Source organism: Porites lutea, chromosome 8, assembly GCF_958299795.1.
Source record: "Porites lutea chromosome 8, jaPorLute2.1, whole genome shotgun sequence".
Taxonomy (NCBI): Eukaryota; Metazoa; Cnidaria; class Anthozoa; order Scleractinia; family Poritidae; genus Porites; species Porites lutea.
In genome coordinates, this window is record NC_133208.1 from 29,276,456 (window position 1) to 29,420,634 (window position 144,179).

Consider the following 144,179-nt stretch of genomic DNA (forward strand, 5'->3'; position numbering starts at 1 on the left):
GACTGTTAAGGGAACCTTTTTACCAGTTTATTCAGGCGACTGGCGAAATTTTAGTTGGCTAGCTCCCATAATTTTGTTACTGTCAATACAATCCTTTTTTAAAATTCTTTCGTAATACAAAAAAAAGTTCATGATTCATATAAGTATGATATCTGCAGAGCTTGATAACATCAAATCGTGTTAGCAGCTGTTTTGCATTTGTAGCTGCGCAATAACTTGAAAATTAAGAAATTTTGATGATGCATCTTTCATATTTATTCTCTATTGATAAACAGGCTAAAAAAGGCCCACCGTATTTACTCGATTAAACACCGTCAGTAGAAGTTGTTTAATTTGAAGAAGACAGCGTGTGAATAAAACAGCAGTTCTTTACTAAGACACAGATGAACAAACAGAAACCTTGCAATTCCAATTATTGACTGCACGAGAAATAAGTATACTTCGTTAACGTTAATAACTTAAACCAAAAGATATTCATCTTGGATGGGACTGAAAACGACGTTATGGGTTTTTTCTTACTTCTAACAGGGTTTCTTATCGCAGTTACTTCGCCAATAAGTAAATTTTAACTTGTTTCTCTCACACCCTGTGAATTCTTTATGTAACTATTCAATCACTTAAAAACTTTGCGAAGTAGAATCGTTGATTGCTTAAATTAATGCTTTTACTTCCAGAATTTGACAAATTCAAGAACAACGTTCATTATACCCAACCAGAATTGAATCTGATTCAGTGCAGTCACTGAGATAAGTACAGTAAGCAAAATAAGGTTTACGATACCGGAATTTGTTTCCGCTGGAAAGTATACCAACGCAAACCATTTTCTTCGGTTTTACATTCGGAAAGATTTCTTAAATTTGATATTTACATGTAAGAAGGAAATTGTAAAGGCTTGAAATGTCACTGTTAAGAATCCTATTTGCTAGTGCTCAAAGCCATAAGATTTTGTTGAAAAAGATCTGCTTCAATAAAAAGGTATTGTTTTTAGATCAAGTGTATGATGAAGTAACGCTTATTAAGCAGTTACAAATAAGTCAAGAGGTTGTAAAGTATGAAACCTCAGAAGTCATATGCCTACAGGGACCAGGGGCCCGTTTCTCGAAAGGCCCAGTGACTATATACCCCTATCCTCTGAAAGTTTTCATGCAGGCTACGACTCTTTTCTCATAGGCAATAAAAGTGGTCTTACTAGCACCGGAAAGGGTGGGAAAGGGAATATGTAGCCGGCTTGACTTCACGCTTTGTACGTAACGACTATAATGAACGATTATAACCGTATTGTAAAATAAAATATTTGTGGAGCCATTAAGTTTATTAGTGGTTAAGTCTGCTTTCTCGCAATTCAGCACCAACACACTGTTATACAAAATGTTATACATCATCAGTTTTTATCACTTCCATATTGTCTTTCATAGGCTATTATCTCCATATTGTCTTCCACAGACATTAAGAAATCACGACAAAACGTCAAGTTGTTTAATTTGAGGCAGACAGCGTGTGAATTAAACAGCAGTTCTTTACTAAGACACAGATGAACAAACAGAAACCTTGCAATTCCAATTACTGAATGCACGAGAAAGTATACTTCGTTAACGTTAATTACTTAAAGCACTCGGAAAAGATATTCATCTTGGATGGAACTGAAAACGACGTTATACATGATATACATGATATACATGATATACATGTTATACATGATAAAAGCAATCAAATTAAAGTAATAACATGAACTCGAAACCAAAAGGTCTTCACATCCCCAAGAGCCTTCGGCATGAGACACCTTTAGAGGGAGAGGCTACATGATTAAGAAAAATATATCCGGCAAACAAACCTGAATTGAAAAAATTGTTAAATTGTAGGTCTCTTAAGTAGCAGCAATTTACAGGTTACGATTTCTAGGGTCGGTGTTTCTGTGTTTAAGGGAAGACCTAAAAGAAAAATCAGGCCGACTTAAGGACTTTTGTGTTCTCGTAAGCCCATTATATTTTCTTTTCTTTTTCTTTTCTTTAAACGGGCTCGGACGAACAGTTATGCGTAGCCTTTACATTTATACCTCACAATATCTGAAAGAAAATTTTACCGTAAGGTGTGTAATATTTTCTCTGAGGACAGACATAGGAAAGCAAACGATAACCGTTTTCGCTTCTAATAACTATAATCCAATCTTTCGCTACAAATATAACGTTAACACAGCAACTTACAATTTTTTTCATTAAAAAAAGACAAACTCGGGCTCGAAAAGCTGACGAGTCTGTCCGTTTTAGAATAGAGGGAACTCTTTCATTTTTTAGATAAGTTCACTTTTTCAGTGAGAATATAAAGCCGTAAATAAAAAACTGAAAACAAACGCAGTAAACTTAATTGGCTTTAATTCAAGCGGTATTCAGCTGTATTCAGGGCCCTATGCGATTAGGAGTAGCCCCTCAGTAGCATCTTTTAAAAAGACACTCAAGACATTTTTATTTCAGAAAGCTTTTGGTGATTTGAATGTGCTTTTTAATCTCGTTTCTAGTAGGTTTTATGCAGTTTTTTTTTTTTTACAATTTACGTAGTCCAGGTAATTTTTATAGTTTTAGTGTTGACATAATTGTTTTAACTCTTTTTGGTAGGTTCATGCACTTTATGCATATATACTTAATGCAGTCTTAGTAATTTTTTTGTTTTTGAAATATTTTTATTTTTATTAAGCGCTGATGAAAATAGCAAAATTGATATTGGCGCTATATAATTATTATATTATTATATTATATTATTATTACAAGTTATGGAAAAAGAGCAGCACACTGCACACTGTACACTACACACTGCAGAAATTCTTGAATTCTACACACTGCAAAATTCTTGAATGGCAAGTAATGAACGAGAAAATGAATAGCAACTCAATGCAGAACATGTACAAAAACAACAAAGTGACTTCAGTTTTAATTCAAGAAAGGGCCCGTCTGAATCTCACAATTTATAGTCTCATGGTTGTTTTTTGAGCTAATGTTGTGAAAGAACAATGACCGATAAAAAACTTAATTTCTTGAAAATTTTTATTCAAAAACCCTTAATAAAGAGCAATCCGCGTAAGACAAGTTAAATCGTTGAGTTGACGCATATTGAATCGGTCGAGCACATGGCAAAAAATCAATTTCAAATGCACATTTTGTAGTTTTTCTCCATGAAACCTTTATAAATACCAAAAATTTCCTTTTAACAACGTACTTTCTTTGATCATAGAGTACGGAATGTACCTCAAGTGTCTTCAGAAACGCGTTAACCTCGCTGCCTTGTTCAAAACAAGCCAAGCGCTCCGATCCGCCGTGTAGAAAACAAGGTTGAATTCCTCGAAAGACAATGTCATATCGAAAAGCGTTCGTTTGTTTACAAAGAGGAAACTGAGCTTTCTTTCGAACTTTCTCGTTCCATTTGTGTCCTTTATCGGCGTATTTTCAATCTTGAAATGCAAAACTTTAGTCTTGAAAACCACCGCATGATGAAAGCGCGCCAGCCATTCTGTTGGTGGATGACATTTACTAAGGTGTAAAATCCGTTTCTTCCCTCGCCCCCTAAATGGTTGATATGACCATTGGACGTTTGTGGGGTTTACTGATTTAGTTTGAGAATTTTTTCCCAAACTTCTCTGGAGTTAGAAATTCTTTCCCCGAGATATAACGGTGTAAGATTATACTCATGAGCGATATTTTTTTCAGTGCAGGATATTTTTTTTTTCCAGGAATTTACTTGGATGTTTCTTTCCTCTCGAAATCAGTCAGCGGGACATTTCTTCTGAAATCACCCATAATCCCCTCAAAAGTCAAATGGTCGGCCCCTAAAATCCACCAAACATTTGGTCAGTTGACAGATTCTGATTTGTCAATCATTTCTTAAGGCTTTTGAAACAATAGGGGACAACACTCTCTAGGGGAGAGGGGAGGAATTCATTTCTACTTACCCATACCCGGAAAGTCCGTACAGATGGACGTACGGTGACGTCATACAAAAATTTTCTCGGATGGATAGTTCATCAAATTTTATTACCCATGGTGCTCCGCTGCGCGGTCTTTGCGCGCGCGGGGGCTCCGCTTTGATTATAACGAAAATGTGAGTGTAGTGAGGAGCGCATATTTTAATAACTGGTTACCCTGCATCAAGCAAGTACAAGCCTCAGTAAATCCCAAATTTTTCTTCCCATATTTTCTTTAAAACGAATCTATATTAAATAATTCCACTTAGCACGTCTGGATGAAATACTTTTATAAAAGATACTCTCAGAAATACATATTATGAATAAGTGAACAGTCAAATTTGTGTACTTATTATTTTCTTCCACAGGAATTGCCTGCATGGCCGGCGTCGGGTAGTTTTTTAGCATTTTGGGATTTTTGTTATAGAGCGCGCCCGAGCGAGCGTCCTCGAAATTTCTCCCTTCGAGCTTGATTAGTCCCTAGTTGGGGAGCAAGGGTCGTGTAGTGGTGAGAACACTCGCCTCATGTTGCGAACACATTCTGCATTTGCTCTCCACTTGCTGGCCACATATTACTTTCTGATAGTTTCTGGTGTTTATTGCCTGATCTTGAGCTGCTACAAGTAGTCCCTCTGTTTCTCCTTTCAAATTACTTGACAACCATTTGTTGTTGGTGACTGTGTCTACATGAGGCTTCTCTAGGATCTTTGGATACTGGCCATGCCATGCCTTGTTTTATTTATTATTATTATTATTATTATTATTATTATTAGCGCTTCCAGTCCGCCTGGGTGGTCTGGGTATGTTGATCAGGTTCATCGGCGTGGCTCACAGTGCTTCCTATCCAAGATTTGGGCTTTTACCTGAATAAATTAAGGGAGTTTTGCAACGCTGTAAAACTACCCTACAAGTGGCCAGTGGGTGATATCACCTCCTTCTGTGTTTGTGGGGAAGCTCTTACCGTAGACCACTCCATGATTTGCAAACTTTGAGGTTTTGTTAGATATGTCTTGTAACTCAGCGTCGCAACGAGCTATGAGATCTGGAACCCGAACCTCTGAGTAGGGTATGTAGTGATGTTGAAACCGAGCCAGTCATTTAAGATATCTCTGGAGAACAGCTAAGTAGAGGATCTAATATAAGCACAGGATGCGAGATTGGATATCCATGCAGGTGGATTCTGGGAGCACTAACGATAGGCATTCTTTGAAGTCAGGGTCTGTCAACCACATGCCGAATCGTACAAGGACCTCGAACCGCAACAGGTCTATTGTATGCATGAGAACGGGAAAAAACGTCTGTATTGATATTCAAGAAAAGTTCTCGACATTGAACATGGAATATTTACGACCTGGGTGTTTACAACAGCTGGCGGTATGGGGAGACAATCTCTCAGGTATCACGGTCGACTAGCGGAGCTGATTTCCATTCAGAAAGACGAACAATCTCTTTAAAACTATGTCGTGGAACAGAAGCAAAATCTTGTTTACATTATTAAGATCAGAACTCATTTGTCTTAGAGGATCTAGGGCAAAAAGGAAAGCTCAGTATCATGATATTAAGAGCGCTGACATTGAGATCCAAAATGTAGAAGGCGCCATTTAGGAGTACGAGGTTTTATTCTTTTTAACTTGCTTCTTTTAATATCAGAAACGGATAATTTTCTTTGGTCATGAATTAATTTAAAACACTGGACTGTGTGCAAGTGATATTGTGCTACCAACAATGATCGCATCTGAGCCGCAAGGAATGTATTTGGGACATCGTTATTGACACTGAATGTTACTGATTTATACTGATTCATAATGTTGTATAGTAGTTAATTCTTACTTCAAATATTTCTGTAAATTACGTACATATTTTCAAAGTTGAACAAAGTTTTATTATCATTAAAAAATATTATTATTATTATTACTATTACTATTACTATTACTATTACTATTACTATTATTATTTTTCCCAAGGCCCCATTATTCTGCGCGGCCAATACGTTTCGGGGCACGTAATCACAGCGAAAAAGTAAGCGAGTGTTTCCTGCCCGTTCGCCATATGGCGTCATCAAAGTGAATTGACCGAGAAGGTCTGGGTAAACGCTATACAGGGACTAGGCAACCTTCGCCGTAAAAAAACTGGCGCCTACTACGAAGGATACGCCAGGAAAGTCAAAGGAGTTGCGAAAATTACATCTAAAAGGAACTTCATCTGGTGACGTTGTTGCATTCTATATTCAACTTCTGCTAACTATGGATACTAGAAAAGGGTCAGTTAAAGTTCAACTTTTTTATAATAAAATGTTTAATCTTAAGTGTTACCGGATCACTGTCTCACGTCCACGTAATGCAGCCGCAAGGGCCCGCACAATCCGTTCTCTTAACCAGGCTTAAACTTTTCTTTCAGATGAAATTTTTTTCAACGCCAGTTTTGACTTCCTTAATTATGCCATAGTGGTCGTTATTATACAAAGATGACGAAGAAAGTAATAAGTAAACACATTTATTTTGTTCAGCTATTATACAATGTATATTTTTGAGAGTATCTTTCTAAGTCTTGAAGGTATTTTATCCCGCCCCAGACGACTTAAGTGGAATTGCAAATTAACCACAGACATTGAGGTGAAAAGCTCATCCTGCCATAGCCATATTAGTTTCGTGGTATGAAATCCTCTTAGCAGCTAATTGTTGCACTTCACAGTTGATTAAAGTTTTGTCGTTCAGGAAGTGCTTGATAAGATACAATCATGTTCGCGAGTGAAATTGACCAACTCAGAACAGGCGTCATCGTTTAATTTCTTTTACCGCGGTTGTCTGGAAAAGGGAGCTTTAGCATCGACGACGGCAACGGCTGCGAACACGTCAGTTTTAAAATGAATTCCCGTTTTTTCAATCTTTGTCGCGTCTATTCCAATTTGCTGAAAATGGCAAGTGTAGGCGAATTTCGCTGGGGTTGATTTCTTGAGGACCGCACTCAAGTTTAGAGAGAGAAAAAGAGATTCGTCGTCGCTTGTTTACGTCCTCCATAAAACTTGCAATGAGGCATTTTCACTTCGTAGTCGTGCAAGGACGGTAAAGAAATGTACAAAAAAGCGTGATGCACGTGCATTGCGTAATAAACCTATTGCTTTTTTGACGTCCTGGGGCCGGTTGCTCGAAGCCTGGTTAGCGCTAACCGTTGGTTAAGAGGTATCAAAATGTATAGGTTTCCATGGTATTTAACGCTGGTTAGCACTAACCATGCTTCGAGCAACCCGGGCCTGGTTGCTGTCGCCGTCGTCGTTGCTAAAGCTCCCTTTTTGATGCGTAGTGCCGGAATGCGGAGTGTAGAAAACGTGAAGTGGAGAAAATGAGGAGTTTGTATTTTTGTGGAAAATATAAAATAGAGGACAAAACTCAGTTAAACTTTTTTTTTTACCATGGAACCAATCGCACGTAAATTGTGTATGAAATTGCCTTGAAATTGCGAATTTCCCTAGAGTAAAAGACAAGCCTTCACATTGCCACGAGGCGCATATTAAGCCCGGGGGGGGGGGGGGGGGAGGTACATTAGATTTGTTTGGTGGGGGTGTGCCGCAGGGACCCTCTTAGCCTATACCAAATCAAGCTCAGGTGAATTTTGCGACCTTATAGTAGACTAAGCTCCCCAAACCCCTCCTTATCCTAGAGTCGCTACTTTCCAGAAACTACAGGGTCGACACTTTCTTTGCCGTTAAACTGAGTGGCGAGTAAGTTCAAACTTTCTAGTTTTATATTTTTGAGAGTAGTTTATTTCCGTTTTCCCTAGTCTAGAATAAATTTTCAACCAATCGTTCAGTTTACTCCCCCCGGGTATATAGACAATGTCGCTGAAGCGTTCGTAACGAAAGAACTTCGGCGCAGAGAGCTTAAAAGTTTAGAAACGGCACATTGTATGAGACATATGCATCATGAAAATACCGACGAACTTCTTGAACCACTTATACTGCCAGTAAAATCGACTTTTTTTAAAAGCTACCTGCAGATTAAGCAACAATATTTAGTTGGCGCCGTTTAGCCACACTGAAATTCTTTCGCAAAGACATTAAAACGGCGGTTTAATGGTCATAAGTTATAAGTAGGATCGTGCTGGAATTTTACGGTTGATGAGATGTTCAGGAACTTGAACTGCAATTTAAAAGTACTGGACTTGCTTATCTGATGAATATTATAATGTACAGAATTACGTGTACAGAATTAGTGTACCCGCCGGAAGTGGTGCCAATCCCAGCAATATCACTCCAGGTTCAACTTGCATATAGGCTGTCGTTCTCTCTGATTTTTTGCCATAACGACAAATTCGCACTGGAGTGAGAATCGGAGCGCAGAATTTTTGGATTTTTTTGTCTCCAAGATGCTTCGTTACATGCTATTTTTGTTTATCGCTACATCGCCGATTGTCATTCTTCCTCGCTCACTAACCGGTGTACAAGGAGTAAGTCCATCTTTTATTAACTCGAAATTGATGGAGTGGACGAAATGTGCCTCAAGTGGTTTTTGATTCATCTCCTTCCAGTTTGCCTTGTAGCATATATGGGAGCGAATCGAAGGGAGAATTTAACATTAGATCAGGATTCGCATAGTCCTTAATTCCTAACCTCCCTTTGTTTTTCTTTACAATTCTTACTCCCGCATCGTAAGAGATCTGAAAAGTCAGTAACAAGTAACGGATTCATTTTACTTTACAGAGTTCACTGCCAAACTACCATGAAGAAAAGAACATGTACCAGAGCTACTGGAAAGACACAAAAATCAAGGAAGTTGATGAAGATGCTAAAATATCAGCAAAAGGTATTACTGAAAATATACATTAGCTATAGCATCGCCATTATTCATACTCACTTACTTTTTCAAATGTAGTCAAACAATTCCAGGGGCGTAGCCGGCTTTTCGACTAGTTGCACGCTTGGCTGACTTTGATTTCCACATATCCTGAAGACTGCACGCATGACTAGTACGCACTGACCTCACCAACACTTTGAGCTCTTAAGCTTTGTAGCTCACCTCAACAACGCATGATTTATTAAAAGCGGTAGAGTGATCAAACCAAAAATTTGTAGGCCCGGGCCAAGAGGTCTTTATAATGGGCTGCCTACGCCACTGACGTTTGGAGTTGAATTTAGGTCCCTTTAGGTCCCTGTTATGTTTTCGAATGAGTATGATGGAACTAAGAATGGATTATTATACGTTTCTGGGTAACTGTCCACCTACCCCTCCCCTATAAGCCAACATTTCTGACAACCAGTTGCGAACTCAGACGGGTTAGTGGTCCCGCCCATAGTTTCCAACAATAGCCTCCCACTCAGAAAACCTAAACGCGTTCAACCCGCAGTGCATGTGGTTGACCGAGGGAGTGATGTCTGGTCATAAGTGGACGTGTTTCATTCTTGGGAAGCGATTTTGCCCAAATGTTTGGGCAAATCGTCTCTATACACGTAAACGCACTTAGCACTGAGACACATTTGGTAGCTTCATGGTATATTAACCCTTTAAACCCTAGGATCAAAATCTGAATTCTCATTTGTGGCCCCTATTCATTTCCTACAGAAGTAGAGGGGAGAGGTTGATAAAATATCATGCAAATTCATCTTGTGTAATCATGTCCGTAATTCTCATGACCACTCTGTTTTACAAAGCATTGTTATTACAAGGAGAAATTCGATGCTGATCACTCTTAGGGCTTAAAGGGTTAAAAGACTGCGCCTCAATCCCGGCTGACGTGCGCCGTCTATGAACGCCGGTTTAATTTCGGAAGCCAATAATGTTCTGTTCTATTTTAGAGTGTTACCATTACACGTTCCTTAACGAGTCCAGCAGAGCAAACTCCTTTTACAACATCAGTATTGACTTCCTTTGTGATGATGATCTTAACGGATGGTATCGCTTTGGGGGAGATGCTGGAAAGCAAATGGCGGATTCATGTGTTCCCGAGTTTCGATGTGGCGCAGAACTGCCGGGTTGGCTGAATGGCAGTCATCCTGAAAGAGCTGAGGGTGTTGTCCGACGCAAAGTTTGTTTCCGTTACAAAAACAATTGTTGTGAATACTCAACAAGCATCACAGTCCGTAACTGTGGAGGATTCTACGTCTACCACCTTGGGAAGCCCCCAATTTGTAACTTTCGTTACTGCGGCAACGGAACACTCAAACCAAGTGAGAATTTAATTTTCCCGTATAACCTGCTCTGTCAGTTATTCTCAACCTCCTCTTCCCTCAGCCACCAACCCCTTCCCCCTTCGCAATGTGACACCGGAACCTCGGATCCTGCATGGAAGATTTGTTCCTCGGGCCTTCCTCGTCTCTTATTATGTCTCAAACACGATAGTATATTTTCGCTTCTTCGTATATCAAACACGGGTCACAATGTTTATCGTACATTACAGAGGAAAGCATTAAAAATATCCGAAGCGTAGCCGAGTGCGACAGATTTTTTTCCCGACCCCTCTTCAAATACAACGAACTCGAAAATCGTTCCAGATACAAGACTCCGACTACCACTGATGCCTCATACTATCATTACAAACAGCCAGATGGTGACTACCATAACACTCAAACTACTCACTCTTAGTCTCGCAGTTGTGGGCCAAATGCCCCCCACGCCGTAGCCATAAAATTTCAAATTTTCGTGTGCGACACATGAATATGGTGCTTGAGGACCTGCACTTAGCCGTGTCGGTCCTGTTGTCGTAGCTAAGGACTTTAATTTTGTTGCTTTCATTACTCTTCGGCACTTTTCTTCGACTTCCTTTCTTTTTTAAGCACCTTGCCTTTACTTTAAGGGTTTAGAATATTATAAAATTGCGTTTCTATCTTATAAGGATTCTCCTATCAGATTGGAAAAGTAGACGTTTCGAAGACAAGGCAGGAATGGAGTCGCAACAGCAGCAAATGTGAAGCGCCGACTCACTGTACATTGTCACGTTGCACAGATGTGACTTTTCATCGGGAATTCGTTGGATTACGGACTGTAAGTATTTATGACTGCATACCAAGATGTGCTTCCGCACTTTTAAAGTGGACTAAGCTATGAGCTTAAACTTTACGTCATCGTTAAATTCATGAACAATGCTTCCCCGGGGAATTTCAAATGAGTCAAGGAACTAATGTGTATTCCAACCCTTCATCAACTAAGAGTTAAGAATCGAAAAAAATAATGATAATAATTCGCCATCTTTTGGGTAATGTTACCAGACAGTTTCGTGTTGGAGTTAATCTCAGAATATCGATTTCTCAGTTGAAATGACTTCAAGTTAGACCATAGAAGCACTCGGTGTTTTCTTGAAAATAATATTGTAAAGGAGACAAAAAAAAAAAACGTTACAACGGTCGATCAAAACGACTAAAACAAGGAGAACAGCTGAAAGGGAACAAGTTAGTACTTCGATGGACTGACAGTGGCATATCAACGGCACTGGAGCGCTTTATCTGTTTTTACTTATACAAATTTCTAACCGATGCATTTCAGGTCCACGTTTTTGTGTCACTGAATCATGAAGAAAACTCATCGATGGCTCACACGCCCTCGGCTCTATGGGCAGAATCCATCAATACAGTTGGATTTAAACTATGTTCGCGCACGGCGGGTAATAAAAACGACACAGGAATTATCAACTGGTTAGCTTTCGAAGACCAGCCAAGCACAGGCATAACGCAAGGAAGCGTTGCTCTTGGTGGAATATGGACCACAGAAACCAAATGTGAAAAAGTGGCCTTTTTTCAGGTTAGATCATGAAATTAGTTAGCAATTTGTTGAAAATAAAGTACAAAAATGCTGCATGTAAGAACAACACTTTTTAGCAGGAATGACATTGTGCTTTCTGTGATTTCTCAAGGTTTTTTTGGTATGTAACACCTTAACACCAATCAGTGGCGGACGGAGGATTTTGTGATAGAAGGGACCTAGAGACATAGTAACTGTATACAGTGGTAATATGAGCGCGATAGCGCCTATCAGGACTGCGAAATTAAATTAAATTTTATGATGCTAGCGGGGACCGACGCGATTGCGGCGGGAGCACAACCTCCCAGAAAAGGCAGCAACATTGTCTCCCTGAAAGATTGTCAAATCCAGATTGTTTGAGAAGGATATTTACTGCATGCGTTTTGGGAGCTTTGGTCATTTGCGACCAAAAATGTAGGCTTCGAACACAGATTCAAAGAAGATTTATATTAAAAAAAATTCAACAAAGGAAATGCATCCCAAGGACATGACTCTAAGACCAATCATAAGTAAATTCATTGCATGGGATTGATAAATGTCATCCTTCTCTTGTTGCGCTTGGCATAGTCGTCAATAATTGCATCATAATCCAGAGCAACGTCCTTGTGAATAAAGAGCAGCGACAGTGCGTTAAGGCGGTGTTCTCTCATGGTGCTTCTAAAACAACTCTTTACAAAGCGCAGTGATGAGTTGCTACGTTCCACGGTTGCACTTGTGACAGGGCCGATCATTAGGAGCCGCAAAATTGTGTGGAGTTTGGAGTATAGGCCTTTGTTACAGGCTGCCAATTCTTCTTGTAAAATGGAGGGTTTTTCGGTTCTATTGATCCTGAAAATGAAAGCAACAACTTACATATATCGCAAAACAGAAATGGTTTCCTTCGCGTATCACTGAAAAAACGTTTCATAACCATGTACATGAGTACATATAAACTTAGTGAAACTGTGCTGTATTCTTTGTAAAATTGAAAGAAAATTACCATACCAAAAGCGCTTCCACAGCTCTGGCTTCTGAGACGCACGCCTTGGCAGTGTAAGATCGGGCAAATAGTGACGAATGATTTTCTTTTGAGAAGACTTTTAAAGCTTCTGCAAGTTGGAAGGTATCAGTAGTATCTTTCAGTTTGTCGGTTTCAAGCTAGTTTATAAGGGCGGTTGATTCGAACAACGTTCGATAAATTTTCTTCAGTGTTAACAATGTTTATTTAAGAAAATATAGTTAAGTAACAAAGCTCGACGTACCATCTGACACACGTTTACAAAAGAAAACAATTCCTGTACAAAAGGTGGGGGCCTGGGCGTCCTGGGCCCACTCCTCTGAATCCGCCCTTGTTAACGTTGTCAAAACCAAGGCCTCTGTCCCGGATTAATAGATGGATCAAATTTCAGTCAATCTACGTCCATTTCATTGTCCATAGGCTCATTTGACCTCGTATTTTGTCTTCCAGAGCTTTGCCTCTAAGCCGTACGTGTTTGTTTCCGCAAAGTACGGCCGCAGTACAAAGCAAACTGATGCTGTTTATGTATGGTTGGAGAATGTAAATTCTGAAGGTTTCAAAGTTTGCATCAGGGAATTCTTGCCTTTTGATGGAAAACACAGAGATACAATTGTGGTACGTGGGAAATAACGATAAAGTATACACGTAACATAGATATTATGTCTTTGGCGGGGAATCAATCGTCATTTCATCAGCTGTGATCTAGGACAAGGAATAGGTAGTGTCTGGCGTCCCACAAGGCTCCATATTAGGTCCTTTTATATTCAATTTGTACTTAGCAGATCTGCAGGACTCTATGCCAGTGTTTAACAGGTTATCTTTTTTAGGTTAATGCGTTTTTAGAATTTCTGCAAAAACCGGAAAGGGAAAAGTAACAACCTCTCTTAATATGAGGCATGAGGTAACCAGTGCTTCGAAGGCTATCAACTAAAACAGTAAAATGATGATGAATTCTCTCACTTAATTTGGATCATCATAGGTTTCTGGGAAACTGCCCACCTACCCCTCCCCTAAGCCAACATTAACACGTACTTCTCACTTAGGGCAAATCCATCAAATAATCCCAAGGGGGATCATTATACGTTTCTGGGAAACTGCCCACATACCCCTCCCCTAAGCCAACATTAACACTTACTTCTCACTTAGGGCGAATCCATCAAATGATCCCTTGGATCATTCGACGTTTCTGGGAAACTGCCCACCTACCCCTCCTCTAAGCTACCATTAGCAATTACTTCTCACTTAGGGCAAATCCATCAAATGATCCCTTGGATCACTATACATGTCTGGGAAACTGCCCACCTACCCCTCCCCTAAGCTACCATTAGCAATTACTTCTTACTTAGGGCAAATCCATCAAACGATCCCTTGGATCACTATACATGTCTGGGAAACTGCCCACCTACCCCTCCCCTAAGCCAACATTAGCACTTACTTCTCACTTAGGGCAAATCCATCAAATGATTCCTTGAACATTATACGTTTCTGGTTTTTTTTTTTCACGAACAGGACTGGTTCGCATTCCTCAGGCTTGACAACGTGACTGCCGGAGAAAAGTTCTTTCCAAATGACGGATACCCGTCAGCTGAGGACAACTATGGCTTCTGCCAGGTGAGTGGTAGCTGTCAATCGGCTGTCAAGGTAACAAAGGCCAAACTACTTGAGTGTTTTGTTTGTGCTTTACTACGTTAATCGATGAGAACCACGATCGTTTAGCCCCTGCCACCGGTCGACACTATCTCTGGTTACGTCCGTCTGCGAAACAGCGCGAAAGTTCTTGGTCTGGGCCCCTACCTGTTTAACAGGATTTGAGTACGGGCCATAATTGGTCTGTTTAAAATGCCATTGTCGATTTGACAGTCAGGTTGATGGGAAATACAAAACGTATTTCAGAACAAGGATATCCAAGGAAGGAAAGGAAACCCCGGAAAGGAATCCGCAGAACAAGGATATCGGCACACTTCGCGGACGTTACAAACACTGAGGTTAAATTACGTTTGCTACGCAGGCTACGATTCTAAATCGTGTTGAATTTCTTCTTTCTTACAGGACGTTTCTTTCAATAAAACATTCCACGAGTCACCAGTTGTCCTTGTTTCTGTCAATCACCGATACGATCGCCAGTCGAAGGGCCGGTTTCTCCCGGAAAATAACATAATCTCGACCTGGGTGGAGGTAGGTTTGTGTTTCGTTCTCTATACTCACGTCATTAGACATTCCCAAATAGGAAAACTTTTAAATTGTAAACCACGGTTACACTTTGGTGTGTTCATTTCCTGCCGTTCTCTTTTTCTTTATTTTTAACCTGTCGCCAGGTTTTTATTATTGTTATATTTTTTATTACAGCAAGTGCAAAAATAAAAAATAACATATGATAATGGAAAAGAAACGTTTCTTTTCGTTTCTTACTGCTGTTCTCCCCATTAGCATGAAAACGATTCTCACCAGCATAATTAGAATCTGCTAAAGTGAAAACGCACTTCTTTTGTATTATAATAACTTGCTTGTACGTGTCTCTCTTTGCAGAACGTTGGCTTGCAATCTATGAGGATATGTGTTAAAGACCTCAGTGGATCTGGTCCTATCCATGACCCACTTACTGTAGCCTATGCTGTTGTTGGAGGTACGTTTTTTACTTAGGCCCTTTGAGAAAACTCCGCGCTCGTTGGTTGAATTGAAATTCCTTTAAACTCAACTCTACTAAAACTTCCACCCCTTTTTTTTTTTCAACATAGACATAGATCCTTGCCTTAACGTGCAATGCCCTCGATTTGGAGTCTGCAAAGCATATAATGCGTATGCCGGTCGCTGTGAATGTAATGACCAATGTCCATCGTATCAAGATCAAGTGTGCAGTGCGAGTGGTACGACATACGACAATCGATGCTGGCAGAAGCTCGGTTACTGCAAAGGACTTGAGAGCGACCCCCGTATCTACCATCCGGGAAGCTGTGAAGGTAAGCAAGACCGTAAACTGCCGCTTCTAAGCCGTTTTAGGTTCCCCTGGATATAAGCGCCCCCCCCCCCCCATTTTTTTATTAACGTTTTAAATCTGAAACAATGGTAAAATGTGGTAGATTTTGAAAACCTGCTTCCCATTATATAAAGCACGCAGAATTATGGTAAAAATGCGATAATTAGTCTCCAGGGCCGAGTTGTTCAAAGCTGGGTTAAGATAACCCAGGGTTAGTGCGAGATTTGAATTCAGATATGAAAGCTTAAAAAGCATTTCAGTTTCAATTCTTTTTGCCTACAGGTTGATGATTGAAAGCTCTAAAAATAACAGAGAAAATTATCCGAGAAAATGCTTTTGAGCACAAGAAAACTAAACCAGGATTAAATTTAACCCCAGGTTAAGCTCTAATCGGCCTTCGAACAACTGGGCCCAGGAATACCTTAATAACCAGTAAATGTAAAACTTACTTTGATCAGTTACTGCTAAAGATGTTCCGAAGAATCTCCGAAGTGCTGTTTCTACTTTAGTTATAAGCCCTGGCGGGTATAGGCCCCACCGTTTATTTATAACAGAGTCCTCCTAAAACCCCATACGAAGATTTGAAGTGGCTCTGCTCAACAAAGTCACGTTATTACGCATCCTCGTTGTTGTCAGCACTGTTGCTTTATGTGAAAGGACTGGATACAATAAGAGCTCTAGCAAATAAATTCATGGGCGAGAGACTGTAAATATAAGTTGCTCCTGTAAATATCTAAATGGAGGAAGTAATCATCAGTATAATGCCTAAAATGCGATTAATTGGACAAATAGTTTTTACTCTATTAAATCCTTTGGGAGTGGCCATGGCCACCCACAAAAAGAGCAGCACATGTACTGAGCACAGGACATTTTTGTAGTAGTCATTAACAACACAAAACAAAAAGGAAATTCGTAACATTACAACTGAACAAGCAACGCAAGCTCACTAGAAAATATTCCCCCCCAAAAAATACGGCATAAGCAAACTTGGGCGCGCTTCGGTATCCAGCTGATCGGAAGCGCAGCGCATATGAATTACAGACATTGAAATCATGAGATTATTCACATAATAATAATAATAATAATAATAATAATAATAATAATAATAATAATAATAATAGTTTATTGATATCCCTCTCGCAGCCTAAAGGCTGAATTACATGGAAGGTCAGTGACACTAACAGAAGACAATACAATACAAAAACAATCAAATAGATAATTATGTAAATATGATTAAAAGCACTACATGAACCAAATAGTATTTTAAGTTGATAATTTTTTTGTTGAACAGTTTTTCCTATTGTGCGGGGCCGAGAAGACCTTCTCCGTGTTCCAAAATGGCTCGATTCAAGTTGTCAGACCGTCACATTTCCACCATACCGGTTCTACCCGGATAAACAGGTTCATGTCCAAATAACTGTCAATCACATCAAATTGAATAACTCTGTTAAAGTCCACGACGCGGTGACTGCATGGACAGAAAACATCAGCGCAAAAAACTTTACAGTTTGTGCCTTGCAAGCAGGAAGGAAAAAAGAGAAATTTACCCCTTTCACCAGCATTGATTGGGCTGCCTATCAAGGAGGGCCTCCTGAAGCACTTACGGGAACGGTTAATTTGCCCAAATGGTGGAGTGGTACAAACTGCGAGAAAGTGACGTTTCCCAAGGTATGATGGGAACATTTAAATGTTTCACGAACAGTTTTTTTTTTGCATGCAGAAGTGCCGAATAATAATCATGACGATGAAGGGAATTTTGCATGGGCTTAATTTGTGTCTGCTACATGAAACACAAATACTAAATAAACGGAAAATCATCGTAAAATGATGCGCAAATTTAACGTAATTGATAGTTTATATCGGCATATTACCTAAAACCTAGTGCTAGGCCGCAACATGTGCAATACCGTATGGAATTTTTGTTCTTTCTTTACATCCTCGCTCGCTTTTCTTTTCAATAATCCTAAACCATCTATATCACTCTTTCAACATTCTTTAAAAACTTGTAAGGTCCCGTCGAGTGAACACCACGATGGATTGATTGATTTATCTTACAGCCTTTCGTCCACACTAAAAATGATGAATTGTCCACCCAGAAAAGCACTTTTCGGAAACGCTTTTCATAGATCTCTGAAAATCTCACTGTATATTCATTTTTGCCAAAAAAGACACGTTTTGAAATCTAGTAGGACTAGTGTGGACTCGTGTGGAAGGAAAACATTTTATATTGCGTTTTCCAATTTCTCCATTTTTCCAGTTTTTGCTGATTAAAGTGGCCGGTGCGCGTAAAAATACCCTCCTTAACTCAATCTTTTTCAAATTGTTTTTTAGTTGTTGTTATTTTCAGAACATTCCATTTTTGACAAACTTACTCGCTTTTTCATCAGGGAAAATTCACTGAGGCCCCAGTAGTCCTTGTGACTTCAGAGCATCTGAAAACAGGTCAAGAGTATGATGCCGCTCTCATCTGGACCGAAGACGTAACAAATAGCTCATTTCAAGTTTGTCTTCGGGAACTGCAAAACTTTGATGGTAAACACGAGGATATTAGTGTGGTATGTGTCAGAAGTAAAACTAGAGGCATATTTATTGCTCTTAAACGGAAAGAGAGAACTGGGTAATTATTTCTTTCATGAAAAGTTGTCGCTAAGCAAAATTCTTTGGGCAACACAAGTGAATAGCTGGCATAATAGCCCAAGTCGTCTCAAACAGACGATCGACACAGTTCTATAGAAACACTTCTGATGCGTTGCGAGACTATCCAAACGATTGAGGCGATCGCAATTGCCTGGATACGACTGAAGTTTTAAATATTCGTTCAGAACGTCGGGATCCGGTCCAAGTCGTCGAAGTACATTGATTGAGGCTATGAAGACGATCTGGACGAATGTTTGGAAACCAAGCCTTTGATTTGTCGTACAAACTATCGCATTTACTAATTTGTGCCAATTCAATTCAATTCATTTCCTCACAACTTATTTGCTAATCTTAAAAACTTACAACCCTTTTTATTGTTTATAGGTATATACGTTCATTTTATTTGGTTAATATTAAGGTTTGATTATGGTGACCAAGTTAACCATTCAGTTTTCTGGTTGGCCCCCATATTGCAAAATACGTTTCTTTTAAAAACAGGCGAAAAACAGAACCAAACGAGACGCTCTGGGACCGTATATTTGCGCGTCCATTTACTAGGCGTGTGTGAAGTTTTTTATGTCTATTAGGATGTGTTAGTAGTGCAGTAGCGTTGTATGTTTTAGGGGTTGGTTGAGATGTTTGAAGTGGAAGGCGTGGAGTTATATTGGGCGTGGATTAGTAAGATAATGGCTGTAGTTTGTTAATCAGTGAAACCAAGAGAGGATAAAGGGGACAGAAAAGGCATCCTCCGTACACACCCTATTCCATAGGTAATTCGTCTCTAGTTATTTTTAAGACCACAGATCCCAAGGAGGATTGGACAACAGCCAATCACATAGCTCGAATGTGTTCTGCGTGGATGACCCACGATCAGAGACACGCGTCCTTCACGAATTGAGGCAGAAAAAAATGGCGGAAGACGCGAAGAGCGATATTGCTATTCGTTTTGTCGACGAAAACGAGAGATTTCTGCTAAAGCTGTGTCAGCGAAACGAAAATTAAAAAAGAATCGCCCTTCCTCTCTTGCATAGAGCTAACAATACAGCAGGGAAATCCTTAACACACTGAATATTCCCTCAGGATCATTTATAATTTACAGTTTGAAGAGAGCAATTACTGGTTTGATATTTATTCTTTCATTAGTCTTTTATTATTCAACAAAAATAACACTTGGCGTCCTATAATAACAATAATGACAATTTAATAACTTCCAGAGCGCTATTTACATTCACTGATCAACAGCGCTTAACAACTTAAAAAACTACAATAAAATTCAAATTTGTAAAACTAATTACATGTACATGAATATTACTTGCTACTTACTTTATTGTACAAACGACCGGTTTCAAGAGACCGGCGAAATTTCTCATTTTGTTAAAGCACTAAGGTTACGATAACTTCGAGTTAAACTGATTTCACGGGTTGTCAAAGAGTCGAGCGAGACCCTTTTCCCAGGTGAGCGCCGACTCATTTCGCTTCAATATTCAGAAATGCTCTCGATCTCTTTACGCTTTCATTGCCCTTCGCCCGACATGTTTTGCACGGCGTTTAGTCACGCGAAACCTCCACGAAACATCCACGCAGCGCGCAAGGTACCTTTATCCCGATTCTAAAAACAACGCGAGACGAATTGCCTATGGAATAGGGTGTACATGGGGGATGCCTTCTCTGTCCCCTTTATCCTCTCTTGGTGAAACTGGTTTCTAGTAGAATTTGATATGAAGTAACAAAAAATATTTTTTGGGAAGGTAAACGTGATTTGAGGTGTTGCAGTGAGGTAGTTTTGGGTGTGCTAATTTGGTTACAAAAGGATAGTGCAGTTACAGTCTGTTGAAATGAAGTGGTGGTTTTGAGAGACCTTATCAATAGTTTAAAACATACTTGTACTTATTTTAAACGTTGTTAGGCTTTCTGTTTAGGATTTTTTTTATGGAGAAAAGGTGGATAAGGAAACTTCATTTAATATGGAGAAGGGGGTATGAAAATGTTGGGGGGGGGGGGGGGCTGAAATTTTGTATGTGTGTCTTTTTTTGTGCGACGACAATTGTTTTCCATAGGGAAAATTTAAATAACTTAATAGTTTGTTTCACACAGCGTACCTTGTTTTTTCAATCGTTTGACTTCTATTGCCGAATTGCTTTCCGTGCCTTATCTGTGCGATGTATGTAATGAGGATAAATGCTGTGTCGTGACAAATCGCGCGGCAGACTAGTCGCCTTTTTGGCTTGTTTACGTTCGCACGTATTGCGGGCCTATTGCAACTTTGAATCAAAACAATCGATCTCGATTACTCTATTTGGGCAACGCCCAAATAATAACAATTACAGTAAATAGATGTAAAAAGTGGTTGACATATTTCCCATTTTAAAGTGGAGGGGAACAAGATCCTTCTTCAGAAGATTCTAATAACTTGCTCAGTTGTAGCCATAATTATATTAAGCCCTATCAAACGTGACCGTCCGCCATAACGACGTACACCCGGAGTCTACAGAAAAATTGCTGTATTGAAAGCAATTATTATAACAGGTCTGAATGACGATGATGATATATTTAAGGAGTCAGTGTAGTTAACAACTACTAATTTCAATGAATTCTTGTTTGCAGAACTGGTTTGCGTTTTCTAAATCGCTGAAAAAGCCACTGTCTTTTGAGCACGGCAGCATAGGTTTTATAGGCACCAACAACACTAACCCACCACTGATGGATGAAAATAATAATGCATACTGCAAGGTAAGAAGAGACAAAAAATTAATATGTATCACTTTTATTACACGATTGGTCGTCAAACGTTACTCCCAGTTTTGTGTAACTTTAGCGAAGGAATGGTGAAACGTTTTAGCTAAATGTTTTCGGGTATTTCTTGTTTTTCAGTTCGTGTTATTCACAAGAAGTTACGGCTCGACTCCAACAGTGCTCATCGCTGCCAATCACAGCACAAAAGTATCCGGGAACTCATCCCCAGTTAACAACGGTATTTCCACGTGGATTGAGGTAAAAATCGCTCTAGTGTGACACTACACTGTATTTCAGGTCAGTTGTAAGTGTAGCGAAGCTTTCCGCAGGTCATTAAAGAAAATTCCCATTAGCGCTGTGAAAAGATGCCTTGACAATCAAAGAAATTGGATGTTAAAGGAATGATTAATTAAAACGAAATTTATGTAGACAGGGACAAGACAAAAACTGAACTAGGTAAAATTTATATCGCACAAAGTAGTACGTGCTTTTGGTGAATATGACATCGGCGCATGTGCGGCTTTGCGCGTTAAAACTCTGTGCATGTGGTTTGATAATAAGTTATTGCGGGCGACAAAAGGAGCCGCTATCCTAATCTCCAGTTTGTTACTACGCATGCGTCGCATGTATGTAGCCAGCATTCGTTTGGACTTCCACTAAGAATGTTTGGAATTCACATAACTCAATTTGATCCCGAATGTTTGAACCTTCTATGACTCGTAATCTGATCACGCGTGTTTTGACTTTAGGCAAAACACAGCGCTGGAGCAAAACCGTTTTGACCTTCGATCGTTGTCGCCCTCACTCCGTAACGTTTAGTTATTACTTAACACATGTTAAGGTATTCAATGAGAGGGAGGAGAGGGAAGGGAAAGACCCTTTCCCTACCCTCTACTCGCGATTTTTTCACCCTTTCCCCAAACAGAGAGCCTGTTCACAGGCTGCTCGTGTCGGGACAACAGGTTTGTAGTGCGAACATTATATTATTGTATATACCAAAGGCAGTCAATGGTTTCGGTGTAACCTAGCTAGCTTGCTAGCTTTTTTGTTTCTCCTTCCTCACATGGTCCCTATGGCTTCCACGCTCGGACACAGACTCCTTAAGAATTAATTGCCTCCTTATTTCTTATCCTATCTCCAAGCAAGCGAGACTTAAACGCTTTTTAGAGCTTTCTTGTTGTATTAAGTTTACTCATTAAGATTATTTGGTTTAATTTATTTTTATTCCAGTGCATTTTATATTCCATATTGATTATCAGCTAGTAAATAGATTTTCCTCATTTATATGTAAATAGCGCGATAGAAGTAATTGAATTTATTGTTGTTATTATTATCATCATCATCATCATCATCATCATCATCATCATCATCATCATCATCATCATCATCATCATCATCATCATCATCATCATCATCATTAATAGTAGTGCAAAGTGGATCAAAACAGTTTTCCTTTTGACTGATCCTTCTCTAAGAAAACCTTTCTAGGTCCTTTCAGTATTTCCCAATTAATTTTGAACGAGCTGTTCACATTCGATTTTGAAGTTTGTAGTGGACAGCAGCGTATTATTTGATAGACAATTTGGCATCCCTGAGGGTCATTCCACGTCAAACGCAAAAATTAATCTTGCCAAATGGATTGCCCCTTAGACTGGCGAAAACAAATTTTAGGCTGGAGTTTTTCTTGATCTTTTGAAAACTTATTTGCAGTTGGTACATGTGCAATAGACTATAAAAATACTGAGAGCAGAGCTGAACGGAGGACAACAGTATGTGGATTTCCCCAGGTTTCCATACCTGAGCCCTCTTTTTAATCTTTTATATCAACGATCTCCTTAATTGTTTTAGTAACGTTGAGTCCCTTCTACTCGCTGATGACACTAATGGTCTCTTTGACCACCCTGATTGCATCTTGTGATGGATAATATATAGATTTAGCCAGGGCTAAAAGCAAAGCTCCCGTTTATAAATTCATAATTTAAATCAAACAATCAGACTTGTAATCCACAGATCAGGGCACATTCATTTGACTTTTGAGGCAAAGGCTAAGTGATTTTAGAGAAAAATAATTTGACAGTCCAAGAGTGAAACAAATTTTACATCGATTTATTAAATAGTCTTATTTGTACACCCAAAAATAGCAATCATGTTCGATCACATTCGAGTATTGTATTTGCATTAGCTGTTGCATCATAATAAGGCATTCACCAGTCTCTCGAACATTGCTCCGTTAGAGAGACTATGGATAATTACGTGATAATTGGACAACCCCGAAATATAATTTTAAGAAACACACGCGCCACGATAGTCCTTGGTGGCAGCCAATTTTCACGTTGCATTCCTCTGTCTAAAAGAGAGGCCAAAATAAAAAAATCAGGCCGGATTTTTTGTGTTCGACAAGTTTAGGTTACTGGTAAATCTTGGCGACGAATCTGGTGGCGACACACTGACATACTTTTTCTCATCACGTCTCAGGTAAACGGTACCATGAGGCCCTTTTTTATCATACAGTCCTCGGACAGAATTTATTCTTTTTTGCCCTATTTAAACCTATAATTCTGCAGTTTTTCACAATTTTGCAAGAGAATTTCCACTCATTCAATATCCACGACGATCAAAGCATGCTCTTCCTCTGCACAACAAATTATAGCATTGAATTATAAAACGTTTTCATGAAGAGAATTCTATAATGCCGGGACTTTTCAGTTAGAAAAATCTGGTCCTATGTGATATGTAATGGTAAATTCGGTCTGTAATCATAGGAGTGATTACCTTAACAAAATCGGACGACCGCGTAGCGGGAGTCCGATTTGTGTAATCACGAGTATGATTACAGACCGAATTGGACGACACGAAGTTCTGTTACCAATTAATCATAACTTTAACAAAATTTGTCACATAATAGGCTATTTTTAAAATCAAAACACAAGAAATTCGAAATTTTGTTTTGCTACCAGTGAAAAAAAAAAGCCATTTAAGCGCGCGCTTGATGGCGCGTACTGTCCAATTACTTAGGTATGACGCGTACTGTCCTATTAAACTGTCCAATTAAGGCTGAAGTCAGGGCAGTTGATAGCCAATCAGATGTGACAATTTTGTTATAGTTATGATTAGCAGGGTAATAACTATAGGCTTTTAATGAAAACGATAAAAAATTCCCAACATCACTCTTCGGCCAGCCGGACGGGTTCTCACTTTTGACAGGCACCAAATTTGCAGTGCGATTGATAGAGTTACCATTAACGCTTTAACATGATAGAGAAATTGTTATGTTTAGGTTTTATTTCCCTTTATTTACGAAACTGTGTATGGTTTTGTTATCTGTACTCTTTAAAAGCGAGTGATATTTACGCGCGGCGTTTTGAGTATTTCTGCATGCGATGTTTATGTTCGACTGGAAACAACCGGTGCAGCGATAAAAATTGCGAGAGGGACTACTAACAATCAATAAAATAAATATAATTCGGTGAAACATGTACAGAGACAATAATTTTCATTCACGAAGAGAAGTATTGAGAGTAAAGTGTCTCTGAAAATCATGAGTCAGGTAAGCATAAACTTGTTTATGTTTTAAGCTGGCTTCCCGGTGTTTGCTCTTTTTCAAGATGAACTCGAGGCAAGAAAATCGCTCAGAGCTTTCTGTTTACAGCCAAAATCGTAACTAAATAATTTCTTCGGAACCTCTTCTTTGAATTTGCGGTCAAAAAATGTCTAAAGGCTCTTTAAATCTGATACTATTGTAGGTTATTACTATTGTATTGCAGGAAACATTAACATTAACATTATATGACACAGACATTGGCATATACTAATTAGCATAAATTCGTGCACCGTAACACCAAGTAATAACCAGAAAATCGCTCAGAGCTTTCTGTTTACAGCCAAAATCATAACTAAATAATCTTCGGAACCTTTTCTTTGAATTTGCGGTCAAAAAATGTCTAAAGGCTCTTTAAATCTGATACTGTTGTAGGTTAGATCATTGCTCGTGTATAAACTTAAGCCGCGTAAACCATACGCTCGACTTCAGGAAACCGAAAAAAAAAAAACACATCGAAGACAATAATTGCTCAGGCTTACCAGTCGAGATACTGCCTCTGAAAGTCATCAAGTGTTCCAGAATCGCTTGAGACTTTTCAATCCTCTTATGCCTCAAGCAAGGGCAAGTGAGTAAGCTATTTTGAAAACGATACCATCCGAAATCGGATTTCCAATGACTTTGACAAGTGGTGCATTTGTTAACAAAAAGCGCAATAAACAAACCAGCCATGAATTACAGAACAATCTTGAGAGCAGCTGTATTTCATTTTGTACACCAAGTAGAAAAAGACAGTTTAAGACATCACAAGATGACACAAAACTCTATCGGCTCCAGCTATCAATAAGCAAGTTACCAGACGCTGCATAAATTTTCCGCATGAACTCACCTGTCAAATTTTGACCAATCAGAACATAAAAATTGGACGTAGAGCGTGATCAACGCGTGACAGTGACAAAAGTCAAAAGCGATTGCCTTCCCTGCATGTAAATGTAAAAGCCTGTTGAATTTTCGCGTCCGAGGTCAGTTCAAATCAACATTTTACAAGTGCGGCTCTTGAGCAAGACTTATTTCTTATGCATTTAAAAAAAAATTGAACTTGAGCCTTCGATCATTTGAAAAGTAGCAACTTGTCAGCCGATACCTTCAAAAAAAGACTCGAACTCAGTGGGTCGATACCTGAGCCCGCGATACGGTCAGGCGATACTGGTCAGCAGAAACACTATTTTGACAGCTGTCAATTAATCAAAACATGGATGTACAATATCAGGTTGCAGGCTCCCAAACTATCTAGAAAGTGTGAGATGAAACATTGGTATACCTGTGGTACAGACGAACGGAAGGTCGGCTGGTCGGTGTACGGTCACGTGATTGCCGAATTTTCTAGGATGGATAGATTTTCTAAGCTATGGGGCTTCCAATTGAGCCCGTGATCAAATAAAATATCAGCGCAAAACTTTAAACACTACGTGACCTTGATGGATAGAAAAATGAGCCCGCGATACACTCAGGTAATGATGGTCAGCGTATACTCTAGTTTGACAGCTGTCAATTAACCTTCATTAGAATGGCAAATATTCGAATTAACAGACTACGAGTGTGAGTAAGACATATCCGTCCGGCATGTATTGGAAAATGCTAGATCGTGTACCTGAGCGAACCTGAGCCCACGTTATTAGTTTTCTGATTAGTGGTCTGCGCATGTCCCATTTTGACAGCTGTCAATTGACCTTAATTTGGCTTGCCAATATAACTTTAAACGACTGTCAGCCAACTGACAGCCTTGCCCGGCGTAGTTTCGTTTTTATGTTGAATTGGTAAGTGTGACATGGGCAAAACGACTGGTCTTTCATCTGAGCCCGCGACATGGTCATGTGATAATTGTCAGCGGATGTCTGATTTTGATAGCTGTTAATCTAATCGTACTCATACGGATGGCTTACATAACTAAGAGGCTAGTCAAGTTGTGCAAGATCTATTGTGACATTTGACATCGGCTTACATGACGTGCGTGTACTGGTGGGCGGGCGGGCGGGCGTACGCTACGTCATAAGCAAATTTTCTCGGATGGATAGTTTACGAAATTTTCTTGCCCATGGTGCTCCGCTGCGCGCGCGCGAGAGAGCTCCGCTATTAATAATAATATTAATAATCATAATATTAATAATCATAATGACAATAATAATTTTTAACAGAAACTCATAAGGGGTTGAAACGTGTAACTCGCGTTCAATGCTCGTGAATATTCACTTTTACCATATTTGGAAACCTTAGTGTCAGATATCCATTTTCAACAAAATGGCTGCCGCGCGATCACCATGCAGATGTTTTAAGACAAGAGTTCAGCATTTCAAGGTTAGAAATACACCGTTAAAAGACAAAAAATGGAAAGAGAAAGTTCAAAAGAATGCTCAGCTTCCTTTTTGTGGAGGAAGGGAAGCTTTTCATCAAGAAATCGTCTTTCGAGGAATTCAACCTTGTTTTGTTCACGACGGAGCCCAAGGTCTGTGTTTGAAAAGGGAATTTATGTCTTTTTAATTGTTTCATAGACGTCTTACAAATTTTTCTCTTCGGCGCTAAAGAAAAATTACAAAATGTGCCCCGATTTGAGATGGATTTTGTGTTGAATTTTGCCATGTGCTCAGCCGATTTCACTTGCGTGAACGGATCCACGATCCAGAAAGTGTTTTCCGAATTGCTTTAATTGGATTTTGAATAAAAATTTTCAAGAAACGGCTTCTCTGTCTTTTTTTTTTTGAGTTTGTTCATTCAGAAAATTAGCTCAAAACATGATCGTGACTACAACACCCAAGCTGAATTTAAGCTTAAATGCTTCTCACATTCATTACGCGCATCACTTTTTGCGAAGATGTCAGGTTCAGTTTTTGGACACTTTTGGATACGCAGCTAATGAATTTTATTCGCAAATATTTTTTACTGTTTATTCTAGACTTTTGATATAAAAATTATAAAAGCCTATTTGCAGTACAGTTTACTGTGCAGAGGGTCAACGAGGCATCGTTTTTTGAAGTGACAAGTTCTGCAAGTTCAAGAAATTGTGAGGACGTAAATGGGTTTCATAATGTTATGTTTGGCCCGGGTGGTAAGGCAATAATATCCTGCTCAGTGTTTGGTAAGATTCCTGGTTTCAACCTTTGAAAGCTTTCTCGGGTTTCGGGAGTATTTTCCCCCGTTTGTCGGCCATTATTTAAGCGGGCGCGGGAACCTAAAGTGAAATTACGTCACGTTGTTTACAAAGTTTGATTGGTCAGTCATCTCTTCTTCTCGTTCCAAATATGGTACTTTTGAAAATGAATAATCACGAGCATCGGACAAAGCAAACATAAGAGAGTTACAAGTTTCAACCCCTTATGAGTTTCTGTTTTTAATTAATAATAATTTTATTTAACTTTATTTAAATATGTACATAATTTACAAAAAAATATTTGAAGTAAGAATTTAGCACCATCCAACACTAAGAATTATATAAATCATGAAAATACAATCACTGTGCCGATAACGATTTCCCAAATACATCGCCTTGCGGCTTAGATGCGATCAATAACTCTTGCAGTTAGTCCAGAGTTTTGAATTAAGTTATTACAAAGAGAATTATCCGTCTTTCATTTAAAAAAGAAACAAGTTAAAAAGAATAAAATCTCGTATTCCTAAATTCCTAATTCTTTAAAAAGTTCCTGAAAGAGATTAATTCGGGCAGGCTCTAATATTTTCGATCTGTAGATCTGAGTCAGCAAAGTCTAGCTGTCGTTTTCTGGATCCTGAGCCTCTCAAGCATAGTATCGCAGAGCGTGCGATGGCGAAAGATACTTTAGCTCTTATCCAGGAAATTGCGCTTCAGTAACTTTCTCCCTTCTTATTTGCGATCAGCTCCGCAAGTCTGCTTTGGTACTTAACACACTCATCCGCCATTCCACCTGTGATCGTGAAAACTAGGGGAGTGAACGTTCCCTGTTCGATCTCCATTACTCTTTCCGCATACTGCCTCTTCTTCTCGTCCTCATACTTCTTGTAGATCTGCTTAGGATGGGCGTGTCCGTTTTTTCCCAGTTGAACCGTAACTTGATTGCATCGCTAAATTCCTTCTTATTCAGATTGTAATCCAGTTGTTTGAGGGGAATCACGGTCAGCCAATTTGATGATCCCTTCTCTGGAGCTAACTCAACAGCTCGCTTAGCTTTTGTCGGCAGGGAGTTGTTCACCTGCTCCAGTCTCTCACTTAGACAGTCGTCTTTTTGTTTTCGTGTGCTCAGTTGCAGTGTTCGAATTTCTGAGGTATCTGGAGGCTGGTGCTCTTGCTAAACAATTCGCCTCACGAGCGGATTGGTTACTTTGACAGTAAATTATTATAATAATATTAATGATAATGATAATGATACAGTGATACAAAATATACGTGATAAATAAGAAAAGATACAGCACTTGTCATTTTCTGAACTTATCCACCGCCAAATGCCAGTAGTTTTAGTTCGAACAATGCCGCTTGACGTTTGTGTATCTGTGTTTTGTTCTGTTCTGTTTTTAGAACATGAATGCCTCTGGATTCAGAGTCTGCGTCAAAGAGTTGTTTGGAACCAGATATGATCCCTTGTCAGTGAGTTATGCAGTGCTTACAGGTAAGCAAATACTGAAAATTTGTTCTAAACTGATAGTTATTTCGATTAAACATATAAAAAGTCGTATTTTCGTAGGCTCTGTGCACATGTGCACGTTTCTCCCGTTTTCGCGTTAACAAATACATTGAAAGCGGATTTTATACCAGCTGACGTAAAATTCCGATCATAAAAAGGCCCCGTCACTTATAAGCCCTTCGAATAAGCCCGCAAATTTGTGTCCCAAAGAGGCCTTTTGTAAGACCCCACCCCGTATATGAGCCCCCTGGAGACTGGGGGAGGGTTTTTATTTGGGAACCACTCTCACAAAGGGCAAATCGTTCCATATCGGAACCCCAAAAGACAAACTCGGACATGAATCTTCAGATTTCTATGAATAAATTTTGAACTTCCGTATTTTTTAAGGGTGATCAAGAGCCATTATTGCTTTCGGGGTGATACATAGGATCGGAATGAAGGTGTTCACAAACAATCACCCAGACGTAGTTAATCGATAGTAATATTATTGATATCAATCAAAGATAAATATCGATTTCCGATATCGATTGATAGAAATCGATAAAGAAAAACAGTTTTGTCTTCGATTAATATCGAAGATTATCCGATAGAAATCGATGATTATATTTTAATCGATTGTTATCGATTACTATCGATTTCTATCGATTGTTATCAATTATGTTAATCGATAATAGAAGATAAATTATTTTTTCGGTGACTTCGATTTCTATCGATTTCCGATATCAAGCGATATTCATAGGCGGGTTAAATCGATTAACATCGAAGATATCGATTGATTTTCGATATCGATTTTTATCGATTAACTACGTCTGGAATTACGTATGCAATGTGTACGGGGTCTAACAAAATGCTCGTTTGTACCTGACGAAGCCCAGGACATAAGGATCCACGAACGCGAAAGTGATTTTAGGGTTTTTGATATTTTTATCACATATAGATATCTGTGATCCTGGCTGGAGCTACTTTAATAGCTTTTGCTATGCAGTCAGCAAGAAGTGCTCAAATTGGACCGAAGCTCTGGCTAATTGCCGGCAGGAAAACGCAAGTCTCGTCAGCGTCAATAGTAATGAGGAAAACGTATTTATACAACGTCTTTACAATGGAGCAAAGTCCTGGCTGGGATTAAATGATATTTCCAGGGAAGGAACGTTCACCTGGGCAGGAGGCCGGCCAGGAAACTTTACAGTTTGGGCCAAAAACCAACCAAATAATGTTGGAGATGAAGACTGTGCGCATACACTTGGCATTGGACACAACTACAAGTGGAATGACGTGAAGTGCAGTGACTGTCATCAGTATACTTGCAAAAAAGGTCAATGAAAATTATATAAACAACCAAGAAGTCTTTCTATAAGTAGGTTATATAATCCGGGTGAGTTGAGTCCCGTTTAAGACTGTTGGCGGTGAGAGTGATTGCTGTTTCAACGACCTCGTGCATGCTGAAGAACTTAACCATCACCCGCCAACAAGTCGGTCGTTTGCCTGTTTGTAACCTGTAAGTCGTTTTTCGTCGATTTTTTCACTTCGCTCTGCTCTCCACTAACTAAACGCCTGGAGTAGGCTAGCCTGTTCCGCGCTTTACGCTCGCTCTCGCTTTCACCAAATCAGAGTAGAAAAACATCTGCGAACAGGCTAGGAACAGGTACCAATTCTGTATCTTTGACTCGGTTGTAGACCCTAGAAACATAAAAGTCCGTCTATTAAGAACTAGGCTGTGCTGTTTTTTTGAACTTCGTCTTCCTGTCTCGAAATCAGATAACACACCCACCGCTACCATTCTTTCCCTGTTTTCCTGCATGATTTTAGCTCCCTTGAAGCGTTTGCCATGGTTACCCTGGTAATAAGAATAGCTTTACACCTTATTTTTTCTTGTTTATATTTTTTGTTTTCTTGTTTGTGTTTTAACAGACCAGAATGAGTGCAGTGGCAACACGTTCTGTCATCCAAAGGCTAGTAATTGTACAAATCTCTGGGGTTCGTTTAAGTGCACCTGTAACCTTGGCTACATAGGAAATGGATTAAACTGTATATTAGGCGGACGAGGTACATGAGAGACATTTTAATAACATAAGAGACTAATTACATTTTGACATGAAAACTAATAGGAATGAAACGTTTCTGAAAAATGTTTCTAACCTGTCCAAATTATATGTCTTCGATAAGGCAGGGTTTTCAGGCACGTATTCTTCTGTTTTCAAGTCTTGCTAGATCGCTTAGGTACATCAATTTGACAGATTTTGAGTTGTTGCCGATCTGTTATAAATCTGTGTTTGTCGTTAACATATACAAATTTTTATATACAAATATTTTATTTTTGTGTATTTTTTATATAAAAATATTTGTATATAATATGTTATATACAAATCAAGGGATTGCGTCTAAAGAGGTGTGCGTCTCGAGGGGATTCATGGTATCAAGGCTATCCGCGTTGCACCAACCGGCTGTAACTGGGATACACAATTATTTTGACTCAATAAATTTCTTACTGTGAACTATTTTTAAACTAACGGCTAAAATTTCCTCTTTTACATCAGAAGACCAAAAGTTTGGGCTGTTTTAAGGCTAGTCGTTAACCCCATAGAAACTCTCTTTGAAGTCACTACCGGGAGTCCGAGGATGGGCGAAGCGTTATTACGCTCTTTTACGCCCCTTTAAAGGAGCTGTGTCACAAAATTCAGCCAAATAAGAAATTACAAAATGCCCGTTAAATTAAGAGAAACATGAAAATAACCGCTTAAAACTTTAAAGGAAGGTTAAAATAACATAACAGAAACAACAGATGCCACGGATGGGCAAAACTGAAGCAAGATTGAAACGGATTGAAATTAGGGTTTTTGAAAACTGTGCAGCCTAACAGTTTTTCAAAGTTGATCCCTGCTGCTTGCAACTTCAAAAATAATCCTCAGGAGACATATTTGTTTGTCACGGATCTCTGATTTTGTCATTTACATGTAATTTCTTTGTTTACTTTTAAGTTCCATAGCGATTGAGGGCGAGTAACTGGCAAAATTAAACAAAATGAACTGGACCGCCGTGACACAGCCCCTTTAAACAATCAAAGTTTTCGTGCAGCACCGTATTTGTCTTGCACAAAATGTGTTGGGTTATTCTGACACCATAGTTATTGCTGCAATCGACCTTCCTCTCAGGTTTACAAGACTCTGCTATTGTGGTAAGCAACATAAACCACTTGATCTTGTTAAAAAAAATGGCTTAAACCTGTGGCAAAAGCATCAATCGCGTGGTTCTGTCAGGCGAAACTTAAAATGTCAACTACCCAATTTTAAAGCCAAATGAAAGCTATTGTCATTGTGTATGTTGAGCTACCGAAATTTTCAACTTAAGACATGCGTCAGTATACTGGAGTTTTGATCAGTCTAAAACGTAACGCTTTATATTCCTTTTTAGAAAATCTAATAAACATGCAAGTTAACGTTTTACATTTTGCAATATGGTTATCTCTTTGCAAATAGCTCATTGAACTGGAAATAAATTCAGTTTCTGTGAAATTACAAATACTCTGTACCTCATATAATGAAAAATGGTCTTATTTTTTTCCTTAGGTTTGGAAAAGTCCGTCATTTTGAGATACGACAAAACTGATCACTTGACCTCGTTGAGGAACTGGCTTGCACCTGTCACAAAAAGCGTCAAATCTCTCTGGAAGCGCTGTTGGCGTGCAACCAGCAACGGCTTTGATTCATATACATTTCACTCCCGATGTGACGGCAAGGGCCCGACAGTGACAATAATAAGGGTTGGGAGATATATTTTTGGAGGATACACCAGTCTATCATGGGGTAAGTGAGCATTATAAATAGAGATATTACGATAACACTTTTTCCGTTACCAGCTCAAGGGCAGTTACATGTAAATGTACTGGTGAGCAATATGGTGGACCATATGGAGTGACTGAGTCTGTTGATCCTGCAAAGAAGGCGTGCTTTTAGCCAGCAAAACAGGTTTAAATTTCATGTTGTCATCGACTATTGAATCTTTGGAAAATGAGGTAACATGGAACTTGTTGTAGCCTCCAGGCACGCTGCATCTGCTACCTTACAAAACATCGTTATAAAAATTGTGTTGAAAAACTTTTAAAAAATATGTATTATTTTCGTGCACTGTACTTACTATATGTCTTTTCATCGGCTAAGAGCCTACAGTTCATTTTGGAAATCAGCTTAAAATACAGACAAGACCCCCATAGTAGGGATTCATTGGGCTGCCGACTGCGCGGTCTACAGTCTACGTGAAAACGCATTATATTTTTCCACACGATAAAAATATTCAGTTTTAAGATTTTTGTTTTGGTATTTTTCTTCAACTTAAAGGAATAAAATGTTTTGCATTTTGACCCAAAAAAGTTTGATTTCATCGGCACGCACTTTAAACAATGTGAAAAGATGGAACGATCGATATCACGTATTTTACCGTGATACTAATATGAGTTGAAAATTCGCCCGAGTTCGCCGTTTGTCTCACCCGTGACTAACTTTTCTTCATGGCAGAAAATTATGCCGCTTTATAATTCCTCCGAATCTTTGTGCCAGCCAAACAATATCGAAACATTATTCACAGTCCCTGGATATTAAAAAGACTGAACGAAACGCAGTGTAAACGCACTATGTGCCCTTCTGATCACATGTGCACGAACTCTCTTTTCAAGCGATTCATCTCAATGCACGATATTATATATTATACTGTAATATACCATATATTATACCACATGTTATATACTGTACGACAGAGCTGAACAACGTCTGCGCATGTGCAGAGACGTGAGAGGTCTGGGATCGAAACTAGTATCGTTTGCAAAAGGATTTTCAAAACATCCCTACATTTTGGCGATTTTTAAGGTGGATTCTAAATATTTAAGGTTCCCATTTAAAGTAAAGGTAGGTTATTTCATACTTTATTCAATTCTCGTTTCTACCTTTGTTCTACTTTTTTCTATGAACAAAAGAAGACGCACGAACGAAGCGTCCCTGCAACAATAGTATCGTTTACAAAAGGATTTTCAAAACATCCTCACACTTTCCCGATTTTTAAGGTGGTTTCCGAATATTCAGAGCTCCTATTTAAACTTAAGGTGGATTATTTTATACTTTCTTTAATTCTCGTTTCTCCCGTTGTAATTTTTCTTCTACTTTTTTCTATGAACAAATGAAGACGCACGAATGAAGCGTCCCTGCCATAAATAGTATCGTTTGCAAAAGGATTTTCAAAACATCTTAACATTTTGCCGATTTTTAAGGTGGTTTCCTAATATTCAGGGCTCCCATTTAAACTTAAGGTAGATTATTTCATACTTTGTTTACTTCTCGTTTCTACCTTTATAATTCTTCTTCTATTTTTTTCTATGAACAAAAGAAGACGCACGAACGAAGCGTCCCTGCTATAAATAGTATCGTTTGCAAAAGGATTTCAAAACATCTTAACATTTTGCCGATTTTTAAGGTGGTTTCCGAATAATTAAGGTTCCCATCTAAACCAATGCTAGATTATTTCATATTTTATTCAATTCTCGTTTCCTTCTCCGTAATTTTTCGTCCGTTTTTTGCTATGAACAAAAGAAGATGCACGGACGAAGCCGAGAACAGTTCTTTCATTCGAATGTGTACATGTTCACTGTTCAAGCGTAAACAGAAATGAAAGACAGACTATCAACATGTTATCAGTTCTAAGAAATCGTCCGAAAATCTCATATCAGTGTCAGCATTAACGGTACATTTTTATATTTATCTTTATTTTTCCTTGAATGGTAGTCTTTTAGTTTTTTTCTCGTTACGTCTCGCTAGGTTTCACTATAAGAACTGTAAGAACACAAAACAATCACTTAGGTTTCGAAATCTCTTCTTTCTTCCAAACTTGTTTTCCTTTATTACTCATCCTTAGCTCAGCTCGCAAGAGCTATTATAAATTTTTGTATATGTCAACAGGCGAAATTAATGTTGAAAAGAGTAAATGGGTAAGTAATACAGTCGATGCCTGCTGGTAAAAAATATCAGTGACTTGAAATTCTCTAAAAAGCTTCATTACACGGAGAAGCACAATCTCACTCTTTATAAACTTTCGTTTATTTTTCTCTTTGAAGTCTACATCTTCATTCCTTGATCTCGGCTTCTGCTTCATTCAAACCTGTCATAAATTGAAAACTTATAGTTAATACGAAAACTCACATAGAGCCGAGCCAACTTGTGATTGTTTCTCAAAACTTCAGCAGCTTTAAGCTTTAAAAGTTTATTCATATAAGCTTATAGGTGCAAATCAAATTTTTAACAAGCTTAACCGAATAAATACTGATTCTACAGCTCGACCAGCACCTCTAAGCCGGATAAAGCTTTATGTAAGAAAAAGCTTCTTTGATCGCACTAAGATTTGTAACTAAGTTTATGACTTTCATGACTTCTTCTGTCTGATGGTATCATCGCGCTCAAAGCCGGCTTCGATTTTCTTGCCACCAAGAAACGGTCAATAACTGTTATCGCTTAGTCTGATCGCTCGGCTATACATTACAAAGATTTGCTCCTCCTTAACCACAATAAAGAGGTTGTTTAAGTAAATCGCTTACTTACCATCGAAGAAAAGTCGCCCAAACTCCAGCAAATTGCTCTTTCTACAAACTTACTGACGATCAAAAGAGTGAAAAACCTCGCCGGCACGGTCAAAAACATTTTTCTTGATCCCTGGTTTACGTAACATTTCTTTCCACGAGTTGTATTTCTAACGTATTTGTAGAATTTCTCCTTCGTTGGCATTCACAAATATGAGTTTAACAGATGATCGAAGATGGTCTCAGATGCATGAATCTCACTTCGCACGAGTGTTTTGCGCACGGGATATTCTTGGTAAACAAGTGATGTCACGGACATGCGTTGTACGTTATTCAGCTCTGTCATACTGTACAATATTATACTGTTTTTGCCCCTCACATTTACAGTGTTCGTTCGTCGTGTTCAAAACACTTTTAGGAAAATACGGGTCAAGTAAGTCATGTGTATCATTCGAAATAAATCGATTATAGGCTTTTTTAAGTTCCCATTTGGCGGTAACGCGAGCTGTGAACATTCAAAGGTTTATTGAACCTCGCTAATGCTGACATCAATATAACGTGCTTGCTGAATCCTGAATGGGCGAGCACACTGAATTGAGGAGAAGCATAACAAATGATAACAAGATCATGCACATGTTTAATGATGAAAGCTTAGCAAGATACAGATACAAACAAAAGCAAAACCTCTCGGCTACATTGAAAACAATTGTAAGCTCTACTTAGTCACCAAAGAGGGTCGTGAAGGGGTAAAATGAGAACTGGGATTAGCCTTATTGTGGACTGGGAAAATGGGATTTACTCACTGGGACTGGGATTTAGCCACTGGGAATGGTATGAACAATAATAAAATGGGAATGGGATTTCTTTTCTTCAGCGGTCTTTGCTCCAATATTTTGAAATAGAAAAATAAAATTTCGTAGCAATAGACCTTGCACTCCTTAGTAGAGACCGTGAAATCAGTATTTTTCGCCTTCGCCCCCGCGGTCTAGCTACCAGGCTTACACGGTTGCATAGTTACGTGTATCCAAATAGCGTCAATCAGTTCTTTTAATTTATCATGCGCATGATTTTGCAAATAATCATTAGTAATTGGATTTTAGATTTGGTAACTGGGATTTTGGCAAAAATTAGCCTGGGAACTGGGATTTGGTACCCCCCTTCACGACCCTCACCAAACCTTGTCGGTAATAGCTGCTATGTTCCTTAAGTTGGTCTTTGTGAAGCTCCCGGCTGTCCCGCTGAAGCTTTGAACTTGTGTGCGAAATTCTCAAAGTTTCTTGTTTTGTCCGCGTCTTCTTTATCCTTATCCGAAATTTAGACCTCCAAAGTGGCGTGTGTTGCATTAAATAGAAGGAAATATTAAAATGAAAAACCAGTGTTCTTACATGGCGAAGTTGTCACTTTCCTCGCTCATGGACGTCCATTTCTTAACATGACGATTTATCTTACATTCATCAGCAACTGAGTTGTTCGCTTCAGTACAACAGCTTACAAACAAGTCTTTAGCCATAGTGTCATCAACAACAGCAACACACTTTATTAAGAAACAGATAGTTAAAATTTGAACAGTACCTACCCACAAATAGTTAAAAAAAAAAAAAATAGTCGAGGCGGGTAGGTATGATTAAGTTCCCGTACAAAATTTTCACGAGATTCTCGGCAGGATTTTGGCCGCCGAGATTTTTGGATCTCGGCGAGATCTCGCCGAGATCCGTAAATCTCGGCGGCCAAAATCCTGCCGAGATCTCTAGGAATCTCGGCGGCCAAAATCCTGCCTAGATCTCTAGGAATCTCGGCGGCCAAAATCCTGCCGAGATTTAGAAATCTCGGCGGCCAAAATCCTGCCGAGATCTCGAATCTCGGCGGCTAAAATCCTGCCGAGATCTCTAGAAATCTCGGCGGCCAAAATCCTGACGAGATCTCGCCGAGATTCCTAAATCTCGGCGGCCAATTTCGCTAATCCAATTAAGAAAGCAAACTGCACGAAAAAATGCCTCAAAATCATCAGAAAATTCTCAAAAGTGGCGCCTAAACTAGACCTAAAAACATGTTTTAGTTAAAGATTAATAGCTATTTTGTCAAGTTATGCAATAAAACTTGTGGCACAACGCGATTCAGAACTGAAGGTTTCAACTCAAATTTAGGCAAATGTTCAATTTGCGTTGCGTGACGATACCGGCTGCTGTCACAACAAAATCCTCAGTTATAATAGGCTTATTACAACTAAGTTTTTTTAGCGCTATACATATTTGTACTTACAAGGATTTATAATTAGCAGCAGTAAAAGATTACAATAAATAGTAAATTAAAAGAATTATAGCTGCAGCAATGAAGAATTGCAAATAAAAGAAGCAGAACAAAATTACTACACAGAGGAAAGAGAGAAAGAAAGAAATTTCACCATACTGGTCGAAGTTACGTGATTGCTACAGTCACAAGTTTTATTTTTTATCATGTCGTCAATTGGTATCATACTTTGCTCATAAATTGTGCTCTGGCTAAAAGCGAAGCTTTCGATATTATTTACAGTTTATTCAACAAAATATAAAATCGTTTAATGCTAAGCGACGAAGGCAACGTCGGAGAATGGTGAAAAAACAAAAATTGGTCGAATTAGCAAAAAAGCAACTTTGCAAGTGCAGCACACCATATTCAGTTTGTCATTTCTAATTCCGTTAGTTTGCACAACTACAACGGGAAACTTCCAGAAACTTTCTAGTTACACGTTTTTGAGCGCGTTATAGCTCATATGTCAGCGATTTGAGCGTATGTATTCCGTGGCTTTGTGGCTTTGTGTTTTCGGATTTCTGTTGTCAGGAGCTAATAAGGTTGAAATTACTATGAGTTGATGCGGAGGAACCAATGAGATTTTTCCCTCTAACATGACATTCACTCGGCTTAAGGTCAAACAAGGGCACTTTGAGACCGCCATCTTGATTCTTTTCGTCTTTTATTACGGCTAAAGGTGTTTGGAAGCATGACACTGAGATATCTTTATGAATCAAACGCTGAGTGCTGCGATGGAGCTGTTTAAGGGTCCATATTTTAGTGTGGGTTCTGCTTCAAGACATTTCTGACCTAATTCGGCTATCGCGAACGGTACAACGCACGTATTTCATAATTTATGAGTTCTGTTTCACCTTCTTCAAGGCAGAGTGTAAAAGATCATTGAACTACTGATCATCTACTGAAACAATAATTGAAATTTAGATACGGAATTTAATGCTGGAGTATGCGGCCTATAACAGGGGCACCCAGCAACCTGTTTCTGTAAAATAACTGTTCGAAGGAGCACACATTGCCTAGAAATTTCTAAAGCTTGAGAAAAGCTAAAATTTTCTGGATAACCGTTCCATTTGTCTTAAATGTTGGGAGGTTTTCTAATAGCTCAAGTACGATTTTCGGAGGTTGTGTTATTCACATTTTAATACCAAGGTATTGCGATTATGGTCAAAAGAGGTCTCCTAAAAATTTCGGTATAAAGACAAAACGTCCCCTGTGATTTTCTAATGAAAGCAAGGCTATTTCATGTCCTCAAACTTTCTACCAGATCCATAAGGGTAGCTAACACTTTCGGATGAGACGAAAAAGCTACCTAAAACTTTCGTGTCAACCAAAGTTCTCCAAAGACATCCGAACAGATAAACAGTTTTTAGGGTAACTCCAAATTAACTAAACAGGCTTCTAAAGCCAGGAGAAAACCATTTGAAACACTTCTGGCGTATTTGGAAACATTTGGCCGTTGGGTGCCCCTCCTATAAATTGTGGTTTTAAAAGTTTGAAAAGCAAGGCGAGTATTGTTAATGCTGTAAAGCTTTATTCCATCCTCGGAGACCCACGGGCGGTCAGTCGGGCCGGGAGAAAAGGCGCGACGAAAGTTATGAAGTTTTTCTCCCGGCCCGACCAACCGTCCCTGGGTCTCCGAGGATGGCTTTATTCTCTCGCTTACAAAGTTCAACAGACCTTTTTCGTACCGGCAAAACAAAAACATGAATTAGGTGAACAACATGAAACAGGGTGTTACGAAAACTAAGACCCTCGAAAACTAAGACCTAAGACCTAAGACCCGTCTTAGTTTTCGAGATTACGAAAACTAAGACCCCCTAAAATCAAATCCGTCGAAATATGAAGTCAAATTGAAATCGAAATAGGTCTAATCTGTCAGATTTTCTTCTGTCCGATTCTTTCCACCGAGTTTTAGGTCGAATTTAACGGTAAATTTAGGGGTCTTAGTTTTCGTTATTACGAAAACTAAGACCCCCTAAAAAAAACAATCCGTAAAATATATAATATGAAGTCGAATTACGACCGTTCAAAGACTATGGACAATATGCATTGTGTAGGGTAAAAAAAAATGCATACCTCCTCCTCCCGACAGAGGGCACTTTTGCTTTAGACCCCTCCACCCCCTGGAATTTGCCTTCCAGGGGTTTCTTGTCACAACGTCACATCCCCAGGAATTTCTGTAATTTTCCAACTTGGTTAGGCACCCCTTGGAAATATTATTTCCGCTGTTGCACCATACTGTTTTCCGGTTTTCCGACAGCACAACAAATATCACAAAATTCTGATGCTCTTTAGTTGGAGAGACCTGTTTCCTTTAAAATTTTAGTTGTATTTCAATTGCTGTAAGAATTAATTTGTTCTGGTACTAATAAAACTGTATGCAATACAATCAGCTGGACACGCCACAGGCCGCCCAAGTTCATTACATGAACGCGGACGTGACTCTTGCTTGCGAGCGGTGTTGTGTTACAAACAGTTATTTACAAAGGCTTGTATGGGATGTAAACGGTTTTTCTTAAAAGAGAGAAGAAATGTTATGTTTTTAAATAAAATCGACGTATTTTATTGCCTTGTTGTAATCTTTGTTCTTTACCCGCGTCTCAGGCCGTTTTGATGTGGCTGCATTTTAGCTAAATTCATTCTTCTCTATATAAAATTTGGATCTATAAATCACTATCCATGAGAATTTAACATTCTGCAAAGAACGCTAACGATCTGGGCGTGACAAAACATTGCAGGAAATCATCGCATTCACGGACAAAAGAAAATCTTTGAGTTAAAAAGCTTTATGTTTTACCAGAGCAAGCTGTATTTTGGCTTGAGGTGGAAGACGTGTGTTGCCTAGCGAAAGAGCCGGGGGAAGAGGTCGATAGGACGCCATCTCCCACCCCAACAGAGGCTTCTGTTGTCTCGACCAATGATCACTGAAGCGTAAACAAAAATTCAAAAGTTGAGTTGAAAATATACGACGTTGAGTTTGAAATTTGACGCGGTGACTGGCGAAATGCGGCGAGTGAGTATCGAATGCAAAATTGGCATCTCAGTCAAATGTAGAGTACTGGTTCAGGCATCAAAACTAATAAAAAGTAGCAATGTATAAAAATTTGTTTGTCGAGTTGAAAATGTACAGCGACAAAGGTCAAATAAAATAGTTGAGTTCAAAAGCTAAAAGACAAATAGTGTAAAAACGTTTTCCGATGAAGTGAATTCTAAAGGAGGAGTATAAAATATTGAATTCAGCTGTAAAATGAAGTTGAAAATTTAAATGAGCAATTTAAAATAAAAACCATGAATTTTGGCGGGGATCGTACGCCATAGTTTTATTCCATCTTTATTTTCTTGTAGGTTCTGGCTCTGGGTATAGATACGACTCAAACGCCTTTTTATTCTCACTTGTAAACAAGCCAGGATGGGCACCCGTCAAGCTGCCTCAGACAGGGAAATATAGCTCCAGCAGGCAACATTCCATATACGATAACCTATTATCTGGGCCTGAATTCGGAGGAGGACGTGACATTTACATAAATAACCACCAGCCCTACAATGATCGCAGGTCATATAGCAACCTTGGCTATACTTACAGCCCACCGAGCGGGCACAACTTCGAAAGCACCTTCGCCCAAACATTCCTGGCAGGATCATACAAGTTTTCATCAAACGAAATGGAAACGTTTTACGAAACAACTTAAATAATTATAATGAGCTACAACCGGTTTTTATGTTTAAGTAATGAGCTTGATGTTTTCTTTTGCATTTATGAGAACTAGAAATAACTAAACGATCTCTAAAATAGATTGCCCCAGTAGGCTTATCAGTAAAAAAAAACTCTTAGTAGCTGTATGAAAAGAGGCTACGAAATGTTAGAGAACACAATACATGGTTACATTATATGGAACTATTCGGTTGTTTGTTATGTGTTAGGCTTGAATACAAGCCGCTGGTTGGGAAATGAGCCCGCGCTCCTCCCCCCGAACAGGGGAGGACCGGGAGAGGGGCGGAAATCGAGCTTCGGTAATATGTATGCATTAGACGGCGGAACAACCCCATTAATTATTGCGTAGGTCAGGAACACGCGAGGCCTTTCAAAGGAAAGTTCTGAGAGTTATGAGTCACTCGCGTGACAGGAGAGTGAGGCTTGAGAGAAAATCTCGCCCAAGCCTTTTTGCTTAATCAGCTATATATGTAGCCCTTTTTCTCCACTTCGTTGATCAAAACATTTTTCATAGACTTCTTTGGATTCTGATTAACGCTCAGTTTATGGGTTTTGTGTGGCACTTAATAAATTTCTACTCAAAAGTTAATTATCTATTTCATCTTTATCCCATCGTTTCCCCTAGCCAACAAGAATTGGACTTAACATGAGCTCAAGCAATTTTAGGTTCAGGAATTCTTTAATTAAGTCACCCGTCATTAGTGTTTCCCTTGATGCGCTGGAATGAGTTTTTATCACGTCAGATTTACTTCAAACATCAAAAACAAAATGATTAGAACGGTCACTGGATCAATGAATTAATGGCAGTCTGACTAAAAACCATTATTTGGTCTGTTTAATTGTGCGATTCTAACATGAATGTAGTATTTGAACTTTTGTGTCTTGTAATTTTTTTAGACCAAAGTGCACTCCACTCATTTTAGGGAAGACTGTGTTGTCACGTGACGTGTTGTTTCAACCTCTAACGGGAAACAATAGCCCTGTCCTTTGAAGTTTGCCGGTTTTCCCAGCCAGTGCCCTCTACTAACTATGCACAGAAACAGTACTTCGTTTTGTGACACTTAGGACTGCCGGTCATTTAGTGTTTTGAAAACCTTGACCGGCAGTCGAGCTGAAAAAACTTTTAAGTGTCACATTAAGGTTTCGTCTTCTGAGCCCAGCGTAAACCAAACGCTAGACTTGAGATCTATAAAGCTTTTTGGGATCGCTTGACTTTTCTTAATTTATTTATTTATTTTATTTTATTTTATTTGCCTCACAATAATTACAAAAAATATAGGAAAAGAAGAAAAAAAGAGGTGGCAAGGAGACCTAACAGAAACCATAGGAGCTTATGAGAGGTTAGGCCTCCTCGAACTATGAGCTAGAGTTGTTTCACATCAATTGAAGAAAAGAAGGCGAAAAGTCGAAGATGGAAAGACTTATGAACTGTTTTCATACTTACTCAATAATTTAATCTTCAGTTTTTTCTTAAAAGAGGAGAAGGATTGAGAGTTGATGATCTTATTGTCAAGTGAATTAAAAAGCTTAGGCCCTTGAAAAAAGGGCGAGAACTTCTTCGTGTTTGTACGACAATACGGGAGACGGTAGGCCTGGGAATTTCTTGTATTGTAAGAGTGGAATTGATTGCTTTGAGAGAAATTGTTATTAAACTTTGGAGGTAAGAATGAATTTTTGCAAGAATACATAAATTGGCCCAGTTGAAGCAAATGGATATCATTAAATTTTAGTATACCGAGGTCCTTTAAGATGGGTTCAGTATGAGCATTGAAATGTGATTTATTAATAATTCTAATAATGCGCTTTTGCAGGATAACAAGGCGGCGGAGATTGGTTTTATAGGTCGAAGCCCAAACGATATTGCAGTAGTAAAAATAAGGTTAAATTAAGGAATAGTAGAGCATACGTAAAGACGATTTAGGAAGAAAGAAGCTGCATCTAGATATTGGACATGATATGATAGTTTAGATTGGCTGGAATTTTTCGATTTTGTGAAATTTACTGAAAATAGAGGACTGCCGGTCATTCAGTGTTTTCAACACCTTGACCGGTTACCGGCCATGTAGCCACAGCCGTCAAAAGAAGCCTACCTACATCAGCGCTTCAGCGGCATTGCCACTGACTGGCATTGCCACTGACTTCCACATGCCAATTTTATAGCTTGGTTTTTAGTTCGGCAAAATTGTTCGCCGGGTGAAAGTGTACATCCTCCCTATCCTAGAGTAGCTGAATTACACAAACTACTGCGGTTACTAGCACAGTCCAGCCAAAACAAAACCGATTTGATCTTTTTATATATTTTTGAGTGGCAATTCCCGGTTTCCCTAGTCTAGACTAAAATTTTCAACCAACTGATCAGTTTCCTGGAAAATGATACCCTATTCTAGACCCAAACTCTCTGATTTATATACCCTATCCCTGAGTATACTGCTTGAATACCATACCCTTCATAGCGGCACATGTACACCTATATAGCCCATATATGGCAGTACTTTTGAGCTTCAAATCGAAAACTTGAAGCAAGTTTGATGTATTTTAATGTGATATGACAAACTGAAAGCGCTCCATCCTTCTGCATCAGACATAAAGAGTGATTTTAGGCAACTGATATTTGTCTCTTCGAGCGCGGTGATGAAAGCTATTAATCTGGCCTGAGGTTTAAATAAAGGGTAGCTGGCAACTTTCCACTGACCATACAGGAAGTTACTTTACAAGTAAGGTTGAACTGAAAACGAAGACCGATTGCGAAACATCTAGTATGTGATTTTTTTGCGTTGGTGATCGAAGAAAGAACGGACTTGTCACAAGAGGACGACTAGTCGTGATCATCCCAAATATGAGATCCGCGAATAGTATTACCTGATGTGTGTGTGTGTGTGTGTGTGTGTATGTATGTGTGTGTGTGTGTGTGTGTTTTGTTTGTTTTTTCTTGTATTGTCAGTTTACTTATTGGTTTTAGTTTTAGTTTTCATTTTTCTCCTTGTTAGTTAGAGATAAAAAACAGCATTTTTGAGGTAGAAATCCGATAAAAGACTGGCGCCTCCTCCTTCCTAGATTATCCTAGATTCTCATGTTTTCAGGCTCAGAAGTTGGTTGGAATCGTGTAGTTATACTGACACAGCTGTGCACCTTTCATAATCACTGAGGAGTTAACAATCATTACCAACCAAGTAATAAACCGAGGCGCCTGAATAAGCAAGAAGAGAACACAAAAGTCTCTAATTACTTCCATTTGCAAGTTAAAGATAGCCTACTCATTTAATTGAAAGGAGGTGACCAAGTAAATATATTTAAGATACTTTAAAGGAACAAAGAATATAATCTCAAAATCACTGCTCTATCAGTCAGACTCGGGGTAGTTTACTTAAATTTAGTGCTCAATACAGCGAACGGGGTTAGATTCTGTGAAATTTATTTACAGTCTGCGGCCCACAATGACATAGCCACAAGCCACGATTTACTTACAATTTATTTTATTTCAATTTTTTTTTAACCAATCCTGTATCCCTGATCCACGATCCCCGAACCTCGATTCTTGTTTTCCAGTAAACCTCGAAGTTTTGCTCATTAAGATTGTTCTTTTTTTCGACCACTGAATTAATCACTTGTTCTAAAGTAATCAACGCTTTCAAGCGATAGAATACGTGGGCCGACCTGTTCCGGAAAAGCTCGATATGGGATTTGTATTTTATGGACAAGAAGTGCTGCAAGAAGAGTGCGTGATAGTCAAGTACAAAGCTACCCGTATAAAAACACATCCGTGGCACATACGAACCGTCAGACGGGCAGTTGAAGCTACTTCCAGTAATGGTCGAAGGTTAAATCATTGATAACTCAAGTGTTTATTAAGTAAAACGCGACGTCAAATCTTAACAACTACGAAAATCTATCAGTTAAATACATACAACAAAGTGAATCTATTTAACCGTAAATTTCCAGTAATTGCGAGAATATTCTGGGAAACGTAACGCCTCAATACACCACAAAACTTGATTTCCCCGCTATAATATTTCCTCATCGAGATATTTACTTTTTAATACGCGTGCATTATTACACGAAAATCAAGGGCTTCGAATCGAGGAAAATTACATCATTGCCAAAAGCGTGTTCAACTTACAAGCGTCATTTCAGTCATCGCCGAAAATAAACCGCATGCTCATCACGAGACTCATTTGCATACAATGAAGGTCGTCACGATTCTTATCCCCAGTTTCCACGGTGTCCGCTAGGAACGCGTGGCCTACAAACTAGGGAAGACCACCACCACCAACAACAAAAAAAACGCTTGCATTTTTTGAGCTAAAGCAAGCTCGACTAATAACTTAGACACTTTTATAATCAAGTCGTCATAGTTAAAGATTGTTTCATTAAGTAGAATCGCACTTGACAACCTGGTGAATAATGATGATGCAACCATCTACAACAATGATGAAAATCGTGGCATTTCTTAGCTATTCGGTATTCGACGAGCTTCAATGTCTTAAGAAACCATGAAGAAGCCTCGAAACCTTCGAGTCTTCCCTCTAAGCAACGTTTGGTGAGTTGATATTCATAGCTTGACTTTAACAATTTGTTTATTTTGCAACAGATATCGGAAGAAAAGACAGGGGCACCCAACAACCAAATGTTTCTAAATACGTCAGAAGTGTCTCAAATGATTTTCTCTCTGCTTTAGAAGCCTGTATTTGTAGTTGCCCTAAATACTATTTATCTGTTTGGAAGTCTTAGGGGAACTTTGGTTGTCACGAAAGTCTTAGGTGGCTTTTTCGTCTCATCCGAAACAAGAGAGAATGGGCTAGATCATTCTCTCTTGTCCGAAAGTGTTAGCTACCCTCATGGGTCCGGTCGCAACTTTGAGGACTGCTTTCATTAGAAAATTATAGGGGACATTTTGTCTTTATACCGAAATTTCCAGGAGACCTTTTTTAACAATAATCACAATATCTTGGAATTAAAAGGTGAATAACACAACCTCCAAAAATCGTAGTTAAGGTATTAGAAAAACTCCGAATATTTTAGACGAATGGAACCGTTATCCAGAAATTTTTAGCTTTTCTCAAGCTTTAGAAATTTTTAGGCAATATTTGCTCCTGCGAACAGTTATTTTACGGAAAAAAGTCGTTGGGTGCCACTGAAAGGACAACGAAAAGTGAATCTATAGTATGAGGATCGACTCGGCTGTGCGCAGCGGTTCGCGTTTTCATTAACGTACAGCGATACCCAATTTCGCACAAAAAATAGTCTTAATTTAGGATTAGAACAGTAGATTGTTGATACGGTTACACTGAAGCATTCAAAATAAATCATACACGTTAAACGTGCCTATGTTATGGAGGAAATGTCGAACGCGTTCTCGTTCACTTTTTTTCACTGCCGCTCATTTTCACCTTGCATTGGTGGCCGCTAGCATTTCACATTTTGTCACCTCCGTTACAAAATTTTCATGTTGTTCTTCCAACAAAAAAGTGTCTCCTTTGTCTTTTATCTCTCGGTCTAGATCTCTGTCGCTCTTTTTCTCGTTGACCTTCGCTGGCCTGCCGCCTACTTTCTCTTTTTTTTCCTGCTCTATATTCCAACTTGTGGACATGACAATTAATCTAAGCTTAATACTTTAGACAAAACGGATACAGAAACAATTTCCACTTTCCGTTTTCATCTTTATTGACGCAGTAGTTGTCTCTGCATTACAAGACGCAGGTGGCTATGCGATTTCCCGCCAAAATAACCTCGAGTTGCATTTGGGTTGCCATACCCGTTGATTCAGTAATTTTACATTGGTATGCCTGTGGTGCCGACGGATTGGCGTTCGGTCGGAGTACAGTCATGTGATTACCAAGTTTTCCCGGATGGGTAGATTTGCGCGCTTCGCCAGCGCGTGGAGCTCCGCTATGATTCGGTTTTCCAGCGCCAAGATCATTAAATGACTTAAATTTGAACAGTGACAAAACTTATAAAGTGACCCCTTTCCATGGTCAGTGATATGATCGAATCACGTCGATCAACGCAAATAGCCTTCTTGATTCGCAACGCCTTCTGGGTTTCGTGAGGGGCGGGGGCGAGGTACAAACAATATTCGTGCTACGGAAAATCGTGTGAACAAGTGCTGTGAACATCGTTTCTCGGTACCAGACCTCGTGTCTTTCCTCCCCCGGTTGATCGTTTTTCTGCGCAGACGACCGAAAACCGAAACTATTTAACAAATATTCCTCGAGCCAGAATGGGCTCTAAGTCAATAGCCCATGAGGCCGACGGCCGAATAGGCTATTGACTCAGAGGCCATGAAGGCGAGAGGAATAATTGTTTTAGTAAAATCCAACTAGTGGGTCAAAAAATAATATCAAGACAAAACAACTTTAGCTAGCCAAACGCGATTCAGCCGCCATTGTTTTGGTTTCCAAAGCCGGCGCTTTTCGCTACTAGTGGGCTATAACATATAGCCTAGTAGTAGCTCAACCAATCAGAACGCAGCATTGATAATAGATCACTAGTTGGATTTTACTAAAACTGAGCATGCCTTATGGGCAGCCCAGTAAAAACAACAGTCGAAAGGCGATTTTAACTGGGCAGCCAAGAGGCGATTTTTTCGGAGGGGAGGGAGTGGCTGTACACACTCAGACCACCATAAAACCTTGTCGCCGACCATTGCGTGACACAGAAGGCGCTTTCCATTTACCAAAAACTTTGAGAAACTTCCATGGAGAAGTCCATCGAGTGAAGAACGTGTTCCATTTGATTCAAGTTCCATTCTTTCATGCTCTCGTCATCAAAATTCAAGATGGTGACACAGATATCGGACAACAGCGCGAAGATTGCGGTTCAGACAATCGGCGACAAAATGAGTTAAGGCACTTCGCCCAAAAGTGGGCTTTTTTACGTTTTATGAACTTCAAATGGAGGAAATATAGCTTTCCTCCCCCATCCCCTCCGTGCAATGTTGTGCCCTTGTTCTAGCTACCTATAGAAAACAATTAACAAACACCCCAACTTTGAATGGAGGGGACAGGGGAAGGGTGCGGATTCTTTTGTTCTCCGAAGTCATCCTATTTAAGTACAATGTGTCAACAATTTTGTCGCCGATTGTCTGAATCTCAAAAGTGGCCGTACTTCCTTTAGAAAGTTAATTGAATTCATTTTTTTTATGCTGGGATGTAAGACCCCTGGTGGCTTTTTATTTGTTATGTTTGACTTTATCATACCTATTTTAGAACAATTAGAATAAGGCGATTTCGTTATTTTCAGTGCGTGACATTTCGTGTCACGCTTAACCGTGCCTTGACATCGTGCGACGTGGCGCGTCGGGCACGATTTCTTATTCTCTCCTTTATCGAAACGCATCGAAACAAAGAACAAAGTGAAAAGATAGAAAACGGAATAGATTTCTAGGCATTAAAGTAGTTATAATGGCTAAAATTGCTCTTTAGGAGGAATTTCCACGAGTAACCACGAGTAACCACAATGAGTAAGAAATAAAATAATATAATTATCTTTTAAGAACAAAGTTGGTTACTCGTGGTTACTCGTGGCCAGTCTCCTCCTGACCTCATAGTTTCTACTGTAAAGTACATTCTTCAAAGACCCTTATGGGTATATGGGCAACGAAGCTGCTGCACAGATTTAGCGATGCTATGCAGCTTTGCTGTGCATTAGAAGTTGGAACATTTTTCCTGAACATTCTCCTGCGCACCCTTATCAAATAGCCAAACTTCGAATAAACACTTCCAACTTACTAGGGATATATTCAAATACAATATACTATCTGCCATCGATTCCTACCGATCACACTTAGTTACCAGAGGAAAATCAATCATTCTGTACGTGGGTATACTGCGTAATTACTTGAAATCACTACTGAGTACAAAGATTGTCAAAAGTAATTTTCCCTCGAAAAACACAGGAAACGGATTATATGGGTATCTTATCTATCTTCTGAAAAACGACCCGGTGAATATAGTAATCTCAACTAGTTACCGTCTCCTAACCGGTGCTAATAGGACAACAGCGCGAAGATTTCGGTTCAGACAATCGGCGACAAAATGAGTTGAGACACTTCGCCGAAAAGTGGGCTGTTTTACGTTTTATGAACTTCAAATGGAGGAAATATAGCTTTCCTCCCCCATCCCCTCCGTGCAATGTTGTGCCCTTGTTCTGGCTACCTATAGAAAACAACAAACACCCCAACTTTGAATGGAGGGGACAGGGGAAGGGTGCGGATTCTTTTGTTCTCCGAAGTCACCCTATTTAAGTACAATGTCTCAACAATTTTGTCGCCGATTGTAGGCTTACTAGAGCATCCTTATATGGCAACATGTTCCGCTTATTTTCTTCGGGGATAAGAATGTATTCCTTAAGTATATTGTATAAGACTTGGACTAATGCATGAAGTTGTTGTGGACTGGCTGTCCGTAAAAGAAACTGTCGCTGATGAGCTGGACAAACAGCTAAGAGTTGAAGAAAACCACGATTGTTCTTGACAACTTGAGACATTGCGACAAACTGAACTTATGATTGTAGTTTGCAGTCTTTTATTGACTGTCGTGGAGAAAAACAATGGAAATGTGGTGGCGGTGGAGGTGGTAGTGGAGGGAAAACAATGGAAATGTGGTGGAGGTGGTGGTGGTGGTGGTTGTGGTGGTGGTGGTAGAGGAAGAAAAACAATAGAAATGTGGTGGCGGTGGTGGTGGGGAAACAATAGGAATGTGGTGGCGGTGGTGGTGGTGGTGGTGGTGGAGGGAAAACAATAGAAATGTGGTGGCGGTGGTGGTGGAGGGAAAACAATAGAAATTTGGTGGCGGTGGAGGAAAACTATTGAATTTTACAGCCTTCAAAACTATATCAATGCGCATTATGCTAGCATTTTCTCAATCTACATTCTGCTCCTGAGGAGCTGACATGAGTTGGTTCTGTTCCGTTTGCGATAAATCATTTAGTACAAAGGATAACATGCAAAGGCACGTGATGTCTAAACACCACAATGTTGCGCTCACACCATTTCAAACAGTTCCGTTTTCACAGAAATGTCAGCGGTTTCGATTCGAGCATCCTTTTACCTCTATGATTGCCGGAATGACCGGCTCAGGAAAAACGGCCTGAGTTCGATCTCTATTGCAACAAGCTTCAGAGACAATTTACCACCCCCCCCCCCCCCCCGAGAGGATTGTTTGGTGTTATTCACAATGGCAGCCTGCGTATACAGAAATGCTAGTCGCCATGCCACACATTGAATTCGTCAAGGGAATTCCCACGGCTTTGGAGCAGGATTCCTATTTTAATGTGAACAAACGGAATTTGATCGTGTTTGATGATCAAATGATTGACGCCAGTAAAGACAAGCGAATTGTGAACCTCTTTACTCGTGGTTCTCATCATCGCAATCTAAGGGTGATTTATATCGTGCAGAATCTATTTCACCAGGGGAAAGGTAGTCGCAGCATAAGCCTAAACAGCCATTATTTGGTGTTATTCAAGAACCCACGCGACAAATTGCAAATCTTGGCTCTTGCCAAGCAAATGTATCCCGGACAAACTGATTTCTTTTTAAATCAGTACGAGGAGGCTGTAAAAAGACCTTTTGGTTATCTGCTGATTGATCTGAAAACTACTACTCAAGATAATTGTCGACTGCGAACAAATGTCCTGCCCAGTGAAGAAGGTTTTAACCAAGCAGGGTTTCAAGAAAATATTCCTCAAGAGCTTTTAAAATATCTAAAGCAGCAAAATCTTCGCCTGTCCCACTTCTTCCAGCTATGCAAGAAATACAGGGCAACATGGATGACTTGCTTTCTCGAAACGATCTTCGGGACGATGAAAAAGATAAGAGATACTCTCAGTTGCAAAACAGATACCTGGCTTTTAAAGAACAATTAAATACAAGAACCCGACCGGAAGAAAGCACTGTTCCAGACTTAACATCAAGCACACAAGATACTTCGACAGCAACAGCAGCATTCTCCACTCCCCATTAACCCTTTCAACGTAACACCTAAATTAACACAAGCGGCTATCTTACAAAAACCTGAAAACGAAAGCTCCACCCCACCACTAACCTTAAATCCTGCTTTTCTGACCCCTCCTCCCACAGTAGAAACCCCATCACAAGGCCCCAAACGCAAAAGGCGTCGGATTCAATTTGTAAATTATTTGGATGATCATAATGCTTATGGCAAACAGAGGAAACCAACTCGGCATAAGAAATTTCGAGTTAGACCTTACAAGTACTCCATGGGCGAAGAAGATGAATAATTTCCATCCCTTCCAAATCGCTGTTTATTTGACTCTTTTTGTCACTAGTTTTCAATAAAGTTTTTAACACTGTCTCTCGTGTCTTGTCAATTTATTTGTCGCGTGTTTAAATTGATTCTTGTTAAGTTATTAATTGTTTGTGCTTTTACAATAATAAGTCAAGGTGCTCCCTTGGGTCTAGCTGTAGAGATGAACTAATTTGTATTCAACTTTGGGCTTGTTAACCCGCATAATTAACTAACTAACGCTAACGGCGCGTAAATTGACAAGACCATAAGCTCACCAAGCGCTTAGTTTCCTCGAGATAGAACGGAGAAAACGCTTTTGTAATGGTGAGTCAAAATTGAAGTGGAGAGTTTTCAGCCTTACTTTTTGTATGTGTCTGTGTTTTGTTATATATCCGATTTTTAGCGCTAAATAAGAAGACATGTGTTATTAGGCGATCGCACTTCTTATTCCTATTTTTATAAATAGACTTTCCACTCATTAGGAACAAGAATGGGTTTTATTTAAGAACCAAAAGAATTTAGAACCACCTGTTGTTTTCTATTGAATTTTCATACCCTGTGCAATACTTTCTACGGAGTCAAGTAAACAAAGATTGACATTTTTGCTTGATAGGCAGTTTTTCGCTTCGCTGAGCTTCGACTTCGTTTTTATGTTTTGCCTGAAAAATTTGTATGATTTCGCATTCGCTTAACCTCCTTTTCCCTTCTTTTGAAGTAAAGATTTTTCAGTTAACCTCCGTGTCTTGGTTTTGTTTATAACCGATTTTTAGTGAAAAAAATTTAATGATTAAAGATTTTTCATTTAGTATAATCTGCAAAGATAACACCTTCAAAATTTGCCCTCTTTTATTTTGAACACATGACAGTTTCTACAATATCCAATCAGAAGACTATAGCAAACAATATCTAACCAAAAGACTATAGCAAATAGCTAATTATATAAAAATCACTTTTCTGTTTATAGATTATGATGTCAACATTTTTTGATGACGTCAACTCTAGGAAATTCTGACGTCACTTGCTCCTTGCCAGCTACAAATAAACTATGGCATCATCCTATCTATATGACATTCTTGACGTCAGTCAGCTAAAAATAAACTATGACATCATCCTATCTTGATGGCATGCGTGACGTCATCGGCATTAATTTAAACTATGACATCATCCTATCTTAATAAGATGCATGACGTCATCTGCGTTAATTTATACCGCACAAAAAGTTAATTAAATCGGCAAAAAAAGGAGTAACCGGTGCCTCCTCCACTACTGGGCACCTGTCAAATTACCTCAAACAGGGAAATATGCTTCTTACAAAAGATCCATAAGCTCTAACAATTGCAATGGGCCTACATTCGGAGGTGGATATGACATTGTCATTTATAGCTACGCGTCTTCCAATAGCAATTCTTTCAGCAACCTTGGCCATACTTACGGCCCACCTAGCGGGTACAGCTACCGCAGCAAATTCGCCCAAACATTCCTGGCAGGAACTTTCGAGTTCACACCAGACGAAGTAGAAACTTTTTACGAAACACCCTAAAAGCAGTGAACTTCATCAGCTTTGATATTTATCTGGGCTTGTTTTCCTGCATTATGCATGACAATTAAAAATTTATAACTAAGTTCATCACAAATATATCAGCTGTCCTTACTAACAAGGGTATCATTAACTACGTTGGTTGCTGCTACGAAACGAGGCTGGAAAACTGATAGTTAAGTAAAAGTACTCCATGATATATTATGTAGAATGATTTGATTATCCGGTATGTTCTCTAGGGTTTAGTGCGAAATTCGCTTTTTTTATGTTATTAGCGCTTAAGGAGATGCGTTTCTAATAATCTAAGAGGTCACTGATTAAGCTCTCTCATAGTTATGTTAAAGAAAAAAGGAAGAATTAAAGAAATAAAAACCTTTTTATGAAGTTGTTTTCTGTTTTATTTAAAAAAAAAATCACCTTCATGCACGCAAATAGGCGTTACGTTTAGCAAGGGAGTTTAATTCGAGAATTTGAGAGCTAATATATCTAGCCGGATTTATGAAAACCGCACCAGTGGGCTACTGGAGGCCACACACCTTAAACGGACTCAACTAAAGTGAATATTGTCAAGAAACTCAGCTCTTACCCATGGTTCTCTTAAGGTGACTCTCTTCCTGGTTCCTGATTAGCAAAAGAAACATTCAAGTCCATCAAAAAGACAGTCTGGACTTGGCCATACACTCTAGCTGCTTGAAGGCTCAAAATGACAGAGGATGCTTCAGACTTGACCAAGTTCTAAGCAGAGAATTCAAGGTTAAATCACCCCCTTCCCCCCTTCCCCCCCTGACTTCCTCCACCTCCCCAGCCTAGCACGTGCTTGAGGGGAATGCTTTCATTGGCCAATGGGCCTCAAACATTAAAAGAATTTGACATGACAAACTAAAGGCAGACATGACGAGTGCACTGACTCTCCCAAAGCAAGACTTACAGACAGTACCACGCTTTTGCAGCACCCTCCTCCCCCCCTAGGGATTGACATGGAGTCCCCTTCCCAACCCATGGCGAGTTAGTTCGTGGACTGAGCTTGAGAATGAGACCAACCAGGACAGCAAGCCCCCTATCAGTTTATTCTCACCACAGTGACCAGAAACCTGGCTATCGCCAGGTTCCTGTGCGAATATTCTGGTCCGTTTTTAGGTATGTTTTCAAAAATTCGGTTAGATATACTTTCATGGTCTCTTAATTTTTTTAGTCTTTTAGGCGCTTTAATGCTGGCCGGCTATTATATTAAGCTGGGCGAATCTGCACTAGGACCACCCGCCCGTCCCGGCTATAAAACGTAATATGAAAACCATCGGTTAGAGGATTTTATAAACACAAACATTGAAGCGAGGTAGTGTTGTGTAAAGAGGTGTGTCAAAGGGGTTGTTTCACCACGGCTTGCTAGTTCATTTTGTTATCGATATATGCCGGCCCCAGTTACGCGTCCTTATTCGTCATGAACCTTGTGAAATTACTTTACAATAGGAAAATCACTGCTTTGAGTCAAGCAAATATGTTTCCCAGGCATAATATAAAATGTTACAAACAACAAAACGTAACTTTGAAAAACCGTTAGGCTACTGAACAAGTTTTCAAACACCACGATTGCAATCCGTTTCAATCTTTCTCAAGTTTGTCCATCCGCCCTCTGCTTCCTTTGTTATTTTCTATGTCATTTATATCTTCTTTTAACCTTCTAAGTTGTTATTTTGATGTTTTCACTCAGTTTGGTGGCAGTTCCTACTGTTCGAATTCTGACGAATTTTGGGCCACAGCTCCTTTAATTAAACCTTTTTGCATGTTTGAGAAGACGCGCTACTTAGCTATAATAAACTTGCTTTAAATTTTGGTTTTAGTCATAAGGGCATTATGAACAAACAAACAACAACAGCAACAAACCGAAGTTGTAAGGTTATATGATAGCCACTAAACAATACAGTTTATCATTAATTGTTGTTAGTCACCGCGCTTTCTCGAAAAAGAAATCAAATAAATGTAGTTTTGAGGCTCAGTAGTATAGGGTGCACCGGTTAGGCCTCTTTTTTGCGCATATAAGCGTGCGCAGGGATACATTAACTAGGTGACGTCATAGGCTATTGTCTTGATCTCATGAATAAAAGGTGCGCAGGAATACATTAACTAGGTGACGTCATAGGCTATTGTCTTGATCTCATGAATAAAATGCAAATTATTTTTACCCCGTTTCCCTCCACCACCACCACCAACGCCACATTTCTATTGTTTTCTCTCCACCACCACCGCCACATTTCCATTGTTTTCCCTCCTCCTCCTCCTTTCTATTGTTTTCCCTCCACCACCACCACCACCACATTTCTATTGTTTTCCCTCCACCACCACCACCACCACCACCACCGCCACCACATTTCTATTGTTTTCCCTCCACCACCACCACCACCATAGCCACCACATTTCTATTGTTTTCCCTCCACCACCACCACCGCCACATTTCTATTGTTTTATAATTATGATAATTTACTTTCATAATTATTATAATTTACTTTTATAATTATTGTTATTTGTCCCAAGGCCCCATTATTCTGCGCGGCTAATGTGTTTCGGGTCCCGTGGTCAGAGGGAAGAAGTGAATGAGTGTTTCCTGCCCGTTCGTCATGGCGTCACTAAAGTGAATTGACCGTGAAGGCCTGCAAAAACGCCGTACAGGGACTAGGCAACCTTCTTCCTAAAAAAACTGCGCCTTCCATGCTACGCAGGATACGTCAGGAAAGTCAAAAGAGTTGCGAAAATTACAGTTAAAAGGAACTTCATCCGGTGACGTTGTTGCTTCCCATATTCAACCACTAGTCGTGATTCTACTGACCATGGATACTAGAAAAGGATCAGTTAAAGTACAACCTCTTTATACAAAAAATGTTTAATCTTAAGTGTTACCGGATCGCTACAGGGCCGACCGTCTCACGTCCACGTAATATAGCCACAAGGGCCTGCACAATCTGTTCTCTTAATCAGGCTTTTCTCCTTTTAGATGTAATTTTTTTTAACGCTTTTGACTTAACTTAATTGTGTCATAGTGCTAGCTATTATAAAAAGATGACAAAGAAAGTAATAAGTAAACACATTGTTCAGCTACTATACAATATATGTTTTTGAGGGTATCTATCTAAGTCTTGAAAGTTAAGTGGAATTGCACATTCATGACCACAGGCATTGAGGTGAAAAGTTTATCGTGACATGGCCATATTAGTTTCGAGCTTTGGAACCCTCTTACCAGCTAATTGTTGTACTTCACAGTTCATTAAATTTTTGTCGTTCAGGAAGTGCCTTGATAAGATACAATCAAGTTCACAGTGATATTGAAATTGACCAACTTAGAACAGGCGTCATCGTTTTATTTCTTGTACCGCGGTTGTCTGGAATTAATGAGGTTAATACGGAGTGCGAAAAACGTGAAGTGGAGAAAATGAGGAGTTCGTATTTTTGTGGAAAAAAAATATAAAATAGAGGGTAAAACTCTGTTAAACTTTTCTATTTTTACAAGGGAACCACTCGCACCTAAATTGTGCATGAAATTCCCCCGAAATTGCGAATTTCCCTAGAGTAATAGACAAGCATTCACATTACCGCCAGGCGCATATTAAGCCGGGGTGCGGTGGAGGGGGGGGGGGGGGGGGTGGGGGGTTAAATTAGATTTGTGGGGATGTGCCACTGGAACCATACCAGTCAAGGCTCAGGTGATTTTTGTGACCTTATACCATAGACTAAGCTCCCCAAACCCCTCAACCCGCAGTGCATGTGGTTGACCGAGGGAGCGATGTCTGACCAGAAATGGACGTATTGCATTCTTGGGAAGCGATTTTGCCCAAATGTTTGGGCAAAATTAACGCCGGTTTAATTTCGGAAGCTTACAATGTTCTATTCTATTTTAGAGTGTTACCATTACACGTTCCTTAACGAGTCCAGCAGAGCAAACTCCTTTTACAAAATCAGTATTGACTTCCTTTGTGATGATGATTTTAACGGATGGTATCGCTTTGGGGGAGATGCTGGAAAGCAAATGGCGGATTCATGTGTTCCGGAGTTTCGATGTGGCGCAGAACTGCCGGGTTGGCTGAATGGCAGTCATCCTGAAATAGCTGAGGGTGCTGTTCGACGCAAAGTTTGTTTCCGTTACAAAAACAATTGTTGTGAATACTCAACAAGCATCACAGTTCGTAACTGTGGAGGATTCGACGTCTACCACCTTGGGAAGCCCCCAATTTGCAACTTTCGTTACTGCGGCAACGGAACACATAAACCAAGTGAGAATTTAATTTTCCCGTATAACCTGCTCTGTCAGTTATTCTCAACCTCCTCTTCCCTCAGCCACCAACCCCTTCCCCCTTCGCAATGTGACACCGGAACCTCGGATCCTGCATGGAAGATTTGTTCCTCGGGCCTTCCTCGTCTCTTTTTACGCCTCAAACACGATAATATATTTTCGCTTCTTCGTATATCAAACACGGTACACAATGTTTCATCGTACATTACCAAGGAAAGCATTAAAAATATCGGAAGCGTAGCCGAGTGTGACAGATTATTTTCCCCGACCCCGCTTCAAATACAACGAACTCGAAAACCGTTCCAGATACAAGACTCTGACTACCACTGATGCCTCATACTATCATTACAAACAGCCAGATGGTGACTGCCATTGCGCTCAAACTACTCACTCTTAGTCTCGCAGTTGGGGGCCAAATGCTCCCCACGCCGTAGCCATAAAGTTTCAAGTTTTCGTGTGCGACACATGAATATGGTGCTTGAGGACCTGCACTTAGCCGTGTCGGTCCTGTTGTCGTAGCTAAGGACTTTAGTTTTGTTGCTTTCATTACTCTTCGGCACTTTTCTTCGACTTCCTTTCTTATTTTAAGCACCTTGCCTTTACTTTAAGGGTTTAGAATATTATGAAATTGCGTTTCTATTTTATAAGGATTCTCCTATCAGATTGGAAAAGTAGACGTTTCGAAGACAAGGCAGGAATGGAGTCGCAACAGCAGCAAATGTGAAGCGCCGACTCACTGTACATTGTCACGTTGCACAGATGTGACTTTTCATCGGGAATTCGTTGGATCACGGACTGTAAGTATTTATGACTGCATACCAAGATGTGCTTCCGCACTTTTGAAATGGACTAAGCTATGAGCTTAAACTTTACGTCATCGTTAAATTCATGAACAATGCTTCCCCGGGGAATTTCAAATGAGTCAAGGAACTAATGTGTATTCCAACCCTTCATCAACTAAGAGTCAAGAATCGAAAAGAGTAATGATAATAATTCACCATCTTTTGGGTAATGTTACCAGACAGATTCGTGTTGGAGTTAATCTCAGAATATCGATTTCTCAGTTGAAATGACTTCAAGTTAGACCATAGAAGCACTCGGTGTTTTCTTGAAAATAATATTGTAAAGGAGACAAAAAAAAACGTTACAACGGTCGATCAAAACGACTAAAACAAGGAGAACAGCTGAAAGGGAACAAGTTAGAACTTCGATGGACTGACAGTGGCATATCAACGGCACTGGAGCGCTTTATCTGTTTTTACTTATACGTATTTCTAACGGATGCATTTCAGGTCCACGTTTTTGTGTCACTGAGTCATGAAGAAAACTCATCGATGGGTCACACGCCCTCGGCTCTGTGGTCAGAATCCATCAATACAGTTGGATTTAAACTATGTTCGCGCACGGCGGGTAATAAAAACGACACGGAAATTATCAACTGGTTAGCGTTCGAAGACCAGCCAAGCACAGACATAACGCATGGAAGCGTTGCTTTTGGTGGAATATGGACAACAGAAACCAAATGTGAAAAAGTAGCCTTTTCTCAGGTTAGACCATGAAATTAGTTAACAATCTGTTGAAAATAAAGTACAAAAATGCTGCATGTAAGAACAACACTTTTTAGCAGGAATGACATTGTGCTTTCTGTGATTTCTCAAGGTTTTTTGGTATGTAACACATTAACGCCAATCAGTGGCGGACGGAGGATTTTGTGATAGAGGGGACCTAGAGACATAGTAACTGTATACAGTGGTAATATGAGCGCGATAGCGCCCATCAGGACTGCGAACCGGCGGCGCACTTTTCTAGGGAGTTTCGGGCACATGGTCCTCGGCGAAAATTTTTGAGATTGAAGTTCTCTGAGATGCAGTCTAGTGCATTCTGGACGCTTAAATTTTATGATGCTAGCGGGGGCCGACGCGATTGCGGCGGGAGCACAACCTCCCAGCAAAGGCAGCAACATTGTCTCCCTGAAAGATTGTCAAATCCAGATTGTTTGAGAAGGATATTTACTGCATGCGTTTTGGGAGCTTTTGTCATTTGCGACCAAAAATGTAGGCTTTGAACACAGATTCAAAGAAGATTTATATTAAAAAAAATTCAACAAAGGAAATGCATCCCAAGGAAATGACTCTAAGACCAATCATAAGTAAATTCATTGCATGGGATTGATAAATTTCATCCTTCTCTTGTTGCGCTTGGCATAGTCGTCAATAATTGCATCATAATCCAGAGCAACGTCCTTGTGAATAAAGAGCAGCGACAGTGCGTTAAGGCGGTGTTCTCTCATGGTGCTTCCAAAACAACTCTTTACAAGCGCAGTGATGAGTTGCTACGTTCTACAGTTGCACTTGTGACAGGGCCGATCATTAGGAGCCGCAAAATTGTGCGGAGTTTGGAGTATAGGCCTTTGTTGCAGGCTGCCAATTCGTCTTGTAAAATGGAGGCTTTTTCGGTTCCATTGATCCTGAAAATGAAAGCAACCACTTACATATATCGCAAGACAGAAATGGTTTCCTTCGCGTATCACTGCAAAAACGTTTCATAACCATGTACATGAGTACATATAAACTTAGTGAAACTGTGCTGTATTCTTTGTAAATTTGAAAGAAAATTACCATACCAAAAGCGCTTCCACAGCTCTGGCTCCTGAGACGCACGCCTTGGCAGTGTAAGATCGGGCAAATAGTGACGAATGACTTTCTTTTGAGAAGACTTTTAAAGCTTCTGCAAGTTGGCAGGTATCAGTAGTATCTTTCAGTTTGTCGGTTTGAAGCTAGTTTATAAGGGCGGTTGATTCGAACAACGTTCGATAAATTTTCTTCAGTGTTAACAATGTTTATTTAAGAAAATATAGTTAAGTAACAAAGCTCGACGTACCATCTGACACACGTTTACAAAAGAAAACAATTCCCGTACAAAAGGAGGGGCCTGGGCGTCCTGGGCCCACTCCTCTGAATCCGCCCTTGTTAACGTTGTCAAAACCAAGGCCTCTGTCCCGGATTAATAGATGGATCAAATTTCAGTCAATCTACGTCCATTTCATTGTCCATAGGCTCATTTGACCTCGTATTTTGTCTTCCAGAGCTTTGCCTCTAAGCCGTACGTGTTTGTTTCCGCAAAGTACGGCCGTAGTAAAAAGCAAACTGATGCTGTTTATGTATGGTTGGAGAATGTAAATTCTGAAGGTTTCGAAGTTTGCATCAGGGAATTCTTGCCTTTTGATGGAAAACACAGAGATACAATTGTGGTACGTGGGAAATAACGATAAAGTATACACGTAACATAGACATTATGTTTTTTGGGGGGGAATCAATCGTCATTTCATCAGCTGTGATCTAGGACGAGGAATAGGTAGTGTCTGGCGTCCCACAAGGCTCCATATTAGGTCCTTTTATATTCAATTTGTACTTAGCAGATCTGCAGGACTCTATGCCAGTGTTTAACAGGTTATCTTTTTTAGGTTAATGCGTTTTTAGAATTTCTGCAAAAACCGGAAAGGGAAAAGTAACAACCTTGATATGAGGCATGAGCTAACCAGTGCTTCGAAGGCTATCAACTAAAACAGTAAAATGATGATGAATTCTCTAACTTAATTTGGATCATCATAGGTTTCTGGGAAACTGCCTACCTACCCCTCCCCTAAGCCAACATTAACACGTACTTCTCACTTAGGGCAAATCCATCAAATAATCCCAAGGGGGATCATTATACGTTTCTGGGAAACTGCCCACCTACCCCTCCCCTAAGCTACCATTTGCACTTACTTCTCACTTAGGGCAAATCCATCAATTGATCCCTTGGATCATTCTACGTTTCTGGGAAACTGCCCACCTACCCCTCCCCTAAGCTACCATTAGCACTTACTTCTCACTTAGGGCAAATCCATCAAATGATCCCTTGGATCATTATACATGTCTGGGAAACTGCCCACCTACCCCTCCCCTAAGCCAACATTAGCACTTACTTCTCACTTAGGGTAAATCCATCAAATGGTTTCTTGGACATTATACGTTTCTGTTTTTTTTTTTCACCAACAGGACTGGTTCGCATTCCTCAGGCTTGACAACGTGACTGCCGGAGAAAAGTTCTTTCCAAATGACGGATACCCGTCAGCTGAGGACAACTATGGCTTCTGCCAGGTGAGTGGTAGCTGTCAATCAGCTGTAAAAGGTAACAAAGACCAAACTACTTGAGTGTTTTGTTTGTGCTTTACTACGTTAATCGATGAGAACCACGATCGTTTAGCCCCTGCCACCGGTCGAAACTATCTCTGGTTACGTCCGTCTGCGAAACAGCGCGAAAGTCCTTGGTCTGGGCCCCTACCTGTTTAACGGGATTTGAGTACGCGCCATAATTGGTCTGTTTAAAATGCCATTGTCGATTTGACAGTCAGGTTGATGGGAAATACAAAACGTATTTCAGAACAAGGATATCCCAGGAAGGAAAAGAAACCCCGGAAAGGAATCCGCAGAACAAGGATATCGGCACACTTCGCAGACGTTACTAACACTGAGGTTAAATTACGTTTGCTACGCAGGCTACGATTCTAAATCGTGTTGAATTCCTTCTTTCTTACAGGACGTTTCTTTCAATAAAACATTCCACGAGTCACCAGTGGTCCTTGTTTCTGTCAATCACCGATACGATCGCCAGGCGAAGGGCCGGTTTCTCCCGGAAAATAACATAATCTCGACCTAGGTGGAGGTAGGTTTGTGTTTCGTTCTCTATACTCACGTCATTAGACATTCCCAAATAGGAAAACTTTTAAATTGTAAACCACGGTTACACTTTGGTGTGTTCATTTCCTGCCGTTCTCTTTTTCTTTATTTTTAACCTGTCGCCAGATTTTTATTATTATTATATTTTTTATTACAGCAACTGCAAAAAAATAACATAACATATGATAATGGAAAAGAAACGTTTCTTTTCGTTTCTTACTGCTGTTCTCCCCATTAGCATGAAAACGATTCTCACCAGCATAATTAGAATCTGCTAAAGTGAACTTAAAGTTTGTATTATAATAACTTGCTTGTACGTGTCTCTCTTTGCAGAACGTTGGCTTGCAATCTATGAGGATATGTGTTAAAGACCTCAGTGGATCTGGTCCTATCCATGACCCACTTACTGTAGCCTATGCTGTTGTTGGAGGTACGTTTTTGACTTAGGCCCTTTGAGAAAACTCCGCGCTCGTTGGTTGAATTGAAATTCCTGTAAACTCAACTCTACTAAAATATCCACCCCTTTCTTTTTTCAACATAGACATAGATCCTTGCCTTAACGTGCAATGCCCTCGATTTGGAGTCTGCAAAGCATATAAAGCGTATGCCGGTCGCTGTGAATGTAATGACCAATGTCCATCGTATCAAGATCAAGTGTGCAGTGCGAGTGGTACGACATACGACAATCAATGCTGGCAGAAGCTCGGTTACTGCAAAGGACTTGAGAGCGACCCCCGTATCTACCATCCGGGAAGCTGTGAAGGTAAGCAAGACCGTAAACTGCCGCTTCTAAGCCGTTTTAGGTCCCACTGGATATAAGCGCCCCCCCCCCCCCCCCCAATTTTTTATTAACGTTTTACAAATGAAACAATGGTAAAATGTGGTAGATTTTGAAAACCTGCTTCCCATTATATAAAGCACGCAGAATTATGGTAAAAATGCGATAATTAGTCTCCAGGGCCGAGTTGTTCAAAGCTGGGTTAAGATACCCAGGGTTAGTGCGAGATTTGAATGCAGATATGAAAGCTTAAAAAGCATTTCAGTTTCAATTCTTTTTGCCTACAGGTTGATGATTGGAAGCTCTAAAAATAACAGAGAAAATTATCCGAGAAAATGCTTTTGAGCACAAGAAAACTAAACCAGGATTAAATTTAACCCCAGGTTAAGCGCTAATCGGCCTTCGAACAACTGGGCCCAGGAATACCTTAATAACCAGTAAATGTAAAACTTACTTTGATCAGTTACTGCTATAGATGTTCCGAAGAATCTCCGAAGTGCTGTTTCTACTCTAGTCAATAAGCCCTGGCGGGTATAGCCCCTCCGTTTATTTATAACTGAGTCCTCCTAAAACCCAATACGAAGATGTATAAGCCCAGGGCTTGCAACAGTTCACGCTATGCTGCAATAAAATAACTTGGAGTAGCACCAAGCTGATATTTGGTGAAACATGAACAAAGTGAGACGGATTGACATCACGCGTGGCTTTGCAGATGTAGCGAAATTTTCAAAAACCCAATTTGAAGTGGCTCTGCTCAACAAAGTCACGTTATTACGCATCCTCGTTGTTGTCAGCACTGTTGCTTTATGTGAAAGGACTGGATACAATAAGAGCTCTAGCAAATAAATTCATGGGCGACAGACTGTTAATATAAGTTGCTCCTGTAAATATCTAAATGGAGGAAGTAATCATCAGTATAATGCCTAAAATGCGATTAATTGGACAAATAGTTTTTACTCTATTAAATCCTTTGGGAGTGGCCATGGCCACCCACAAAAAGAGCAGCACATGTACTGATCACAGGACATTTTTGTAGTAGTCATGAACAACACAAAACAAAAAGGAAATTCGTAACATTACAACTGAACAAGCAACGCAAGCTCACTAGAAAATATTTCCCCCAAAAAAATACGGCATAGGCAAACTTGGGCGCGCATCGGTATCCAGCTGAGCGGAAGCGCAGCGCATATGAATTAGAGACATTGAAATCATGATATTATTCACATAATAATAATAATAATAATAATAATAATAAAAATAAAAATAGTTTATTGATATCCCTCTCGCAGCCTAAAGGCTGAATTACAAGGAAGGTCAGTGACACTAACAAAGGACAATACAATACAAAAACAATCAAATAGATAATTATGTAAATATGATTAAAAGCACTACATGAACCAAATAGTATTTTAAAATGATAATTTTTTTTGTTGAACAGTTTTTCCTATTGTGCGGGGCCGAGAAGACCTTCTCCGTGTTCCAAAATGGCTCGATTCAAGTTGCCAGACCGTCACATTTCCACCATACCGGTTCTACCCGGATAAACAGGTTCATGTCCAAATAACTGTCAATCACATCAAATTGAATGACCCTGTTAAAGTCCACGACGCGGTGACTGCATGGACAGAAAACATCAGCCCAAAAAACTTTACAGTTTGTGCCTTGCAAGCAGGAAGGAAAAAAGAGAAATTTACCCCTTTCGCCAGCATTGATTGGGCTGCCTATCAAGGAGGACCTCCTGAAGCACTTACGGGAACGGTTAATTTGCCCAAATGGTGGAGTGGTACAAACTGCGAGAAAGTGACGTTTCCCAAGGTATGATGGGAACATTTAAATGTTTCACGAACCGTTTTTTTTTGTATGCAGAAGTGCCGAATAATAATCATGACGATGAAGGGAATTTTGCATGGGCTTAATTTGTGTCTGCTACATGAAACACAAATACTAAACAAACGGAAAATCATCGTAAAATGATGCGCAAAATTAACGTAATTGATAGTTTATATCGGCATATTACCTAAAACCTAGTGGCAGACCGCAACATGTGCAATACCGTATGGAATTTTTGTTCTTTCTTTACATCCTCGCTCGGTTTTCTTTTCAATAATCCTAAACCATCTATATCACTCTTTCAACATTCTTTAAAAACTTGTAAGGTCCCGTCGAGTGAACACCACGATGGATTGATTTATCTTACAGCCTTTCGTCCACACTAAACATGATGAACTTGTCCACCCAAAATAGCACTTTTCGGGAACGCTTTTCATAGATCTCTGAAAATCTCACTGTATTCATTTTTGCCAAAAAAAATGCGTTTTGAAATCTAGTAGGACTAGTGTGGACTCGTGTGGAAGGAAAACATTTTATATTGCGTTTTCCAATTTCTCCATTTTTCCAGTTTTTGCCGATTAAAGTGGCCGGTGCGCGTAAAATACCCTCCTTAACTCAATCTTTTTCAAATTGTTTTTTAGTTGTTGTTATTTTCAGAACATTCCATTTTTGACAAACTTACTCGCTTTTTCATCAGGGAAGTTTCACTGAGGCCCCAGTAGTCCTTGTGACTTCAGAGCATCTGAAAACAGGTCAAGAGTATGATGCCGCTCTCATCTGGACCGAAGACGTAACAAATAGCTCATTTCAAGTTTGTCTTCGGGAACTGCAAAACTTTGATGGTAAACACGAGGATATTAGTGTGGTATGTGTCAGAAGTAAAACTAGGAGGCATATTTATTGCTCTTAAACGGAAAGAGAGAACTGGGTAATTATTTCTTTCATGAAAAGTTGTCGCTAAGCAAAATTCTTTGGGCAACACGAGTGAATAGGTGGCATAATAGCGCAAGTCGTCTCAAACAGACGATCGACACAGTTCTATAGAAACACTTCTGATGCGTTGCGAGACTATCCAAACGATTGAGGCGATCACAATTGCCTGGATACGACTGAAGTTTTAAATATTCGTTCAGAACGTCGGGATCCGATCCAAGTCGTCGAAGTACATTGATTGAGGCTATAAAGACGATCTGGACGAATGTTTGGAAACCAAGCCTTTGATTTGTCGTACAAACTATCGCATTTACCGATTTGTGCCAATTCAATTCAATTCACTTCCTCACAACTTATTTGCTAATCTTAAAAACTTACATACCCTTTTTATTGTTTATAGGTATATACGTTCATTTTATTTGGTTAATATTAAGGTTTGATTATGGTGGCCAAGTTAACCATTCAGTTTTCTGGTTGGCCCCCATATTGCAAAATACGTTTCTTTTAAAAACAGACGAAAAGCAGAACCAAACGAGACGCTGTGGGACCGTATATTTGCGCGTCCATTTACTAGGCGTGTGTGACGTTTTTTTATGTCTAGTAGGATGTGTTAGTAGTGCAGTAGCGTTGTATGTTTTAGGGGTTGGTTGAGATGTTTGAAGTGGAAGGCGTGGAGTTATATTGGGCGTGGATTAGTAAGATAATGGCTGTAGTTTGTTAATCAGTGAAACTGGTTTCTAGTAGAATTTGATATGAAGTAACAAAAAATGTTTTTTGGGAAGGTAAAACTGATTTGAGGTGTTGCAGTGAGGTAGTTGTGGGTGTGCTAATTTGGTTACAAAGGGATAGTGCAGTTACAGTCTGTTGAAATGAAGTGGTGGTTTTGAGAGATCTTATCAATAGTCTAAAACATACTTGTACTTATTTTAAACGTTGTTAGGCTTTCTGTTTAGGATTTTTTCGCGGTTATTTTTTTATAATATTTGTGTGGAGAGAAGGTGGATAAGGAAACTTCATTTAATATGGAGAAGGGGGTATGAAAATGTTGGGGGGGGGGGGGCTGAAATTTTGTACGTGTGTCTTTTTTTGTGCGACGACAATTATTTTCCATAGGGAAAATTTAAATAACTTAATAGTTTGTTTCACTCAGTGTACCTTGTTTTTTCAATCGTTTGACTTCTATTGCCGAATTGCTTTCCGTGCCTTATCTGTGCGATGTATGTAATGAGGATAAATGCTGTGTCGTGACAAATCGCGCGGCAGACTAGTCGCGTCGTTTGGCTTGTTTACGTTCGCACGTATTGCGTGCCTATTGCAACTTTGAATCAAAACAATCGATCTCGACTACTCTCAATTACAGTAAAATAGATGTAAAAATTGGTTGACATATTTTTCATTTTAAAGTGTAGGGGAACAAGATCCTTCTTCAGAAGGTTCTAATAACTTGCTCAGTTGTAGCCATAATTATATTAAGCCCTATCAAATGTGATTTTCCGCCATAACGACGTACACCCGGAGTCTACAGAAAAATTGCTGTATTGAAAGCAATTATTATAACAGGTCTGAATGACCATGATGATATATTTAAGGAGTCAGTGTAGTTAACAACTACTAATTTCAATGAATTCTTGCTTGCAGAACTGGTTTGCGTTTTCTAAATCGCTGAAAAAGCCACTGTCTTTTGAGCACGGCAGCATAGGTTTTATAGGTACCAACAACACTAACCCACCACCGATGGATGAAAATAATAATGCATACTGCAAGGTAAGAATAGACCAAAAGTTAATATGTATCACTTTTATTACACGATTGGTCGTCAAACGTTACTCCCAGTTTTGTGGAACATTAGCGAAGGAATGGTGAAACGTTTTAGCTAAATGTTTTCGGGTATTTCTTGTTTTTCAGTTCGTGTTATTCACAAGAGGTTACAGCTCGACTCCAACAGTGCTCATCGCTGCCAATCACAGCACAAAAGTATCCGGGAACTCAGCCCCAGTTCACAACGGTATTTCCACGTGGATTGAGGTAAAAATCGCTCTAGTGTGACACTACACTGTATTTCAGGGCAGTTGCAAGTGTAGCGAAGCTTTCCACAGGTCATTAAAGAAACTTTTCATTAGCGCTGTGAAAAGATGCCTTGACAATCAAAGAAATTGGATGTTAAAGGAATGATTAATTAAAACGAAATTTATGTAGATAGGGACAAGACAAAAACTGAACTAGGTAAAGTTTATATCGCACAAAGTAGTACGTGCTTTTGGTGAATATGACATCGGTGCATGCGCGGCTTTGCGCGTTTAAACTCTGTGCATGTGGTTTGATAATAAGTTATTGCGGGCGACAAAAGGAGCCAGCAATCCTAACCCCAGTTTGTTATTACGCATGCGTCGCATGTATGTAGCCAGCATTCGTTTGGACTTCCACCAAGAATGTTTGGAATTCACATAACGCAATTTGATCCTGCGTGTTTGAACCTTCTATGACTCGTAATCTGATCACGCGTGTTTTGACTTTAGGCAAAACACAGCACTGGAGCAAAACCGTTTTGACCTTCGATCGTTGTCGCCTGCACTCCGTAACCTTTGGTTACTACTGGTATTAAATACCTTAACACATGTTAAGGTATTCAAGGAGAGGGAGGAGAGGGAACCCTTTCCCTTCCCTCTACTCGCGATTTTTTCACCCTTTCCCCAAACAGAGAGCCTGTTCACAGGCTACTCGTGCTGGGACAACAGGTTTGTATTGCGAATATTATATTATTGTATATATCAAAGGTAGTCAATGGTTATTGTGTAACCTAGCTAGCTAGCTTTTTTTTTTTCTCCTTCCTCAAATGGTCCCTATGGCTTCCACGCTCGGACACAGACTCCTTAAGAATTAATTGCCTCCTTATTTCTTATCTTATTTCCAAGCAAGCGAGACTTAAACGCTTTTTAGATCTTTCTTGTTGTATTAGGTTTACTCATTAAGATTATTTGGTTTAATTTATTTTTATTTCAGTGCATTTTATATTCCATATTGATTATCAGCTAGCGAATAGATTTTCCCCCTGATCATTTATATGTAAATAGCGCGATAGGAATTGAATTTATTGTTATTATTATTTTTGTTATTATTATTATTATTATTATCTCTATTATCACAGTCTTTGCTGGTGTTCTTTTTGTGCATCAGCCGGGCGCAACCCATGCACCTAGAGCGTCAGTCACTCAAGTCAATCATTCTGTTCATACACTGAGCACCTTTCTAAGGATTCGTGCAGATCCCAGCATGCAGATCTTTTGAATCTCTGTCATAGTAGCTCTCTCTGATACTTTCTTGATGTTTTCTACCATACCCTTCTTCACTGTACCAAGCGCACCAACAACCACAGGGATCACTATGGTTTTCATATGCCACATTCTCTGTATTTCTAGTTCTAGGTCTTTGTACTTGCATTTTTTTTCAGTTTCCTTCAGTGCGATGTTTCTATCTGATGGAACAGTCATATCAATAAGTTTGCAGGTGGAATTCACTGAATCTTTAACGATGATATCTGGTCTGTTCGCTGTTATAGTTCTATCAGTATTGACTGGCATTATTATTATTATTATTATTATTATTATTATTATTATCATTATCATTATCATTATCATTATCATTATCATTATCATTATCATTATCATTATCATTATCATTACTATTATCATCATCACCTTCATCATCATCATCATTAATAGTTGTGTACAGTGGCTCAAAACAGTTTTCCTTTTGACTGATCTGTCTCTAAGAAAACCATTCTGGGTCCTTTCAGTATTTCCCAATTAATTTTGAACGAGCTGTTTGCATTCGAATTTTGAAGTATCTAGTGGACAGCAGCATATTATTTGATAATCAATTTGGCATTTCTGAGGGTTATTCCACGTCAAATGCAAAAATTAATCTTGTCAAATGGATTGCCCCTTCAACTGGCGAAAACAAATTTTAGACTGGAGTTTTTCTTGATCTTTTGAAAACTTATTTGCAATTGGTACATGTGCAATAGACTATAAAAATACTGAGAGCAGAGCTAAACAGAGGACAACAGTATGTGGATTTCCCCAGGTTTCCATACCTGAGCCCTCTTTTTAATCTTTTATATGAACGATCTTCTTAATTGTTTTAGTAACGTTGAGTCCCTTCTACTCGCTGATGACACTAATGGTCTCTTTGACCACCCTGATTGCATTTTGTGATGGATAATATATAGATTTAGCCAGGGCTAAAAGCAAAGCCCCCGTTTATAAATTCATAATTTAAATCAAACAATAAATTTGTAATCCATAGATCAGGGCACATTCATTTGACTTTTGAGGCGAAGGCTAAGTGATTTTAGAGAAAAATAATTTGACAGTCCAAGAGTGAAACAAATTTTACATCGAGTTATTAAATAGTCTTATTTGTCCCCCCAAAAATAGCAATCATGTTCGATCACATTCGAATATTGCATTTGCATTAGCTTTTGCATCATAATGTGGCATTCACCAGTCTCTCCAACATTGCTCCGTTAGAGAGACTATGGATAATTGTGATAATTGGACAACCCCGAAATATAATTTTAAGAAACACACGCGCCACGATAGTCCTTGGTGGCAGCCAATTTTCACGTTCCATTCCTCTGTCTAAAAGAGAGGCCAAAATAAAAAAATCAGGCCGGATTTTTTGTGTTCGACAAGTTTAGGTAACTGGTAAATCTTTGCGACGAATCTGGTGGCGACACACTGACATACTTTTTCTCATCACGTCTCAGGTAAACAGTACCATGAGGCCCTTTTTTTATCATACAGACCTCGGACAGAATTTGTTCTTTTTTGCCCTATTTAAACCTATAATTCTGCAGTTTTTATCAATTTTGCAAGAGAATTTGCACTCATTCAATATCCGCGACGATCAAAGCACGCGCTTCCTTTGCACAACAAGCAAGCAACAAGCATTGAATTATAAAACGTTTTCATGAAGAGAATTCTATAATGCCGGGACTTTTCAGTTAGAAAAATCTGGTCCTATGTGATATGTAATGGCAAGACGACTGAGTGGAGTCCAATTCGGTCTGTAATCATAGGCTTGATTACCTTAACAAAATAGGACGACCGCGTTAGCGGGAGTCCGATTTGTGTAATCACGAGTATGATTACAGACCGAATTGGACGACACGAAGTTCTGTTACCAATTAATCATAACTTTAACAAAATTTGTGACATAATAGGCTATTTTTTAAATCAAAACACAAGAAATTCGAAATTTTGTTTTGCTACCAGTGAAAAAAAAAGCCATTTAAGCGCGCGCTTGATGGCGCGTACTGTCCAATTACTTAGGCATGACGCGTACTGTCCTATTAAACCGTCCAATTAAGGCTGAAATCAGGGCAGTTGATAGCCAATCAGATGTGACCATTTTGTTATAGTTATGATTAGCAGGGTAATAACTATGGGCTTTTAATGAAAACGATAAAAAATTCCCAAGATCACTCTTCGGCCAGCCGGACGGGTTCTCACTTTTGACAGGCACCGAATTTGCAGTGCGATTAATAGAGTTACCATTTACGCTTCAACATGATAGAGAAATTGTTATGTTTAGGTTTTATTTCCCTTCATTTATTAAACTGTGTATGGTTTTGTTATGTGTAATCTTTAAAAGCGAGTGATATTTACGCGCGGCGGTTTGAGTATTTTTGCATGCGATGTTTATGTTCGACTGGAAACAACCGGTGCAGCGATAAAAATTGCGAGAGGGACTACTAACAATCAATAAAATAAATATAATTTGGTGAAACATGTACAGAGACAATAATTTTCATTCACGAAGAGAAGTATTGACAGTAAAGTGTCTCTGAAAATCATGAGTCAGGCTGAGCATAAGCTTATTTATGTTTTAAGCGGGCTTTCCGGTGTTTGCTCTTTTTCAAGATGAACTCGAGGCAAGAAAATCGCTCAGAGCTTTCTGTTTACAGCCAAAATCATAACTAAATAATCTTCGGAACCTTTCTTTGAATTTGCGGTCAAAAAATGTCTAAAGGCTCTTTAAATCTGATACTATTGTAGGTTAGATCATTGCTCGTGTATAAACTTAAGCCGTGTAAACCATACGATCGACTTCAGGAAACCGAAAAAAAAAAAAAACACATCAAAGACAATAATTGCTCAGGCTTACCAGTCGAGATACTGCCTCTGAAAGTCATCAAGTGTTCCAGAATCGCTTGAGACTTTTCAATCCTCTTATGCCTCAAGCAAGGGCAAGTGAGTAAGCTATTTTGAAAACGATGCCATCCGAAATCGGATTTCCAATGACTTTGACAAGCGGTGCATTTGTTAACAAAAAGCGCAATAAAGAAACCAGCCATGAATTACAGAACAATCTTGAGAGCAGCTGTATTTCATTTTGTACACCAAGTAGAAAAAAGGCAGTTAAAAACATCACAAGATGACACAAAACTCTATCAGCTCTAGCTATCAGTAAGCAAGTTACCAGACGCTGCATAAATTTTTCGCATGAACTCACCTGTCAAATTTTGACCAATCAGAACATAAAAATTGGACGTAGAGCGTGATCAACACGTGACAGTGAGAAAAGTCAAAAGCGATTGCCTTCCCTGCATGTAAATGTAAAAGCCGGTTGAATTTTCGCGTCCGAGGTCAGTTCGAAATCAACATTTTAAAGGTGCGGCTCATGAACACGACTTATTTCATATGTATTTTAAAAAAATTGAACTTGAACCTGCGATCATTTGAAAAGTAGCAACTTGTCAGCCGATACCTACAAAAAAACACTCGAACTCAGTGGGTCGATACCTGAGCCCGCGATACGGTCAGGCGATACTGATCAGCAGAAACTCTATTTTGACAGCTGTCAATTAATCAAAACATGGATGTACAATATCAGGTTGCAGGCTCCCAAACTATCTAGAAAGTGTGAGATTAAACATTGGTATACCTGTGGTACAGACGAACGGAAGGTCGGTTGGTTGGTGTACGGTCACGTGATTGCCGAATTTTCTGGGGTAGATAGATTTTCTAAGCTATGGGGCTTCGAATTGAGCCCGTGATCAAATAAAATATCAGCGCAAAACTATAAACACAACGTGACCTTGATGGATAGAAAAATGAGCCCGCGATACACTCAGGTAATGATGGTCAGCGTATACTCTAGTTTCACAGCTGTCAATTAACCTTCATTAGAATGGCAAATATTCGAATTAACAGACTACGAGTGTGAGTAAGACATATCCGTCTGGCATGTATTGGAAAATGCCAGATCGTGTACCTGAGCGAACCTGAGCCCACGTTATTAGTTTTCTGATTAGTGTTCTGCACATGTTCCATTTTGACAGCTCTCAATTGACGTTAATTTGGCTTGCCAATATAACTTTAAACGAGTGTCAGCCAACTGACAGCCTTGCCCGGCGTAGTTTCGTTTTTATGTTGAATTGGTAAGTGTGACATATTATATCAGCTTATATGTAGGGGCAAAACGACTGGTCTTTCATCTGAGCCCGCGAGATGGTCATGTGATAATTGTCAGCGGATGTCTGATTTTGATAGCTGTCAATCTAATCGTACTCATACGGATGGCTTACATAACTAAGAGGCTAGTCAAGTTGTGCAAGATCTATTGTGACATTTGACATCGGCTTACATGACATTTTCTCGGATGGATAGTTTACCAAATTTTCTTGCCCATGGTGCTCCGCTGCGCGCGCGAGAGAGAGCTCCGCTATTAATAATAATATCAATAATGACAATATTAATAATCATAATGACAATAATTAACAATTAATGAATGAGGCTGAGTATCTTATGAAGAATTATGGAGATCGAGGAGGGTGTTATCCGTCGAGGCCGTAGGCCGAGGCGGATAACACCCCCCGAGATCTTCATAATTCTTCATATGATACGAAAGCCAAGTTCAATAATTGTTTTATTATTCATTCAAAATAATTCCTAGTTTAAAAACATGGCTAAAACGTGCTTACCTCCATCGATCCATCAATGTCAAGTTCATCTTTGATAGTGCACGTTTAGGTTTGTGCAGCTCCGCAAATATTCTCCAAATAGCAGATGTCGCCCTTCGAGTTGTGTACTTGCTGTTCTTGCCATGTTTTTTGCCATTTTTTCGCCTTTTTCTTACTCTTCAAACGAGTGAAATGTCCGCCATTTTTCAAGTTCACTAGCAAAACAACTCAACCTCGTCCCCAGGTCTTCTCGGTTAACGGTGCCTTAACCTACGAAAACGCTGTATTTTTGACGTTAAACTCAAAATTCTTCCAAATTTGGTCATCAGTAACTGGTTATGGTGAATTAAACTTGTGCTTTTAGCCAATCAGAATCGGGAAAATATTTTGAATGAATAATAATAATTTTTAACAGAAACTCATAAGGGGTTGAAACGTGTAACTCGCGTTCAATACTCGTGAATATTCACTTTTACCATAATTGGAAACCTTAGTGTCAGATATCCATTTCCAACAAAATGGCTGCCGCGCGATCACCATGCAGATGTTTTACGACAAGAGTTCAGCATTTCAAGGTTAAAAATAGATCGTTAAAAGACAAAAAAATGGAGAGAGAAAGTTCAAAAGAACGCTCAGCTACCTTTTTGAGGAGGAAGGGAAGCTTTTCATCAAGAAATCGTCCCTCGAGGAATTCAACCTTGTTTTGTTCACGACGGAGCCCATGGTCTGTTTTGAAATGCAACCAAGGCAGCGAAGTTTTTGCTGAATTTTCAGGTACATTTTGCACTCTATGGCCAAGACAATTACATTTTTGAAAAGGGAATTTATGTCTTTTTAAATGTTTCATAGACGTCTTATAAATTTTTCTCTTCGGCGCTAAAGAACAATTACAAAATGTGCCCCGATTTGAGATGGATTTTGTGTTGAATTTTGCCATGTGCTCAGCCGATTTCACTTGCGTGAACGGATCCACGATCCAGAGAGTGTTTTCCGAATTGCTTTAATTGGATTTTGAATAAAAAATTTTAAGAAACGGCTTCTCTGTCTTTTTTTTTAAGTTTGTTCGTTCAGAAAATTAGCTCAAAACATGATCGTGACTACAACACCCAAGCTGAATTAAGCTTAAATATGCTTCTCACATTCATTACGCGCATCACTTTTTGCGAAGATGTCAGGTTCAGTTTTTGGACACTTTTCGATACGCAGCTAATGAACTTTATTCGCAAATATTTTTTACTGTTTATTCAAGACTTTTGATATAAAAATTATAAAAGCCTATTTGCAGTACAGTTTACCGTGCAGAGGGTCAAGGAGGCATCGTTTTTTGAAGTGACAAGTTCTGCAAGTTCAAGAAGTTGTGAGAACGTCAATGGGTTTCACAATGTTACGTTTGGCCCGGGTGGTAAGGCAATAATATCCTGCTCAGTGTTTTGGTAAGATTCCTGGTTTCAACCTTTGAAAGCTTTCTCGGCTTTCGGGAGTATTTTCCCCCGTTTGTCGGTCATTATTTAAGCGGGCGCGGGAACCTGAAGTGAAATTACGTCACTCAGTCATCTCTTCTTCTCGTTCCAAATATGGTACTTTTGAAAATGAATAATCACGAGCATCGGACAAAGCAAACATATGAGAGTTACACGTTTCAACCCCTTATGAGTTTCTGTTTTTAATTAATAATAATTTTATTTAACTTTAAAAATATGTACATAATTTACAAAAAATATTTGAAGTAAGAATTTAGCACCATCCAACACTAAGAATTATATAAATCATGAAAATACAATCACCGTGCCGAAAACGATTTCCCAAATACATTCCTTGCGGCTTAGATGCGGTCAATAACTCTTGCAGGCAGTCCTGAGTTTTGAATTAAGCCATTACAAAAGAGAATTATCCGTCTCTCATTTAAAAAAGAAACAAGTTAAAAGGAATAAAATCTCGTATTCCTAAATTCCTAATTCTTTAAAAAGTTCCTAAAAGAGATTAATTCGGGCAGGCTCTAATATTTTCGATCTGTAGATCTGAGTCAGCAAAGTCTAGCTGTCGTTTTCTGGATCCTGAGCCTCTCAAGCATAGTATCGTAGAGCGTGCGATGGCGAAAGATACTTTAGCTCTTATCCAGCAAACTGCGCTTCAGTAACTTTCTCCCTTCTTATTTGCGATCAGCTCCGCAAGTCTGCTTTGGTACTTAACACACTCATCCGCCATTCCACCTGTGATCGTGAAAACTAGGGGAGTGAACGTTCCCTGTTCGATCTCCATTACTCTTTCCGCATACTGCCTCTTCTTCTCGTTCTCATACTTCTTGTAGATCTGCTTAGGGTGGGCGTGTCCGTTATTTCCCAGTCGAATCGTAACTTGATTGCATCGCTAAATTCCTTCTTCTTCAGATTGTAATCTAGCTGTTTGAGGGGAATCACGGTCAGCCAATTTGATGATCCCTTCTCTGGAGCTAACTCAACAGCTCGCTTAGCTTTTGTCGGCAGGGAGTTGTTCACCTGCTCCAGTCTCTCACTTAGACAGTCGTCTTTTTGTTTTCGTGTGCTCAGTTGCAGTGTTCGAATTTCTGAGGTATCTGGAGGCTGGTGCTCTTGCTAAACAATTCGCCTCACGAGCGGATTGGTTACTTTGACAGTAAATTATTATAATAATATTAATGATAATAATAATGATACAGTGATACAAAATATACGTGATAAATAAGAAAAGATACAGCACTTGTCGTTTTCTGAACTCATCCACCGCCAAACGCCAGTTGTTTTAGTTCGAACAATGCCGCTTGACGTTTGTGTATCTATGTTTTGTTCTGTTCTGTTTTTAGAACATGAATGCCTCTGGATTCAGAGTCTGTGTCAAAGAATTGTTTGATACCAGATATGATCCCTTGTCAGTGAGTTATGCAGTGCTTACAGGTAAGCAAATACTGAAAATTTGTTTTAAACTGATATAGTTATTTCGATTAAACATACAAAAAGTCGTATTATCGTAGGCTCTGTGCACATGTGCACGTTTCTCTGGTTTTCGCGTTAACAAATACATTGAAAGCGGATTTTATACCAGCTGACGTAAAATTCCGAACATAAAAAGGCCCCGTCACTTATAAGCCCTTCGAATAAGCCCGCAAATTTGTGTCCCAAAGAGGCCTTTTGTAAGACCCCACCCCGTATATGTGCCCCTGGAGGGTGGGGGAGGATTTTTATTTGGGAACCACTCTCACAAAGGGCAAATCGTTCCATATCGGAACCCCAAAAGACAAACTCGGACATGAATCTTCAGATTTCTATGAATAAATTTTGAACTGCCGTATCGTTTAACGGTGATCAAGAGCCATTATTGCTGTTAAGGTGATACATAGGATCGGAATGAAGGTGTTCACAAACAATCACCCAGACGTAGTTAATCGATAGTAATTGATATCAATCAAAGATGAATATCGATTTCCGATATCGATCGATAGAAATCGATAAAGAGAAACAGTTTTGTCTTCGATTAATATCGATGATTATCCGATAGAAATCGATGATTAAATTTTAATCGATTGTTATCGATTACTATCGATTCCTATCGATTGTTATTAATTATGTTAATCGATAATAGTAGATAAATTATTTTTTTGGTGACTTCGATTTCTATCGATTTCCGATATCAAGCGATATTCATGGGCGGGTTAAATCGCTTAACATCGAAGATATCGATTGATTTTCGATATCGATTTTTTATCGATTAACTACGTCTGGAATTACGTATGCAATGTGTACGGGGTCTAACAAAATGCTCGTTTGTACCTGACGAAGCCCAGGACATAAGGATCCACGAACGCGAAAGTGATTTTAAGGTTTTTGATATTTTTATCACATATAGATATCTGTGATCCTGGCTGGAGCTACTTTAATGGCTTTTGCTATGCAGTCAGCAAGAAGTGCGCAAATTGGACCGAAGCTCTGGCTAATTGCCGGCAGGAAAACGCAAGTCTCGTCAGCGTCAATAGTAATGAGGAAAACGTATTTATACAACGTCTTTACAATGGAGCAAAGTCCTGGCTGGGATTAAATGACATTTCCAGGGAGGGAACGTTCACCTGGGCAGGAGGCCGGCCAGGAAACTTTACAGTTTGGGCCAAAAACCAACCAAATAATGTTGGAGATGAAGACTGTGCGCATGCGCTTGGCATTGGACACAACTACAAGTGGAATGACGTGAAGTGCAGTGACTGTTATCAGTATACTTGCAAAAAAGGTCAATGGAAATTATATAAACAACCAAGACGTCTTTCTATAAGTAGGTTATATAATCCGGGTGAGTTGAGTCCCGTTTAAGAATGTTGGCGGTGAGAGTGACTGCTGTTTCAACAACCTCGTGCATGCAGAAGAACTTAACCATCATCCGCCAGCAAGTCGGTTGTTTGCCTGTTTGTAACCTGTAAGTCGTTTTGCTTCGATTTTTTGACTTCGCTCTGCTCTCCACTAACTAAACGCCTGGAGTACGCTCGCCTGTTCCGCGCTTCACACTTGCTCTCGCTTTCACCAGATCAGAGTAGAAAAACATCTGCGAACAGTCTAGGAACAGGTACCAATTTCTGTATCTTTGACTCGGTTATAGACCCTAGAAACATAAAAGTCCGTCTATTAAGAACTAGGATGTGCTGTTTTTTTTAACTTCATCTTCCTGTCTCGATATCAGATAACACACTCACCGCTACCATTCTTTCCCTGTTTTCCAGCATGATTTTAGCTCTCTTGAAGCGTTTGCCATGGTTTCCCTGGAAATAAGAATAGCTTTACACCTTACTTTTTCTTGTTAATATTTTTTGTTTTCTTGTTTGTGCTTTAACAGACCAGAATGAGTGCAGTGGCAACACGTTCTGTCATCCAAAGGCTAATTGTACAAATCTCTGGGGTTCGTTTAAGTGCACCTGTAACCTAGACTACATCGGAAATGGATTAAACTGTATATCAAGCGCACGAGGTACATAAGAGACATTTTAATAACATAAGAGAAAACCACCCTCAAAACCACCCGCAATACCTTTCGGGATTGTCGCGTGCACGTTTTCGGACAACCTTTTTGGAAATAGCTGTATATTACTTCTAACCTGTCCAAACTATATGTCTTCGATAAGGCAGGGTTTTCAGATACGTATTCTCCTGTTTTCAAGTCTTGCTAGATCGCTTAGGTACATCAATTTGACAGATTTTGAGTTGTTGCCGATCTGTTATAAATCTGTGCTTGTCGTTAACATATACAAATTTGTATATACAAATATTTTATTTTTGTATATTTTTTTATATACAAATATTTGTATATAATATGTTTTATTATTCATTCAAAATATTTTCCCCATTCTGATTGGCTAAAAGCACTCGTTTAATTCACCATAACCAGTTACTGATGACCAAATTTGGAAGAATTTTGTGTTTAACGAGGAAATGACGTCAAAAATGCAGCGTTTTCGCAGGTTAAGGCACCGTTAACCGAGAAGACCTGGGGACGAGGTTGAGTTGTTTTGGTTGTGAACTTGAAAAACGGCGGACATTTCACCCGTTTCAAGAGTAAGAACTAGGCGAAAACGTAGCTAAAACATGGCAAGAACCGCAAGAAGACAACTCGAAGGGCGACCTGCTATTTGGAGAATATTTGCGGAGCTGGACAAACCTAAACGTGCACTATAGAGGATGAACTTAACATCGATGGATCGATGGAGGTTAGCAAGTTTTAGCCATGTTTTTAAAGTAGGAATTATTTTGAATGAATAATAAAACAATTATTGAATTCGGCTTTAATAATAATAATAATAATAATAATGTTTATTTCTTATATTGCGCAGTCTAGCATGCGATAAAGATATGATCGAGTGCGCATTACAACACTAAAATCTTAAAGTAATAAATGGCTAGTCCAAATAATGATAATAATAATAATAATTTACAATTTTCGGAAAACAATAAAAGTAAAATATGAGTTAATAAAAGAACTAATAAAAAGCTAATTTAAAAAGATGTGTCTTTAGTAAAACTTTAAAAATGTTCAATGATTGACATTGTCTAATTTCTAGAGGGAGTCGATTCCATACTTTGGGCGCAGCATTTTCAAACGCCCTATCCCCGAGTGTCTCTTTTGTTCTATAGGTATTGTCCATTAGGAGTATGCCCCGGTATGATCTCAACTGATACCGCGAGCTCTCTTTGATTTTTATCAAGTCTAAAAGATATTGTGGTGCGACGCCGTAGATACATTTGTGAACTAGCATTGCTATCTTGAATTCTATTCTGTGGGTAACCGGAAGCCAGTGCAGGTTGATCAGGGATGGTGTGATAGGATCATACCTAGATATAGTACATACCAGCCGAGCTGCCGCGTTCTGCAGGCGTTTCTGCAGGCTTTCGTATCATATGAAGAATTATGGAGATCTCGGAGGGTGTTATCCGCCTCGGCCTAAGGCCTCGACGGATAACACCCTCCTCGATCTCTATTCATAAGATACTCAGCCTCATTCGTTAATTGTTAAATATACAAATCAAGGTATTGTGTCCAAGGAGGTGTGCGTCTCGTGGGGATTCAAGGCTATCTACGTTGCACCGGCTGTAACTTGGATACACAATTATTTTGATTGAATAAATTTCTTACTGTGAACTGTTTTTAAACTAACGGCTAAAATTTCCTCTTTTACACCAAAAGACCAAAATTTTCGGCTGTGTTAAGGCTAGTCGTTAACCCCATAGAAACCCTCTTTGTAGCCACTACCGGGAGTCCGAGGATGGGCGAAACGTGATTACGCTCTTTTACGCCCCTTTAAGTTTTCGTGTAACATCGTATTTGTCAACACAAAATGTGTTGGGCTATTCTGACACCGTAGTTATTGCTGCAATCGACCTTCCTCTCAGGTTTACAAGACTCTGCTATCGGTGGCAAGCAACATAAACCACTTGATCTTGTTAAAAAACTGGCTTAAACCTGTGGCAAAAGCATCAATCGCGTGGTTCTGTCAGGCGTAACTTAAAATTTCAACTACCCAATTTTAAAGCCAAATGAAAGTGATTGTCGTTGTGTATGTTGAGCTACCGAAATTCTCAACTTAAGACATGCGTCAGTATACTAGAGTTTTGATCAGTCTAAAACGTAACGCTTTATATTTCTTTTTAGAAAATCTAATAAACATGCAAGTTAACGTTTTACATTTTGCAATATGGTTATCTCTTTGCAAATAGCTCATTGAACTGGAAATAAATTCAGTTTCTGTGAAATTTCAAATACTTTGTACCTCATATAATAAAAAATGGTCTTATTTTTTTCCTTAGGTTTGGAAAACTCCGTCATTTTGAGATACAACAAAACTGATCACTTGACCTCGTTGAGGAACTGGCTTGCACCTGTCACAAAAAGCGTCAAATCTCTCTGGAAGCGCTGTTGGCGTGCATCCGTGAACGGCTGGTCTACATATTCATTTCACTTCCGATGTGACGGCAAGGGTCCGACTGTGACAATAATAAGGGTCGGGAGATATATTTTTGGAGGATACACCAGTCTATCATGGGGTAAGTGAGCATTGTAAATAGAGATATTACGATAACACTTTTTCCGTTACCAGCACAAAGGAAGTTACATGTAAATGTACTGGTGAGGAATATGGTGGACCATATGGAGTGACTGAGTCTGTTGATCCTCCAAAGAAGGCGTGCTTTTAGCCAGCAAAACAGGTTTAAATTTCATGTTGTCATCGACTATTGAATCTTTGGAAAATGAGGTAACATGGAACTTGTTGTAGCGTCCAGGCATTCTGCATCTGCTACCTTACAAAACATCATTACAAAAATTGTGTTAAAATACTCTTAAAAAATATGTATTATTTTCATGCACTGTACTCACTATATGTCTTCTCATTGGCTAAGAGCCTACCGTTCATTTGGAAATCAGCTTAAAATACAGACAAGACCCCCATAGTGGGGGTTCATTGGGCTGCCGACTGCGCGGTCTACAGTCTACTTGAAAACGCATTATTTTTTTCCAAACGATAAAAATATTCAGTTTTAAGATTTTTCTTTTGGTATTTTTCTTTAACTTAAAGGAATAAAATGTTTGCATTTTGACCCAAAAAATTTTTATTTCATCGGTACGCACTTTAAACAATGTGAAAAGATGAAACGATCGATATCACGTATCTTACCGTGATACTAATATGAGTTGAAAATTCGCCCGAGTTCGCTGTTTGTCTCACCCGTGACTAACTTTTCTTCATGGCAGAAAATTATGCCGCTTTATAATTCCTCCGAATTTTTGTGCCAGCCAAACAATATCGAAACATTATTCACAGTCCCTGGACATTAAAAAGACTGAACGAAACGTAGTGTAAATGCACTATGTGCCCTTGTTTACTTCTGATCACATGTGCACGAACTCTCTTTTCAAGCGATTCATCTCAATGCACAATATTTAACAATTATTCCACGAGCGCGTTGGATATGAGATGATAGATAGCCAACGAGGCGCGTAGCGCTGAGTTGGCTATAATCATCTCATATCCAACAAGCGCGAGTGGAATAATTGTTTTATTAAAAACGCCCACAAAAAGTCGTTGAATCTCCCCTACTAGAACGAACCGGAAAAGACAAGGGACTTCCGCTATTCACATGTCACGCGTCTATCAAAACTGTCAACGCGCGAACGGACTCGCCTGGACTGCATGAATGAAAATCAAAACATTGCAGCAATGAACATTATTTTTAAAAAACTCATCGGGATTCTAGGATTTTACACAGCAAGACAGCTAAAAAAAACCTGGCAGATAATGTGAAGGAAACGAATTTTTAAGTGACAGCCGTCGAAATTACTGTGAATTTGGATTTTAGGTGCAGTTACAAAAGTAAGAACAACGGAGAAAAACTATTTCCTCGGTCGCTAGTTATGAAGTTGTTTGAAGCCACAAGCTGGTTTTGCTGAACGAGAAAAGAAGCTATACTGCCGCCTCGATTGCTCTAGTCAATGGCTGCATAGCCTGTATTTGTATATGGTTACTTGTGATTTATATTCTTGATGTCGTATAAACAAGCGGCAGTTATCTATCGGCGAGTGACTCGATCGGGGAATGGCTTCGCGATCATGAAGAAACAACACCTGTCTTCTTTCGTAGCTGGTCAAGGTACTTTAGTTCCATGTGTTTTCATGTGTTTTTCGACAAACTTTCAAACAAGCTCTTGTGGCTTTTTTGTTTGTTTTTGTCTTTTTTATTTCGATGAAATTGCATTTCTAGTATTCTAAGAAATGAATTAAAACGATTTAGTTCGGGCGCCGTTCTAGCCTTCGCGAAAAAACATCTCAGCTAGCTCCCAATTTTAAACTGACGTGTACATCGACCATATATGGAGAGCATGGTATAATAGCTCATAAATTATACCATAACGGCTAAGCCAATCAAAATGCTACAATTGCATTATCCAATGATTCAGTTTTTAATAATATATATTATACATGTAATATACCATATATTATACCATATATTATATACTGTACCATATTTTATTATATACATACTGAGAAATACTCACCAAAAAGCTATGCCGTAAATTTTCCTACGCAAATTAGTTCAAGCCAATCAGAGGAGCGAACGATGGTTTTCACACGTGAAAAAAGTGATACGTCCAATCAGAATCGCGAACGATGTTTTTTCACGTGTGAGAAAAATGATACGTCCAATCAGAAGCCACAGGAGGTGTGTGAGTTTCGCGCCAAAATTCCCGCCTTTTATTGCAACTTGCAGCGCCGCTTCGCACACATTCAACGAGAAAAGTTTTACTCAAAGAGTTTGTCTCGCTAAAAAAGTGAAAAAACATTTCGGAAATGGAGTGGAATAGTTTCGTTTGTTTCACTGTCGATAAAGAAAATGGTAGAGAGCCGGTGAAACAACAGCGGAAAGGGATAAACAGAACGAGACGTAAGCTTTTCTTGTGCTCTTTGTCGGAGCTACTTTGCCTTTCATTTAAGCTTAAGCTTATATTGAAACCGGCCATTTTACTTTCATTTTTCATTTCATTTTACTTTCAATTGTGCATTGAGAACAAACAGTTAAGATTACTTATAGTTCTTGGATTACCTCATATCCTCACCTTCATTTATGTTTTTAACAAACGTTTTTACTAAAAAGCTGATACGTCATTTTCGTTGTCATTTTGCGGTAAGTGTGTAGCGGCAAATTTTAGCATTTTTGAAAGATTTAAAATAAAAAGGCCGCCAAAATGATGAATGTCTCAGTATGTATATAATAAACACAATACCACATGGAAAGTGCTTTGTACGGTATTTACGCACTCGTTGTTTTTGTATCAGAAATCTTACTCGCTCGCTGCGCTCACTCGTTCGATTTCTGATACGTCAACAACTCGTGCGTAAATACCGTACGCCAGCACTTTCCATAAAGTATTCTCTATATACTGTTTTTGCCCCTCACATTTACAGTGAGTTCGTTCGTCGTGTTCTAAACACTTTTAGGAAAATAAGGGTCATGCAAGGCGAAAAGTTGGGTAACAAAACGATATAAAATAGAAAGGAAAGGAAAAGAAAGAAAGCGAGAAAGAAAGATCGAAATAGATATTGCAAAACCGTCCAAATTTTTTCTTAAGCGCATGCGCCAAAACCAAAAATAAAACTTAACTCGCGGGAAAATATACAAAGGGTTAAAGGGGCGCTAATTCGAGGGAGGCGGAGGGGGGTTTATTTGAAGGGGGCGCTTATTCCAGCAGTATCGGTTACTAAAGGAGGTAAAGCCTTCCATGTTCTTGTTAGAGTATAGTGAACTGTATGAAGTTCATATAGAATTTTTAGTCTCGTAGCACTACGGTAAATGATCGAACAGAGAGAGAATCGGATTAATTCTAAAGTAAAAATTTAAGTGCTGCAAATAACCCTTAGGACCCTACTGAGCGATAGACTCAGTAAAGGGAATTAGGGGACCATACGAGGCAGGCAAGGAAAGGAATATTTTAAAATCGATGGGATTCGAACCCACGACCTCTGGACTAGATGAGGCCTGAGGAAGCAAGTCGTCGGTAATTACGGTGGTGGATCGCGGCGAGGAAAGAGTGTGCGGGGAACATAGAATGTTGTCCAGCATAGCAATAGTAACAAATGATGGAATAAAGACCCTCTTTCTTCGCTACAGTAACTGTCTACGAGCCTTTTTCTTGTATAGCTGCATACCTTAAAAAAGTTACATTATATGGATGGTTTCGCTGTAAGTACTGCGACAATGTCGCTATTAGCACTTACTTCTTTTTCTTTTCTTTCTCAGCCGACGGTCGCTATGGCCGGTATCAATACGATTCAAAAGCGTTTCTGTTTTCACTGGTGAACAAGCCTGAATGGGCACCTGTCAAATTGCCTCAAACAGGGGATTATGCTTCAAACAAAAGATCCATATTCTTTGAAACGTACTCTGGGCCTACATTCGGAGGTGGATATGACATTTACATTTCCAGCTACGCGTCGTCCAATAGCGATTCTTACAGCGAGCTTGGCTATACTTACAGCCCACCGAGCGGGTACAGCTACCGCAGCACCTTCGCCCGAACATTCCTGGCAGGAACTCGCAAGTTCACACCAGACGAAGTAGAAACTTTTTACGAAACAACCAAAATGCAGTGAGCTGCATCAGCCTTGACATTTCGCTGACGGGGCTTGTTTTCCTGTATTGCGCATAACTAAAATTAAAAATTCATAACTAAATTAATCGCAATTATATCCTGTCCTTGCTAAAGAGGCTATTTTCAACTATAAGGCAATTGGTTGCTGCCACGAAATAAAGCTGGAAAACTGATAGTTGAATAAAAGTACCCCATGATATATTATGTAGAATAATATGATTGTTAGGTATGTCACGGCTCTAGGGTTTAGTGTAAAATCCGTTTTTTTTTTCTTTTTTTTGTGAGCGCTAAAGGAGATGCGTTTTTAATAATCTAAGACGTCACCGATTAAGCTCTCTTATAGTTATGTTACTTTTTCCCTTAAGGGAAAAAAGGAAGAATTTAAGAAATAAAAACCATTTTTGGAAGTTTGTTTTTTTAAATCATCTTTTGCACGCCTAAGTTCAAACCGTAACTCCTGATACAATATAGGCGTTTATACGTTTAGAAAGGGAGTTCAGTTCCCAAATTTAAGAGCTAATACATACTTTCATGGTCACTTTTTTTTTCTATCAAGCGCTTTGGTACTGTCTATTTCAATAAGTTGGACGAATCTGTACTAGGATTACCGTTAACGTAACATGAAAACCAACGGTTAGAAGAGTTTCAAACACAAACAAGAGAGGCAGGATTGCCTAAAAAAGAAAGGTTTTCTGAGATCTGACCACCTATTGCACTGATTATGCACAGACTGACAATAGGTTTTGCATGTTTGAGACGATGTGCTACTTAGCTATGACACACTTGCTGCTCAGTTTTGTAATGAATTTCGGGACACAGCTTTTTTAAGTAAACCTTTTGGCATGTTTGAGACGATGCGCTAAATAGCTATAATTAACTTGCTTTTAATTTTGGGTTTAGTAAAAAGGGCATTATGAACAAACAAACAACAACAGCAACAACCGAAGGTGTAAGGTTACATGATAGCCACTAAGCAATACCTTTTTCATTTTTATTAGTAATTGCGCTTTCTCGAAAAAGAAATCAAATAAGTGTTAAATGTAGTTTTGAGGCACTAAGGTCTGCTTTATGTTGACTTGTATGATTTTGTAGACATATCGTATAAGCAAATTTAATGTTCTTTTCAGTCTCTTGTGTTTCCATCTAAAAAAAAGCTTTCATTGTATTTCAGTAATAAAGTAACATTGGTGTACCCCGGCAGGGTTCTCTAGTTTACATTATTTCCATTAGATTCACAAAATTGCTTTTATCGTAACGATGTAATGAACCTTCGATCTAATCACTCAGAATAGACACAAACGCATTAAGCGTATTATTAACAATTATTACTCGAACCCGAGTGGGCTCTGAGTCAATAGCCCATGAGGCCGAAGGTCTCATGGGCTATTGACTCAGAGGCCATGAGGGCAAGAGGAATAATTGTTTTAGTAAAATCCAGCTAGTTAGTCAAAAATATCGAGAATAAAAAAATTTAGCTAGTTAAAGCTAGACTTTAATCCTTTTTTGCCGCCAAAAAGCCCGCGCTTTTTGCTACTAGTGGGCTATTACATATAGCCTAGTAGTAGCTCAACCAATCAGAACGAAGCATTGATAATAGACCACTAGTTGGATTTTACTAATTTGACATATTTATGGATCTAATTCTTTCTATGTTTTAAAAAACATAAAAAGAAAATCAAGGCCTCTTTTCCGGCTTTTTCCCTTCTCTGTTTGAACATGGATAAAGCCCTCAAGAATTCAACTTCATGAAAAGTCGCCTACAATTGACGAATCGAGCGGTTCCAAATAGACGCGATAAAGTTCTCTGAAGTTTGAAAGGGTGCAAAATTCCTTTTTTTAGTGATGTTTTCACTGCCGTCATCGTCGTCGTTGCTTAAGGTCCCTTATAAGAAGACAAGACGACATAATGCTTCAGCACTGAATTCCAAGCGTGCCCATCCCCCGGGCATTTGTCATCTTGTCGGCCCGGGGGTGGGGCATTTGTCAGTTCTTGTTGGAGGGTCTCAATGGGGTTAAACGATAGGCGTAAAACGGCCAAAAATTTAGCCGATAGCCGTAAAAATAAAAAAATTTTAACCGTTAGCCGTAAATAGCGTAAAAAAGAGTTAACCGTAAAAGAAAGTGTTCCCTAGATTTGCTTCTTTTAAGGAAGGTACTAAACTCATTTTTATTTCCCGGCTAGTGTGACTCCGTACGCACGTTAGGCGAAGCGCCTTTTAGGTATTAACCAAGACCTAGGCTCCATTTCCGGGGAACTAATTTTTTCCATAGCGAAAGTGTGGCTTCTTGCTGGGAATTAATATTTGCATTTTTCAGGAAGCCGTGCCCTCGAAACACTAGTGAAACAACACGCAGAGAAGTCATCATCATCATCATCAATCTTTATTTATACACGAAATCGTATCATTTTACATGGTCTTCCTAGGAATCGTGTTTAAAACTAGACTAAAATACTAAGACTAAAAGACTAAGGAACTATTGACTATAATGTTAAAAATACAAAAACTTACATTATGGATAATAAGAGTTACAATAGGTCATGGTGTATTAGAAAAATCTTTCCCATGAATTGAAGTTTTAAAAACATTTAAACTGGGCAGTTTTCTAATCTCTGAGGGAATCTTGTTCCACAGAACAGATCCTCTGTAGTGTAGGCTCCTTTTTGCAGACTCAGTTTTGGGTCTGGGGACATAATAATTTAACTCAGAATTTCTAAGATTGTGTGAATGTACATTTGAGGTGTTGGTAAAGATCCGCCTCAGATACGATGGGAAAAGATTATTATGGATTTTATACATTGTCACAGCCAACTGTTTAAGTCTTGCATATTCTAGCCTTTCTCCAGCCAAGCTCATCCAACAAAACACTTGAGCGAACGTCATAGTTAGAAAAGGTGAGAATTCTAGCAGCCCTATTCTGCAGCTTTTGAAGTTTGTCTGCTAGTCCCTTATTGATATTACCCCAAACGGCACCACAGTAATTAAAATATGGCATTACCAGTGCATTGTACATGTTCACTCTAGTATCAAATGGTATAAAATGACTTACACGCCTTAAGATAGCAATACCAGCGGATATTTTCTTTGAAATGGTATGAATGTGTGGGCGCCAGTTCAAAGATTCATCAATTTGAACTCCAAGGGATTTATGTTTAATTACTCTTTCTAAGGGTGTATTATTGACTTTGACTGTGAAGTCACTGTTTATTTGGGATAACTTAAATTGGCTCCCTATAAGCATGTATTTAGTCTTCTTAACATTTAAAGTTAATTTGTTTGCTGACAGCCATGACTGGATTAAATTCATATCATAATTCATTTTATGTTCAAGGACACATGGGTCTTCTGCAGATGTGGTAAGGGTAGTATCATCTGCATACATTCTGGGTTTTGAAAACAAATTACATGAAGGGAGATCATTAATATAAATAGTGAATAAGAGAGGGCCTAAAATAGACCCCTGTGGAATACCACATGTTATATTACAGAAATCAGATTGAACTCCATCAATGAACGTTTGTTGCTTTCGGTCAGATAGATAGGACTGGAACCAGTTAAGGGATTGAGAACTGACCCCATAGAGTTTAAGCTTTCCCAGAAGGATAGCATGATCCATGGTATCAAAAGCTTTTTTCAAGTCCAGGAATATCACACCATTTAAGAGACTGTCGTCAATATTCCATAGCCATTCATTCGTAGCCTCAAGTAAAGCTGTTTCAGTGGAAAACATAGGTCTGAAGCCAGATTGTGATTCAGTTAACAAGTTATTATTATTTAAATATTCATATAATTGATTAAAAACAACTCTTTCAATTAATTTACTTACTACAGGCAGAACTGAGATAGGTCTGTAGTTGTTAGGATCAGTCCTGAGGTCTTCTTTAAATATTGGCGAAACTCATTTCTTAACGTCACAGCCGATATGGCCAGGGACTTTGTCTTCGGTTTCAGGTCATTGATTAGCGTGCGCAGTTTCGTGGCCGCCGCGTCTTCATTTTCAACAGATAAATCATTTGTTCCACAATGAACGATTAAGGCCGTGTTCCCATCAATGTGGCCGGACGCAAGAAACTCATTTGCTTTCTTGTGGATATCTTTAATCTTGGCTCCTCGAGAACATTCAACTATAGTCTTCCCTCTGCAGGCACGGGATAATTTCCTAGATTCAATATTTTTGACTAGCGAGTCACCAATTAGGCAGGCTTTTGTCGGTTTGTCTGCACTAACAGGAACCTGCTTTGAGGAATTGAGAACTGTAGCTGTAGAGTTAGCAATGGAAGGTGGAGTGGATGATTCAGGGATTGCAGTAGTAAACTGAGAAATGAACTTTTGCTTGTGTTGTAATCGATATTCTGCTAGTTGATCAGCCAAGGTCATAGGCGTGGATCGATCTGCATTGATTATCAGCGGCGAATTTTTATCAGGTTTGGCGTCTGATGCTTTAGGCGATATTTCACCGTCGGAAACCTCAAGCGCCTTGAATTTATTTTGTATATCTATGGGTCTTCTATTTTTACCGACACTTGTCCACCCCTGGGAATCAGACAAGATATGCGATTGTTTCTGGAAGTGAGAAGTTATGTCATTTCGAAGATTAATTACTTCATTGGCTATTTCGTTGGTAGCGACCAGTAATGCAGCATGAGAATCTTTCAGATCATTTGTCTCCGGCAACCTTTGTGATTGGGTCTGGAGGTGAGAGGTTACGTCATTTCGTAGCGCGGTCAATTCATTTGTTATTTCATTGTTTGCTGCCAGTAAAGCTACATGAGAAGCTTTCAGGTCACTTAGTTCGTTTGACACTTTTTTTAACAACAACGACAAGTGAGTTAATTGACTGTCGTAATCAGCTTCGATATCCTTGACCAGGTTTGAATATGGAGATTTGTTAGCATCCAAAATGACTTCCATGTATGCGCTATCAATAAAATTTTCAGCCTTGGCTAGGTCGTCTTCAGTGGGTGAAACTGGAGGTTTAGCAAAATCCCCTCCAAGGCTGTTGTCAGCATTAATTGTAATAGGGTCATCACTAGGCGAAACAAGCCCCGTGGCTATCACCTCTCTCGCTTGAACATCGTTGTCTAGATTCTCTTGGAATGCGTTCAACGTTTCGCTAACCGGGTGTGCCCAAGTTGAAGTTAGATTAATTAAATCTTTTCTCAGTTTGTCTGCATCTTCTTTTCCTTGAATTTGTAGAGTTTTCGCTTTGTGGTAGAAGTTACAAGTGATGTTTTGAATCTTGAAAACAGCACAAGTTCCGTTGTCGTTAGCGCGAAATTGATTAGGCTGAACTTCCAAATGCAAGGCCAGAAACCTGAGTAGGTCGTTCTTAGATCCATTCCATTTGAGCTGATTTTTTGTAGACAGGAAAGATAATTTCTTGCAAAGGGCTTCCAAATCCTCCATTGCTTTTGTAGAGAACAAATCTTGCTAGCCGAGTTTTGAGGTCCGTACCGTATCAAAGTAAGACCTTTCCTGAAGCACTTCTCAACAAAATGATGGTGGAAAATGAGTGGAGTCACTGTTTGTAAAACACGTTGCCGATAAACATTTCCCTGTCTTTCTCGGACGCTACGGTAGACATCTTCATGCCTAGTCCCTGTTCGGCGTCTTCCCACGCAATCTCGGTCAAGGCATTTCAGTGGCGAACTCGCTCGGACCACGTGACCAGAAAGACATCAGCCGCTCGGAATAATGCGGCCTACGGACAAGGCAACGGCAGACAGTCGTTCCGTACAGTCCTTCGCTATCATTAAAAACACTGGACACGGGAATTTTGTTATTGGCCGTTTTCACACTAGTCCTAGAAATGGATCATCCGTTTAAGACTAGACTGTGTACAGTCGAGCCCTCCCCACAGACATCCCTCCTCCGATTTTTTTCTGAGGGGAGGGCGCGGCTGTACACAGGCTATCTGGAACGGATAATCCTGTCTTCAAAAGTCAGGCGGATTGTTCATTCAAAATTAAAACTATTCTATTGCCAAAATAAGACGTATCACCTATCTGACTCGAATCATCAAACGGATAACTCGTCTCACACGAATAATCCTTCTCTAGTGTGAAAACGGCCATTTCTGTTATAATGAATGTCGCGCCCCGGCCTTGAGTTGGACGTTCGCGTGTCTGCTTTTGCTTTTTCACAAAGATTATTTTTAAATTGACTATTGACATTTCTATGTGTAAAATAACATCAGAACTGCAATACTTTATAAAAAGTATGATCTATCAAATGTTAAAATTTTTGAAAAGAATAGCTTATTTCATCCCGAGATGATCCGAAGACCTTTATTTTGATTTAAAGATACAAAAAATACAGGTTAATTAATATTTAACTTTTTGAAACAAAAGATGTTAATTTTTAACTCGTTAACCGTAACTGAAAAAAATTAACCGATAGCCGTAAAAGAGCCAAAATTTTAGCCGATAACCGTAAAAGCCACCACCCCATTGAGACCCTCTTTTTAATATCGTTCCTTTTTCAATATTTCATTTAAAAATATTTAAAATATTTCTTTAAGGAATATTTTTTACACATATGCTTTAAATGTGCTTTTCGCTCCTTCCCCACCCTACCCCACAGTATTTTTTGCATCAGTCTAAGAAATTGCTTCCCGCCATATTAATCGCCGGTTCACGGCGTAAAGGCCTAGAAAAACTCTGCGAGGTATTTGAACGGTCAGAGCCAATATAAACAGAGATTCCAACCCTCCCGTTTTGGCCGCAAACCTCCTGTTTTCGACGAATATTTCCAGCCTCCCGTTTTCGCTTAATATTCTCTCGTTTTATAAAACTCTTCCTAGTCAAAGAAAGATAATGTTTTCTTTGTTTAACCAATCTTTTTTAGCACGATAGTTTGCCGTTTTTCTGTGGTTTCTCAGCCTATTTTACCCTTTTGGTATCCAAGCATGAGCGTGCGATAACTTTGGGCTCGATAATGTCAATAATGCACTGATGTGATAGTAGGAACCAATAGGCCTCAGCTTCCACTGCCTGTTAAAAACTCCACTATTTTCCATTGACTGTGATCTCAAAATGCAGGAAATAGCATCTTAGAGTCACATATCTTAAAATTCAGTTCACGGGTTAGCATGTCCCTGGACCCCTAGTGGTTCACACCTTCGGCGCTCGTGGGCCCAGCTATATACCGTTTCACAAACCTCCTTAATTCAGTTGACAGGGTTGGAATCTCAGTTAACTTTCTTGCAGTTTTGTGTGATCATGCGACGATTAGTACGTGGAGGGAACGGTTCCATCGTGATACGGAATTACTTTGTTTAGCTGTTCCGTTGTTTTTTTTTTTTTGTTTTTTTTTATCATTGACTATTTTAAATACCTTTGAAAATAAGAAAGGTATTATTAAAATTCTAGTTTATAAATCTGTCATTGTTATTATTCAGATCGATGTGATCTTTTTTGCATTATAACCAGTGTTTAGATTCAGATTTTCACAGATTCCCATAAATATGGCATTTGCAGCTTATTTACAGGAAAATGAAATTTTGGTATTGTCCCGGGGTGGGCATTTGCACACAGCGTGGGTGTTTTAAAGGAACCGCCCAGTCCCACTGTGGGGGATCTGGTAGGCTGGTAATTTCATTAAAACGTAGAAAGAAAATCAACCTCGTTTCCGAGCTTTTTCCCTCAGAAATTGCGTGAGACTCGCTCCTCCCAAATACTGCGCGCGGGTAAAGCACTGGTAATGAGGTTGGCAGAAAATTTCGTAATGACAGACGACTAACGAAGAGATCATTATCAGCAGTCATAATCGGGGTAGGAGACTTTAAGTGCAGGGTCCACGCGGTTCCATCGAAATAGCCAAATGTGTTAATTTTAGAACAAACTGCACCACCCTCAACGTCACAAACTCGCGCGGGAACCCTGCAAATTTGCGCGGCTCTAGTGGAATTTCGGGAGATGGGTAATCTTCCCATTTTTCTTTTTTTTTTCTTTTGATTGTTCTCTTAATTTTCCAAGTGCTTAATATCTCCATATACAGTGCATGCACAGTGGAAGAATAACCAAGAGCCTCCTAATGTTATATAAAAATTACTAGAAATACATTTATCGCAAAAACCTCGCGAAGCTGTAATGGGCCAGCAGCAAGAATAAAGGTAAACAAGCCAAATGGGGAAACTATGACTTAAAAAAATAAAAACAAAAACAAAACAAGAGTCGAACCTGGACCATCTGCACCAGGCTGCCAAGGATAACGTTAGGTGGGAAAATTATTGTATTTAATGTATTTTCCTGTGAAATTCTGACGGTAGACGCCTTTTGAAGCTGGTGAAGCATTGAAAAATATATATTTGAGGAAAATTAGACACAATTATTTGCTGTTGTTGTCAACGTTCCGCCCTCCTTTTCCCCCAAGTTTTTTTCTTTTTTTCCTCCGAACGAGATATTCATCAACATCACTTCGTAACTGGATTTGTCAAAATTAAGGAAGGTGCCCACTAATGGGAAGTATTAATTCCCAGATAATGTCTGTGTGGGACAAGTAGATCATATCAGCGGCTATTGAAATCCAAAAAGAAAACTGGGGGTAACCACACATTTTTCAGAGATAACTGCGCTTCAATATGGAGAAAAACGCTGAATAAGCATTTTTTAGAAAAATGATAAAAAGTTATTTTTTCCGCAAATTTCAGAGTGTACACGTAAACTGGCACAAATGCAATGATAATTGCAACAAGGTTTTAAAATGAGCAATAAATGATAACATAACAACTGCTCTTTATACGTCTTCTTTTGAAATATCAGCACAACTGGGAAGTTATCAGCAGTTACCCCTCTCCACGCGTTTGCCTTAAAAATAATGTAAACGACATTTTCCCTGAACCAAACATTGATCGTTTGCTGAGTAGGCTTATTACTTTCATATGGTAAGATAAAAAGTAGGGGTTACCACGCGTTTTTAGAAGTTAAATTGGTTGGTTTCGACCTTAACTTAACCGCTTAACCCGAGTCATTTACAATTTTTCCCATCCCCTCCCTGATCAGTTTCACTACTGCTTCACTCAACGCGGAGTACTCTCGGATATCCACAATGGCTGACAGTCAGAGAACAACAACCCAAGGAAGAAAACAAAAACGGAAAGTGAAGCAAAACATTTCATGGACTATAAGGAAAACAAATTGTACTATTTCATTCAACTGGAGCTTCTCCGTCTCAAAAATTTAACAAAAATTTTTTGGAGAAGAGCAATCTCCAAGGTATTAAAGATTACTTCCAGCGCACATAGAGTAGTATGACGAGCTCAAGATCCAAGGCTGGCGCTGTAAACAAACTACTGTACTGCAGTGGAAAAAAGTCGACAGGGACTCTTAGACTGACAGGTACTCCTTCAATCGTTTGCTTTCCTGTACACGTCCTCAAGATTTTTTTAAATGTAGATGTAATATGGATTGTAAACCTTCTATCTTTTTTTTATCATTTTACCGGGTACCTCGATCGAATATGTTATTAAAATTGCATGCATTCAATGAGCTTATATCTGTGCTTTGCGCTTTCTCTTCCGGGCTTTGCCACAAGTTTCATATGACATAAATGATTTGCATATATAGACTCAAGTTCTATACATGATCATGAGCTCTCATTTAAAAAAGCTGAATACTGCGAAAGTAGTAGTACCGAATGCGTTTATGTACCCTCATATATAAACTGGGCTATAATGATCATTTTATACATTTCGTTTTGATTTTTTTTTTTACTGTAACATTCTTTGTCATGTTCATTCACTATTTTCCGTTCCTTGATGTTAATTTTAGACTTAACATTGTCTGTTAAACCTAAGAAGTCTTAGAATGGAAATACTTTATTTACCTTCCATCTTTAGTTTGTAAACAGCCAAATGGCAGCTATGTCTAAATGTCCAGATTATGTGTGGCGTGAAATTGAACCTTAAGAAATACTATCAACACGACAAGCTGCCCAATGAGTCAATAATTTTAATTCTTAGTACTACCAAAATGCTTAAATAACAATGATAATAGTAAACTGAAGCATAACAATTTTTTTTCCACGATGAAAGCGTTTCCTTTGTGGTCCGCAACTATTTGTGAAGCTGCGATCTCAATAATCCAAGCAATCTTGTGATAATTTTTTTCTTGGTTGTTCGACAAATAAAAGCCTCGGACTCTCAATAAAAGGGACATCTGTATATACTCGAACGCTCTTAGTCTATCTTCTGGTGAATAATTACATAAAATCTTACAAAATTAAAGAAATATTCGGGAAAGTGTTTATAGCCGATTAGCCGATAAAAAGTTAAGCTTGCAGTTTCTCGAGTAAGCGGAGGACTTAGAGCTATTTTCCTTCTGATTTACTGATCCTTGCCTGTTAAGGGATTGTTTAATACCCAAGTTCCAAGCGTAACATCTCGAAGCAATAACTTTTGATGTTTTAGAATTGACTTTTGTTTGACTATAAAATGTTTGGTCAGATCGACCATACGGTAGAAATAGCAACATGCGCATACTTCTTCGGTTTTCAAAGAACTGACAAGTTAAATAGAAATTGTTTTTCATCTTTTGAAAAACGACGCATCTTTTCCACAAGAAATAACTAGAACTCTCCAGACTTAGAGAAGACAAAACCAGTCCGCGTGTCCTACGTGTTGCGCATTTCTTTCGTGTCGCGCGCGACTACCTTGGCATGCGCAGAAAATGTGCGCAGTAACAATAGTGGGCGCGGTCCTTAAAACACTCACTTCGGTGATTAACATGATCAGAATTACATCCACAGTCCTTATTTTCAGAGTTATTGTCAAAGAGGTTATCCTAAAGGGCTTGTCTCAAATTCAGAAGAGGGAATGATGAAAGAAATTGAATTTATTCATTTGCTACGGAGGTAATTTCTGACGCCAATTTGTTTGTTTCTCCTTTGCGCGGAACCCTCGCAAAAAATGTGCGCGCGTGTCACACGAAATGACGCAATTTGTGCTTAAGAAAGAGCATATTTGTCTATTTCGATGGAACCAACCCCATTACTGGGGAAGGTATTCAGTTTCGGTCTTCTACCCCGATTATGGCTCTTGGCATTATATCGGTTTATCACGAAGGCAAAGAACTTTTCGAACTTGTCAAAACGCAAGTGATGTTGATTAATTCTCAGTTTCACTCGGCCCCATACGATATAGCATGAATACCAATCAAAGTTTAAAACTAACTCGGCCTTATGGGATAACGTTCGTTCTAATCATAGTTAAATTTTGCTCAGGCTAATGCAATTTAACTGTTAGTAATCATTATGTTTCACTGTCTTGTACAAGAATAGATCAGATTGCCTGCTGTTAGCCTGCTTAGCCGGCGGGATCATTTGCGCGAGCAAAGTTTTAGAAGAGGAAGCTGCGACGCCACAGCTATTTATACAAAATTTACAAGGGGTCTGGAAGTGTGATTAAGAATTCAAAATTCGTAACAGTAAGTTTACATAAGGCAACAGCTAACAAAGCGTCAGCTTTTCACTGCTGATTATTAATACAAGATAAAAGAAACATAGTCAGCAGTGAAAAGCTGATACTTCGACGTGACAAGTAGACAAGATGACGTAAGAAGAAAGGACGAGACGACATCCAGGTAGAGGAGGCAACATAAAAAGTACAAGAGATGACATGTACAAGAAGCAGGCGACACGATATGACCCCGGGGGGGTGGGGTATTCCTTGTATAAGCCATCTATGTATGTGCCGCCCCAAAGGGTAGGGCTTCTCGCCCAAATATGCTTGGTTGTTTTGTTCCGTTTGTTCCTGTCCCAAGGCGCTCAAAATTATCCAGAAACACCTCCCCAACCGGTTGATACGGCTTGTAAATGACCGAGCGATAACCGCATTTGCTCATTTGATGTTTACGTCGTTCATAATTCGCCCCGTCGCAACTTCCTTCCTCGTTGGATGGAACGTCGCAAGTGTGGAATTTGGCATTTTTAACAGTGATTTCTAGCTCTTGATATGAAGGAATGGGCACTCCAGTGGTACCGGCTGAATATGTGAACGTGGATTGTCAGTATCTGACATGATCTCATCTAGCTGATGGCTCTCATCGTCGAAATCAAGATGTTATGAAACGCACTGGAATTGTGCTGTAGGGTTAGCTGCCATGTTGCCCAGTATATCACACGTCTATCAACTTTTGACATGGACAAGTTGGGGAAAATCCGTCAAAACACTGGAAGTTTAAAAGTAGTTTGTTGAAAACTAACGCAGATATAGCATCTCAAAGTCGCGAAATTTTACAGACGTTTGTATGGTGGGGGCAGATCTGGCTCGGATTATCGAGATTGTCGAAGTCTCATAAGTCAATATGGGGAGTCCGAAGTGTGGTTTTCTGCGGTGAAGATTGAAATTTTTCTTACGTTTACCTTAGGCCCAGCTCAAACGTCGAGCTTATCATGTACCGATTTTTTCAAATTGCTGTTTGGTTCGACTCAAATATGAGTTCAACGGTTGATTCAGACATCGAACTTAAGTAGTCGAACTCGATTCATTTTCACGAGTTGCAATGGTCTACGAGGTTTACCAGTTAAAGTAAGTTACAGGTAGTAATTTATGCATTAGGTTCGGCGCATGAAAAGTTCGACCTTTGACACGAAGTCGCTCCTCAGTGGAAATCCCCATTTGTGCCACCTTAACTCATAGATCGAGCCAAATTAGATATGCCGGACTAATTGATTCAAAGGTCGATCTTTTCATGTACTTAATTGAAGGGATTAGTTTCGGTTCATGAAAAGATCGACGTTTGAACTGGGCCTTAGTAAAAAGATGCAACGAAAAGTTTACCTGAAAGAAAGGAGGCCCACACCTTAAAATTCCACTGCAAGGCGTTGCCTCCCACCCAAATTGACCGGAGTAAAACCTGTTATACTAAATTCACGAGTTGGCTCATAGACCTCTTTGATCAATGCCTTAATGTAAATCCTTGGAAATTCTAAAATTTTTAAACTGTCGTTACACATTTCCCTTACGCATTTAAGGGCTCAAATTGCCTGTTACAAATTAAAAGGAGATTGGAGCCCCGTAATGCTTAAGGAACTATTTCATGACAGTCTTGAAAATTTCGAAAGTACAAGGATTTGTATGGAAAACCATGCAAGCATGACTGGATAGCAAAAGTTGTTTTTCTCATACAAATGCTTCTAACTTTCGGCGGCCGTTGCAATCGCTACTTTTGAGATTATACGGCTGAAAATTCTCAGGTTACCTAATATTAATATACTTTTTTAGCTTGTGCTAACAAAATTTTTGAAAAAGTGAACTATTTTCGTGTTTACCGGAACTTGATCACGTGATCAAGTCATGCAAAGGGCCGTAGGCTTTTGTTCGTGTTTTCCCTAGTCAGAATAGATATCTGTGGTTAAGTCATTCCACTTAGCACGTCTGGTTGAAATACATTTAAGAAAGATATTCTCAAAAATACATATTATGAATGAGTGAACAATTAAATTTATGTACTCATTACTTTCGTCGTCAGAAATAGCCTGCATGGCAGGCGCCGGGTAGTTTTGGTTAGCTTTTAGGGCTTTTTTATAAAGCGCGCGCGAGCGTCCTCGAAATTTCTCCCTTCGTCCTTGATTAGTCCCTAGTGGGGGAGCAAGGGTCGCGTAGTGATGAGAACACTCGCCTCCCATCAATGTGGCCCGGGTTCCAATCCCGGCGTCGACGCCACATGTGGGTTAAGTTTGTTTTTGGTTCTTTCCCTTGCTTCGAGAGGGTTTTCTCCGGGTACTCCGGTTTTTCCCCTCTCTACAAAAACCATCATTTCCAAATTAAAATTCGATTAGGAACAGTAGACGAAAAACAACTCTGTGTATGTGCTGCTTCTTTAACAATTATTCCTCGAGCACGAATGGGCACTGAGTCAATAGCCCATGAGGCCGAAGGCCGAATGACTATTGACTCAAACGCCATGAGGGCGAGAGGAATAATTGTTTTACTAAAATCCAAATAGTTGGTCAAAAATGTCGAGAATAAAAAAAAATTAGCTAGTTGAAGCTAGACTTTAATCCTTTTTTGGCGCCAAAAAGCGCGTGCTTTTCGCTACTAGTGGGCTATAACATATAGCCTAGTAGTAGCTCAACCAACCAGAACGCAGCATTGATAATAGACCACTAGGTGGATTTTACTAAAAATCTTTATTCATTCTATAATTATTATTACCTTTTTTTATTCATTATTATTATTATTATTATTATTATTATTATTATTATTATTATTATTATTATTATTATTATTATCATTATTAGCGCTTGCAGTCCGCCTGGGTGGTCTGGGCCTTGAAGCAAGCCGCGAGTAAGCTTCTTCAGTCAGGGTAACAACACCCCTCGGTCAACAAATCGTATCTCAGTCACACCAGCTACCGAAGATTCCGTCATAAAATCAGCACTGCAGGCAGTGTGAAGTAAAAGATTACAGGAACTCCAAGAAAGGGATCGAAAACGTATTAAGGAGATGGCACCACAGAAGACTAAGCGAGCATTAGATCTGGCGATGGAAAAAGGTTCATCGGCGTGGCTCGCAGTGCTTCCTATCCAAGATTTGTGCTTCAACCTAAATAAAAGGGAGTTCTGCGACGCTTTAAAACTACGCTAAGAATTGTTGAGAAATACAGCAAAAACTTGCCAATTTATGACGAAAAGGTACTTTAAAAACGAACTAAAGCATTCAAAACGCTTTGTTCACGTGACTAATGACGTCACGTCCCTCTTTTGGTCATGAACAAAATTATCAGGTAGAAAATTACTTTCCCGCAAATTTTCTCTGCCGTGCCCTCGGCCTAGTCTCCCGACTTTTTCGCTCATGCTCATATATTACCCTCTTAAATTTTAAATGCCGGAAGTCAACGGGTCATTTTTAAATGCCCTACACAACTAAAACCTCAAATGTGCTACAGTCGACTCTCTCTTAACGGACACCTCTATAAGACGGACACCTCTGTAAAACGGACACTTAGAGTTGGTCCCTACCTTTCTTTACTCCTTTTATTTGACTCTCTATAAGACGGACACCTCTCTAAGACGGACACTTAGTGCCGGTCCCAAAGGTGTCCGTCTTAGAGAGAGTTGACTGTATTTTTTTTTTTAACTCTCTAAAGAAATCTTGTCACTGCAACAAAAAAACCTAATTGGGAAATAGTCACTTGTCTGATGGCGTCATTACCTTAGATGTGATACGGGAAGATATTTTATGGCAAATGTTATCTTGTTGTGGTCTGACAGTCTTCTACGTATAAAATTGTCAAAGTTATATAGCTTTTTAAAAAATTGCCTCAAAGGATTCTGGGAGATTTTTATAATTATTATAATTTACTTTTATAATTATTATCATTTGTCCCAAGGCCGCATTATTCTGCGCGGCTAATGCGTTTCGGGTCACGTGGTTAGAGCGAAGAAGTGAGTGAGTGTTTCCTGCCCGTTCGCCATGGCGTCACCAAAGTGAACTGACCGAAGGCCTGGGAAAACGCTGTACAGAGACCAGGCAACCTTCGCCCTAAAAAATCCGGCGCCTTCCATGCTACGCAGGATACGTCAGGAAAGTCAAAAGAGTTGCGAAAATTACAACCAAAAGGAACTTCATCTGGTGACGTTGTTCCTTCCCATATTCAACCACTAGTCGTGATTCTACTGACCATGGATACTAGAAAAGGGTCAGTTAAAGTTCAACCTTTTTATAAAAAAATGTTTAATCTTAAGTGTTACCAGATCGCTACAGGGCCCGACCGTCTCACGTCCACGTAATATAGCCACAAGGACCTGCACAATCTGTTCTCTTAATCAGGCTTTTTTTTCCTTTTAGGTGTAATTTTTTTTAACGCTTTTGACTTCCCTTAATTGTGTCATAGTGCTAGCTACTATACAAAGATGACAAAGAAAGTAATAATAACTGTACAATATATGTTTTTGAGGGTAACTATCTAAGTCTTGAAAGTTAAGTGGAATTGCACATTAACCACAGGCATTGAGGTGAAAAGTTTATCGTGCCATAGCCATATTAGTTTCGTGGTATGAAATCCTCTTACCAGCTAATTGTTGCACTTCACAGTTCATTAAATTTTTGTCGCTCAGGAAGTGCCTTGATAAGATACAATCAAGTTCACAGTGATATTGAAATTGACCAACTTAGAACAGGCGTCATCGTTTAGTTTCTTGTACCGCGGTTGTCTGGAATTAATGAGGTTAAAGCGGAGTGCGAAAAACGTGAAGTGGAGAAAATGAGGAGTTCGTATTCTTGTGTGGGTAAAACTTTGTTAAACTTTTCTATTTTTACAAGGGAACCACTCGCACAAAAAAATTGGTGTATGAAATTCCCCTGAAATTGCGAATTTCCCTAGAGGAATAGACAAGGCTTCACATTGCCACCGGGCGCATATTAAGGCGTGCGGGGGGGGGGGAGGGAGGGGTTAAACTAGATTTGTGCGGATGTGCCGCTGGGACCCTCTTAGCCCATAGCAAACCAAGCTCAGGTGATTTTTGTGAACTTATACTATAGACTAAGCTCCCCAAACCCCTCCTTTTTCTAGAGTCGCTATTTTCCAGAAACTACAGAGGTCGACACTTTCTTTGTTATCAAATTGAGTTGCGAGTAAAGTTTGAATTTGCCAGTTTCATAATTTTGAGCAACGGACGAGGTTGATTTTTGAGTGTTGATTTTCATTTTCCCTCACTATAATAAATTTTCAACCAGTTGTTCAGTTTATTCATCCCCCCCCCTCCCCCCCCGGGGTGAAAATGTCGACATTGGCGCAAAGAATTAAGGTTAAAATTGTGTCATTGCCGGACTGCATCATGAAAATACGGACGAACCTCTTGAGCTAACAGCACTTATTCCGGCATTTATGTGAAGAATGTCAATTCGTAAACTTGCAAAAAGTTTCATCGTAGTGAAAGAGTTTCCTTGAGTATAATTGGCAGTTTTTATCTCTTGTCACAGGACTAACCTCCCCGATTTAAAAGAAATATTGAAAGTTAATGAACGTTCGATAAATATCCGATCAATAGGCTTTTAAGGTTCTAGAGCATTCTAAGTGTTCACCCGTTAAAAAATGAAACATGATGAATAACCAATTTGCTAATATTAAGCGTTTCATTTGGAAAGATAAATATTATCAGTATGCTTTTTGAGAGTGGCTTATCCTTTAAATGGAAAAACGGAGTTAGCAAGAAGGAGTTAGCAATTGAGAAGAAAGATTTGGAATGTCGAAGGAAGAATTAGAGAGAGAGGAGAAATGTAGCTTGGAAGAGAAAGAGAACAACATCAGGAAGAATATATGTACATCCCTATTGCGAGTAAGTAAGATAAACCTTGAAAAGTTCAACTGGTTGATTGTGGTGGAGTTCCTCTGGTCTCTGCTTCTCCATCAATAAACGGCAGGCAGCATCATTTATCACTCTTCCCACTAAATGACAAACTCCGCAATGTTTACACTTTGTGTTTTGTACACTCCTCATTTTCCACACTCCCGTATTCAAAACACTTTGCAGTCTATGTTTTCCACATTCCACACTCCTCGTTTTCAACAATTCACTCTACACTACACCGCACTTAGCCTGCCCCTCCTCCCTTCTCCCTCGCGCGCGGTGTCGCACCCAAATTCCCTACTCCTCCTTCCTCGCGTGCGGTCTCGCGCCCGAATTCCATTCCCCTTCCCTGTCGAACGCCTGCCACGCAGGCTACAACGCACTCCTCGTTTTCCACAATCCACACTCTTCGTTTTCCACACTCTACACTACACCGTTGTAAGTTGTAAGTTGTAAGTAGGATCGTGCTGGAATTTTAATGGTTGGTAGGATGTTGAGGCACTTGAACCACAATCTAAAAGTGCTGGAAGTGCTTATCTGATGAATATTATATTGTACGGAATTACGTGTACAGAATTAGTGTACCCGCCGGAAATGGTATTATTCCCAGCAATATCACTCCAGGTTCAACTTGCATAAAACCTGTCGTTCTCTCTGCTTTTTTGCCATTGCGGCAAATTCTCACTGGAGTGAGAATCGGAGCGCAGAATTTTGGAATTTGTTTTATCACCAAGATGCTGCGTTACATGCTACTGTTCTTTATCGCTGCATTGCCGATTGTCATTCTTCCTCGCACACTAAGCGGCGTGCAAGGAGTAAGTCCACCTTTTATTAACTGTAAATTGAAACTGTTTAAAGTATAAATTGTAAAATTGATGGGGTGGACGAAATGAAGCCTCAAGTGGTTTTTGATTCATCTCCTTCCAGTTTGCCTTGTAGCATATATGGGAGAGAATCGAAGGGAGAATTTAACATTAGATCAGGATTCGCATAGTCCTTAATTCCAAACCTCCCTTTGTTTTTCTTTACAATTCTTACTCCCGCATCGAAAGAGATCTGAAAAGTCAGTAACAGATAACGGATTCATTTTACTTTACAGAGTTCACTGCCAAACTACCATGAAGAAAAGAACATGTACCAGAGCTACTGGAAAGACACGAATATCAAGGAAGTTGATGAAGATGCTAAAATATCAGCGAAAGGTATTACTGAAAAATATACATTAGCTATAGCATTGCGATTATTCATACTCACTTACTTTTTCAAATGTAGTCAAACAATGCACGCTTGGCTGACTTTGATTTCCACATATGCGATCCTGAAAACTGCACGCATGACTAGTACGCACTGACCTCACCAACACTTTGAGCTCTTAAGCTTTTTAGCTCACCTCAACAACGCATGATTTATTAAAAGCGGTAGAGTAATCAAACCAAAAATTTGTAGGCCCGGGCCAAGAGGTCTTTATAATGGGCTACCTACGCCCCTGAAGTTTGGAGTTGAATTCCTGAGAACCATATCCAGATTTAGAAAGAGAAAGAAAATTTCGTTGTCGCTTGTTGCGTGATCCATAAAACGTAAAATTAGGCGAGTTCGCGTCGTAGTGGATGACGGCAAAAAAATGAACAAACCGTGTTATGCACGTGCAGAGTTGTTGTTTTGCTAATTAAACCTATTGTTTTTTTGACGTTCGCTTTGTAGTCACCTAGGTCCGATCTTTAGCAGGGGCACCCAACGAGAGTATAATTTAAAACCACTTAAATATAGCATTGTTAAACGTATTTTAGTATTTAAACGGTAGATATAGGCCCCTAAAAATTTTTCATCTGTTCGGGTTTCCTAGCTGAAAGTCTAGTGATCCGAAAATAATAGGGATCAAAACTTACTTTTTCGAAAATTTCAGCCAGAAAAAAGGCTCCCGAAAATTCTAGGTGACCTTTTTAGGGTAAAAATCCGTTAAAAATAGGCAATTATACCATTTTTTACATGTTTGAAAATCCTAGGAGAGGTAGGCAAGCAAGAAATTTTACAGCAAACGTTTCGAAAATTCTAGATCTCAAATCGTCTTCCGAACAGATATTCTTCCGAAAATTGTCGTTGGGTGCCCCTGTTTTAGGTCCATGTTATGATTTCGAATGAGTATGATGGAACTAAGTATGGATTATTATACGTTTCTCGGAAACTGCCCACCTACCCCTCCCCTATAAGCCAACATTTCTGACAACCAGTTACGCACTCAGACGGGTTAGTTGTCCCGCCCATAGTTATAGCCTCCCACTCAGAAAACCTAAACGCGTTCAACCCGCAGTGCATGTGGTTGATCGAAGGAGCGATGTCTGACCAGAAGTGGACGTATTGCATTCTTGGGAAGCGATTTTGCCCAAATATTTGGGCAAATCGTCTCTGTACACGTAAATGCACTAAGCACTGAGACACATTTGGTGGCTTCATGGTATATTAAAAGACTGCGCCTCAATCCCGGTTGACGTGCGTCGTCTATTAACGCCGGTTTAATTTCGGAAGCCAACAATGTTCTGTTCTATTTTAGAGTGTTACCATTACACGTTCCTTAACGAGTCCAGCAGAGCAAACTCCTTTTACAACATCAGTATTGACTTCCTTTGTGATGATGATCTTAACGGATGGTATCGCTTTGGGGGAGATGCTGGAAAGCAATTGGCGGATTCATGTGTTCCCGAGTTTCGATGTGGCGCACAACTGCCGGGTTGGCTGAATGGCAGTCATCCTGAAATAGCTGAGGGTGCTGTCCGACGCAAAGTTTGTTTCCGTTACAAAAACAATTGTTGTGAATACTCAACAAGCATCACAGTCCGTAACTGTGGAGGATTCTACGTCTACCACCTTGGGAAGCCCCCAATTTGTAACTTTCGTTACTGCGGCAACGGAACACACAAACCAAGTGAGAATTTAATTTACCCGTATAACGTTGTCAGTTATTCTCAACCTCCTCTACCCTCAGCCACAAACCCCTTCCCCCTTCGCAATTTTTGACACCGGAACCTCGGATCCTGGAAGATTTGTTCCTCGGGCCTTCCTCGTCTCTTTTTACGCCTCAAACACGATAATATATTTTCGCTTTTTCGTATATCAAACACGGGACACAATGTTTCATCGTACATTACCGAGGAAAGCATTAAAAATATACGAAGCGGAGCCGAGTGTGACAGAATTTTTTTCCCGACTCTTCAAATACAACGAACTCGAAAACCGCTCCAGATACAAGACTCTGACTACCACTGATTCCTCATACTATCATTACAAACAACCAGCAGATGGTGACTACCATTACAGTCAAACTACTCACTCTTAGTCTCGCAGTTGTGGGCCAAATGCGACCCACGCCGTGAGCCATAAAGTTTCAAGTTTTCATGTGCGACACCTGTGAATATGGTGCTTGAGGACCTGCACTTAGCCGTGTTGGTCCTGTTGTCGTAGCTAAGGACTTTAATTTTGTTGCTTTCATTACTCTTCGGCACTTTTCTTCGACTTCCTTTCTTATTTTAAGCACCTTGACGTTACTTTAAGGGCTTAGAATATTATGAAATTGCGTTTCTATCTTATAAGGATTCTCCTATCAGATTGGAAAGGTAGACGTTTCTAAGACAAGGCAGGAATGGAGTCGTAACAACAGCAAATGTGAAGCGCCGATTCACTGTACATCACCACGTTGCGTAGATGTGACTTTTCATCGGGAATTCGGTGGATTACGGACTGTAAGTATTTATGACTGCATACCAAGATGTTCTTCCGCACTTTTAAAATGGACTAAGCTATGAGCTTAAACTTTAAGTCATAGTTAAATTCATGAACAATGCTTCCCCGGGGAATTTTAAATGAGTCAAGGAACTAATGTGTATTCCAACCCTTCATCAACTAAGAGTCAAGAATCGAAAAAAATAATGATAATAATCCGCCATCTTTTGGGTAATGTTAGCCGACAGTTTCGTGTTGGAGTTAATCTCAGAATATCGATTTCTCAGTTGAAATGACTTCAAGTTAGACCATAGAAGCACTCGGTGTTTTCTTGAAAATAATTGTAAAGGAGACAAAAAAACGTTACAACGGTCGATCAAAACGACTAAAACAAGGACAACAGCTGAAAGGGAACAAGTACTTCGATGGACTAACAGTGGCATATCAACGGCACTGGCGCCGTCGCGTAGAATTCCGGGTCCATTGAGGTCAACAAAAAATATTCCTGTCTGGGTAGGGGGTAGTATTTTGCCGTTTTTAGCCGTGACACTTCTGAATGAAGCATACATGAGGAAAAAAATATTTAAACGGTCAAAGAGTACTGGAAACAAGTTTGAAAAATAAAAAAGATGGCGACGGAAACGCGGAGAATTTTTTTCTGGCTTTCATAGACGTTTTCTGGAAATTTTCTTCGCGCTGGCTACCCCTCACGGGTTCAGGTCAAATTCAAAGGAAAACAAAAAACCCAGTTTTTATCACAATCCTTGGTTTAAAAGACTGTGGTGGTTTTAAGGCAGACAAGAGATGTCACGATATCAGGTGGTACCGTTCGCGATTTCTGCAAACTTTGGTTGTAATCTTTCCGAGAAAGTCTACGCAGGTGAAAATCCATAGAAAAATGGCGATTTTTTGGTTGGTTTTTAGCGCGAAAAACCCAGTGAAATCCGATAAGCTGTCATTAATCGAAGGTAAGATCTTGAATTTGGTGTTTCTTGATATAAATATTCCGGTGGTCCCCTTTGAGATTTGGTTACGAGTAACTCACAATCAGAGACAAAAAAACTCCGAAAGTCGCTTCAGTCTTATTATTCCGCCATATTTTAAAGACCAAATCGTGGCTCGAATGTGGCTCTAGCCTGTTAAATTCCCGGATGTGACCGGGCATTCTACGTGATGGCTTTATCTGTTTTTTTTTATACGTATTTCTAACCGATGCATTTCAGGTCCACGTTTTTGTGTCACTGAGTCATGAAGAAAACTCGTTGATAGCTCACACGCCCTCGGCTCTGTGGGTAGAATCCATCAATACAGTTGGATTTAAACTATGTTCGCGCACGGCAGGTAATAAAAACGACACGGGAATTATCAACTGGTTAGCGTTCGAAGACCAGCCAAGCACAGAGAAAACGCATGGAAGCGTTGCTCTTGGTGGAATATGGACAACAGAAACCAAATGTGAAAAAGTGGCCTTTTGTCAGGTTAGATCATAAAATTAGTGAACAATCTGTTGAAAATAAAGTACAAAAATGTTGCTTGCAAGAACAACACTTTTTAGCATGAATGACATTGTGTTTTCTGTGATTTTTCAAGGTTTTTTGGTTTTTTGGTATGTAACACATTAACGTCAATCAGTGGCGGACGGAGGATTTTGTGATAGAGGGGGCCTAGAGATATAGTATACAGTGGCAATATGAGCGCGATAGCGCCCATCGAGAACTGTTTCAATTTTAACAAATGTTTTCGGCAAAAATAAAGAAAACGCTTGTTGAAAAACTTCCTGGTCGTTGTTACGAAAAATTGTATTGCGTGACTAGTGTGACTTTCTAGAAGCTTCGCGAGAGTTCATAACTTGTTTATTTTAGGATCTTGTGTAAGCGTTTCTAAAAGCGGTATATTTTGTAATCTTTCTATAATTAGACTATTTGGAAAGTTCTAGAATCTTATTGTAAACGTACATAAGGTAGGCGAGCCCGAGTTAAGGTTTAACTAGTTTTCACAAGCGAAGAGAGTTTGACGTTGGTCGTGTTTAGTCAAGTGTGACGAAGGCAGTGTTTATTCAAGTTGGCGGAGGCCGTGTAAGTTTAACGAGTTACGTGCTGTTGTGGAGTTTTACTCAGTGGAAACTACATTCATCTTTGGAATAAATCTTCTTGTTGCTGTTCCGACAACCCTGCGTTCAGTTTAGTTTGCAAACTACCCGTCCTCTAAAAGATTACCCGCGTAACAGTCGCAAACTCCCAAAATAAACTCCTTGCACAAGTAACTGGAAAGAGGGGGAGAGACGTTGGGCTTGAAGTGCCAGTAAAGTACATTCAAGGGGGTATTCAAGGCATGAATTTAATAAAAAACAAGTAATAATCCACAGCAAGAGGGGATGAAGCTCGAGCTTTATCCTCTCTTGTCCACAGAAAGGAGTTTGTTCCCACTAACGATTGAAATCCGGAATCCAAGTTCTACCAAGAGAGAATAGATCATAGTCTCTTGGTTCTACTGTCAAAGACTTGAATCCAGTACCTGGAATCTGGAATTACTTACCTCATTTATTGTCTTTTCTTAGCTCTGGTGGAGTTGATAACTTACCGTTTTCAGTGTCCGGTTTACTTTCTTTTTCAGCTTCATGATATAGGGGGTTATTATTTCCTTACCTACTTACTCACTTAGTTATTTACGATGCATGTTTTCAAGATTTGACTGAGACGCACATTGAATGGCTTCCTATTGTCAGGTTGTCCTGGTTGAAATTTAGGTGAAGAGAACAAGAAGTTATATTGAACTCTCTGGGTTGCCGTCTCAGTTGTAAAAATAAAAGCATTAAGAGAAAACCTTGCTTCGAGGAACAGACTCCTTTCTGTGGATTATTACTTGTTTCCATATTAAATTCATGCCTTGAATACCGCTTGAATGAAGTTTCATACGCCTATTTACATTTTCTTTCAGTTTTGCCGAAAACATTTGTTAAATACAAGAGTTCTCGTTTCTTCTACCGACAGACTCGTAGCTTTTTGAGCCCGAGCTCGCTTTTTTTAAAAAAAGGCTTTAAGTTGTTGTAACGTTTATAATCTGTAGTCTATGAAGTGTATCGCATATTTTTCAGTAATTGAAACCCTAAGCATTTGTGAGCAATTCATCGATAAGAAGAAAGCAATGGTAACTTATGGTAACTTTTTTATTAGATACTGTTATGCATAAGTATATTCAAAGCTGAATTTACACATAACTGGGCCCGACAGAAAGAAAAAAAAATAAACTTGCGCTGAACGCAAAAGTCGGCCAGCTTTTTCTTTTAGGTCTTTTCTTGAGACATTATTTTGTTGACTCTAACATCCGTAACCTGTAAATTGGCTACCGTAGAGTATCGTGCATAAGAAAGATTTTTTCCCTTTATATTGTGTTCATATCAGTCGTTTTCACTCAGCTGTTACCTCGAACCCCAAATCATTTTCCCCTGCCGCGACATTGGACCCGCGACCGCGACTTTGGACCCGCGACCCGCGACCCGCGACCCGCGACCATTAGTCAAACTCGCGCCCATCAGGACTGCGAACGGCGCACTTTTGTAGGGAGTTTCGGGCGCACGGTCCTCCGGGAAAATTTTTGAGATTGAAGTTCCCTGAGATGCAATCTAGTGCTGGACGCTTAAATCTTCTGATGCTAGCAGGGGCCCGACGCGATTGCGGCGGGAGCACAACCTCCCGGCAAAGGCGGCAACATTGTCTCCCTGAAAAATTTACAAATCCAGTTTGTTTGAGAAGGATATTTACTGCATACATTCTGGGAGCTTTGGTCATTCGCGACTAAAAATGTCGGCTTCGAACACAGATTCAAAGAAGATTTATAGTTAAAAAATTCAACAAAGGAAATGCATCCCAAGGTCATGACTCTAAGACCAATCATAAGAAAATTCATTGCAGGGGATTGATGAATGTCATCCTTCTCTTGTTGCGCTTGGCATAGTCGTCAATAATTGCATCATAATCCAGAGCAACGTCATTGTGAATAAAGAGCAGCGACAGCGCGTTAAGGCGGTCTTCTCGCATGGTGCTTCTAAAACAACTCTTTACAAAAATTAAAGCGCAGTGATGAGTGGCTACGTTCCACAGCTGCACTAAGTGACGGGCGATCTTTAGGAGCCGCAAAATTGTGTGGAGTTTGGGGTTTAGGCCTTTGTTGCAGGCTGCCAATTCTTCTTGTAAAATGGAGGCTTTTTCGGTTCTATTGATCCTGAAAATGAAAGCAACCACTTACATATATCGCAAGACAGAAATGGTTTCTTTCGCGTATCACTACAAAAACGTTTCATAACCATGTACGTGAGTACATATAAACTTAGTGAAACTGTGCTGTATTCTTAGTAAATTTGAAATAAAATTACCATACCAAAAGCGCTTCCGCAGCCCTGGCTCCTGAGACGCGCACTGCTTGGCAATGGAAGATCGGGCAAATAGTGACTAATAACTTTCTCTTGAGAAGACTTTTAAAGCTTCTGCAAGTTGGCAGGTATTAGTAGCATCTTTCAGGTTGTCGGTTTGAAGCTAGTTTATAAGGGCGCTTGATTCGAACAACATTCGATACATTTTCTTCAGTATTAACAATGTTTCTTTAAGAAAATATAGTTAAGTAACAAAGCTCCACGTACCATCCGACACACGTTTACAAAAGAAAAAAATTCCCGCACAAAAGGGGAGGCCTAGGCCTCCTGGGCCCACCCCTTAATCCGCCCTTGTTAACGTTGTCAAAACCAAGGCCTCTGTCACGGATTAACAGATGGATCAAATTTCAGTCAATCTACGTCCATTTCATTGTCCATAGGCTCATTTGATCTCGTATTTTGTCTTCCAGAGCTTTGCCTCTAAGCCGTACGTGTTTGTTTCCGCAAAATACGGCCGCAGTACAAAGCCAACTGATGCTGTTTATGTATGGTTGGAGAATGTAAATTCTGAAGGTTTCGAAGTTTGCATCAGGGAATTCTTGTCTTTTGATGGAAAACACAGAGATACAATTGTGGTACGTGGGAAATAACGATAAAGTATACACGTAACATAGATATGTGTTTTTTTTTTTCGGGAGTCCATCGTTATTTCACCAGCTGTGATCTAGGACAAGGAATAGGTAGTGTCTGGCGTCCCACAAGGCTCCATATTAGGTCCTTTTATATTTAATTTGTACTTAGAAGATCTCCAGGACCACATACTATGCCAGTGTTTAACAGGTTATCTTTTTGAGGTTAATGCGTTGTTAGAATTTCTGCAAAAACCGGAAAGAGAAAAGTAACAACCACTCTTGATATGAAGCATGAGCTAACTAGTACTTCGAAGGATATCAACTAAAACAGTAAAATGATGATGAATTCTCCAACTTAATTTAGATCATTATACGTTTCTGGGAAACTGCCCACCTACCCCTCCCCTAAGCCAACATTAGCACTTACTTCTCACTTGGGGCAAATCCATCAAATGATCCCTTGGATCATTATACGTTTCTGGGAAACTGCCCACCTTCCCCTCCCCTAAGCCAACATTAGCACTTACTTCTCACTTGGGGCAAATCCATCAAATGATACCTTGGATCATTATACGTTTCTGGGAAACTGCCCACCTTCCCCTCCCCTAAGCCAACATTAGCACTTACTTCTCACTTGGGGCAAATCCATCAAATGATCCCTTGGATCATTATACGTTTCTGGGAAACTGCCCACCTTCCTCTCCCTTAAGCCAACATTAGCACTTACTTCTCAATTGGGGCAAATCCATCAAATGATCCCTTGGATCATTATACGTTTCTGGGAAACTGCCTACCTACCCCTCCCCTAAGCCAACATTAACACTTACTTCTCACTTAGGGCAAATCCATCAAATGATCCCTTGGATCATTATACGTTTCTGGGAAACTGCCCACTTACCCCTCCCCTAAGCCAACATTAGCACTTACTTCTCACTTGGGGCAAATCCATCAAATGATACCTTGGATCATTATACGTTTCTGGGAAACTGCCCACCTTCCCCTCCCCTAAGCCAACATTAGCACTTACTTCTCACTTGGGGCAAATCCATCAAATGATCCCTTGGATCATTATACGTTTCTGGGAAACTGCCCACCTTCCTCTCCCTTAAGCCAACATTAGCACTTACTTCTCAATTGGGGCAAATCCATCAAATGATCCCTTGGATCATTATACGTTTCTGGGAAACTGCCTACCTACCCCTCCCCTAAGCCAACATTAACACTTACTTCTCACTTAGGGCAAATCCATCAAATGATCCCTTGGATCATTTACGTTTCTGGGAAACTGCCCACTTACCCCTCCCCTAAGCCAACATTAGCACTTACTTCTCACTTAGGGCGAATCCATCAAATGATCCCTTGGATCATTATACGTTTCTGGTTTTCTTTCACCGACAGGACTGGTTCGCATTCCTCAGGCTTGACAACGTGACTGCGGGAGAAAAGTTCTTTCCAAATGACGGATACCCGTCAGCTCAGGACAACTATGGCTTCTGCCAGGTAAGTGGTAGCCGTCAGTCAACTGTCAAGGTAACAAAGACCAAACTACTTGAGTGTTTTGCTTGTGCTTTACTACGGTCATAGATGAGAACGACGATCCTTTAGCCCCTTCCACCGGTCGAAACTAACTCTGATTACGTCCATCTGCAAAACAGCGCAAAAATTCTTGGTCTGGGCCCTCACATGTTTAAGAGGATTTGAGTACGCGCCATAATTGGTCTGTTTAAAATGCCATTGTCGATTTGACAGTCAGGTTGATGGGACATACAAAACGTATTTCAGAACAAGGATATCCAAGGAAGGAAAGGAAACCCCGGAAAGGAATCCGCAGAACAAGGATATCAGCACGCTTCACAGACGTTACTAACACTGAGGTTAAATTACGTTTGCTACGCAGGCTACGATTCTTAATCGTGTTGAATTCCTTCTTTCTTACAGGACGTTTCTTTCAATAAAACATTCCACGAGTCACCAGTTGTCCTTGTTTCTGTCAATCACCGATACGATCGCCAGGCGAAGGGCAGGTTTCTCCCGGAAAATAACATAATATCGACATGGGTGGAGGTAGGTTTGTGTTTCGTTCTCTATACTCACGTCATTAGACATTCCCAAATAGGAAAACTTTTAAATTTTAAACCACGGTTACACTTTGGTGTGTTCATTTCCTGCCGTTCTCTTTTTCTTTATTCCTAACCTGTCGCCAGGTTTTTATTATAATTATATTTTTTATTACAGCAAGTGCAAAAAAATAACATGACATATAATAACGGAAAAGAAACGTTTCTTTTCGTTTCTTACTGCTGTTCTCGCCATTAGCATGAAAACGATTCTCACCAGCATAATTAGAATCTGCTAAAGTGAAAACGCACTTCTTTTGTATTATAATAACTTGCTTGTACTTGTCTCTCTTTGCAGAACGTTGGCTTACAATCTATGAGGATATGTGTTAAAGACCTCAGTGGATCAGGTCCTATCCATGACCCACTTACTGTAGCCTATGCTGTTGTTGGAGGTACGTTTTTGACTTAGGCCCTTTAGGAAAGCTCCCAGCTCGTTGGTTGAATTGAAATTCCTTTAAACTGAACTCTACTAAAATATCCACCCTTTTTTTTTTCATCATAGACATAGATCCTTGTCTTAACGTGCAATGCCCTCGATTCGGAGTCTGCAAAGCATATAATGCTTATGGCGGTCGCTGTGAATGTAATGATCAATGTCCATCGTATCAAGATCCAGTGTGCAGTGCGAGCGGTACGACATACGACAACCAATGCTGGCAGAAGCTCGGCTACTGCAAAAGACTTGAGAGCGACCCCCGTATCTACCATCCGGGAAACTGTGAAGGTAAGCAAGACCGTAAACTGCCGCTTCTAAGCCGTTATAGGTCCCCCTGGATATAAGCGCCCCCCCCCCCCTCCCCCCGATTTTTTATTAACGTTTTAAATCTGAAATAAAGTTTAACTTGAATTTGTGAATGGGGTAGATTTTGAACAGTTGCTTCCCATTATATAAAGCACGCAGAATTATGGTAAAAAATGCGATAATTAGTCTCCAGGAATAACTTAATAACCAGTAAATGTAAAACTTACTTTGATCAGTTACTGCTAAAGATGTTCCGAAGAATCTCCGAAGTGCTGTTTCTACTCTAGTTATAACCCCTGGCGGGTATAGGCCCCTCCGTTTATTTATAACAGAGTACTCCTAAAACCCCATACGAAGATGTATAAGCTCAGGTCTTGCGACAGTTCAAGCTATGCTGCAATAAAATAACTTGGAGTAACACCAAGCTGATATTTGGTGAAACATGAACAAAGTGAGACGGATTGACATCCCTCGTGGCTTTGCAGATGAAGCGAAATTTTCAAAAACCGAATTTGAAGTGGCTCTGCTCAACAAAGTCATGTTATTACGCATCCTCGTTGTTGTCAGCACTGTTGCTTTATGTGAGAGTATTGGATACAATAAGAGCTCTAGCAAATAAATTCATGGGCGACAGACTGTAAATATAAGTTGCTCCTGTAAATATCTAAACGGAGGAAGTAATCATCAGTATAATGCCTAAAATGCGATTAATTGGACAATTGGTTTTTACTCTATTAAATCCTTTGGGAGTGGCCATGGCCACCCACAAAAAGAGCAGCAAATGTACTGATCACAGGACATTTTTGTAGTAGTCATTAACAACACAAAACAAAAAGGAAATTCGTAAAATTACAACTGAACAAGCAACGCAAGCTCACTAGAAAATATTCCCCCCCCCCCCCCAAAAAAAAAAAAATAGGGCATAAGCAAACTTGGGCGCGCATCGGTATCCAGCTGAGCGGAAGCGCAGCGCATATCAATTAGAGACATTGAAATCATAAGATTATTCACATAATAATAATAATAATAATAATAATAATAATAATAATAATAATAGTTTATTGATATCCCTCTCGCAGCCTAAAGGCTGAATTACAAGGAAGGTCAGTGACACTAACAGAAGACAATACAATACAAAAACAATCAAATAGATAATTATGTAAATATGATTAAAAGCACTACATGAACCAAATAGTGTTTTAAGTTGATAATTTTTTGTTGAACAGTTTTTCCTATTGTGCGGGGCCGAGAAGACCTTCTCCGTGTTCCAAAATGGCTCGATTCAAGTTGTCAGACCGTCACATTTCCACCATACCGGTTCTACCCGGATAAACAGGTTCATGTCCAAATAACGGTCAATCACATCAAATTGAATGACTCTGTTAAAGTCCACGACGCGGTGACTGCATGGACAGAAAACATCAGCGCAAAAAACTTTACAGTTTGTGCCTTGCAAGCAGGAAGGAAAAAAGAGAAATTTACCCCTTTCGCCAGCATTGATTGGGCTGCCTATCAAGGAGGGCATCCTGAGGCACTTACGGGAACGGTTAATTTGCCCAAATGGTGGAGTGGTACAAACTGCGAGAAAGTGACGTTTCCGAAGGTATGATGGGAACATTTAAATGTTTCACGAACTTTTTTTTTTGTATGCAGAAGTGCCGAATAATAATCATGACGATGAAGGGAATTTTGCGTGGGCTTATTTGGTGTCTGCTACATGAAACACAAATACTAAACAAACGTAATTGATAGTTCATATCGGCATAGTACCTAAAACCTAGTGCCAGACCGCAACATGTGCAATACCGTAGGGAATTTTTGTTCTTTCTTTACATCCTCGCTCGGTTTTCTTTTCAATAATCCTAAACCATCTATATGACTTTCACCATTCTTTAAAAACTTGTAAGGTCCCGTCGAGTGAACACCACGATGGATTGATTTATCTTACAGCCTTTCGTCCACACTAAACATGATGAATTGTCCACCCAAAATAGCACTTTTCGGGAACGCTTTTCATAGTTCTCTGAAAATCTCACTGTATTCATTTTTGCCAAAAAAGATGCGTTTTGAAATCTAGTAGCACTAGTGTGGACTCGTGTGGAAGGAAAACATTTTATATTGCGTTTTCCAATTTCTCCATTTTTCCAGTTTTTGCCGATTAAAGTGGCCGGTGCGCGTAAAATACCCTCCTTAACTCAATCTTTTTCAAATTGTATTTTAGTTGTTGTTATTTTCAGAACATTCCAATTTTGACAAACTTACTCGCTTTTTCATCAGGGAAGTTTCACTGAGGCCCCAGTAGTCCTTGTGACTTCAGAGCATCTGAAAACAGGTCAAGAGTATGATGCCGCTCTCATCTGGACCGAAGACGTAACAAATAGCTCATTTCAAGTTTGTCTTCGGGAACTGCAAAACTTTGATGGTAAACACGAGGATATTAGTGTGGTATGTGTCAGAAGTAAAACTAGAGGCATATTTATCGCTCTTAAACGGAAAGAGAGAACTGGGTAATTATTTCTTTCATGAAAAGTTGTCGCTAAGCAAAATTCTTTGGGCAACACGAGTGAATAGCTGGCATAATAGCCCAAGTCGTCTCAAACAGACGATCGACACAGTTCTATAGAAACACTTCTGATGCGTTGCGAGACTATCCAAACGATTGAGGCGATCGCAATTGCCTGGATACGACTGAAGTTTTAAATATTCGTTCAGAACGTCGGGATCCGGTCCAAGTCGTCGAAGTACATTGATTGAGGCTATAAAGACGATCTGGACGAATGTTTGGAAACCAAGCCTTTGATTTGTCGTACAAACTATCGCATTTACCGATTTGTGCCAATTCAATTCAATTCATTTCCTCACAACTTATTTGCTAATCTTAAAAACTTACATACCCTTTTTATTGTTTATAGGTATATACGTTCATTTTATTTGGTTAATATTAAGGTTTGATTATGGTGGCCAAGTTAACCATTCACTTTTCTGGTTGGCCCCCATATTGCAAAATACGTTTCTTTTAAAAACAGGCGAAAAGCAGAACCAAACGAGACGCTGTGGGACCGTATATTTGCGCGTCCATTTACTAGGCGTGTGTGACGTTTTTTTATGTCTAGTAGAATGTGTTAGTAGTACAGTAGCGTTGTATGTTTTAGGGGTTGGTTGAGATGTTTGCAGAAGTGGAAGGCGTGGAGTTATATTGGGCGTGGATTAGTAAGATAATGGCTGTAGTTTGTTAATCAGTGAAACTGGTTTCTAGTAGAATTTGATATGAAGTAACAAAAAATATTTTTTGGGAAGGTAAAACTGATTTGAAGTGTTGCAGTGAGGTAGTTGTGGGTGTGCTAATTTGGTTACAAAGGGATAGTGCAGTTACAGTCTGTTGAAATGAAGTGGTGGTTTTGAGAGATCTTATCAATAGTCTAAAACATACTTGTACTTATTTTAAACGTGTTAGGCTTTCTGTTTAGGATTTTTTCGCGGTTATTTTTTTATAATATTTGTGTGGAGAGAAGGTGGATAAGGAAACTTCATTTAATATGGAGAAGGGGGTATGAAAATGTTGGGGGGGGGGGGGGCTGAAATTTTGTATGTGTGTCTTTTTTTGTGCGACGACAATTATTTTCCATAGGGAAAATTTAAATAACTTCATAGTTTGTTTCACTCAGTGTACCTTGTTTTTTCAATCGTTTGACTTCTATTGCCGAATTGCTTTCCGTGCCTTATCTGTGCGATGTATGTAATGAGGATAAATGCTGTGTCGTGACAAATCGCGCGGAAGACTAGTCGCGTCGTTTGGCTTGTTTACGTTCGCACGTATTGCGTGCCTATTGCAACTTTGAATCAAAACAGTCGATCTCGATTACTCTCAATTACAGTAAAATAGATGTAAAAATTGGTTGACATATTTTTCATTTTAAAGTGTAGGGGAACAAGATCCTTCTTCAGAAGGTTCTAATAACTTGCTCAGTTGTAGCCATAATTATATTAAGCCCTATCAAACGTGATCGTCCGCCATAACGACGTACACCCGGAGTCTACAGAAAAATTGCTGTATTGAAAGCAATTATTATAACAGGTCTGAATGACGATGATGATATATTTAAGGAGTCAGTGTAGTTAACAACTACTAATTTCAATTAATTCTTGTTTGCAGAACTGGTTTGCGTTTTCTAAATCGCTGAAAAAGCCACTGTCTTTTGAGCACGGCAGCATAGGTTTTATAGGTACCAACAACACTAACCCACCACCGATGGATGAAAATAATAATGCATACTGCAAGGTAAGAATAGACAAAAAGTTAATATGTATCACTTTTATTACACGATTGGTCGTCAAACGTTACTCCCAGTTTTGTGGAACATTAGCGAAGGAATGGTGAAACGTTTTAGCTAAATGTTTTCGGGTATTTCTTATTTTTCAGTTCGTGTTATTCACAAGAGGTTACAGCTCGACTCCAACAGTGCTCATCGCTGCCAATCACAGCACGAAAGTATCCGGGAACTCAGCCCTAGTTCACAACGGTATTTCCACGTGGATTGAGGTAAAAATCGCTCTAGTGTGACACTACACTGTATTTCAGGTCAGTTGCAAGTGTACCCGTGTGAAAAACCTCCATGGAATTCCATGGAATTCCATGGATTTCCATGGAAAATTCTCCATGGAATTCCATGGAGGATTAGGACATCAATTTCCATGGAATTCCATGGAAATTTCTCCATAGACTTCCATGGAGGATTAGGACATTTCCCATGGAATTCCATGGAAAACATTAGCACAACAATTTCCATGGAAATTCCTGCATCGACATTTTCCATGGAATTCCATGGAAAAGTTCCATGCAATTCCATAGAAACTACGCCATCGATTATTCCATGGATCTCCAGGGAGTTTCATGGAATTCACAGGAATTACACATTTAAAATATCCAGTGAATCAAATGGAATACATAACAGATTTTGGTCCACTGCAATTTATTTGATCAATAAAAGGACCGCATGAACCTCTTTTTAAAGATGTCAATCAAAAGTTAACATGCTTTTGGTGGAAAATTTGACATACTGTAGCTAAAACAAATTAATGTTTACTTGTGACTATATACATTGCAGTTTAGAACGCAGCAATCATATTGAAGTAGCTTAAATGAAAAATTTAGATTTAATATAAAGCAAGGAATCTTGGCCTGGTGTTTAAGAAAAGTAACAGGCGAACAGATGCATAATTGAGAGAAAAAAAAATAAGCTAATACTTGAATGCATAAACCGTCAGTATGTAAGACTTAAACATCGCTTTATTTAATGCCACGAAAAAGCGAAGTGCTACTTATTTCCTCGATCAGAACCATGGTATTTAGTTATAGCAAAGTCCTACCTAATCCTTGGGAAAAACGGCGTCAGCCACAATTATAATTTATCAGTCTCTTGTACAGTTTTTACGTAGCAGGCATGAAAATTCTAAATATGATATTTCTTCTTATACATCGGAGCAGTCCATCGAAGTACAGTCTTCGATTTCTAATTCTGCCAGAATTAGTAACTATTTCGAAGGATTCCAAAGGCAATTTGCAGGAAAGACCACATTCATATCTGTATAAACAAAAAAAGATGAAAACTACATATTAAAACCGATAAACAGCACCCGAAAATTCACCCTTCTAAATCTAGCAGAGACAATCGAGCGGACGAATTCAGTTAAGCAACAAAACACGAGTTGTCAACATATTAAGCTTACCTTCCTCTTTTAATGTGCGATCCAGCTGAGTCATTGTTCAATCGAAGTTGATTTGAAACAAGCCAAATGTAAGCAACCTAACAAGTGATATTTTGCGCTGAAAATAACATCTTTTTCGGATGCATTCATTGTACAGACAATCCGTTTACACAACTCTGTCGTACTGCACAGAAGTCCGCCTAAAGATTCGAACCAAGAAAACTGATCTTCTACGCATTTCTATTGGTTCAAGAGCCCCACGTGATCGCGTAAGTCAGTAAGCGGGGAGGCCTGGACGCCAGTTCAAGCACCAAACATGGCGTCAAATCACGGCACGATCGTGGAGATGTCTGTCTTTAAAGGCTTTAAATTGTGGTCCCTTTCAGAGTTAATTGAACTATTCCGACACTGTCGAAGAGTAAAGCAGTGAGAGAAAAATATTGCATTGTTCGTCCAGGTGAGGGAACCTTTGAAAAAAGGCAGCAGGCCTATTCATAGTCTGATACACAGCCGTTGTTAGTGTCGTCACGCAACGCTTCTCCCCACTAAAAACGGCTGTGTAGCAGACTAGCCTATCCATGGATGCGGCAAAAAAACTCTAATATTGCTTGTGTAGGTTCGCCGAAATACTCCATGCAAAGCAATCTCATCAATCAGGTTGGACTCGAGTAATAGGGAAAATCTTAGTTCTCAACCAAAAACACTTCGATACCGAGAAGAGTAATATGTGCCTAGTGGGATCATTTTCTACTGGCTATTTAAGTACGGGACCCGTACATCGTCTTGTATTTGCTATTCATACGGGATTCCGACTTAACTGATTAGGGCTATTAAAGCCCTGACTCGAAACGGTTAGCTTCCAATTACGGTTACGGTTGTTTTTATATGAGTAAAATCAAACTCACCTAGTAGAGAGTTACTTAACTCAGTGGTAGAGTGGTTAGGTTAGGAACTGTGGATTCTACCCCCCTGGATCGGTTCTCAATCTTGCCACATCGAATTTTTCTTCTTTTCAAAATTTGCCACTGAAATTTTTTCCTTAAAAATGGAACAGTGGTTGAAGAGACTTACACTTTCATGGAAATTTGTTGATCAGAAATTTCAAGAGACTTGAAAATTTCATATAAATTTCAAGTAGAGACTTCATCAGGGATGTCATAGCAAATACAAGTCGGTGTACGGGTCCTGTATGAATAGCAGCACTGTGTCAATGTAATGAAGCAACTGCATGTTGTTAATAACAGTGATCTTCTCATATTTTAAATGCATGCAACACTGCTTTTAAAAGATAAATGGCAGACAGCCCTACTAAAAAACAATTTTCTATATTTATTTTTTTTAACAGGATCATTTTTTTATTAAGCACTCAAAACATTCCTCTTTATAGTTAGCAATAAAATTTCTTACACTGGGACTTTCAGCGTCGCCTGTAGGTGAACAATACTTTTGCATTGTCTGTGTAATTTAAACTAAATGCACTATTTTGCTTTTAGAAAACTTCCAAATGTTTCCTATTTTTCTATTCAATAAAAAGTGCAGACTTGAACATGTGGTTAACGAGTTGATGAGTTGCTTGATTTCTGAATTTCTATGGATTTTCTCATACAAACTGCATGGTATTCTATCGAACTCCATGGACACACTATGGCATTCCATGAAACTGCATCGGTACTTCAGGGAACCCCATGGCATTCCATGGAACTCTACAATATTCACTGGAATTCCATGGACCTCCAAGGAAACTCCATGGAATTTCATGGCATTCCATGGAACTCCATCATTACTTCATGGAACTCCGTGGAACACCATGGCATTCCATGGAACTCCATGGATACTCCATGGAACTCCATGGCATTCCATGGAACTCCATGGATACTCCATGGAACTCTATGGCATTCCATGGAACTCCATGGATACTCCATGGATACTCCATGGAAGTTCCGTGGAATTCCATAGATTTCCATGGTTTTACATGGAATTCCATGGATTTCCATAGATTTCCATGGATTTCCATGGATTTCCATGGAATTCCATGGAATTCCATGGAGGTATTTCACACGGGTAGCGAAGCTTTCCGCAGGTCATTAAAGAAAATTTGCATTAGCGCTGTGAAAAGATGCCTTGACAATCAAAGAAATTGGATGTTAAAGGAATGATCAATTAAAACGAAATTTATGTAGATAGGGACAAGACAAAAACTGAACTAGGTAAAATTTATATCGCACAAAGTAGTACGTGCTTTTGGTGAATATGACATCGGTGCATGCGCGGCTTTGCGCGTTAAAACTCTGTGCATGTGGTTTGATAATAAGTTATTGCGGGCGACAAAAGGAGCCCGCTATCCTAATCTCCAGTTTGTTACTACGCATGCGTCGCATGTATGTAGCCAGCATTCGTTTGGACTTCCACTAAGAATGTTTGGAATTCACATAACGTAATTTGATCCCGCGTGTTTGAACCTTCTATGACTCGTAATCTGATCACGCGTGTTTTGACTTTAGGCAAACCACAGCGCTGGAGCAAAACCGTTTTGACCTTCAATCGTTGTCCCCCGCACTCCGTAACCTTTGGTTACTACTGGTATTAAATACCTTAACACATGTTAAGGTATTCAAGGAGAGGGAGGAGAGGGAACCCTTTCCCTTCCCTCTCCTCACGATTTTTTCACCCTTTCCCCAAACAGAGAGCCTGTTCACAGGCTACTCGTGCCGGGACAACAGGTTTGTATTGCGAATATTATATTATTGTATATACCAAAGGCAGTCAATGGTTACTGTGTAACCTAGCTAGCTAGGTTTTTTTTTCTCCTTCCTCAAATGGTCCCTTTTTTTCTCCTTCCTCAAATGGTCCCTATGGCTTCCACGCTCGGACACAGACTCCTTAAGAATTAATTGCCTCCTTATTTCTTATCTTATCTCCAAGCAAGCGAGACTTAAACGCTTTTTAGATCTTTCTTGTTGTATTAGGTTTACTCATTAATATTATTTGGTTTAATTTATTTTTATTCCAGTGCATTTTATATTCCATATTGATTATCAGCTAGCGAATAGATTTTCCCCCTGATCATTTATATGTAAATAGCGCGATAGAAGTAATTGAATTTATTGTTATTATTATTTTTGTTATTATTATTATTATCATCATTATCATTACTACTATCATCATCATCTTCATCATCATCATCATTAATAGTTGTGCACAGTGGCTCAAAACAGTTTTCCTTTTGACTGATCTGTCTCTAAGAAAACCATTCTAGGTCCTTTCAGTATTTCCCAATTAATTTTGAACGAGCTGTTTGCATTCGAATTTTGAAGTATCTAGTGGACAGCAGCGTATTATTTGATAATCAATTTGGCATCCCTGAGGGTCATTCCACGTCAAATGCAAAAATTAATCTTGTCAAATGGATTGCCCCTTCAACTGGCGAAAACAAATTTTAGGCTGGAGTTTTTCTTGATCTTTTGAAAACTCATTTGCAATTGGTACATGTGCAATAGACTATAAAAATACTGAGAGCAGAGCTGAACAGAGGACAACAGTATGTGGATTTCCCCAGGTTTCCATACCTGAGCCCTCTTTTTAATCTTTTATATCAACGATCTTCTTAATTGTTTTAGTAACGTTGAGTCCCTTCTACTCGCTGATGACACTAATGGTCTCTTTGACCACCCTGATTGCATCTTGTGATGGATAATATATAGATTTAGCCAGGGCTAAAAGCAAGCTCCCGTTTATAAATTCATAATTTAAATCAACAATAAACTTGTAATCCACAGATCAGGGCACATTCATTTGACTTTTGAGGCAAAGGCTAAGTGATTTTAGAGAAAAATAATTTGACAGTCCAAGAGTGAAACAAATTTGACATCGAGTTATTAAACAGTCTTATTTGTACACCCAAAAATAGCAATCATGTTCGATCACATTCGAGTATTGCATTTGCATTAGCTGTTACATCATAATGTGGCATTCACCAGTCTCTCCAACATTGCTCCGTTAGAGAGACTATGGATAATTGTGATAATTGGACAACCCCGAAATATAATTTTAAGAAACACACGCACCACGATAGTCCTTGGTGGCAGCCAATTTTCACGTTCCATTCCTCTGTCTAAAAGAGAGGCCAAAATAAAAAAATCAGGCCGGATTTTTTGTGTTCGACAAGTTTAGGTTACTAGTAAATCTTGGCGACGAATCTGGTGGCGACACACTGACATACTTTTTCTCATCACATCTCAGGTAAACAGTACCATGAGGTCCTTTTTTTATCATACAGACCTCGGACAGAATTTGTTCTTTTTTGCCTTATTTAAACCTATAATTCTGCAGTTTTTCACAATTTTGCAAGAGAATTTGCACTCATTCAATATCCACGACGATCAAAGCACGCGCTTCCTTTGCAAAACAAATTATAGAATTGAATTATAAAACGTTTTCATGAAGAGAATTCTATAATGCCGGGACTTTTCAGTTAGAAAAATCTGGTCCTATGTGATATGTAATGGTAACAGGACTGAGTGGAGTCCAATTCGGTCTGTAATCATAGGAGTGATTACCTTAACAAAATCGAACGACCGCGTAGCGGGAGTCCGATTTGTGTAATCACGAGTATGATTACAGACCGAATTGGACGACACGAAGTTCTGTTACCAATTAATCATAACTTTAACAAAATTTGTGACATAATAGGCCATTTTTTTAAATCAAAACACAAGAAATTCGAAATTTTGTTTTGCTACCAGTGAAAAAAAAAAGCCATTTAAACGCCGCGTGATGGCGCGTACTGTCCAATTACTTAGGCATGACTGAATTGGACGACACGAAGTTCTGTTACCAATTAATCATAACTTTAATAAAATTTGTGATACAATAGGCTATTTTTAAACCAAAACACAAGAAATTCGAACTTTGTTTTGCTAGCAGTGAAAAAAAAAGCCATTTAAGCGCGCGCGTGATGGCGCGTACTGTCCAATTACTTAGGCATGACGCGTACTGTCCTATTAAACTGTCCAATTAATAGAGTTACCATTTACGCTTCAACATGATAGAGAAATTGTTATGTTTAGGTTTTATTTCCCTTTATTTATTAAACTGTGTATGGTTTTGTTATGTGTAATCTTTAAAAGCGAGTGATATTTACGCGGGGCGTTTTGAGTATTTCTGCATGCGATGTTTATGTTCTACTGGAAACAACCGGTGCAGCGATAAAAATTGCGAGAGGGACTACTAACAATCAATAAAATAAATATAATTCGGGGAAACATGTACAGAGGCAATAATTTTCATTCACGAAGAGAAGTATTGAGAGTAAAGTGTCTCTGAAAATCATGAGTCAGGTAAGCATAAACTTGTTTATGTTTTAAGAGGGCTTCCCGGTGTTTGCTCTTTTTCAAGATAAACTCGAGGCAAGAAAATCGCTCAGAGCTTTCTGTTTACAGTCAAAATCATAACTAAATAATTTCTTCGGAACCTTTTCTTTGAATTTGCGGTCAAAAAATGTCTAAAGGCTCTTTAAATCTGATACTATTGTAGGTTATTACTATTGTATTGCAGGAAACCGAAAAAAAAAAAAAACACATCAAAGACAATAACTGCTCAGGCTTACCAGTCGAGATACTGCCTCTGAAAGTCATCAAGTGTTCCAGAATCGCTTGAGACTTTTCAATCCTCTTATCCTCTCAAGCAAGGGCAAGTGAGTAAGCTATATTGAAAACGATGCCATCCGAAATCGGATTTCCAATGACTTTGACAAGCGGTGCATTTGTTAACAAAAAGCGCAATAAACAAACCAGCCATGAATTACAGAACAATCTTGAGAGCAGCTGTATTTCATTTTGTACACCAAGCAGAAAAAGACAGTTTAAAACATCACAAAATGACACAAAACTCTATCACCTCCAGCCATCAGTAAGCAAGTTACCAGACGCTGCATAAATTTTCCGCATAAACTCACCTGTCAAATTTTGACCAATCAGAACATAAAAATTGGACGTAGAGCGTCATCAACGCGTGACAGTGAGAAAAGTCAAAAGCGATTGCCTTCCCTGCATGTAAATGTAAAAGCCGGTTGAATTTTCGCGTCCGAGGTCAGTTCGAAATCAACATTTTAAAAGTGCGGCTCATGAACACGACTTATTTCATATGCATTTTAAAAAAATTGAACTTGAGCCTGCGATCATTTGAAAAGTGGCAACTTCTCAGCCGATACCTTCAAAAAAACACTCGAACTCAGTGGGTCGATACCTGAGCCCGCGATACGGTCAGGCGATACTGGTCAGCAGAAACACTATTTTGACAGCTGTCAATTAATCAAAACATAGATGTACAATATCAGATTGCAGGCTCCCAAACTATCCAGAAAGTGTGAGATTAAACATTGGTATGCCTGTGGTACAGACGAACGGAAGGTCGGCTGGTCGGTGTACGGTCACGTGATAGCCGAATTTTCTAGGATGGATAGATTTTCTAGGCTATGGGGCTTCGAATTGAGCCCGTGATCAAATAAAATATCAGCGCAAAACTTTAAACACTACGTGACCTTGATGGATAGAAAAATGAACCCGCGATACACTCAGGTAATGATGGTCAGCGTATACTCTACTTTGACAGCTGTCAATTAACCTTCATTAGAATGGCAAATATTCGAATTAACAGACTACGAGTGTGAGTAAGACATATCCGTCCGGCATGTATTGGAAAATGCCCGATCGTGTACCTGAGCCCACGTTATTAGTTTTCTGATTAGTGGTCTGCACATGTCCCATTTTGACAGCTGTCAATTGACCATAATTTGGCTTGCCAATATAACTTTAAACGACTGTCAGCCAATTGACAGCCTTGCCCGGCGTAGTTTCGTTTTTATGTTGAATTGGTTAGTGTGACATATTATATCAGCTTATATGTAGGGGCAAAACGACTGGTCTTTCATCTGAGCCCGCGAGATGGTCATGTGATAATTGTCAGAGGATGACTGATTTTGATAGCTGTCAATCTAATCGTACTCATACGGATGGCTTACAAAACTAAGAGGCTAGTCAAGTTGTGCAAGATCTATTGTGACATTTGACATCGGCTTACATGACGTGTGTGTACGGGTGGGTTGGCGGGCGGGCGGGCGTACGCTTCGTCATAAGCAAATTTTCTCAGATGGATAGTTTACCAAATTTTCTTGCCCATGGTGCTCCGCTGCGCGGGCGAGAGAGAGCTCCGCTATTAATAATAATATTAATAATCATAATGACAATAATAATTTTTAACAGAAACTCATAAGGGGTTGAAACGTGTAACTCGCGTTCAATGCTCGTGAATATTCACTTTTACCATATTTGGAAACCTTAGTGTTAGATATCCATTTTCAACAAAATGGCTGCCGCGCGATCACCATGCAGATGTTTTAAGACAAGAGTTCAGCATTTCAAGGTTAAAAATACACCGTTAGAAGACAAAAAATGGAAAGAGAAAGTTCAAAAGAACGCTCAGCTTCCTTTTTGTGGAGGAAGGGAAGCTTTTCATCAAGAAATCGTCCTTCGAGGAATTCAACCTTGTTTTGTTCACGACGGAGCCCAAGGTCTGTTTTTGAAAAGGGAATTTATGTCTTTTTAAATGTTTCATGGACGTCTTATAAATTTTCTCTTCGGCGCTAAAAAAAAATTACAAAATGTGCCCCGATTTGAGATGGATTTTGTGTTGAATTCTGCCATGTGCTCAGCCGATTTCACTTGCGTGAACGGATCCACGATCCAGATAGTGTTTTCCGAATTGCTTTAATTGGATTTTGAATTAAAATTTTTAAGAAACGGCTTCTCTGTCTTTTTTTTGAGTTTGTTCATTCAGAAAATTAGCTCAAAACATGATCGTGACTACAACACCCAAGCTGAATTAAGCTTAAATGCTTCTCACATTCATTACATACGCGCATCACTTTTTACGAAGATTTCAGGTTCAGTTTTTGGACACTTTTCGATACGCAGCTAATGAATTTTATTCGCAAATATTTTTTACTGTTTATTCTAGACTTTTGATATAAAAATTATAAAAGCCTATTTGCAGTACAGTTTACTGTGCAGAGGGTCAACGAGGCATCGTTTTTTGAAGTGACAAGTTCTGCAAGTTCAAGAAGTTGTGAGGACGTCAATGGGTTTCATAATGTTATGTTTGGCCCGGGTGGTAAGGCAATAATATCCTGCTCAGTGTTTGGTAAGATTCCTGGTTTCAACCTTTCAAAGCTTTCTCGGCTTTCGGGAGTATTTTCCCCCATTTGTCGGCCATTATTTAAGCGAGCGCGGGAACCTGAAGTGAAATTACGTCACGTTGTTTACAAAGTTTGATTGGTCAGTCATCTCTTCTTTTCGCTCTAAATATGGTACTTTTGAAAATGAATAATCACGAGCATCGGACAAAGCAAACATATGAGAGTTACACGTTTCAACCCCTTATGAGTTTCTCTTTTTAATTAATAATAATTTTATTTAACTTTAAAAATATGTACATAATTTACAAAAAATATTTGAAGTAAGAATTTAGCACCATCCAACACTAGGAATTATATAAATCATGAAAATACAATCACTGTGCCGATAACGATTTCCCAAATACATTCCTTGCGGCTTAGATGCGATCAATAACTCTTGCAGGCAGTCCAGAGTTTTGAATTAAGTCATTACAAAAGAGAATTATCCGTCTCTCATTTAAAAAAAAAACAAGTTAAAAAGAATAAAATCTCGTAGTCCTAAATTCCTAATTCTTTAAAAAGTTCCTAAAAGAGATTAATTCGGGCAGGCTCTAACATTTTCGATCTGTAGATCTGAGTCAGCAAAGTCTAGCTGTCGTTTTCTGGATCCTGAGCTTCTCAAGCATAGTATCGCAGAGCATGCGATGGCGAAAGATACTTTCGCTCTTATCCAGGAAATTGCGCTTCAGTAACTTTCTCCCTTCTTATTTTCGGTCAGCTCCGCAAGTCTGCTTTGGTACTTAACACACTCATCCGCCATTCCACCTGTGATCGTGAAAACTGGGGGAGTGAACGTTCCCTGTTCGATCTCCATTACTCTTTCCGCATACTGCCTCTTCTTCTCGTTCTCATACTTCTTGTAGATCTGCTTAGGATGGGCGTGTCCGTTATTTCCCAGTCGAACCGTAACTTGATTGCATCGCTAAATTCCTTCTTATTCAGATTGTAATCTAGCTGTTTGAGGGGAATCACGGTCAGCCAATTTGATGATCCCTTCTCTGGAGCTAACTCAACAGCTCGCTTAGCTTTTGTCGGCAGGGAGTTGTTCACCTGCTCCAGTCTCTCACTTAGACAGTCGTCTTTTTGTTTTCGTGTACTCAGTTGCAGTGTTCGAATTTCTGAGGTATCTGGAGGCTGGTGCTCTTGCTAAACAATTCGCCTCACGAGCGGATTGGTTACCTTGACAGTAAATTATTATAATAATATTAATGATAATAATAATGATACAGTGATACAAAATATACGTGATAAATAAGAAAAGATACAGCACTTGTCATTTTCCGAACTCATCCACCGCCAAACGCCAGTTGTTTTAGTTCGAACAATGCCGCTCGACGTTTGTGTATCTATGTTTTGTTCTGTTCTGTTTTTAGAACATGAATGCCTCTGGATTCAGAGTCTGTGTCAAAGAGTTGTTTGATACCAGATATGATCCCTTGTCAGTGAGTTATGCAGTGCTTACAGGTAAGCAAATACTGAAAATTTGTTCTAAACTGATATAGTTATTTCGATTAAACATACAAAAAGTCGTATTATCGTAGGCTCTGTGCACATGTGCACGTTTCTCTGGTTTTCGCGTTAACAAATACATTGAAAGCGGATTTTATACCAGCTGACGTAAAATTCCGAACATAAAAAGGCCCCGTCACTTATAAGCCCTTCGAATAAGCCCGCAAATTTGTGTCCCAAAGAGGCCTTTTGTAAGACCCCACCCCGTATATGTGCCCCTGGAGGGTGGGGAGGGTTTTTATTTGGGAACCACTCTCACAAAGGGCAAATCATTCCATATCGGAACCCCAAAAGACAAACTCGGACATGAATCTTCAGATTTCTATGAATAAATTTTGAACTGCCGTATCGTTTAACGGTGATCAAGAGCCATTATTGCCCTTAAGGTGATACATAGGATCGGAATGAAGGTGTTCACAAACAATCACCCAGACGTAGTTAATCGATAGTAATTGATATCAATCAAAGATGAATATCGATTTCCGATATCGATCGATAGAAATCGATAAAGAAAAACAGTTTTGTCTTCGATTAATATCGATGATTATCCGATAGAAATCGATGATTATATTTTAATCGATTGTTATCGATTACTATCGATTGCTATCGATTGTTATTAATTACGTTAATCGATAATAGTAGATAAATTATTTTTTCGGTGACTTCGATTTCTATCGATTTCCGATATCAAGCGATATTCATGGGCGGGTTAAATCGCTTAACATCGAAGATATCGATTGATTTTCGATATCGATTTTTTATCGATTAACTACGTCTGGAATTACGTATGCAATGTGTACGGGGTCTAACAAAATGTTCGTTTGTACCTGACGAAGCCAGGACATAAGGATCCACGAACGCGAAAGTGATTTTATGGTTTTTGATGTTTTTATCACATATAGATATCTGTGATCCTGGCTGGATCTACTTTAATGGCTTTTGCTATGCAGTCAGCAAGAAGTGCGCAAATTGGACCGAAGCTCTGGCTAATTGCCGGCAGGAAAACGCAAGTCTCGTCAGCGTCAATAGTAATGAGGAAAACGTATTTATACAACGCCTTCGCAATGGAGCAAAGTCCTGGCTGGGATTAAATGACATTTCCAGGGAGGGAACATTCACCTGGGCAGGAGGCCGGCCAGGAAACTTTACAGTTTGGGCCAAAAACCAACCAAATAATGTTGGGGATGAAGACTGTGCGCATGCGCTTGGCATTGGACACAACTACAAGTGGAATGACGTGAAGTGCAGTGACTGCTATCAGTATACTTGCAAAAAAGGTCAATGGAAATTATATAAACAACCGAGACGTCTTTCTATAAGTAGATAGGTTATATAATCCGGGTGAGTTGAGTCCCGTTTAAGACTGTTGGCGGTGAGAGTGACTGCTGTTTCAACAACCTTGTGCATGCTGAAGAACTTAACCATCACCCGCCAACAAGTCGGTTGTTTGCCTGTTTGTAACCTGTAAGTCGTTTTTCTTCGATTTTTTCACTTCGCTCTGCTCTCCACTAACTAAACGCGTCGAGCAGGCTAGCCTGTTCCGCGCTTCACGCTCGCCCTCGCCTTCACCAAATCAGAGTAGAAAAACATCTGCGATTAGTCGAGGAACAGGTACCAATTTCTGTATCTTTGACGCGGTTATAGACCCTAGAAACATAAAAGTCCGTCTATTAAGAACGAGGCTGTGCTGTTTTTTTTTTTTTTTTTTTCATCTTCCTGTCTCGATATCAGATAACACACCCACCGCTACCATTCTTTCCGTGCTTTCCTGCATGACTTTAGCTCTCTTGAAGCGTTTGCAATGGTTACCCTGGTAATAAGAATAACTTTACACCTTATTTTTTCTTGTTAACATTTTTTTGTTTTCTTGTTTGTGCTTTATCAGACCAGAATGAGTGCAGTGGCAATACGTTCTGTCATCCAAAGGCTAATTGTACAAATCTCTGGGGTTCGTTTAAGTGCACCTGTAACCTTGACTACATAGGAAATGGAGTTAACTGTATATTAAGCTTAGGAGGTACATAAGAGACATTTTAATAACATAAGAGACTAATTGCATTTTGACATGAAAACTAATAGGAGTGAAACGTTTCTGAAAACCCAAAACATTAATAATTCATAAAGAAAAAACAGAAAAGATCACAACCGTGACGGTGGTTTGGATATCGGATACTAATTAAAATTTTGAGAACTTTATCTTTGAATTTCTCCAAGAATTATTGCTCATTTGACTAGCTACATCCAAAATTCCATTCAGTGTTTCATTCGATATGCAGACACCTCGAAGTTGGTCTTAAAAATCTCGACTGCGCCTCGTTTTTCAACCAACTTCTCAGTGTCTGGATATCGGATGAAACACTGCGTGTCGTTTTGGATATATTACTTCTAACCTGTCCAAACTATATGTCTTCGATATGGCAGGGTTTTCAGGCACGTATTCTTCTTTTTTTCAAGTCTTGTTAGATCGCCTAGGTACATCAATTTCACAGATTTTGAGTTGATACCGATCTGTGATAAATCTGTGTTTGTCGTTAACATATACAAATTTGTATATACAAATATTTTATTTTTGTATATTTTTTTATATACAAATATTTGTATATAATATGTTGTATACAAATCAAGGGATTGCGTCCAAGGAGGTGTGCGTCTCGTGGAGATTCATAGTATCAAGGCTATCCACGTTGCACCGGCTGTAACTTGGATACACAATTATTTTGATTGAATAAATTTCCTACTGTGAACTGTTTTTAAACTAACGGCTAAAATTTCCTCTTTTACACCAAAAGACCAAAATTTTGGGTTGTGTTAAGGCTAGTCGTTGACCCCATAGAAACCCTCTTTGTAGCCACTACCGGGAGTCCGAAAATGGGCGAAGCGTGATTACGCTCTTTTACGACCCTTTAAGTTTTCGTGCAAAATTGTATTTGTCTTGCACAAAATGTGTTGGGTTATTCCGACACCGTAGTTATTGCTGCAATCGACCTTCCTCTCAGGTTTACAAGACTCTGCTATCGGTGGCAAGCAACATAAACCACTTGTTCTTGTTAATAAAAACTGGCTTAAACCTATGGCAAAAGCATTAATTGCGTGGTTCTGTCAGGCGTAACTTAAAATTTCAACTACCCAATTTTAAAGCCAAATGAAAGCTATTGTCGTTGTGTACGTTGAGCTACCGAAATTCTCAACTTAAGACATTCGTCAGTATACTGGAGTTTTGATCAGTCTAAAACGTAACGCTTTATATTCCTTTTTAGAAAATCTGACTAATAAACATGCAAAATTAACGTTTTACATTTTGCAATATGGTTATCTCTTTGCTCATAGCTCATTGAACTGGAAATAAATTCAGTTTCTGTGAAATTTCAAATACTTTGTACCTCATATAATGAAAAATGGTCTCATTTTTTCCCTTAGATTTGGAAAACTCCGTCATTTTGAGATACAACAAAACTGATCACTTGACCTCGTTGAGGAACTGGCTTGCACCTGTCAAATCTCTCTGGAGGCGTTGTTGGCGTGCATCCGTGGACGGCTGGGCTGCAAGTACATTTCACTCCCGATGTGACGGCAAGGGTCCGACTGTGACAATTATAAGGGTCGGGAGATATATTTTCGGAGGATACACTAGTAAATCTTGGGGTAAGTGCGCATTGTAAACAGAGATATTACGATAACACCTTTTCCGTTACCAGCACAAAGGAAGTTACATGTAAATGTACTGGTGAGGAATATGGTGGACCATATGGAGTGACTGAGTCTGTTGATCCTCCAAAGAAGGCGTGCTTTTAGCCAGCAAAACAGGTTTAAATTTCATGTTGTCATCGACTATTGAATCTTTGGAAAATGAGGTAACATGGAACTTTTTGTAGCCTCTAGGCACTCTGCATCTGCTACCTTACAAAACATCATTACAAAAATTGTGTTAAAAGACTTTTAAAAAATATGTATTATTTTCATGCACTGTACTCACTATATGTCTTTTCATTGGCTAAGAGCCTACAGTTCATTTTGGAAATCAGCTTAAAATACAGGCAAGACCCCAATAGTGGGGTCCATTGGGCTGCCGACTGCGCGGTCTACAGTCTACGTGAAAACGCATTATTTTTTTCCAAACGATAAAAATATTCAGTTTTAAGATTTTTCTTTTGGTATTTTTAACTTAAAGGAATAAAATGTTTTGCATTTTGACCCAAAAAAGTTTAATTTCATCGGCACGCACTTTAAACAATATGAAAAGATGATGAGATCGATATCACGTATTTTACCGTGATACTAATATGAGTTGAAAATTCACCCGAGTTTGCTGTTTGCGTGACTAACTTTTCTTCATGGGAGAAAATTATGCGCTTTATAATTCCTCCGAATTTTTGTGCCAGCCAAACAATATCGAAACATTATTCACAGTCCCTGGATATTAAAAAGACTGAACGAAACGCAGTGTAAACCCACTATGTGCCCTTGTTTACTTCTGATCACATGTGCACGAACTCTCTTTTGAAGCGATTCATCTCAATGCACGATATTACATATTATACATGTAGCATAACAACTGATAACGAGATCATGCGCATATTTAATGATGAAAGCTTTTAGCAAGATACAGATACAAGCAAAAGCAAAACCTCTGGCCTATATTGAAAACAACTGTAAGCTCTACTCAGTCACCAGACCTTGTCAGTAATAGCTGCTACTTCCCTCAAGTTGGTCTTTGTGAAGCTCTCGGCTGGCCGGGTGAAGCGTTGAGCTTGTGTGGGAAATTCTCAAAGTTCCTATTTTTGTCCACGTCTTCTTTATCCTTGTCCGAAATTTAGATCTCCAAAGTGGCGAGTGTTGCAGGAAGTAGAAGGAAATATTAAAATGAAAAGCCAGTCCTCCCAGCTACATGGCGAAGTTGTCACTTCCCTCGCTCATGGACGTCCACTTCTTAACATTACGAATTCGAATCATCTGACATTGATCTGCAACTGAGTTGTTCGCTTCGGTACAACAGCTTACAAACATGTCTTATTTTGGTATCATACTTTGCTCATAAATTGTGGTCATTGATTGCTCGTGTACTACATCGTTAATTCTCTCTTTGAGTTCACGGAACAGCCCGTTCGAAAACTGACGCTCACACTCATCTTTTAGTGTGGACCTACCTTGAATAGCGTGTGGGTTTGTATGCAACGTGAGCATTTTTATGATTCGGTTTTCCAGCGCCAACATCATTAAATTACTTAAATTCGAACAGTGACAAAACTTATAAAGTGACTCCTTTCGATGGTCAGTGATATGGTCGAATCGCTTCGATCAACGCAAATAGCCTTGTTGATTGGCAACCCCTTCTGGGCTTCCTAGGGGGGCGGGAGTGGAGGCGAGGTACAAAAAATATTCTTGCTAGGGAAAATCGTATGGAACAAGTGCTGAGAACATCGTTTCTTGGTACCAGACCTCGTGCCTTCGCTACCCCGGGTGATCGCTTTTCTGCAGAGACGACCGAAAACCGAAATTATAATTATAGCAAGAATGGCCGAAAGGCGATTTTAACTGGGCTGCTAAGGGGCGATTTTTTCTGAGGGGAGGGGGTGGTTGTACACACTCAAGCCACCATAAAGCCTTGTCACCGACCATTGCGTGACATATAGGGCGCTTTCCAATTACCAAAAACTTTGAGAAAGCTCTATGAAGAGGTGCATCGAGTGAAGAACGTGTTCCATTTTCTTTCATGCTCTCGTCATCAAAATTGAAGATGGTGACACAGATATCGCCGCGAAAAGCCTGGAACTGGTCCGGAAAGTTTCGAACGGGTAACCGGACTACATTTTCAAAATCCACTTATTCCCGGGAATTTTTCATTGCAACGCACGGAAAACGTGTGTTCCATTAACATCCCAACCGGAAATTCTGAATTTCTTGGTAACTAGAAGGCGCCCCATCCTCGGAGACCCAGAGGCAGTTAGTCGGGTCGATAAAATGTTCGCGGCTAACTGCCCCTGGGTCTCCGAGGATGAAGGCGCCCAGAATCTCATGTGAGAGTGAAACATAAAGTCATTTGAGCATTGTACCTTTTTGGAAGACTTTCGTAACAAGAAAAATGAGTACCACATTTTAAAGTCAGGGCTGTATAGTAACTTTTCAGCGTTATGAATAAAAACTACAATAAGTAAATCCATCGAGCAATATTTTTTACGTATTCTTGCAATTCTTCTGTTCAGTTTTAGTGAGAAATTTGGCTTTTTCGTCTTCCTCAAGTAGTTTAAGGCTGGGGACATAAGGGGTTTACTTGTGGAAAATGACTTATTTTTCCATAGAAACCAAGACGAAAAGTTGGGTAACAAAACGATATAAAATAGAAAGGAAAGGGAAAGAAAGAAGGCGAGAAAGAAAGATCGAAATAGATATTGCAAACACCGTCCAAATTTTTTCTTACGCGCATGCGCCAAAACCAAAAATAAAACTTAACCCCCTCGCGGGAAAATATGCAAAGGGTTAAAGGGGCGCTAATTCGAGGGAGGCGGAGGGGGTTTATTTGAAGGGGGCGCTTATTCAAGCAGTATCGGTTACTAAAGGAGGTAAAGCATTCCATGTTGTGAAAGGTTTGAACCCAGGAGTCATTTCAAAAGGTTGAGTTTGATCGTCCGGGTGAACGTAGTCCTGAATAGGACTGTTGTTGTTGACAGTGACTGACGTTTCGACAGCCTGTGCGGTAGTCATCTTCAGAGTCAAAGTGAGTTGTATCACGTCAGTTGACGGTATTATACTCTGGTTATAGATCTGATTGGTCAATTATGTCGCGAAGTTATTGGTCGTTTGTCAGTTTAGCCGTGATGTTATTGGCTATCAAGACTCGTAATCAGTGATTGGTGTGTTTCGATCCGTCTATTGTCACAGTTTAACAGTCGTCTATTGTTAGTCAAATTGTCGGTTCTCCAGTTGTTCTCTCGTAGTTAGTTTTGCTTGATCTCGTCAATAAGTCGTTTGTATGGCGCTGGTAACTGTTCGCTACGATTCAGTGGCGTTTGTTCTAAGTTAGTAAACCAGCTTTCTAAAGTAACACGTTGATAGTAGTCTGTAGAATACGTTATACATGTCGCAGAGTCCCAGTCAATTTGATGTTTCGTCTTTAAATGGTGCTCAGCAATGTGATTGTTGACGTCACCATTCCTCGTCGCGCGTTTGTGTTCGGTCAGTCGCGTGCTTAGGTTTCTGCCGGTTTCACCAGAGGCCTGGCAGTCGCAGCATTTGATCTTGTATACTGCTCCCTGTCTGTCCTCCGGTTTGTCTTTGTCCTTGACATTAGTAAGCAGTCGTCGTAAAGTGGTTATCGGTTTGTGCGCAACACGTATATTGTAAGGTTGTAATATACGTGCAATAGTTTCAGAGGTGCCTCTGATGTACGGTATAGTCGCTGTTGTAACAGGGCCAGAGTTGGTCTGAGAGTTGGAATCAGTGTTACTGTGAGTGTTCCGTCTAACAATTAAAGTCCGTGTTGTAATTGTTCTTACTAAAAACGTTGTTAAGATAATCAGTCTCGTCTTGTAAGCTGTCAGGTGAGTCGCAAACTAGTTGCGCTCGTCTCGTCAGAGTCCACTACTGAGCAATAGACTCAGTAAATCAGATAAGGGGACATTACGAGGCAGGCAAGGAAAGGAATCTTTTAAAATCGGTGGGATTCGAACCCACGACCTCTGGACTAGATGAGGCCTGAGGAAGCAAGTCGTCGGTAATTAAGGTGGTGGATCGCGGCGAGGAAAGAGTGTGCGGGGAACATAGAATGTTGTCCCGCATAGCAATAGTAACAAATGATGGAATAAAGACCCTCTTTCTTCGCCGCAGTAACTGTCTACGAGCCTCTTTCTTGTATATCTGCTTACCTTAAAAAAGGAACATTATATGGATCGGATGGATGGCTTTGCTGTGAGTACTACGACAATGTTGCTATTAGCACTTACTTCTTTTTCTTTTCTTTCTCACCCCAAGGTGCCACTTATCAATACGATTCAAAAGCGTTTCTGTTTTCACTGGTGAACAAGCCAGGATGGGCACCTGTCAAATTGCCTCAAACAGGGATATATGCTTCAAAAAAAAGATCCATATACGGTTACAAAAACAATGGGCCTACATTCGGAGGTGGATATGACATTTACATTTCCAACTACGCGTGGTCCAATATAAATTCTTACAGCGACATTGGCCATACTTACAGCCCACCTAGCGGGTACAGCTTCCACAGCACCTTCGCCAGAACATTCCTGGCAGGAACTTACGGGTTCTCACCAGACGAAGTAGAAGTTTTTTACGAAACAACCAAAATGCAGTGAGCTGCATCAGCCTTGACATTTCGCTGGCGGGGCTTGTTTTCCTGTATTGCGCATAACTAAAATTAAAAATTCATAACTAAATTAATCGCAATTATATCCTGTCCTTGCTAAAGAGGCTATCTTCAACTATAAGGCAATTGGTTGCTTCCACGAAATAAAGCTGGAAAACTGATAGTTGAATAAAAGTACCCCATGATATATTATGTAGAATAATATGATTATTAGGTATGTCACGGCTCTAGGGTTTAGTGTAAAATCCGTTTTTTTTTTCTTTTTTTTTGTGAGCGCTAAAGGAGATGCGTTTTTAATAATCTAAGACGTCACCGATTAAGCTCTCTTATAGTTATGTTACTTTTTCCCTTAAGGGAAAAAAGGAAGAATTTAAGAAATAAAACCCATTTTTTGAAGTTTGTTTTTTTAAATGATCTTTTGCACGCCTAAGTTCAAACCGTAACTCCTGATACAATATAGGTGTTTATACGTTTAGAAAGGGAGTTCAGTTCCCAAATTTAAGAGCTAATACATACTTTCATGGTCACTTTTTTTTTCTATCAGGCGCTTTGGTACTGTCTTTTTCAATAAGTTGGACGAATCTGCACTAGGATTACCTATATAACGTAACATGAAAACCAACGGTTAGAACAGTTTCAAACACAAACAAGAGAGACAGGATTGCCTAAAAAAGAAAGGTTTTCTGAGATCTGACTACCTATTGCACTGATTATGCACTGACTGACAAAAGGTTTCTACTTAGCTATGACACACTTGCTGCTTTTGTAATGAATTTTGGGACACAGTTTTTTTAAGTAAACCTTTTGGCATGTTTGCGATGATGCGCTAAATAGCTATAATAAACTTGCTTTTAATTTTGGTTTTAGTAAAAAGGGTATTATGAACAAACAAACAACAACAGCAACAAACTGAAGTTGTAAAGTTATATGATAGCCACTAAGCAATACCTTTATCATTGTTATTAGTAACTGCACGTTCTCGAAAAAGAAATCAAATAAGTGTTAAATGTAGTTTTGAGGCACTAAGGTCTGCTTTATGTTGACTTGTATGATTTTGTAGACATATCGTATAAGCAAATTTAATGTTCTTTTCAGTCTCTTGTGTTACCATCTAAAAAAAAGCTTTCATTGCATTTCAGTAATAAAGTAACATTGGTGTACCCCGGAAGGGTTCTCTAGTTTACATTATTGCCATTAAATTCACAAAATTGCTTTTATCGTAACGATGTAATAAACCTTCGATCTAATCACTCAGAATAGACGCAAACGCATTAAGTGTATTATTAACAATTTTTACTCGAGCCCGAGTGGGCTCTGAGTCAATAGCCCATGAGGCCGAAGGCCGAATGGGCTATTGACTCAGAGGCCATGAGCGCAAGAGGAATAATTGTTTTAGTAAAATCCAACTAGTTGGTCAAAAATATCGAGAATAAAAAATTTTTAGCTAGTTAGAGCTAGACTTTAATCCTTTTTTGCCGCCAAAAAGCCCGCGCTTTTTGCTGATGGTGGGCTATTACATATAGTCTAGTAGTAGCTCAACCAATCAGAACGCAGCATTAACAATAGACCACTAGTTGGATTTTACTAATTTGACATATTTATGGATCTAATTCTTTCTATGTTTTAAAAAACATAAAAAGAAAATCAAGGCCTCTTTTCCGGCTTTTTCCCTTCTCTATTTGAACATGGATAAAGCCCTCAAGAATTCAACTTCATGAAAAGTCGCCTACAATTGACGAATCGAGCGGTTCCAAATAGACGCGATAAAGTTCTCTGAAGTTTGAAAGGGTGCAAAATTCCTTTTTTTAGTGATGTTTTTACTTCCGTCATCGTCGTAGTTGCTTAAGGTCCCTTATAAGTAGACAAGACGATATAATGATTCAGCACTGAATTCCAAGCGTGCCCATCCCCCGGGCATTTGTCATCTTGTCGGCCCGCGGGTGGGGCATTTGTCAGTTCTTGTTAGAGGGTCTCAATGGGGTTAAACGATAGGCGTAAAACGGCCAAAAATTTAGCCGATAGCCGTAAATAGCGTAAAAAAGAGTTAACCGTAAAAGACAGTGTTCCCTAGATTTGCTACTTTTAAGGAAGGTACTAAACTCATTTTTATTTGACGGCTAGTGTGACTCCGTACGCACGTTAGGCGAAGCGCCTTTTAGGTGTTAACCAAGACCTAGGCTCCATTTCCGGCGCTTTCTTGGGGAACTAATTTTTTCCATAGCGAAAGTGTAACTTCTTGCTGGCGATTAATATTTGCATTTTTCAGGAAGCCGTGCCCTCGAAACACTAGTGAAACAACACGCAGAGAAGTCACTGTTTGTAAAACACGTTGTCGATAAACAACATTTCCCTGTCTTTCTCGGACGCTACGGTAGACACCGCCATGCCTAGTCCCTGTTCGGCGTCTTCCCACGCAATCCCGGTCAAGGCATTTCATTGGCGAACTCGTTCGGACCACGTGACCAGAAAGGCATCAGCCGCGCGGAATAATGCGACCTACGGACAAGGCAACGGCAGACAGTCGTTCCGTACAGTCCTTCGCTATCATTAAAAACACTGGACACGGGAATTTTGTTATTGGCCGTTTTCACACTAGTCCTAGAAATGGATCATCCATTTGAGACCAGACTGTGTGCAGTCGCGCCCTCCCCACAGACATCCCTTCTCCGATTTTTTTCTGAGGGGAGGGGGCGGCTGTACGCAGGCTATCTGGAACGGATAATTCTGTCTTCAAAAGTCAGGCGGATTGTTCATTCAAAATTAAAACTATTCTTTTGCCAAATTGAGACGTATCACCTATCTGACGTGTATCGTCAAACGGATAACTCGTCTCACACGAATAATTCTTCTCTAGTGTGAAAACGGCCATTTCTGTTATAATGTCGCGCCCCGGCCTTGAGTTGGGCGTTCGCGTGTCTGCTTTTGCTTTTTCACAAAGATTATTTTTAAATTGACTATTGACATTTCTATGTGTAAAATAATATCAGAAGTGCAATACTTTATGAAAAGTATGATCTATCAAATGTTAAAATTTTTCAAAAGAATTGCTTATTTCATCCCGAGATGATCCGAAGACCTTTATTTTGATTTAAAGATACAAAAAATACAGGTTAATTAATATTTAACTTTTTGAAACAAAAGAAGTTAATTTTTAACTTTTTCGTTAACCGTAACTGAAAAAAATTAACCGATAGCCGTAAAAGAGCCAAAATTTTAGCCGATAACCGTAAAAGCCACCACCCCACTGAGACCCTCTTGTTAATATCGTTCCTTTTTCAATATTTCATTTAAAAATATTTGAAATATTTCTTTAAGGAATATTTTTTACACATATGCTTTAAATGTGCTTTTCGCTCCATCACCACCCTACCCCACAGTATTTTTTGCATCAGTCTAAGAAATTGTTTGCCGCCATATTAATCGCCGGTTCACGACGTAAACTCCCACAAAAACTCTGCGAGGTATTTGAACGGTCAGAGCCAATATAAACAGAGATTCCAACCCTCCCGTTTTGGCCGGAAACCTCCCGTTTTCGGCGAATATTTCCAGCCTCCCGTTTTCGCTTAATATTCTCTCGTTTTATGAAACTCTTCCTAGCCAAAGAAAGATAATGTTTTCTTTGTTTAACCAATCTTTTTTAGCACGATAGTTTGCCGTTTTTCTGTGGTTTCTCAGCCTATTTTACCGGTAGACTCTTTTTGAAGCTGGTAAAGCATTGAAAGATATATTTGAGGAAAATGAGACACAATTACTTGCTGTTGTTGTTAAAGTTCCTCCCTCCTTTTCCCCCAAGTTTTTTTTCTTTTTTCCTCCGAACGGGTTATTCATCAACATCTCTTCGTAACTGGATTTGTCAAAATTAAGGAAGGCGCCCACTAATGGGAAGTACTAATTCCCAGATAATGACAAGTAGATCATATCAGCGGCTATTGAAATCCAAAAAGAAAACTGGGGGTAACCACACATTTTTCAGAGATAACTGCGCTTCAATATTGGGAAAACGCTGAATAAGCATTTTTTAGAAAAATGATAAAAAGTTATTTTTCCGCAAATTTCAGAGTGTACACGTAAACTGGCACAAATGCAATGATAATTGCAACAACAATGAGCAATAAATGATAACATAGCAACTGCTCTTTATATGTCTTTTTTTGAAATGACAGCACAACTGGGAAGTTATCAGCAGTTACCACTCTCCACGCGTTTGCCTTAAAAATAATGTAAACGACATTTTCCCCGAACCAAAATTGATCGTTTGCTGAGTAGGCTTATTACTTTCATATGGTAAGATAAAAAGTAGGGGTTACCACGCGTTTTTAGAAGTTAAATTGGTTGGTTTCGACCTTAACTTAACTGCTTTGGGGGTCATTTACAATTTTTCGATATTCCCATCCCCTCCCTGGTCAGTTTCACTATTGCTTCACTCAACGCGGAGTACTCTGGGATATCTACAACGGCTGACAGTCAGAGAACAACAACCCAAGGAAGAAAACAAAAACGGAAAGTGAAGCAAAACATTTCATGGACTATAAGGAAAACAAATTGTACTATTTCATTCAACTGGAGCTTCTCCGTCTCAAAAATTTAGCAAAAATTTTTTGGAGAAGAGCAATCTCCAAGGTATTAAAGATTACTTCCAGCGCACATAGAGTAGTATGACGAGCTCAAGATCCAAGGCTGGCGCTGTAAACAAACTCCTGTACTGTAGTGGAAAATAGTTGACAGGGACTCTTAGACTGACAGGTACTCCTTCAATCGTTTGCTTACCTGTACACGTCCTCAAGATTTTTTTAACTGTAGATGTAATATGGATTGTAAACCTTCTATCTTTTTTTTATCATTTTACCGGGTACCTCGATCGAATATGTTATTAAAATTGCATGCATTCAATGAGCTTATATCTGTGCTTTGCGCTTTCTCTTCCGGGCTTTGCCACAAGTTTCATATGACATAAATGATTTGCATATATAGACTCAAGTTCTATACATGATCATGAGCTCTCATTTAAAAAAGCTGAATACTGCGAAAGTAGTTGTACCGAATGCGTTTATGTACCCTCATATATAAACTGGGCTATAATGATCATTTTATACATTTCGTTTTGATTTTTTTTTTTACTGTAACATTCTTTGTCATGTTCATTCACTATTTTCCGTTCCTTAATGTTAATTTTAGACTTAACATTGTCTGTTAAACCTAAGAAAGTCTTAGAATGGAAATACTTTATTTACCTTCCATCTTTAGTTTGTAAACAGCCAAATGGCAGCTATGTCTAAATGTCCAGATTATGTGTGGCGTGAAATTGAACCTTAAAAAATACTATCTACACGACAAGCTGCCCAATGAGTCAATAATTTTAATTCTTAGTACTGCCAAAATGCTTAAATAACAATGATAATAGTAAACTGAAGCATAACAATTTTTTTCCACGATGAAAGCGTTTCCTTTGTGGTCTGCAGCTATTTGTGAAGCTGCGATCTCAATAATCCAAGCAATCTTGTGATAGTTTTTTTCTTGGTTGTTCGACAAATAAAAGCCTCGGACTCTCAATAAAAGGGACATCTGTATATACTCGAACGCTCTTAGTCTATCTTCTGGTGAATAATTACATAAAATCTTACAAAATTAAAGAAATATTCGGGAAAGTGTTTACAGCCGATTAGCCGATAAAAAGTTAAGCTTGCAGTTTCTCGAGTAAGCGGAGGACTTAGAGCTATTTTCCTTCTAATTTACTGATCCTTGCCTGTTAAGGGATTGTTTAATACCCAAATTCCAAGCGTAACATCTCGAAGCAATAACTTTTGATGTTTTAGAATTGACTTTTGTTTGACTATAAAATGTTTGGTCAGATCGACCATACGGTAGAAATAGCAACA

The 144,179-nt window shown here is 39.3% G+C and overlaps 3 protein-coding genes and 1 pseudogene across 4 annotated transcripts; all 4 read left to right on the forward strand.

Moving 5' to 3' along the window:
• The first annotated feature begins 472 nt into the window (after positions 1 to 472).
• LOC140946251 (uncharacterized) lies at positions 473 to 41,941 on the forward strand. Of its 2 annotated transcripts, none has more exons than XM_073395343.1 (19): positions 473 to 554; positions 8,646 to 8,748; positions 9,738 to 10,109; positions 10,775 to 10,923; positions 11,422 to 11,676; positions 13,124 to 13,288; positions 14,183 to 14,314; positions 14,723 to 14,848; positions 15,200 to 15,296; positions 15,409 to 15,630; positions 16,939 to 17,315; positions 18,035 to 18,202; positions 20,889 to 21,014; positions 21,156 to 21,275; positions 29,099 to 29,189; positions 30,142 to 30,516; positions 31,113 to 31,247; positions 32,768 to 33,004; positions 41,389 to 41,941. In XM_073395343.1, exons 1-19 carry the CDS (start codon positions 504 to 506, stop codon positions 41,730 to 41,732), a joined length of 3,645 nt encoding a protein of 1,214 aa, XP_073251444.1. In that variant the 5' UTR covers positions 473 to 503; the 3' UTR covers positions 41,733 to 41,941. The 2 variants fall into 2 exon arrangements, with proteins under 2 accessions (XP_073251444.1, XP_073251445.1); XM_073395344.1 differs by having other exon boundaries at positions 14,183 to 14,284.
• A 15,466-nt stretch (positions 41,942 to 57,407) lies between these two features.
• LOC140945494 (uncharacterized) lies at positions 57,408 to 86,861 on the forward strand (annotated as a pseudogene).
• A 15,998-nt stretch (positions 86,862 to 102,859) lies between these two features.
• On the forward strand, positions 102,860 to 119,102 carry LOC140945495 (uncharacterized). The gene is made up of 13 exons (XM_073394513.1): positions 102,860 to 102,952; positions 104,064 to 104,166; positions 105,513 to 105,884; positions 106,550 to 106,698; positions 107,902 to 108,156; positions 111,518 to 111,682; positions 113,078 to 113,179; positions 114,095 to 114,191; positions 114,302 to 114,523; positions 115,768 to 116,144; positions 116,819 to 116,986; positions 118,695 to 118,820; positions 118,962 to 119,102. Exons 1-13 carry the CDS (start codon positions 102,860 to 102,862, stop codon positions 119,100 to 119,102), a joined length of 2,370 nt encoding a protein of 789 aa, XP_073250614.1.
• Positions 119,103 to 132,400: 13,298 nt separating this feature from the next.
• LOC140945496 (uncharacterized) lies at positions 132,401 to 138,840 on the forward strand. Its single transcript, XM_073394514.1, has 4 exons — positions 132,401 to 132,458; positions 133,404 to 133,628; positions 137,501 to 137,509; positions 137,952 to 138,840. Exons 1-4 carry the CDS (start codon positions 132,401 to 132,403, stop codon positions 138,290 to 138,292), a joined length of 633 nt encoding a protein of 210 aa, XP_073250615.1. The 3' UTR covers positions 138,293 to 138,840.
• Positions 138,841 to 144,179: the final 5,339 nt, after the last annotated feature.

Bases quoted from the DNA above. Each gene is read 5' to 3' on its own strand.
- LOC140945495 (XM_073394513.1), top strand. From the start codon at position 102,860: ATGTCGAAGGAAGAATTAGAGAGAGAGGAGAAATGTAGCTTGGAAGAG. The intron at 104,167-105,512 runs GTATTACTGAAA...GTTCTATTTTAG, and splicing joins TGCTAAAATATCAGCGAAAG to AGTGTTACCATTACACGTTC. The intron at 114,524-115,767 runs GTAAGCAAGACC...TTTGTTGAACAG, and splicing joins CCATCCGGGAAACTGTGAAG to TTTTTCCTATTGTGCGGGGC.
- LOC140946251 (XM_073395343.1), top strand. From the start codon at position 504: ATGGGTTTTTTCTTACTTCTAACAGGGTTTCTTATCGCAGTTACTTCG. The intron at 29,190-30,141 runs GTAAGCAAATAC...TATCACATATAG, and splicing joins GAGTTATGCAGTGCTTACAG to ATATCTGTGATCCTGGCTGG. The intron at 31,248-32,767 runs GTACATGAGAGA...TTTTTTCCTTAG, and splicing joins CTGTATATTAGGCGGACGAG to GTTTGGAAAAGTCCGTCATT.
- LOC140945496 (XM_073394514.1), top strand. From the start codon at position 132,401: ATGGCAGGGTTTTCAGGCACGTATTCTTCTTTTTTTCAAGTCTTGTTA. The intron at 132,459-133,403 runs GTACATCAATTT...TTTTTCCCTTAG, and splicing joins AGTCTTGTTAGATCGCCTAG to ATTTGGAAAACTCCGTCATT.